We start from the raw sequence: 121896 nt of genomic DNA, 5'->3' as shown, positions 1-121896 counted from the left end.
ATTCTGAACTGGTTTCAACCTTCTAAGCTCATCCTGCAGTCATGCTTGTTAAATAAATGCTGCTGGAATTATCAGATATTGGCAGTCACTCCATGTAAACTATGGTACCCGGTGTAACACAATGTCAGCTGTAATACAGATATATTTATTTAAATACTGCAATAATACCAGCATCCATAAAAACACACAACAGTGATAACTGTCCATGAATGAAGGAAGCTGAAAATGTTTAAAACCATCTTGAGCTTGCCTTTAGGATTTAAAAACATACAATATTAAAAACAAATTGTATGTAAAGCAATTCCAAGGAACTTAGATTGAAATGCAGTCATTAAACTCATCACATGACAGGCAGTCACAATTAGTGGTTTACATGTTTATTTAACAATAACAAATTACACGTGTTAATTTTCAGTGTTAACTTAGGTTATAATTTGCGTGTGCAGAACTCATAAAAATGTTAACAAGACATATCAGTGTAGCTACATTACATGATGTATTGGGAGTTTACACACAATATACAAGCACAGTTCTACGAAACCTGTAATGTAATTGTTAAAGTCAGTACAACACATGGGACATCAAACATCGAATGGCAAGAACGTTTCCGTAAAACATTCCAATCATGACATTTGCATGAAGAATACAATGAGCGTGAGTGTTGAAGCAACGTGAAATGCAACTTGAGGAGTGAACCATGCATGTTGAACTTATTTCCACCGTACGTAGCCCACCGTGCTAATCGGAGGTGCCGTATATTATAAAACAGCTCACTTGTCAAATTAAAAGTGCTCGCGTGTTTTTTGAATTTCAAATTCTAAATGGCAATTTTGGGATGTTTTCAGATTTTTTTGATCGTTTACATTATCTACCAATGTTAAATGTTCTTGTGCCACATGACACCACTTTTGGCAGGCAGCAAAAGTAGTCATGTGATTATTGTCACTTCCAGTTTTTTAAGCAATCCGAATAATACATCATTTGGATCCAACTTCAAATCTAGATTATAATTGGGATCGTTCGAAATTTCATACTCAAGGCACCATTTTCATATTTTTGATCAATCTGAAAATCGGCAGCACGTACCAATATCATACGACACTCTTTTCAAAGGCTTTTTTCTGTCATTCCACAAAAGAACGCGAGAGCCAAAAGGAGATCAGGCAAGAGCAGTACAGAAAAAGCGATAAAAAAATCACTTTCACGAACACTAGTTTGTTTTTTTGAGGGCGTGAACTGAAAATATCAGCGATCATAGCCCCACTGTCACCTGCCACTCCGAGCGCAACAGAAAGAGTGGATATCAGAGAGTGCACACCAAATGTTTGGACAAGGCAAACAGAGTGGGAATTGCATACCATTTATCAGGTATCCATTGTGGGCAATGGGAAACAAATGTACACATGGCCATGCTAGAGAGTTGATAACGAAGGTGATGTTGAAACTAGCATTTGTGATTGCGATATACTTACGAACTAACGTGGCTAAAAAGACACAAGCATGAAAAGGTAGAACCAACTGGTGGATGTTCAGCCCAACTTTCAATGTTTACCAATCAATATGCTCAAATGATGTATAATACAGCTTCATACCAATACACATTTATACTGAATTGGTCAGCATAAAACGCAGCAAAAATATGATTGGGAGAGATGACAAGAACTGCAACTCTGAGAATAACCTCTCTATGTCAGCATCTGATTTCTATCACAAACATGTATTTTCTATGTTTTGTTTAGACCCATGGTTAGGTTCCCAAAACCTAGCAGTGTTGAACCAAAGCAGCTCACTGCTCCTGCTAGGATGACTACAAGTGCACATGTCAATTTCTTGGGCATGCGATAAATACATTTAGCATTTCGTAATTTCCAGTACTTCAGGAACTACAAAACTCCAGCCCAAAGTTATGCTCTTACAGGTCCCGAGTATACAAAGTAAAGTGTGACATTACACGACTGTTGCTTAGCAAATGCAGATAACTGGAACAGTGGGCAGGATGGACTGGAGTTAAGAATTACAGCAACCAAGCCGCTCCTTCAACTACCTAATGGGATCAGCCGGCGAGTTCCTCACACATCCGACGTTGTGCTACTTGGGTTGACGTTCTGGAAGGACGGGAGCTTCAACATTTCCTTGTGCAGCTCCAGCAGCTGCTTGGCTGGAAGCCCAACTGTCTCCTGTTGACAGGAACGAAGAGTAAACAAGTTAGACGTCCAAGCCCATCAACAAATTGGCCTTCTAGACCAATGTTTTACAGCAGCACTTGTTTAAAGGAAGACCACCTCGCCCCCCCCCCCCCTTCCACCAAACACAAAGAGAAGCGTTATCTTGAATGTGCACGCTTAAGTCACGTGTCCCAGGCTGCCATTTGAAGCGACGTTTTGAGAAAAAAAACAAGCAATTTTTAAGTCATGGTTTATGTGCCGCCGAAAAACTCTCATGGTATCGCTGCAGAGACCTCGAATAAAAATGCACGACGTTAGGTCATTGGGACATTACAGATGTTCCTTAGCGACATAACCGACTGCAGCTTTAACAACGAGTTTCTCATTAACGACGCTTCTAACTCATGCGAGACAGCCCGGGACGCACAGCCTCGTTACTTGTCTACAAGATCGGAGTTGTTGTTTTTTATTATGATTTTGGTTGATATTTTTTTGAAGACAAACCGCAGAATGGCTTCGACCTCATTGAGTCACATAGTGTTACATCATGAAGCAATTTCTCAGAGTCTCGTCCGCCACATCATGCTGACGAAACTCATAGAAGGCTAAACAGCTCCAGGATTTGGCCTCGTTTAAACAAGCGCTGTTGGTTAACAATAGTCTCAAAAGTACCATGGTTGATGAAATTAAATGTTCTTCTAGATTTAAAATGAAAGAGACCCTTCCCTCTAACTTTTTGTTACTCAGAATTATTGCTCACTTTAGTTATCCAATAAAGGGAGCGGTGGCCCGAGTTCTATTCCCTGTCACGGCTAACACTGGTGGTGCGTGATACCTGAACTGGTCCTACACCTCCGCTTCACAAACAAGCACTGACCAGCATGGTGAAGTTTGGCTAAACAGCCCTGGTGATGGGCACGGCGTGGAGATTGTTGTATTCATCCGGGAGTGGATTTATGTTGGGCTGTAAATTTACATGATTATATTTAGCAAAATTACTGCAGTGTTAAGTGCCTCGCACAAGTCCTCTGTTGACCCTGCAACATTCATGAGGATTCTGAAATAAAAACTATGGTCAGGTGTTGTCTTGCATTAGTGTTACGAGAATGGCGAGGTCTGGCTCCAGTTTCAAAGTTAACTGGCCCTACAGTACAAAAATAAAACTTTACGTGTATTTTATGCAATAAGTCTCATGAATATAAAAAATGTGGTACAGTTTCAGCACAGTCCCTGGAAAAAAACGTGTCAGAGTGAAAATTGTGAGTGTTAGTGACCTGGATGGAAAAAAATGAGTGGGTATTAGTAAAACAAAAACATGCACAGTAAACATGAGAGGACATAAATTAGTTGACAGAATTAATCAGGGTATTAGTATAATTAATTTAAGATGGAAGGCCAATTTGTTAAGGATTAAAACAGCATTATATTTACAGAAAAATAATAAATTTTCTGGAAAATGTATTTGCTGTTTTACGTCTTTACAATTTGACCAAAATAATCAAACCCCTGTAAGGTGTATGTCTGCTGCATACAACAGATTCATATTTAGATGACACATAGGCATGCAAAAAAAGACTAAGTCAGGAACACACTGCCGTTTGTGTACACATTTGGATGCATACACATTTGATTGTGTAAATATCATATGCACCAAGTGAACCGACTGATTAGCATACTGTCAACAAGACAACCCTACAATTGAACCTTATGGCTGTACCCCAGGGTACCATAGTACCCTGGCTCTCGCATAATGTCCGTGATGCAGTCATTTTTAGTCTGTTGATGGTCGGCGATGCGGCGATCGACTCATCTCGGCGAGCTGTACACGATGCACCACCACGGTGCGTGCGAGCGTTCGGGGTTTCAGCGCAATCGTCCTCGCTACGTTTCGACATCGCGGAGTAGCACTGATGTCGGATTGATTGGTACCCCAGTCGCAGAGTTAAGTACACCCCTGGAAAAAATAGTGTCCCAGAACTAAAATATTTTATTGCCTCGGCAATTTTGTATTATTTGGTACCCATACCGAGTACTTCCAGGCATTCAAGAACATTGGTTACATTTATGTTATTAGGCACAATTACTCATTCCTGGTAAATATATCAATGATGGTCAAAAGGGTTGACTACATTATCTTAGAAATATGTCCGAGTGTCCAATAAAATAACATTAATTCAATACAGTAGAGTTCTGTATCAATAAATACGTACAAAGTGTATTAATGTGCATAATGCACGTCAACAAATTATACATGTAACATAAAGTAATCCTACTTAGCAAAAATAATCCAAGTACATTCATACAAAAGGTGCACGAAAATCACTCAATCGCTATTTTTTCTTTCTTTCTCTCTCCAAAACTCAATCGCAATTTGATCAAAGCTCCTTTACAATAGAACACAAGCCGAAAAAAAAAATAGGTCCGCTACGTTTCAGGGGGAGCATATCAACGAGACGATCACCCACACCCCCCCTCCCTTAAGAGGCGAGCACCATCATGGGGGCTGCCTGCGCTGGAGCGCGTGTGTCAACATACTCGAATTGAAGAGGGGACAACCAACGAGGCCCTCGTTTGCGGTAAAAGCCCGGCTTTGCGCGAGCTGTCCGTGCGGGGAGTGCCACTCAGCGCATCCCCGCGCAAGCGGCCGCTTGTTTGTGGACAGGGCGGCTCAGCAAATCCCTCTTCATTGAGAGGCTCACCAGTCATCGCCAACGCGTGGACAACCGTCGCCGCGCCACTCGAATTAAATATTTAAACTCCTTTTTTTTTTCCTGCGCTTCGTGGATTCTTGCGCGCTTAGGTATAGGTTGTAATTCAAAAGTCGAAGTGATTTTCTGCTCAAATGAGAACAGAGGCACGAGTGCCCAACTCTTGTATATAGCCCTTAGCCAGTGATGTAAATTCCCCATTCCTATGGCGGGGGCAGGTCTACTCATAGGACAACCATTGATGAGTTTTCTATGAAGTGGTACTTATTTTATTAATCCCAGCAGGATGATGGGATTAGTCAAACCCCCAAAAAAGGTTTAAACTCACAGCCTTCAGCATTAATAATATAACAGAATTACAGCAGGAAATGTGTAACGGCAGATTAAGTTCATTGTTTAAACTTACACACTGGTAGTGTTAACAACATAGAGGGTAAGCACTACAAGTTTTGTTGATAATAACCATTGATTCATAACATAATAGCGAACCTTTAAATAATTCTGAAAACTTAATTCAAAGACGTACACATTTTACAATATGACACAATAATGCATTGTATTTGTTACTTTAACACTAATATATTTTATAACCATTAATCCTCCACTTAATTTCCTTTTATACTCAATGGCCGTATTTCCTGTTTGTAACGATGATCATTGCTAACAACGCCTTTGCTGAATAAAGGTACAGTAGAAAAAACAGGTGTACAAACCATCACTGATCTCAGTAACACAAAAATATGTACGTATGAGTATCCAGTAGAGGACTCTGGACACTTTTTTATTGGCTTTCGCGTCACACTCGTCAGTAAAGGTACCTGGAATATGTACCTGGAATTGTTGTATATCTGGATTTAGCATCGATATCCTCCAAATACAATGTTTGTGGGGCTTAGTAAATTTTATTGTTCAGGCATTGTCAGAAAAGGTTTGGGGGTGCAGAAATTCAAACGGTTTGTTTTTGAATTTTAAAACGTAGCTTTATACTTGGCATGACCCGAATGTTAAATGTAATACAAATAAATGACAACTAAAAAAGCCAGGCAATATGCCTCCTTCCCATAACTGTCCACAAGAAATGTATTCTAACACATCCCATGACCCACATGGAATTCTGGGACTGCAAGATTACAGCCGCAATGGCAGTTAGTTCACCACGTACACAATTATTTGCAGTCATTGGATGATAAAGAAAAAGCACCCGCCACCAAGAGCGCACACAGTAGACGAGATTTCCCTCCACCAGGAAAACGAGTACATCAGTAAAGTGAGGACAACGCACAACCCCCACTCCTCGGCACCTTACTGGTCACACGAGAGAGTTGAGGCTCTCTGGGTTAACACGGGGCTTTGAGCCGGCCTTGGTCATATCCTTCCTGAGCTCGGCCAGCTGACGAGCTGGCTTCCTGGCCCCTTCCTGGTGGGAGAGGTGCGTCGTGGGGAGCAACGTCAACGATTCGGTGGCTATCGCAGCCTGACCTGGGTGCAAGCTTCAAGCAGCAGTGGAGGAACATACAGATCCTCCGGTTTTTCTCTTCACATTTTAGAAACATGCATCTAGAGTATTTGGCTGCTATAAATTCCCACATAAGCCACTTCGTTGAGCTATCATTTGTGGCCAAGGTCACTTCTGAAAAAGAGCTACATAGCTCAGTGGGCCTTTCGTGGTAAAATAAAAAGTTTAGTTTATAGCTGGCTGTCGGCCAGATTTGGCTGGAGACTCCATTTCACAATTCAATTCAAATGCATTATATATCGTGCCTTATCATGACAATTACAATCTCAAAGCACTTTGCAAGATTACAACGATAAGGCCCACAGCCACATGGAAATGTCTATCTGGTGACGTGATGCTGACGGCAAAATCAAGAGTTTAATTGTGGTGGGGGAAAAAAGTGAAAACAACACAAACAGCCTGGCATGGCAGATTATTTGTTTTTCTCCAATAATTAAAATGAGGAAGGCTTTGGTTATAATTGTTCAAACATCATTGATACAATTTAAACATATTTTCTAAATGTTTACCATTATTTCATGCATGTTTAAAAAACAAACTTTAAATTGTGATGGCCAAATGTCACAATGCATTGCAATATAGAATACAAACGCCACCAGGTTGCAATAAATATAACCAAAACGTTATTTCTTGACTTAATGCTTTCGTGACTGCAGGAATTCATATTATTTGGGTCTTTCGGTAAAGTCATGTAGACAGTTATAATAGGGTTTTTTCCCCTTTTTATGGCAACAAAACTGAAACCTTTTTTACAAGGATTCATGTCTGCATTAACCACAATGCCTGCAGTCAAAATGCTAAACAAAAAACATACTATGATAATATATGCATTGTCCTTGAAACTTATTGGTCCACACCATATTAGGTTCAAAGAAAATAACAAAAATAACGAAAAAACTACGACGTTTCGATCGCAACGCAAGCGGTCGTCATCAGGAGGATCACCGCTTGCGTTGCGATCAAAAAGTCGTAGTTTTTGTTTTTTTCTTTGAACTTATCTACATGACTTTACCGAAAGATCCAAAGAAAACGTTATTTGTTGTTGACAATTGATGAACATCTTTCTTGGATACCTGCAGGTTTAAACGTTTAAATCGGCATTTCATTGATTTATTGCCTTGGAACATAAATCCAAAGCCAATACAATGCATACAAATCTTGATGAAACAGATGTTCTGCTTCACGATGCACTCAACACATCAACACTTGATGCGCGCACACACTTATCACACACACTCGGCCTGTGTGTCCCTTCAGGAGTAGCTGAGCAAGGATGACTGGCAAAAAACGAACGATATCCCAATTACTGGCACTCCATGGAACTAGAACTCCACGTATTAAAATGCTGATCAATACCGCTGGGCTATCCGGGTTCGGTTTCAGCTCAGACAGGGAGAATGTACTCATACTTGATCGATGAATTTGTGCAAGAACCGTCTGCAGACATCAAACTACAGTGAGTGTGATGTATCAGTGTAAATCCCTTTATGTTAATATTACATACATTTAAGTGCCTCGTCACGGCTGAAGGGGTGGCACAATAATTAGCGCACTTCTTTCGGAAAGCAGTGACCCGAGTTTGACACCTGGCGATGGCTAACATCAGTGCTGAGCGATATCTGAATCAGTCCCGAGCTGCCCTTTACCAACCCGGCATTGACCAAGAGTGACGTACGGTAAAATAACCCCCACGACCCGCAGGGCTCGTGATGCCCTCGTACAGCAGTGGATTGACAAAAGGGCTGAAAATGGATACGCGTAACTGCTGCATGGCAATTGAGGCATTTTCTGTAGTGAAATAAGTGTCCGCCAACACATGAATGGGGTACACAGGACTAAGCCACGCCACTGCATTCACACAACACAAGCAGATTCAACTTTTCCAGCGCGCGCCCTGCGAGCGGTCATGCGCAGCGCTCACCTCGAAACGGTGCTCGATGCGAGGCAGGATTGTCTCCAGGAGGAAGGAGGCGTTGTGCCGAATGAACTTCTTCTTCTCGGGCTCCTGCTCGCAGCGCAGGCTGTAGTCCACATGCTGCACAGCCACCAGGATGATCTCGATCAGACCATCCACCAGGACCATGTGCAGCTGCCACACAAAAAGGACGGCGGTTTGCAAAGTTAAACCCTGGGGTGGCCGGCTGGCTCAAGAGGGCTAACGCAATGTCATGGATACTACTGAGACGACTGGGTTTCAGATATGGGCAATCGCGTATGATCAAAGCGAGTGTTGTAAGGTTGATGTTCTAAGCCAGGTTTCTCAAGAATACCGAGTCTCAGCCCACCCAATAAATAATGACTGCATAAACAAAAAAACCCCATCATAAAATGTCGTGTTTCACACAATTTGGCTTATTCCAGCCGAAAATTGCAATTTCAGTTTAACTGACAAATATCATCAACCTTCCCTACAGGGCATAGGTGTGCCACTATTGTGATTAAATACGCCTATTGAAGTGGTTTTCGAGAGTTGGGTGATGTCATCATCTGAGGTTGTTTTCTGACAGGTTTGTGCACTGCTGTGGGAGTTTTATTCTCATGTCGTGTTTTATTTACATTACATGAGGATAGCACAATTGGAACTGGGCAAAACATTAGATGAGAGATATAAAGTCCTACACATAGATGGAAAAAAATAGTAATAATCTCAGGTATGCTGACAGTCATGATGACATTATTACAAATGCAATTTTATGTATTATGAGCATAAGAATAGGATCGATGCAGGTAGAAATGGATTGGATTAACTGATGCTTCAATACATACCAAAAATTTCAAAAATAAACTGACAGCTGCCTGTGTGGAATACATAAATTGCATCTAAATACGAGTGCAATGGGGCCGATAGCCATGTGGCTGCACTGTTTGCAGTGTCAGTACTTCGGCCATGTAGAGTTTGAGTCCGTCCTCCAAGAAGGACAGCAGCTGTTTCGTGAACGCCACGATAGTGTAGCTGAGATTGACCCAGCAATCTTGGCCTGTGTACTGGGAGAAGTTCGAGATTCCACTGGACATCATTTCATCCTTCAGTTTCTGCAGGGCTTGTGGAGTCATCAAGTTCATCTGCCTCCACATTTCCTCCTATGAAAAAGGAAAAAAACGTAACGCATTGTAAACATGTTGCACGTTAAGACCATTTTTGTCGTATGGGCTGTTTGGCGCTTCTCATTTTATCACAGAGATAGTCTGCTCAGGTAAGTTTTCAGGCAGATATGGTTTAGTAATTAGAGGTTAATTTGGAATGTTCGGATAAAATCTAAATCAGCCATCATCGATTGTTTTCAATTACTTCCTTACAGTGCTAGAGGCAATAGGGAAACATTGGTTTTCAAAATGGCTGCTTGTAATGGCAAGCACAATGAGACATATGTTATGAATTATTTGACAATGGGTCAAATAAATATTGGAAAAACAGACTACAAAAGACGATATCAATCGTGAAATAATACATGAGTACTTGCAGAGTAAAACCATTAAACTAAATGTACACAAATTTGAAAGAACCAAGAATATGAATTTGAAATAAAGTATATTGGATTTTTTTATTGAAAAAAAATGCACAATTTGTTGACGGTGGTGGAACAATCAGGGAGACAATGTGAGATATCCCAGTGTAGAAAATTAATAAACTAAATCACAACCAATAGCCAATTAAAAAAAATAAGTTTTTATACTTCGTTTGCAAAACAGGTGATTAGGTGAGCGATTTAAGATGCAGCAAAAAATATCTACCAAACACATGTTACAATTGAAACAATTGCATAAATGATGATGCTAAATTCCATAGGTGTGTTTTGATATTTGTGGTCACTGCATCGCACGCTTTTTATATGCGCTTCTTCGGCCGTCTGGAACGCTCTTCCTTCCAATATTAGGCCACTGGATTGAAAACTAATTTCTCTAGAACTGCTTTTTTTGTTTAGTTTGTTGTCCTTCCCCCACACGCCCAAATAGCACAGTTGGCTACATACGGTGCAAAAGAAGTTCAACATCCATACATTCTGCTGGGGGCACCAACAAAGCCAAATATTGTTCAGGAAGACAATTTTCTTTTGCTGTTATCCGAGATGCAGAATCAACGCAAGCTGAGAGAGTGGCACACAGCAATCCCCTTACCGAGTTTCGGTGCTTGGTCGCCTCAATGATGATGTCCTTGTAGCTTTGAAGGGCAGCCTTCATGTCCTTGAACAGCAGAGACTGCAGCGTGAAGGTGAGATCCAGCCCAATCTCACTGAGCTGCACGCCACAGGGAACGCACGCAACAACGCATGCGTTCAATTAAATGTGCTCCTTACAGGAAGAATATGCTGAATTTATAATTCAATTATCAGGTTATAATAACCATTATGACGCCATTTACTCCAGAAGACATTTTGCGATGCAAAATGTAATTGGTGATAGATATTTAATTATTGCACTTATACAAACAATTGGTCAGGAAACAGTGATATTTTTTTAACGAACAATATGATTATCGTGGACATTATATTGTATAATGCAGAGTATGACCATATTGCGGTAACTCTGGCTGAGACCAGCAACTCTCAATACTTGGGAACTTGGTTTAATCATAACAAAATAAATAAGCATACGTTTCCTTTACACATCAGCCGAACAGCCACACAGCCTTCTGGGAGTGCATAATTTCAGTAGCATAGATTTCAAAGCAATCAAACTCTGGAGGGGTTTCTTAGGTGGCTATCTGGTTTAAATCCAAGATTCTCAGCCCATTGTGCCACTGAGAGCATCTCTAGAAACATCGTTATTCTCTGTACCTTTTCGCAATGCCTCTTAGCCACGGCCACGCACTCAGCTACAGTGGAGAGGCTCTCCTTGCTGTCAAACACCTGTTTGCTGAACGCCCCAGCGAACATCTTCATCGCAGAGCGTGACCACACCACAAAAGCTGAAACGTGGAAATTACATTTGTTTTTCAGCTTAGACACTCATGACCTTTCAACAAGAATTAGGTTTAAGAAAAAAGCATACTTAAATGACAAATGGAGTATTGCTAGCTTTGCATATTTAATTGAGTGTTTTTGTAATGCAGACCTTTTGAAGATTACAGAGAGCGAAACCCTTTGTCACAAACAAATACAACACCACCCATTTTGTGGTCTAACACCGTTTGAGACGAGGCTTAAAAGAAAGCTGTCTCTGGTGTGGACCAATCAGTTTCAAGGACAATGCATATATTATCAGTGTGTTTTTTTGTTTGCATTCTGACCGCTAGTATTGTGGTTAATGCGCACATGATTCGTTGTAAAAAAAGGTTTCAGTTTTGTTGCCAGAAAAAAATGGAAAAAACCTATTCTTATATTTTGGTCCCATGATGCTGTATATGATGCTGTACATTTGTGGACTCAAACACGGGGAAGTGCGTTCGTAGAGCATTTCACTAACCACTGCGACACTGCCCCTCTTAGTTTCAAACAAACAAAAAGACAACACTCTTTCATGACGACAGAATGAAAAACCGGAGGAAACCGGGTGCGGCAGCCGACGTGGTGGCCGTACACGAGTAGCAGCCAGAGTCGGCAGCGAAATCCCGCTCGAACTCGCGGGCCGTGTCCAGCAGGCTGGTGAAGAACACGTTACAGAGCTTGTTGATGTAGAGCAGTGTGGAGCCCTCGATGCGCAGCTGCCGCGTCGCCGTGTGCACCGCTGCCTCGCGGTTCTTTAGGAAGAGCTCGCACGCCTGCGGCCCCGGGGGAAAAGAGAATACTTTTTTTTTACGACAAATACGACACAGGGGTGGTGTTTGTTACGAGGACTTGTAGAGGTGAGCGGGTGGCTCAAAGGGTTTGAACCGCCACCGCTGAGATCCTGGGTTAGAATGCAGCCAGCCACCCTTGATGAAACTAGTTTCTCAAGTGTAGAAAAGTAGACTGTCTCAGCCCAGTCATAAATAACTGGACGATAAACTATAAAAAAAAAATGTTGTTCATTTGTCCAATTCCACATCTGAACATTTATGTTTAAGTTTTATTTACACGTGAAAAAAAACTCTTTGCATTGCAAAGAGTATATAAAAGGCATACCCTGAGCGAGGATATAGGAAAATATTCGAGCGACTTTAGAAGTTGCTGAGAAATCTGCCGTGACCATTCCCCGACACAGGGTGGTGCACTGCTAGGTGTGGCATTCCAAATAGGAATGCCTTTGCCTCATGGCATGGAATAGCGCAAGTGAACTGTGGGACATAATGGCAGAGACCTTAGTTGACTGGCCGAGGCGGATGAGCTGGCAGACAGCGCGCCGTGTTGCTCTTGGGCCACCCCTCAGTGATCGGTCGGGCGACAGTTCAAACACCAGCACGTCTGTCAGCTGTTTCACCCGCTCCTCAACCTTCGCCCTAAATCGTGCACAACACACACACAATGAGTCTAGACCCATCGTTATCATGTACATAATCTAGGGGCAAGTGTTGTTAGAGAGGACCCTTTAACAAAAAAAAGAGCCGCAGGCTGAGGTGGTAGAGTTAGCATCGTGCCCGACTTCATGTCTTCCTGGTACCAATGACGGCACAGTGGTTAGTGGACTGCATTATGATCTCAGCGACCCGAGTTTGATTCTCGGCCACAGTTAACATTAGTGGCTAGAAATATCCCAAACAATTCCGGACGAATACCCCTGGATAAACAACCCTATGATCAACACCATGTTATGCAGCATTCATCCGGCAGTGGATTGGCAAAGGACTGAAAAGATCTCAGGAGAACCATCATACTTTCCGATACTAATAGCAAACAGTTATAGAGCACGTTACACGATAACTATTCACTGAAAATATTAGCTTATTTATATACCTATTTAGTGAGCAATTTATGTTGGATGGCGGCTATTTCAACATTGATGCGTGGTTTGCCTACTAACTTTCAAAACTAAGTGCTTCTGCCAGGCTTTTCCAACATGTGACTTGCACTCTTTATCTGTTGGACACAACCACCCTTTTATCTGTTGGGAACATCTATGGAATGCTTGCATCACAACAATTTGCATTAATATTTGGCCGCAAGTCAATGCAGCCAATTGCATTTCCTTGGCAACGTGAATGTCACACTCACCTTAGCTGTTTTACAGGCAGAGTGGTGGGCTTGTCTTTCAAATACACTTTAACTGCAGGGAATAAGAATAAAAATGACAAATAATAGTAGGGCTCTGTATTCTCTCATGTAGGTTTAGTACACGTGTAGGCTAACACCATCAGGTTCATATTCATTGCATTTACAACAAAATATTTGGCAAGAGCAACATGCCTGTGCCCACTTTGGATATAATTAAACAATTACAGGAGGGCTTCGCAAGACATTTCCTCAAATTGCATAGTATATACTAGTTGCATGGTATACACGTATCACAAACACAACACTAATAGCATCTGTTGTACTCAATTCCAAGTAACGTTACATTAAATCACAAACAGATAATGTTTGGGCTGCTGCTGTATGCACTTTGAAAAACACAGAACCGAGACTGAATGTATTAGCTCACATTCCTAATGTGTACGTTTATTTGTACACAAGTTTTGAACATTTCCATGCACACCAAAGTAAACGAAAACTATTTTTATTTAACCAGATTATGCCCGCTGAGCTATACAACTCTTTTTCAGAAGCAACCTGGCCACAAATGATAGCCCAACGAAGTGGCTTATCACGTGGAAATGTATAGCAGCCAAATACTTGAATCACATGTTTCTAAATGTGGAGAGAAAAACCGAAGGCCCTGGAGAAAATTCCACGCGACCATGGGGAGAACATGCAAACTCCAAATATACAGGGGTTAAAAGGTTTGGATCAACCTTAATCCACAACCTCCTGTATAACAGGTGAGGTAGGTAACATCTCACCACTGTGGCGATTTGACTGCGTTCCAGTCGAATCCCCTCATAAAATTGAGAGTCTCTTAATAAACTGGCCTACCAACTTTTTCGACATATGCTTGAGCACCATTAACAATGCAGTGCCTTTACTTTTCGCAGGAAAGGCTTGCGTTGAAGGTTCTGGCTAAGTGCGACTCACGTTTATCCAGGAGGTCGACCGCCCCCTCAAAGTCGCGCTGGGCAATGCACACGTCCAGGTCTTCAGGCAGCTCCTGAATCCACTCGAGGGATAGGTTCACTGCCTCCTCCTGCGTTGGACTCTCCGCCGGCTCGTCAACCTCGAAAGCTGGAGGAAATTGTGGGTGTTGAAATAATGGAGAGGGAACACAACACACACACACGCATGGTCATAGTCACACAAGGCAGTAGCCAGGAATATAAACTTAGCGACTCACTGTCAAAGGTTAACATAGAGGTCGTTATGGCCAATGATACTGATGGTACCACCCCTCATTGTTGACTAATGTTTTGGGTTAATGGGATAGAATCCAATGTACAGTAGCCATGTAAAATCTGCTCTTACAGTATCCCAGGATCTGGCTTTAGGCCTTCACTTTGTCAAAAAGTTGATTCAACCTTCAATGAACATTCTTACTCTCTCAACATTGCCATTATTTGTCTGTAAGTTGTCCGCTTGTTTACCAACTTCTGGGTGCCCACTCCAATGCATGCCTCGGTAACCTGCCCTTCTCCATCCTGCACGTTTATCACCCGCATCTACCCCCTTCCCCTGACAGCATCTTCTATGCTTCCTTGTTATCCTCTATTATTATTATTATTATTTTCTTCTGAAGTTATAATTAGCTGTGTGTATATTTATAACCTTTCTGTAAGACCAACATAGAGTCGTAATGGTGAACCCTGCTCATACAATTGTATTATTATATCTGTGGCATAAAAGGCATGGTATAAAACACGAATGCTTATGCATTCATAGTCAAGCGCAGGAGTGCAGTGGCACAAATTAACAGCCACACACCAATACAATAATACATGCCAAGCTACATATACACAAAACAAATACTCAAAACAATTGTTAATGAGACTGCCTTGAAAGTAAACATTTATAATAGGCAACGCTTCGAGCAACGGTCCTTCTTAGTAGCACATAACTGTGAAAAAGGGCCGTTGCCCATAAGGTCATCCATTGTTTCCTTTTATGGCAGTATTACTGACTAATGTGTTCATTTTGTCGTTAATTTTGCTGGTGCACCGCTGACAATGCAACATCACCAAATAATTTGTTCACTTGCACGCAATGATAAACAAGGGCATGACAAGGGCATAGTTACACACACAAACACGGACACGTTCAAATTACAACATATGTCTAGAAAACACGGTTAGGCTTTCGGCAACGTGCGTGGAACGGAATTTGTCGGGAGGCGAGACGTACGGTTCGCTGGCGAGTCAGGGGTTTTTGGAGACATGGGCCTCTCCTCCTTTTTCAGCTTGTCACTTGCAGCTTTGCTCTTCTTGGTCTCGTCTAGGATATCCAGCCACTCTTTCTGCGGAAGACATAAGAGACAAACACGTCACAATACGTACGCTGGGCCGTCTGGAATGCACAAAATGTATTTGTAGATAATTGTTTTCTCTGGCTATCACATGCAGGCTCAACATTAGTTATCATTAGACTGTCTGAAAGGTTTCAACTGAATTAAGCCTTACAAATGATGTCAAGCAATATTATTCCACTGCCACTGTTTTCAGAGACACATGGCGTCTTTGTTTCAGCTAAATTATGCGTCACCCTTTTTACAAGAAAGCACTTACACCTTAGACAACATGCCGAGCAGCTTGCTGTGATGATGTGTGATGCATCTTGGGTAAGATTATAAATGCACACTATGTTATACCATGCACTACTGATACTTGTACAGTGTTGAACAACAATCCACCTTTATTTTGATGTTTTCTGCTTGAAATATGCGGCAATCTGGGTATTTCATCACCTTGAACATGTCCTTCATGGCTACACAGGAGTGGAATAGTAACTGAATTAGGCTATCTTACAAGAACACAAAAGCTCAGTTATGCATTAATTATAAATATATGAATTCAAATCTGTTCTGTCAGTATCAACATTAACTTGTTCTGAAAACACCATCAACTTTGTATTGATGATTCCTCTAATGTGACGAAGAACAATGTAAGTTATAATAGGTATAGGTGTGTACATCCTATCTGCAAGGCCACTACAAGCCACAATGTTAAGTCGTTGTATTTCCCATCTTTGCTCTGAAAATTACACGCATTTTTAAACAGTGATGTTACTTTTTGATTTAAAGCTTTCGTGACTGCAGGGATTCATATTCTTGGTTCTATCGGTGAAGTCACGTAGAAGAGAAACAATAAAATAATATAGTGATATTATTGTTTCATCCTGTGTTACAATAAAAATAAATATTGCTCTTTTGAATGCCAAAATTATTTCCTTGTTAACGAAAATGTTAATTGACCATATTTTGTCAACAAAACTAGTTGCAGCAAAATACAATGTCAGAATTCACAATGAATCCCAAGAAATGGTGCATATTAAATGCATGACTCAAGTTTAGTCAACTCTCGCTTACACATGGATGTTGTTTGCAAATCAACTGTGCTTGTGAATAAAATTATCCGCATGCATGCTGGTTTAATTATCCGCTGTTCATCACTCTTCGATGGTCATTACCCTGGCTTATCAAGAATTGACTCTATGAGTGAATGAGCCTAGTGTGGCTTTGGGAAGTGCTTACGTCCATTATCCTTGACGTTGATGATGGCCAGGTCTCCAAGCTGGTAGAGGGAGTGGTAGCGGTAGCGGACAGCACCACGCCTGGGATTTAAAAAAAGAATGCACACAATGAGTTTGATTCACTACAATGAAACCCACTTCACAATCCACGTGTTGGTGAAATATTCTCTTTCATCATATCCTCGGGACAAAATCTACAGATGTCTCTTATTAACAAGATAAATCGCAAAGGCCATGTATTTCAGCTATTTTAACAAGACGTAAAATAGGCCCTGTATTCAGCCTTCGGTGAAGGTTTCCTGTAATTGACACGTGCATTACAGGCATTAAAGACTGCTGTGGGGATAACTCAGTTAGCAATAGTGGCCAGTGCTCCTTGCCTTCATTAACCCGCACTGATCGTCGTGGTCAAATAACTCCCATGATCTGCCACAGTGAAGGGAGGCCCTCATTTACACAAGACCCAAATTGTATTGCGATGCGTGCATTGTGTTGGCAGTGCAACCTGTTGGGCAGCCATGTGGCGATGAGGAGGCAGTCGTTCATGAGGAATGCGTGCACCCTCTGGATCTGGCTCATGGTCTCGGCGTCGTACTCCACCAGGTCCCCATTGTACACTAAGTATCGGCCAGGCGTCTCCATGATGTCCTGTGTTGCACACAAACAGGAATGGTTATTAGGTGTGGTATTTGCCTGCTATAAATTTCCACGTGATAAGCCACTTCGTTGAGCTATGATTTGTGGCCAGGTCGCATCTGAAAAAGAGCTATATAGCTGATCAGTGGGCCTTACCTGGTAAAATAAAATAGTAAGTTAAGAATGTTCATCATTACACTACTGTACCATTGTAACACAGTCTGGCTGCAGTGACACAGAAAGATAATTATTAATGTAAGGATTCACCATCCCAGAAATGCAGTGAATTTTCAAAATGATACGTTGTGATTCTATTCAAAGATCAATCTTATAGTTTGGTCTGGTTTTCACTGGAATGTAATTGATAAAATACATGAAAATAACAGCAAAGTAAGCTGAGAGGTACACCACTTCTTTCTCCCGTCCCTCTGGATTAAGAATGATGTTGACAATCGTCAGTTGCTCTGCTGGGTCTTCATGTGGCTCCACAGACCAATGTGGGAGGACAGTGCTGGCGACACTGGACGCAGAGCTACTTGCCCAGTAGCACTGATTTGAATGAAAGTTTTCAATCTTCGAACCCCATCTCCAACTACACAATACGATTTTTTTTTCTAAATCCTGCGAGCCCGCAATTATAGCGCAGTGCCATGTGCTGCTCGAATTTCAGTCGGGGATGTTAGCCCTTTGCAGATTCTGTTTCAGGGTGTCTGTGGAACGTTTCATCTGGCACCACCTAGCGGTCAAACAATTTAACCACGACGTGTCCAGTGATGTCACCTTTCAGAGGGTCATTCTCTAACATTGGAGTAATGCGGAGTGTTGCAGACAGACATTTCTCTCGTAAAATTATCATGAATGTACAACTGAAATAAAAATTCTAAATTCACTTTAAAAAGACCAAATCAGCTAGAAATAATCCCGTGTGATTCGTCAGGGCTTATGCAGACACCGAAAAAAATATATTAAAAAGATCATCTCTTATCACTTAGATCAATCTTACATTGTTATACTCGAAGTTCAAATCGATGATCTCAGAATTGCCGATTAACTAGCCAAACATTTCTCCATTAAACAACTCCAAATTCTCTGGTTTATTATATAAAATTACAATATTTTTTAATGTGGAAGAAAATCGTTGAAAAGTGGACATACCTTACAACCCTCAACCTTCTCCAGAAGGGTGGTAAGGGTCCTTTGCTTCACCTCTTCGGTCTCTTTGGGAAAAGCAGTCGGCTTCTCTTTGGCTGCTTCCTCTGTAAAATGAGCATCCAGGTCAGAAAACTACTGTCTGTACTGCATCCTACAGGCACCTCAAAGTTGGTATGTAGTTGGGTGTCTCACACAGGTTCCATTTCTAAAAGTATCGGTGTTGCAGCACATTGCCTATGACCAAATCACGCAAGAGTGCAACCCAACCTCAAATTTTGGAAGCTACGCCGATTCTGTAAAGTGCTTTGATGAGCGACAACCATGGATAAAACAGGTTCTATAGGTTGCTGCGGGGTTATATTGGCAGCAGTGCAGAAAATCTATTGTTGGACTCTACTATGCTCAAGTATACGGTCAAACAACCTCCACGAACTATACGGCGTGGGGAGGCCCTCGTCAGACAGTTGATTGGCAAAATGCACCTTGCATACACCGCATGACCCACCATTCGATGAGGTGCTGGACAAGAGGCAATCCATTGGTTGAGATGTACATTTGGAAATTCCAGTATAAAACCTACTTATCCTGCAACCCATGTTAACTGCCGTTTCCTCTCTGCAGAAAAAAACCATAGTATAGGAACCATTCTGAGAAATGCCAGTGTGGTATATCGTCATATATATCGTTCCAATTTCAAATGATGCACTTTACACCTCGACCGATCTGGATAATGACAATAATGACCAATGGTTATTGATGGTCCCAGATGCTGCTTCACGATAAAATCCATAAGAACCTTAATGCTAAATGCAGTGTGGTGTACGGGTCCTGGAATACAGCCCTGAATGTGCTCACCCTTATCGGTGGATAGCAGGAGCTGTGTGATGCTCTCCATAATGGTCTTCTGCTCTGTCAGGATGTGGCTGAGCTGGTACATCTCACTCTCCAGGTCTGCGCATATGTTGAGGTTAACACACCGTGCACATGCATCCATCATACAAAAACACTAATGCGTAAAAAAATCAGTCGGAAAATATTAAATGTCTCCATGATCAATGGGCAAATCGTAATTTGCATTTGCGGCCCAGAGCCACTTATTAAAATTCCAAATTGCTATGTCTGGTACCAGTCTCCCTATCAGAGCCTGAACATGAGTGCCAATGTAACACATTCCTGCGGAAGGAGCTGGTAGGAACATTCGGTTGCTCGGTCAATGGCCAGGGTCAACGGCGGCGTGGTGTATTCCGCAAATATGCCTGACTGCGAGGGCGGGCACAAGCCGGCGTGAGTAGGTTAAACATTGAGTTTTATAAGGGCACCACGGGGTGACCAGCCCCTCCACACCCAGACCCTCCCCACCCTCCCCTCTCCACTCAGCCCCACCCCTCCCATTTTTGGATGCACGATGGACAGACACAATAATCCCCTGTTGGCTGGTGTAACCAGGAGGTTCCTATCAGTATAAATGCCAGAATAGGAGACAGGCATCATTGTCTTCCAGTACATTAGCACTAATTTTATTTGCCTTAAATTCAGTCGACCCCGACTGGGATTTAAACGTACACCTTTCCAATTGTGAGTGTCAAATGCTAACCAGTGCCACATAGCTGGTATAAACCACAGTTCATTGACTGTAATTTACTCCATTGAGAAAAAACAATGGTCAGTCGAATTCAGTTTTGTGCCATGGTAACTGTGCAATATAGGCTTACTTCCATAAGAGTTTTGTTTAGGTTAGCTCATTACTAGTTCAGCACACCGTTGTGTTGGAGGGTTTATACTCCAACTCTCTGTTGGAGGCTTTACTTTCCAACACATCAGTGTGCTGTACTAGTAACGAATTAGCATGTTTTGTTTACTTGACAAACCTTACTAATTGGCTGTTGGGTGGAGGCGGGTTTAACGACACATTTAAATTTATGAGATCTAACCCAAAACAACTCTATTTTGGAAATTGGTCACGAAAGCCTACGTATTAAATAGGCTTACTTAACAACATATTTCGGTCTAATTGCGTGAACCTGGTTAAATAATAGAATACATAATACAAAAACACTATGCATAACGCAAATTGCATCCGAATGAATCTTCGGGTTTCAGGAACCCGAGCATTTTTGTAAATAAAATCTGGGCTCAAGCTTTCCACCAAATTAAATGTAATACACATCCAAAGCGATTGGATAAAAATGCTGCACAGAGGATACAAGAGATCTCCTTGGCGGTCTCAATGAACTGGTGGTAATTCTTGTAGACATTTTTCTTCAGGTTGAGGGCAGTTTCATCCGCAAGGTTTTGGATCCTCTGCCGATGTTCCTGAAGATCACGGTCAGCGTCCGAATGCTGAGACAGAGCCTTCACATCTGAAATGACAACGGAACTTGAGTACAACTTACCTTACTGATGATATCCAAGCAGCGACACACACACATGCGTGCTGTCTGCTCTAATTCAATAGGCAGACATGGTAGATTGCAAGGTCTCTCCCATACAGACCAATGTCACTGCACTTTTCACCTGGCGTGGGTAACAATTCTGCAATACGGTGCATGTAGTGTGATAGCCCCTTTGTCAATCCACAATTGGATGAGAGGGCCTCTCTTTCTGCCCACGCCACAACTGTGGATTTGGCTGCACTCCCCTCTGCTGCCCACAAAACAACCTTGTATCATATTCTTGGTTCTATCGGTAAAGTCACGTAGAAGGTAAACAATAAAAAAAAATAAAAATGTTTTATATTTTTATTATTTTAATAAAAATGTTTTATATTTGTATTATTTTATTGTTCCCCTTCTACGTGGTGACTTTACCGAAAGAACCAAGAATATGAATCCCTGCAGTCACGAAAGCTTTCAATCCAAATTCAACCTTATATCCGCCTACAAACACATGCTAAAACCTCCAAGCTCTATCCAGCCTCAAATCCGCTGAGCTTCAGAGACCGTACGAGACGGGCAATCAACCCGGGTGCAGTAACATCTGTCCCAGTCAAGCGGATGACCGCAGTCCTCTTAATAAAGCAATACCACAATATCCGTGGCCCCCACAGATATTAATAGGAATACAGCATTTGCATTCAAGCTGTACAAATGAATAGCATTATTATTATTAATGCAATAATGTCCTCTACATGGGCCAATGTTTCAGCACAATGCATAACGGAGCCAAAGTCGATCTTCTCACAATGCGCTACTAATTTGAATGTATCGAACCCGCAGATGATGGGCTGCGACAATTATAATCAGCATGACTGTAACCATAATTGGTAATACTTTGATGTGCGATGTTATTTGGTCGTAAGCGCCGCTCACTCACACTCCTGAGGGTCGAAGTTTGGCACTATGAGCTGCCGAGCCAACTTGGATGTCTCCGTCATGACTCGCGGTTTAAACCGATATCAATCACGACCCTGTAACAACACCGATGAGTACAATAATGATAATAATAACGATGAGGTAAACAAAACGTTAGCCGCAGCAAAAGGGCGCGCGAGAGAGACGAACACAGGAAGAGCACGAGCCGCGCCAGGGGCCTAAGTGCGCATGCGCGAATCGAATCCCGGCAGTTGACGTCGCGAATCGGAATCGATTCTTGTACGATGTGTTGTGTTGAGCGGTGGTGTAGCGGTTAGCGCGCTGCGCTGCGAACCTGGCGACCCGGGTTCGATTCCCGCCCACGGCACAACACCAGTGACTTTTTTTTATTTAAAGCTTTCTTGACTGCAGGGATTCATATTCTTGGTTCTTTCGGTAAAGTCACCACGTAGAAGGGAAACAATAAAATAATAAAAATATAAAACAATAAAATGCTCACGACGTTTGGACTGCAACACAAGCAATCATCATCAGGTGTGAAAACCACAGCACCTGATGATGATTGCTTGTGTTGCAGTGGACACGTCGTGAGAATGTTATTGTTTTATATTTTTATTATTTTATTGTTTCCCTTCTACGTGACTTTACCGAAAGAACCAAGAATATGAACACCAGTGACGATTATCTGAACCGGTCCTGGGCCTCCCCTAGGTCGACTCAGCCTCAAATGAGTACGAGGTGTGATGTGTAAAACATCGCCGCTAGGGAGACAAAGGCGGCCGGGCGTGGTGTTGGCCACCCACCCCCTCGTGTGCCGTACCGGCCTTCATAGGTGCTACTCGCTAACAACACTTGCCCCTACAGTCTGTTAAGGCTATATAAATAATAACATACGACGTTTCGATTGCAACACAAGCAATCATCATCAGGCACAAATGAAAGAGAAAACAAACCTAGTAAACTTAGACATATAATGCAGTACAACACAGAGAGTCGGCTAACACAACAGTCAACACCCTACCTGGTTAACGTTCTTCCAAAGTTGGCTCAATTTAAGAAAGAGATCAAACACAAAACCGGAGACACAGACAGACACAAGCAGAGAGACAACACAGACACACAGAGAGACACACAACATAGACACATAGACAGACACACAAGCAGAGAAAGATAACACAGAGACACAGACAGAGAGAGACACACACACAGGCACACAGAGAAACAACGCCTGTATCGAGGCCTGTACTGTTGGTCTCAGTCGACCTGTGACCTCCTGCTGGGTCTGCCCCGTGACCTCCTGCCAGCTGGCGTTCGACACTTCACGTGGCCTCAAGGTGCACCTAGCCTGGTACAAGCGTCGTGGTGATGTCACCGTCACTTAGTGGCGAATGGTGGTTGTTGTTGTTGGTCTGCTGGAACATCTTCGCCGGTTAGAAACATTTAGGCTGGCCTTCCTACGATCCATTATGGGTTTAACCAGGCTGGATTGTGTGAGGAGCTCAGAAATCCTTGAAAGATCTGGACAAAGTCCCATCGGTGAGCTCCTCGGTGCAGGCAAGGCTGCGTTGGTTGGATCTTGACTTAAAGCTTTCGCGACTGCAGGAATTCATATACTCTTTGGGTCTTTCAGTAAAGTCACGGAGAACACATTCCTGTGGAGAGAGCTGGTAGGAACGTCGGGTTGCTCGGTCAATGGTCAGGGTCAACAGCGGCACCACGTGGTGTATTCCGCAAATATGCCAGACTGTGAGGGCGGGCACAAGCCGGCATGAGTAGGTTAAACGTTGAGTTTTATAAGGGCACCACGGGGTGACCAGCCCCTCCCCACCCAGCCCCACCCCCCACCCAGCCCCTCCCCACCCAGCCCCTCTCCACCCAGCCCCACCCCTCCCATTTTTGAATGCACGACGGACGGACGGACACAATAATCCCCTGTGGGCTGGTGTAACCAGGAGGTTCTTACCAGTATGACTTCTATTCACTGTGGATTTGAAGCTTTCGTGACTGCAGGAATCCACTCATTGGTTCTTTCGCTAAAGTCACGTAAGTAGAAATAAAATAAAACAAATCACGACGTTTCGTTCGTAACGCAAGCGGCCGCTTGTGTTGCGATCGAAACGTCGTGATTTGTTTTATTTTATTTATATTCACTTGCAGTAAATTCCCGCTCCCATTTCTGACCGCTTAGTATCGTGCACACCTGGATTACCACCGACACTGTATAGGTCACACAGCATTCTCTTGTTTTATAAGGGCACCACGGGGTGACCAGCCCCTACCCACTCAGCCCCACCCCTCCCACACCCCAACCCAGCCCCACCCTCCCCACTCAGCCTCTCCCCTCCCTCCCTACCCAGCCCCTCCCCACCCAGCCCCCTCCCCACCCTCCCCTCTCCACCCAGCCCCAACCCTCCCATGTTTGGATGCACGACGGACGGACACAATAATCCCCTGTGGGCTGCTGGTGTAACCAGGAGGTTCCTACCAGTATAAACATAGTCATACAATGACTATGTTATTGTATTTCCCCCAAGACGGATACATGAATACTTGGCATACAGTCATATAAAGTTCACATTGTCTTTTTAATGTAAAAAAAATAACCATACAGTGTCAGTCGTGATATTTCAATATACTCGCATAGGTATAAACAGATGGTAAAACGACCAAGTGTCTAGTGCTAATACTAACAATAAGACAGTTTTATACAAACATGTTATATCCAGAACTACTGGCTGAGAACCTCAAACAAATCTGCAACAATTTCAAATGTCATCATATGTACACTTACAAAAGTGCACCTTAGTAGCAAACACTGTATTTTATATTACACTAAAACACCACTCACTCAAAAAAATCTGGGAACAATACGATTTTAAAGTTAGAAGGCTGAAATGCAATTCATGATTACTGCCCAAATAGCATGCCCATTACAATCCAAGAACAAATACATTTTTATATGGCCGGGCAGCACCTACAATTATCACCGAGGGGTATCTTCTGGATAAACCCTAGTTGGCTCACCTCCCAGCCTCCTCCTATGCATGTGAGAGTGGTGGGATTGACAAGGACAATGTATCTTTCTTTGTAGTTGCAAGCGGAGGATCTTCTTTCGGATTGAGAGGCAAAGGAGGTGGCACTCACTGGAGCTGGTTATAGTCGTGCAACCACGTAGTTACGAGTTTAGGAATTGGGTACATGTTTCTCTTCGGATATAATCGAGTGAAGCCGTATCCCAAGTTCGCACGTAAACTGTGTATGTATTGCTGTACATGGCTTTGAACGTCAAGGAGCGTATACATCATCGCAGCTTTGCTCTCTGGCTTGGGTCTCTTACACTGCTCAACTTAGGCTTGGGCCGCTCGGTTGTTTCCAAGCCTTGGCTCAGGCTATGATCATAAAAATGCTGAGCATAGCTGGGACCGTGCTCTGAGTTGGCTCAAGTTAAGCATGGCTTTGAGCCAGAGCCGTGACTAAGAACACAGGTACAAGTGAGCATTCTATTTGAGTCCCACCTACACGTTTAGCCATGGGAGAGGAATGTAAGATTGATCAGTTCCCTTAACATAAGCTGGGTGACACAGAGACATCACTATTCGTGATTAGAGTAGGTGATTTCCAAAGCCTACAACGGTTAACTTTTATTTGTATTTATAACGTAATACAGTAATAAGTTACGTGCATAACCATCCTAGGTAATTATCGAATGAGTTAACATCCTTCTACCGTTATATAAACGTTTAAAAAAATCTACAATAAAAGATAATACATTAAAACTCCATTTACACTCCGTTTACGTGTAAATGTCATGAACAGTGCAACAACAACCGCCGTTCGCCACTAAGTGGCGGTGACGTCACCACGACACTTGTGCCAGTGCACAAACTTTAGTACACACACAATCCTACAGATGAAAGGTAATGAACAGTCGGCCACTTTACATGAATGTTATTTAGTATTGCGAGTCATTTCTTAGCTTTGACCCCTGCATAAGTAATGTCTGGGTACATCACAGCATAAAAGGCAATACTTTACTTTAATGAAAGTGCCTACTGCATCATAATTCACATATTTACAAAGCAGGACTTGGCAGACACTGTGCAAGTTAGTACGGGGAAGTGAACACGTGCAGATGAATGTTTTTTATATAAAAATGTTTTTCAAATAGGGAATGTTTAGAAGATATGCGAATTCATTATTTCATTGTGGACCTATGATGTGAAACACCGTTCTCATAATGAGGCTGTCAATGTGAGGACTGACGTCCACAGAATTGGTATTTGTTATTGCGGAATGGTATGAATGGTGTGCATGATGTTATTGTAAGGTAGAGCATACGGTTATAATCTGACCTTGTGGGGAAGAGTAAGAAAACGTTTTCCTCTGACAATGATGGAATGCAAGCGTTGACGGTGACATTCTTGCAAATGCATGGCATAGTATTTTTTTAATATTGACGTGGTAGGTATCAATTCCTAAAAGTTAGTCTCAAGATTTAAAGTTTAAAATCCAGTCCTGTAAGCCTGGTTTTAAATCCAAAAACATGAATTGTATTCCAATAGCATCAGCAAACTCTCCACACATGAGGACAGTGGTTCTTAACCTTTAATGCAGCCTTGCTCCCATTTAATTCTCCATCGTAAAACAAATGTATGTTAATAAATACGTTGGTTTGATGAAACAAAGTAGCTGTACTTAACGTGCCCGTGATTAATTTGTTTTTCTATGCTTTACCTTCTTTAAAAATCTGGCCATGTCTCGCACCCCCAGAAAGGGCATCTCGGACCCCAGGTTAAGAACCACTGCATTAGGAGAAATGTGCGACTGTTGTAATACAATGGAACATACTATTTAGCAGTGATAAGTTTCGCTGGCACTGGACCATCGCTTTAATGGTCAGGGAAAACTATTCCGGCTTCTGGGCAAAAAATATAAACGGATGTTATGACCTGTTGATGAGTAAGTTGAATAGTAGATACACCTTAAAAACACCAATGCCCAGTCTCAACATGAGCTGATGTCATGGCAAACAAAAGGGGAGGAGATACCCAAGTTTGTTCAAGTATTGTTGGCATGTCACTTGTTTTGTATCCTGGACATTGTTTGGGGGTTAGGGTCATTAAATTATCTCATCTGCAGTCCTATGAGGTTGCTCTAGAGCAGGGATGGGGAACCTTTTTTTCTGCCAAGGGCCATTTGGATATTTATAACATCATTCGTGTGCCGTACAAAATTATCAACTTAAAAATTAGCCTGTTATATTTGGTCAAACATTTAATTAACTCGCCCCTGATGTGATGGCTGGAGCTGCTTCTCTTTGGTGAGGCGTGTGATGATGTTAGCCGGTATTGATGACGTTGCTACTCGCAACTGCTTTTCCAGATTTGCTCCTAGATTTATTGAATTTCGAGTCCCGCCTGCGGTTGCCTTGGCAGGGCCAGAGACCAAATGATTTCGCGGGCCTCATACGGCCCGCGGGCCGGACGTTCCCCACCCCTGAGGCTAGAGCTACCCAGTTTCATCAACGAACTGACCACTTTACAGATATTATTCTGATTGTGACAGTATAGTCAGGGTGGATTATTAACCAGCAGTGTTTAAACACTGCTAATATTGATACTATGGGGGTACTCATATGGTAAGACTACCTTGTACAAATTTCATACATTTCAACCACTGACCTAGTGTTATTTATCTGGGTATCCATATTTAATGTGTGCCTGGATCCTTTAAAAGACTGTACTTCTACATCAATGTGGTAATCATGACATAGGGTATACGTTTACAAATATTCATGTTGTATTCCCAATTTAAACAGCTAGGACTCCCAAGTATCACAAGTAGCAGGATGTACTTTCTTCTTCCCACCGCTTGAGATCCTTGGCGACACCTATGGGAATAATGCCGGCACTCCATTTAAGTTGGCAAATGCAACCGTTCCCACCAGCTACTGAGAATGAACCATTATTTCAGGAGAGGCTGACCACAATCAACATTTTACAGACAAATCGGCACTAAAACGCAGAACATGCACAACAATCGAAGCTGTACATATTCTGCACTCGAATACGACAAAATCAAATCCGCACACATAAATCCTATACACATTTCTTTTTAAAGCTATGTACACAAAACATGTCTGTACACTTAAATTTACACAACTAGCTTTTTTGCCCGTCCCAAGGACGGGTGGATATTGCAGTAAATCTTAAATATTCAATAGAAAAATTGTTCAGCTCATGATTATTAATGAGGGGGTGCTGCCCCATGTGGAGTGACGTCACCCGTTAATGGTTATTGTGGAGGGGTGCGGTATGTGGAGTGACGTCACCTGCTCATGAGGAGAGGGGTGCGGCATGTGGAGTGCGTGACCTTCTTGTGCGTTAGTATAAATTTACACGCGCGCATGAATATTAATGAAGGGGGGGGGGCTCTTTTGCAGTGACGTCACGCACGGATGTAGCACTGTGCTGCGTATATTTATTTTTTACCGTCACTTTCTGTAAAGAAACGTCGTCATATTTGAAGCGACTTTGCATACTAAATTATTTAATTCAGCTCGACCTTCCTCTGCGTTCGTGCAAAAATCCACCCACTCGTGAATATTAATGAGGGGGGGTGGGCCTCATGTGGAGTGACGTCACACGGGGGTGTGTGCCTCATGTGGAGTGACGTCACACGTGGGACACAAATTCTTGGCTCATTATTTTAGTACTAGGAGTTGTTTACAGCCTTCAGCCTGGAAAGTCACACAAAAAATTGCACACGAACGACGCATTCACGCAAGCACCCGATGCTCCGTTTTCAAGTTTTAAAATGAAACATCTTTGAATTGCATTATGTTTTGAATTAGATAATTGTATTTCTTCATTAAAATCTTTCATCATTTTACATCTGGAAGACTTAATTGAAAACGACATTTCGTGTGAATTTTCTCTCGTTAAGTAGATGGCCATGCTGGGGGTTCGGTTCGATGCCGACTTTCACCTGTTTGGGATTGCGGGATCGAGATAAGGCGACATAGAGCTGGCCGTGTGAGAAGACCGTCGTCTGACGATCGATTCCAATGTAATCGAACGTCTGTCCCTGCGCCTCCGTCGTTCATGCAGGGGGCGCGTAGGTCTGCAGCGCCCCCTGCATGAAAACGACAGAAACTGCAGCGTTCATCACAGATAAAGTTGTGCTCTTATATAAGAGTATAATGCCGAGGCATCTCAATTGAGAGACAACACTCTTCTATCAGTTGAAATCCGAGTCAGGTCGAGTACCACCTGGTGACCACTACTTGGCTTGAATTAGTTGTTCAAAATTAGTGCCACAACCATGCTACAAGAATGTGGATTGTTTCTATCGCCAGATTCTCAATAGAAATAAGCATCAATAATTGCTTTGAAGACTCAACTATAACAAATGGGTTTTATTTACTACATATTTCTTAATTAAAATACATCTTGAAATTCTCGGTCAGGCCCTCAGTCACTGTGCTATAGTGATGCCACTGCAATGATGTTACTGTGTTTTTAAATAAATGTTGTACAGGAAGACCATGACATGGGCACCACTACCCGTGATCTCAACCTGGCTTTTACTGTCATAAGCAATGGCGGAGCCAGGATTTTCAGGTAGGGGGAGCAACTCCTCTAGCAATGAAAAATTATAGGAGTTATTAGTAAGGACTTGTCTCTTGCTTTTTATTCGACGTGTGTGTGGCGATGGCACAGCCATCGATCGAGGGTTGAATTCGAACCGTATGTGGTCGGCATCGCGCTCGCTGAAGGTATGCCTTCAGGTAAGTCGTGTACTGTGTACGCAACTGCGCACAATTCTGAGTTACTTATTGCCAATTATGGACTCAGGACTATTGTCCATTCATCTCATAGAGTCCCTGGCACATAACAATATGCTACACAGTGGCAGTGGGAGTCGCAAAATGCCAATTTATTACTAATAAACCCCAATGATCCGATCTAAATTAGGGATTTCGATCGGAACATTGGGGGGGGGGGCACGTGCTACCCCCCCCCCCCCCCCCACTGGCTCCACCAGTGGTCATGAGTTGATGGTCTCAGATCGATTATCAATGACTGCACAAAAAAACATTGTATTACATTGTTTCTTTCTTTAATTGTTTAATTCAGCTCTTGAGAATTAAACAAAACCGGACTGGCATGTGATGAACACTGTAGTGTATATAAACAGTATCGTTTTAGTGTAGGTACAAAGCAGCCTATTGAAATGCCCATCTCTTGTTAAAGCCGATAGCACAATGATAATTAATTAGTAAATTATAAAACGGCAAAAGCAGTACACGGGGGGGGACGTAGTAACATCATTCGATTGACGATGCGCTTGATCGCAATATTCAAGAATCAGACACACCACCTATGTAACTAGGCATGTAAATACTTTATGCACCGAGTAATCGATTTAAACTGATATTTGAAATAAATGATTTCAATTGTGTTCGCGAGAGTTGCTTATTTATGGTTCATGAAAATTGCGTGAAATTGGAGGTGACAAAAACTGTACAAATAATGCATCAAAAAATGAGAAACAATATAAATAACAGTAAGAATGAAATGCACTGCAACTCCAACTTGTGACAATTCATGAAATAGCCGAGGTGTGTGGTGGGGTTCATTGTAACTTGACGGATCTGTTGTCTTCATTTAAAACGGGGTAACATGCCTTCACTTGAGTTGATATGTCAAAAATATGTACATTACAGACATGCAAACGCACATACAAATAAAGTAAAAGATCCTTCATTATAGCTTACTTCTGAGCCAAATGCTGGTGTGGCCTAACATTCGTGATTTGATTTTGATTTAAAGCTTTCGTGACTGCAGGGATTCATATTCTTGGTTCTTTCGGTAAAGTCACGTAGAAGGGAAACAATAAAATAATAAAAATATAAAACAATAAAATTCTCACGACGTTTCGACTGCAACACAAGCAATCATCAGGTGTGAAAACCACAGGTGACTTTACCGAAAGAACCAATAATATTCGTGATTTGCTTACCTTTTCTATACTTTGCACTTCTATCGTGTTTTTGTATTGTTTATTGTTGTAACATTCTGACCCGCCCCTACTGGACAAAAGTAAAAAAAAGAGCTTCATAGCTCATCAGATTCTTCCAGTATAGATATTCTGATTTTGAAAAAAAAAATTCTGATATTTACATACCTCAGAAAGTACTCGTTTGACGCTCAGATTGATTAAAGAGTGGCCCAAAACAAGTTCTGATATTGTTTGCTACTGATGTCAGCTGTGGCCGGGACTCCGTTTGCATGGTTCATAGCTCAGCGCACTAAACCACTGTAAATACCGCTGTCCCCATATACACGCGTGTACACACACAAAGACACATCAATTGGTTTTACAGCAACCTATTAGTAACAAGTCTATGTGGTGTACGCCGAGTCCACAACTTGCTCCTATACCATCCCACCGGATGTCATGGTTGGCGGATCCAGAGTTTGATGGGTGCAGAATTCGTCCTCGGCCAGCTTGCACATCTTACTTGTTCGAAATGCAAGACGGCGCAAAGTCCTGTCAGCAAGCGTGTGGCTGCACTGGCGCGGCCTCGGGGTACGGGTTGCCTGGCTCCCGGTCGGGGTGACTTTTGAGCTGGTGGCATCGGAGGTTGTCGCTCTTCTCGAAGCGCTTGCCGCAGAGGTCGCACGCGAACGAGAAGCTCAGCTCAATGTTGTGTTTGCGCATGTGCCAGTTGAGCGACGCCTTCTGCCGGCAGCGGTACCCGCACAGCTCGCACCTTTGAAAACGCGCGCGTGATCGGGAAGGCAAAAATAATAACAAAAATGTATTCACGCCGTCCAATGCCCATAGCCAAGATGAACGCAGAACAATGTCTCGCATCGTATGAAGCGTTAGGGGATGGTGGTGTTGGCAGTTCACGGATGCACAAGAATGGCCTGAAAAGAAATACTCACGACTCATGAGGCTTCAAATCGATATTAACACTCGGCTAACATTTTGATGAAATTTTCATCTACAGCAGAAAAGTTTACTGAATGTGGTGGAAAGGTATTATCAGTCTATCCATAATGTGGAAAAGTATTTGTCGTAACGTTTTAATGTCACATTCAAATGCTTAGTTTTGGAAGTTCATATCAATTGAACACATACTGCACTCACTTCTCTATCAGTGCATCTAAATGTGTGCATATATACATGTTAATCTGTTCATCACTAGGTTACTGGACAAAACTGTAAACTTGCATAAAATATTGAATTTGACATTCTAATTACGAGAATATTATGAAAAATATTCATCATTGAGCCGTACAACTTCAGATTAATACGATACCTTGGTAAAACGTGTTTTTCGAAAATACAAAACTAAACACAACAAATGCTTATTCATATTCTTAGTTTTTTCGGTAAAGTCATGTTGAAGAGAAGCAACAAAATAACAAAATATATATAAAACAATAAAAAGTTCTCACGACGTTTCGACCATAACTCAAACGGTCATCATCAGGTGTGTTGGTTTGCATAAATTTATTTTTAAACGGCACATTTATTTATTTATAAAAAACGTTGGCGTCACGCGCAGCGATTTGGCAGTTTGCCCAGGACTAGTCCATCTATTTTTTTAAAAGAGGAGGGGGGAGACGAAATTTTTTATAATGTATGCTGTCTGAAAGCCACTGTAAGCGTGAACAATCAATTAAGAACTGGAATGATTTATCAAATCTTTCCAATGATTGCTAAGATAGAATCCATCTTCTCGGTTGAAATTGTCTCTGTGCTTGTATATGTGGATAGCCTCATGAACGAATCTCTCATGGAAGCCAGATGGCTTACAAAGAACCTCCGTCTTGGAAAAGTCAATGGCATGTGAGCCTAGTGAATTAGAACAATGATCTGCTACGGCCGAGGTGTTGGTCCTACCGTGTTTAAGGTTTGCTTTATGTTCACGAATGCGGTCCGAGACATGGCGTTTGGTTTCTCCAATGTAACTACTACCACAGAGGCAACTTAGTTTGTAGACACCAGGGTATTGTATGTCCGGAATCACATCTTTTACAGACGGAACCAGATCACGGATTTTATGTAATGTGTTGAAATGGACCTGGATCTTGTGTTTATTCAAGATTTTGGAGATCTTTTTTGTGATCCCAGCAATGTAGGGTAAAGTGATGGTTTTGAAAGGCTCCTCAAGAGGGTTCTTCTAAATCAAAATTTACAACAAATGCTTTTAATAAAACTAAATAAAAGTGTACTGATTCATAAATAAAAATGAGATAAATTTAAACATTTGCATTTCTTAAACTGTTTCGTATTAAAACAAAGCATCTCAGAATGACCTTTCCAATCCACCGTGATCTCTCATGATCCTGAAATATTATAAACCACATGGCACCTGCACACATGATAATGAAGATGATCTCAGAGCAACATCTGTGATGAAGCACTCACTGCAGGGGCTTTTCTCCTGTGTGGATCCTCAGATGGATGAGTAGGTTCTTCTTGGATTTAAACGAAGCTCCGCACGTCTCACATACAAAATTCCTCTCGTCTGTAAACAATCGCAGTACAAGGAAACTTTGAATTTACAAAGCATCTAACTGGACATGCGTCTCAAGACACTGATTGAAAAGAAAATCTAATAAGGTTTTTTCCCCTTTTTTCTGGCAACAAAACTGAAACCTTTTTTTTACAAGGATTCATGTCTGCATTAACCACAATACCTGCAGTCAAAATGCAAACAAAAAACATACTATGATAATTTCTGCATTGTCCTTGAAACTGATTGGTCTTTTGGCATCATCTGGTCATCTGGTCGAGCACCAATTGGGTCGAGGCTCAAAAGAAAGCCGTCCCTTGGTGTGGACCAATCAGTTTCAAGGACAATGCATATATTATCATAGTATGTTTTTTGTTTGCATATTGACTGCAGGTATTGTGGTTAATGCAGAGATGAATCCTTGTAAAAAAGGTTTCAGTTTTGTTGCCAGAAAAAAGGGGAAAAAACCCTATTATTACATTTTGGTACTGGCAAAGGAGGTCTAATGATGAAAAGAAAATCGTTGTAGAATACAATAAATGTTGCTGCACCACCCTCTGCTGCTCACTATGCAGTGCTTGTACATGTGTTCATCGAACCTGATCATTTTGACTCTGCACCCTACTCTTAACCCCAGCCCTGACCAGTAGTTTGTACATATGGCCAAAACTTATGGGACTTTTCACAAGCACTTTAGGACAATGGAAACAACTCAAAAGGCATGAAGCAGTTCCATTGCCACATGAGCCAATTGCAACAAACTCAACAATTTTGTTTACAAGGTAAATCCTATTGAGCTATTATCCCTTTCACAGAGGAGACCTGGCCTCACATGATAGTTAATCGAAGTGGCTTATCACACGTGGGAATTTACCGTCGCGGCCAAATAATCTAAACACACGTTTACTAATGTGGAGGGCAAAACCAGAGGATCCCGGAGAAAAATCCACACGACCCACGGGGGGAAAACATACAAACTCAAAATATACAAGCGTCATCAGGGCTGGGATCAAACCCACAACCTCGTTCATACCAGGCAAGGGGGGGGGGGTTTAACATTTCCTCGCCACAACGGTGCCCACAAGAGACGAGAGAGAAGTGTAACACGTTCTAGCGTTGGGTCGCTCACCCGAGTGGAGAAGCTGGTGCTTCTTGAGGTGGCGAGGCAGAACAAAGCGCTTGCCGCAGCCCTGCATGCCACACACCAGCTTGCGGTCGCCGTGCACAGCCTTCACGTGGTTCTGCGCAAGTGACATGGACACGGCCGAGTAAATGTTACGCGCCATCCGAAGCGGCCGCGGTAAAAAGAGGTCGGTACTTCGAAAAACACGAGCACGTTACGTACTTTTACCTTTGTACATATTTAAACCAAAAGCATTTTTTTTAATTTGACTGGGTAAGGCTCACTTGAGCAATGTAGCTCTTTTTCAGAAGCGACTTGGCCACAAAATATATCTCAAATAAGTGGCTCATCATGTGCAACATTTATAGCAGCCAAATACTCTAATCGCACGTTTCTAAATATGGAGGGACAAACCGGAGGACACGGACAAAAATCCACGCGACCACAGGGAAAACATGCAAACTCCAAATATGCAGGCGTCAGGGTCGCGATTGAACCCACAACCTCCTCTTATACCAGGCGAGGGAGTTAACATCTCGCCACCGTGGCGCCACCGAGGGGTGATTTGGTCCTTATCCTATCCCCCATATGCAAAGTAACACTAAAGCCCTTTGCCAATCCACTGCTGGACGTGGCGTGGGATGTTGTGGGGATTATTTGACCAGTCTTCATCACGCTGGTCAGTATGGGTTGTAAACGGGGAGCTTAGATGTGGCAGTAAAATACAGTTCAAAGGATTTTGCTTCAATGCCCACTGCTGCCCCGCACCAACACAGCCCCGCAAAGCAAAGTACAGCACGTACTGTTAGGTACTCCTTGACACGGTAGACCTTCTCGCAGCCAAGCTGCGTGCAGTGGTAGAGGACGGGCAGCCCATCGGCATCCATCTGTTTGGTTTTCCTCCTGTGGATGGGACGCGTGTTGCTCCAGTAAGGCTCAACGCACCTCCGATAAGCACGGTTGGATACGTACAGTGGTTACGTACATAAACACCACTCGCAGTCCCAATGGCCACAGCTGACTCCGTTTGGACACTGCACATATTGCTTTACGCAGCATCTGTCTAAGCTGCTATTTCTTCACACTGAACAAGGGCCAGCATTATAAACATTTGTGACATGAATGAACCAGTATCGTATTCAATCAGTTTAGCAGTTCATTTGTGAGTGTGGTGTTCAATTATACGCTGACATTTCTGATGTTGCAATCAGATTTCACACTCTCATTATGCAATCGGACGCTTTTATGAATTCAAACTGTATCGTATTTCCGTAACGGCAAATTTACTGGTTTTATTACAGATTGTAAATACTGCAAATTAAATCAATCTAGTGCTTTATGTTTTCACGTTTTTTTAAATTACTTCCTGCACTTTCATTTTGTTCATTACATTGAGTGTTACATAACGTCCAAAAATGACACTTGCTAAAATGGTCTCAATAACAATCAGGCATGTTGGTCTATTCTGCAGAGTGACATAATTGAACTCTGATGTCTATTCTACAGCTGACAGTGTCCTTCATAAAGCTATTGAGTGTGAATACCACAAGGTTGGACCTAAACCGAATGAATGCTTGCCATTTGTTGATTCAATGGCAAGTAAATTCAACAAGAGGCTATCCAGTGGTGTAATTCACTATTTGGGGAAAATGTGGTAAGATGCTTTGAACAATCGTTAACTTTTTAAATTTGAATGCTGTGGGATCATATTAATTATTACTCCTACCATATAATGTTATACCACATTGACTGGTGACATATTTTGTGATAATATAAAATGTCACTATGTCTTCAAGTTAATTACCAGCGTGAATTCATGGATTTGATAGGCCTGCCACCTAGAGGATGAGAGAATTAAGTAATATCCAGTCCAAAAGACTGCAAATCCAGAAAGGCTCCATAAAACAAACTCCCAACACACCTTACTTTACGGGTGGTAGGTTCGTTAGGGTCTTTCTTCTGATACTTCCTGTTGAGAGGAAACAGGACAGCAACACTTTCGTTCCACTTTCAGTGCGCAATGACTGATTATATTGGATGTACAGCCCTATGGAGGTTGAACTTCTTTGGTACCGTACGAAGCCAGGTGCGGTGGAAGGACAACAAACTAAATACAAAAAGCAGTTCTGATACACGATAACTGTATTTGTATTTTTGACCCATTCTCTGTTTATATTTCTTTGTACAAAAGTGTAAACGGCCTCTTCACGACATGCCAGTAGTGGTAGTCATTTGAGCACACTTTGGCACGCCGGAGTGTGTGGGTCGACGAAGGCGGGGTGCATAGATGTGGGAGCAGAGAAACAGTAAAACACTGGATTTTGCTGCACCGCTCCTCTCTCCTGCCGACAACATAGCCCTGCAGCCTATAGAAACCTGTTATTGATTTAGGTTGCCCATCCTACCACGATCTAGGCTCAACCCTGCTTGGCTTCTGAGATTTGACGCAATAGGGTGGGATCCTAGATTACTTGGTCACAAGACATGATTTGTAGGATGGGATTTACCTTTTCTTTGGTTTGTCATCATCTCGAATGTCCTTGGCACCTTTCCTGAAAGAGAGAGCACGTTTTTCTTCGACGAGCTTAACATTACACTTATATTGGATTAAATCTTGGCGTAAAGCTTTCGTGACTGCAGGAATTCATATTATTTGGGTCTTTCGGTAAAGCCACGTAGATAGAAAAAATTATAAAAAAAATATCACGATGTTACGATCACAACACAAGCAATCGTCATCAGGTGTTGCGATCGAAACGTCGTGATATTTTTTTTTCTACCGACGTGGCTTTACCGAAAGACCCAAAGAGTATTATATTGGGTTGTTTAGTTATTAACGTTGTGGATCGATGATGAATTTCCTGCTTACCCACCGAGCGCCTCTGTCCATGGCGCATTTACAAATATCAGGGATCTGCCACTTGTGCTTCAGATCCCAGTTCGTGTGAACGAAAAATTACCAGCTGGTGCCATGCGTTGTGCAGGTGCATGCATTGAAACGTCACACACCGTGTTTGTGCAGGGGTGTTCTGCCCCGGCTTCTTGCCTTCCTTGTCACTGCAGCAGCATGCACAAAGGTGACAAAAGCACATGTGGACTGGCATCAGGGATTGATTCCTTGAATCATAGGTTCTAACCAGTACGAACAAAGGACGGTTACTGCATCGCGTGCTTTCGGATGCGCTTCTGCAGCCGTCTGGAATGCTGTTCCTTCCCCATATTAGGAAGCCACTGGAGATATGCACTTTTAAATCTAGATTGAAAACTAATTAGATTGAAAACTAATTAAATTTTGATTTAAAGCTTTCGTGCCTGCAGTTATTCATATTCTTAGCTCTTTCGGTAAAGTCACGCTGAAGGGAAACAATAAAATAATAAAATATATATAAAACAATAAAAATTTAAAATTCTCACGACGTTTCGACCATAACACAAACGGTCGTCATCAGGTGTGTCGGTTCACATTAATTTATTTATTTTTAAGCGGTGTATTTATTTACTTATAAAAAACGTCAGCAACACGCGCAGCGATTTGGCAGTTTATTTAGAAGGACGAGTCCATCTATGTTCTGAAAAGAGGAGGGGGGAGACGAAAAATTAATGTATGCCGTCTGAAAGCCACTGTAAGCGTGAACAATCAATTAAGACCTGAAATGGTTTATCAAATATTTCCAATGATTGCTAAGCCAGAACCCATCTTCTCGGTCGAAATTGTCTCTGTACTTGTATATGTGGATAGCCTCATGAACGAATCTCTCATGGTAGCCAGATGGCTTACAAAGAACCTCTGTCTTGGAAAAGTCAATGTCATGTGAGCCTACTGAATTATAACAATGATCTGCCACGGCCGAGGTGTTGGTCCTACCGTGTTTAAGGTCTGCTTTGTGTTCACGAATGCGGTCTGAGACATGGCGTTTGGTTTCTCCAATGTAACTACTACCACAGAGGTAACTTAGTTTGTAGACACCAGGGTACTGTATGTCCGGAATCACATCTCTAGGTGGCAGGTACGTGGATGACACTTTTGTCATCTGGCCACATGGCCGGCCTGCTCTAGACCAATTCTTCGACCACATCAATTCCATACACCCAGCCATCAGATTTACCATGGAAGTCGAAAAAGTGTTGGTCCTACCGTGTTTAAGGTCTGCTTTGTGTTCACGAATGCGGTCTGAGACATGGCGTTTGGTTTCTCCAATGTAACTACTACCACAGAGGTAACTTAGTTTGTAGACACCAGGGTACTGTATGTCCGGAATCACATCTCTAGGTGGCAGGTACGTGGATGACACTTTTGTCATCTGGCCACATGGCCGGCCTGCTCTAGACCAATTCTTCGACCACATCAATTCCATACACCCAGCCATCAGATTTACCATGGAAGTCGAAAAAGATGGCAAGATACCTTTTTTGGATGTCCTAATAAAAAAGAGACCTGGCGTTTGGTTTCTCCAATGTGAACTACTACCACAGAGGTAACTTAGTTTGTAGACACCAGGGTACTGTATGTCCGGAATCACATCTCTAGGTGGCAGGTACGTGGATGACACTTTTGTCATCTGGCCACATGGCCGGCCTGCTCTAGACCAGTTCTTCGACCACATCAATTCCATACACCCAGCCATCAGATTTACCATGGAAGTCGAAAAAGATGGCAAGATACCTTTTTTGGATGTCCTAATAAAAAAGAGACCTGATGGTTCAATGAGCCACTCTGTCTGCAGGAAAGCTACCCATACGGATGCTTATCTGAAACCGGATTCCCACCACCATCCATCACAGAAGAATTCTCTCATCAAGACTTTGTACCATAGAGCACAATGCATATCCGACCAGGAACACATAGGCAGTGAACTCAAGCACGTACACCAAGCTCTTAAGGCTAATGGTTACTCCGACTATACAATCCGCAAAGCTATCACTCAAACCATGAAGAAGGACCCTCTTGAGGAGCCTTCAAAACCATCACTTTACCCTACATTGCAGGGATCACAAAAAAGATATCCAAAATCTTGAATAAACACATGATCCAGCTCCGTTTCAACACATTACATAAAATCCGTGATCTGGTTCCGTCTGTAAAATATGTGATTCCGGACATACAGTACCCTGGTGTCCACAAACTAAGTTGCCTCTGTGGTAGTAGTTACATTGGAGAAACCAAACGCCATGTCTCGGACCGCATTCGTGAACACAAAGCAGACCTTAAACACGGTAGGACCAACACCTCGGCCGTGGCAGATCATTGTTATAATTCAGTAGGCTCACATGACATTGACTTTTCCAAGACAGAGGTTCTTTGTAAGCCATCTGGCTACCATGAGAGATTCGTTCATGAGACTATCCACATATACAAGCACAAGAGACAATTTCAACCGAGAAGATGGATTCTGGCTTAGCAATCATTGGAAAGAATTGAAAAACCATTTCAGGTCTTAATTGATTGTTCACGCTTACAGTGGCTTTCAGACAGCATACATAAATTTTTTGTCCCCCCCCTCCTCTTTTCAGAACATAGATGGACGAGTCCTTCTAAATAAACTGCCAAATCGTTGCGCGTGGCGCTGAGGTTTTTTAAATAAATAAATACACCGTTTAAAATTTAATTAATTAATGCGAACCGACACACCTGGTGACGACCGTTTGTGTTATGGTCGAAACGTCGTGAGAATTTTTATTGTTTTATATATATTTTATTATTTTATTGTTTCCCTTCAACGTGACTTTACCGAAAGAGCTAAGAATATGAATTACTGCAGTCACGAAAGCTTTAAATCAAAATATGAAAACGAATTAGTTTGTTGTCCTTCCCCCACACCTCTGATTAGCACAGTTGGCTACGTACCACGCAGATTGTGAGGATTGTTTTAACCGAACTTCACCACACTGGCCAGCGCAGGCATATGAGGAGCGGTCAGTGTGGGCGTATGATGAGCGGTCACCGAGTGTAAGCGACTCACTAATCGGAATCCGATTCAACGGAACTGCCGCTCCCACACTCGCCACACGCTCCGACTTCCTCCTCGGCGTTGTCGTCGCTGCCGCCAAAGTCGTACGCGTCCCGCGGCGTGTCCTTCACCACGACGGCCGCATTGGCCGTCCCATCTGTGTCCCTGCCATCATCGTCTTGTACATCATTATCCTCTGCCTCGTCATCGTCTTGGTTGCTGCTGCTGCTGCTGCTACTGCTGTTGCTGCTGCTGCCACTACCGCTGCTCTTGCCTTCATCTGCCGCCACGTCTTCCTCCGCCGAATGTTTCGATTGGTTCTCTTTTTCCGCTGCTCCCGCTACTGCCTCGTTTTCATCCTCGTGTTCTTCGGCGACTTCGTCCCCTTCGCTCTCATCACCACTGCAGGCGCGCACACAGAGGGGTTTAAATACGTTTAAAAATACACTGTTGGTTAGCTCAAGTGTTGGTTTCAAAGTGTTGCCAAAGTTATGCGAATGATATCATTCCCCCGAGGGTTGTGACAATTTATCCCCTCTGTGTTTGAATGAAGAATCACTATTCGGGATCACAATCTGATTCACTACTTGATTTGCTTTGTGCCCCCGTGGTGTGCACACAATTTATTGACATGATAATACAGTCGCAGTGTACACACCTGTCGTCATCATCTTCCTTGTAATTTTTACTTGTGGCGCACTCTGAGGAGATGAACAGCAAAACGCACTGCGTCCATCAACGTGATCAATCGCAACACTCAAACAATCGGGCACAAAATGTTCTTCACCAGGCTGACCTGGACCCAGTGTATTTATGTCACTCACCCCTTCTAGTGGAGCGAGATGAGCCTGGCTTCCCCCCTGCAACTTTCTGCCAATCATGTTCTTCTGATGCACAATGCACCCAGTGGACCCCGCACATAGCAAGGTGAAGAGAATAAAATAAATTATGCTAAAACTTGAAGGTACGACAATGCAAAACACAAACTGCTCTTATTTTGCAGATTGTGTGTGGTGGGCCGTCCAAACATGAGTTTGAAGCTTCGTTAATGATAAACTATATTTTATCATGACCATTTGCATATATTTTTTTTATTAAAACGGGTTTTAGCTTTTTTTCTTCAATTTATGCCAACCGTTGTACCAGTGTTATGTCACGAGACAAAGAATCCCTTCGGAAATCTCAGAAACGTGCCCTGTATCGGGGACGGGTTGGCGGAGAATTTTACAGGACTTCCCGCAGAAACTTCCAACTCGCTGCACTTGGAAATCAGTTTAATCATGGGCAGCGGCCTGGATTGGAACTCAGGTTCATGGTAGTGCCGGCTCTGAGCTTGCCAACCTTTGATCCACTGACCTCTGAACAGCTTTACGCTTAAATGTGCCGTCAACCACACAAGCTGAACCTTAGCTTTCAAATTCCAACAAACCCAAGTCAACAAAAAATATTGACATTGTGAAGCACTTTGTATCAGGAATCACTAAGATTAAGAACTTTCATTTTTAGCACCTGTTACCTAAGGTCTCCCTCACAAAAAGACAGCGAATGTAACTTAGAACATGATTATAACTTAACAAGATAATCATTTCATTAGACCTCCTTTGCCAGTACTGGCAAAGGAGGTCTAGTGATGTAGATGTAGATGCTCACCCCGAGCCCTCATTACTTTGATAGTGCATTGTCTTTGAGCTGTACGTTGGCGTCATCTGGTCGAGCACCAATTGGGTCGAGGCTCAAAAGAAAGCCGTCCCTTGGTGTGGACCAATCAGTTTCAAGGACAATGCATCATATATTATCATAGTATGTTTTTTGTTTGCATTTTGACTGCAGGTATTGTGGTTAATGCAGACATGAATCCTTGTAAAAAGGTTTCAGTTTTGTTGCCAGAAAAAAGGGGAAAAACCCTATTATTAAGATGATCATTCACAATGAACATGTGGATAATGCGTCAGTTCAATGTTTTACGTGTTGAATGTGATGGATTCCACATTGTCTCTGTGGCCGCTAGAGGTTGCTACATTCATCACAAATGGAAAAAAGGAACGGATTCTGGAATAAAATCGCAACCCTGATTCATCAAATCACCAGGGGGTGGGTCAGGTGACACAGCCCTACTTCACAACTATTAATGGCTCTTCGTGGCGCTTAGTTATGTGCTAACCTTTGCATGTGGGGATATTTTAACGCTGGCTGATGCTTCAATTAAATTTCCTTTCTAAAAAAAGATTCAATTTACACACATTAAACGGACCACCGGAGTGTTGCCTGTACACATTTACCTTTAAACACTGGCCTGATGTCCGATCCGTTCTGCTTTCTGGTCCTGCTGGGCAGTGGCAGACGAGTAACAATTAGTGTGAGTATTTAGGCCTGGTGCCGGTACACCATGATGATAAGTTGGGTCAAGCTAAAATTACTACTGTAGAGGCAACGGGTACAAGAGCTGCATTTCTGTTGGAATATCACTGTTATGTTTACGTAAAACGTATGTTCTATACCCAGAAAGATGGCATTTGTTAAAACTATTTATAATACAGGAATGTACCAAGAGTTATGGTCAGGAGGTGAGGCTGCAACACTTACCCACTTGCACCCAGTTTTTCAGCAGAAGATTCACACTTAATGCGAGTTTGACTTGCTTTGTTCTGCAACATAAATAATATACATTTATTTTGACATTATACAATTAAGTTAAATGTAGCATTCAACAATATACATTGTACAATTAACACTTCGACAGTATATAATCGAGTCTCTATCAAGCACATTTTGCCTTTCGTTTATATCAATAATTTGTCCACAATGACCAGTCATTGTATAATTCATGCAGGCTATTAAACTCTTAGCTATAGCATGTTATGTTGTTTACCACTTATTTAAGATTTTTTATTTCTATATGTTGAATGTATGCACCATCCTGCCAAAGTAAATTCCGTGTCTGTGTGAACTTTCATGGCGAATAAAACCCTTTCTGATTCTGATGTTATCGTTTGTCATACGCCATGACCATAATTAAATTACAATATTGGCTGGGATGTCTTACGTGCCTATTTAAAAAGGGAAAGCTGATGCTCCAGTATTCTCAAGGTGACATCGCAGAACGACAGAATTATCGCTTACAGGGCTGGTCTGACATTGCTTGTTGAATTGGGAATAAAGTTACCTCTTAAACATTAACCATGGCGAAACATTTTTATGACAGGTAAGGCAAACACAGGATCCAGTTGTTTCCATGAAGTGCCTACTAAGGAAGAAGAGTATGTAGAGGTGGATGTTTGGAATTACACCGACGCTAAGAGCATAAGACATAAATTAGTGAACAGACAAACATTAGATAAGTCATATCGACTGATAAGAAAATTAAGTAGGATTGGTCGGAACACTCCTCAAGAAGGGAACATGCCCTGGAGAACATCCACCTCGGAGATGGGAGCAATTAAATTAGGTCGAGCAGGTGCAGGTTTAGACTGTTGCATCACGGGACCGTGAGTGATAGCAACCGCTTGGGGGGAGGCCGTCACCCGGCAGTGGACTGATCATGGCCGATGTTGAAGGTATTTCAAACAGCCGTGTCGCAAGTGCAACGTGCACTTTAAGCAGGCCCGACTCACCTTCGATAATCTGTCTGGCTTCACGCTCAAAGTATTCGCAACAGACGCAGCAGCTGCAGTTATGCTGCAAGCAAATGTAGATCATAGGTTAGAATGCATGCATTTCTCTATACCCAGACACTTGCTTAGAAATAAATGTGACAATGCACAGAATTAAAATGCATTAAGCTAAACGTTACATGCGTTGAATCACATACACGTTTTCCCCACATGTTGACTTCAAGATGCACACATTGACTTCAAACTGAATTACAAAGTACAGAACCATATGGATACTTTCCATAAATTCTCTCATGGGCATCTAAAATTTGACATTCCCGCAGCCACTCGGCCATTTATGTAGGAAATAACTGTCGTCTAAAGCGTGTCACATTAACCAGCCTGCACTGAATACAACCTAAAGTCCTCGAAAGTCCTCTGTAAATCCACTGCTGGATGAAGGCTTCCCTGCACTGTCGGTCATTGCGAGGTTGTTTGATCGCAGATCACCACCCTGGTCAGTGCAAGGATGACGAAAGGTGGGGTGGGGGAAGCCCATCCGTGGTAGCATGATACAACAATCGATGGAATTTGCTTCAGTTCTTTGTCACTCACAATGTAACCGAGCACTATGCGCAACCACCGGTCACGCATGATGGGTTACTCATCAAAGCATTATCTACACTCAAACCTGCAGAGCTTCGGACATCTGACAAGATCGGGCACATTGTTGGAGATTTGGCCACCGGCTCCGATACTAGGATCCATATCCGTTGGCTCTCTGCAGTCTCCAACAACAACCGCCGTTCACCACCAAGTGGCTGTGACGTCTCCACGGCGCTTGTGCCAGGCTGGGTGCACTTTGAGGCCACGCTGAGTGTCGAAGGCTCGCTGGCAGGTCAGACTCAGGAGCCATGGGTTGACTGTGCACCCCACTCTGCCGACCTCGCTGCGTTTTAGCCGCCCGGCGCTCGGTTCGTTGTTGTGAGCGTCGCTCCTCTGCCCTCTGTTGTTGCCGGAGGGCGACTGTCTCCAACTGCCCAGTAGCAGCAGCAGCATCCCTCACGAGCTTCCTCCACAGGGGCCGATTTTGACACCGCTGGTCCACTCAGCTCCACATCATCCTGTAGCAAATCTGCCCATCTCTTCTCTAGCCCATGCCCCCTCCAAACACGGGGACCCTGACATCAGGCTGGGTTTTTTTGGTATATCAATGTCGCTAGGCACAGGCCCAAAACGCCAAAACGGCCAGCAACAAACAGCACAATTAAAGTTGTAATCGATAAGAGTCGACGCTTTTCTTGAATTGAGCAAATTGTACGAACTTGGACAAGAGAGACAATGGGAGGGAATTCCAAAGTTCGAGGGCAAAAGCAAAACAAGAGAATGCTGTGTGACCTATACAGTGTTGGTGGTGGTCCAGGTGTGCACGATACTAAACGGTCAGAAATGGGAGCGGGAATTTACTGCAAGTGAATAGAAATAAAATAAAACAAATCACGACGTTTCGATCGCAACACAAGCGGTCGCTGGGTGGGGAGGGTGGGGCTGGGTGGGGGGTGGGAGGGGTGGGGCTTGGTGGGGAGGGGCTGGTCACCCCGTGGTGCCCTTATAAAACTCAACGTTTAACCTGCTCACGCCGGCTCTTGCCCGCCCTCACAGTCGGGCATATTTGCGGAATACACCACGTGGTGCCGCCGTTGACCCTGGCCATTGACCGAGCAACCCAACGTTCCTACCAGCTCCCTCCGCAAGAATGAGTCAGGAGTCGTGAGGCAAACTTGACGACTGGCGACCAAACAATTGGGAGTTCAGCAGTGCGTGAAGCTTAGAGGATCAGTAACCATGGTAGCAGCGATAGAAGAGTGATAAGGAGCTGACCACCTGGTAAGGGGCCGTCCATAAATGACGTCACGTGATTTTTGACGACTTTTGACCCCCCCACATCGTCACACGGCGTCACAAAGTCAGACCCCCCCTCAAATATGACGTCACAAAGCTCTGCCCCCCTTCCCCCCCAAAAAAAATATAAAACATTTTTCGATTTAAAGCTTTCGTGACTGCAGGGATTCATCTTCTTGGTTCTTTCGGTAAAGTCACGTAGAATGGAGATATAATAATAAAAATAAAACATAATAAAATAAAATTTCTCACGACGTTTTGGCCACAACACAAGTGGCCTTCTTCAGGTGAAGGAACAGGACTGTCTAGAAGACAGCGCTAGAGTGAGCACAGCCAAGCAAAAGCCGTGTCTTTTAAGCTGTGTGGACAGAATTAACATATGAATTGGCATGTTGCCCAACCCCACCTTCGGAGGTGATGAGAGGGGGGCGCCCAAGGGTCAAAGGGAAAGGGCCGGACAGCCAAGGTGCGCTACTATGCCCTATGCTGTAAACTGGACTGCTATGCAATACAATATTATGCCTTCCAATCTAAACTACATGGTATAATATCATATCCATAGACAAAAATTCCACCTTTGAATTATACAATGCGTTACTGTACACTACCCTATACTTTAGACTATAAAATATTAGACTTGTAATATTACATTGTCTTATTCTGTCAACCCTAATGTATGACACACTGCTGTATATTCACTATACAATTACGATACTATATATTGCCTTATGAATCATGTTGAACATTATGATGCTGTACTATTTATTATTGTACCACATGCTATAAACCAAACCATTGACCGTGGTGTGAAAGATATCAAGAGGCAGTGTCAGCGAATGGACTGCGGTCTGAAGGTCACCGTAAAATACAAACAATGAAGAACCGAAATGGTTCATAACATCTTTCCAATGGTTACTAAGCCAGAATCCATCTTCTCGGTTGAAGTTGTCTCTGTGTTTGTATATGTGGATGGCTTCATGAACGAATCTCTCATGGTAGCCGGATGGCTTGCAAAGAACCTCCGTTTTGGAGAAGTCAATGTCATGTGAGCCCACTGAATTGTAACAGTGATCTGCCACGGCTGAGGAGTTAGTCCTACCGTGTTTCAAGTCTGCTTTATGTTCGCGGATGCGGTCCGAGATATGTCGTTTCGTTTCTCCAATGTAGCTGCTACCACAGAGGCAACTTAGTTTGTAAACGCCCGGGTACTGTATATCTGGAACCACATCTTTTACAGATGGAAACAGATCACGGATTTCATGTACTGTGTTGAATCGGACCTGGATCTTGTGTTTATTCAGGATTTTCGAGATCTTTTTTGTGACCCCAGCAATGTAGGGTAAGGTGATGGTTTTGAATGGATCCTCAAGGGGAACCTTCTTCGTGACTGGAGTGATGGCTTTGCAGATTGTGTAGTCAGAGTAACCATTAGCCTTGAGAGCTTGGTGTACGTGTTTGAGTTCACTGGCAATGTGATCCTGGTCGGAAATGCATTGGGCTCTATGGTATAGAGTCTTGATGAGGGAGTTCTTCTGGGATGGATGGTGGTGTGAATCCGGTTTTAAGTAAGCATCCGTATGGGTAGCTTTCCTGTAGACAGAGTGGCTCATTGAACCATCAGGTCTCCTTTTAATGAATACATCCAAAAAGGGTAGCTTGCCATCTTTTTCGACTTCCATGGTAAATCTGATGGCTGGGTGTATGGAATTGATGTGGTCGAGGAATTGGTCTAGAGAAGGCCGGCCATGTGGCCAGGTGACAAAAGTGTCATCCACGTACCTCTTCCATACGGCCGGGCATAGTGGCAGTCTGGATGGCGTCAGTTTCAAATTTTTCCATGAACACGTTGGCTACCACCGGAGATAGGGGGGAGCCCATTGGGGTGCCCTCAGTTTGTTTGTAGAAAGTTCCATTCCAGGTGAAGTATGTGTTGGTTAAGCAGTGTCTCACCAGGGGGGGTACATCAGTATGCAGAACCAAGTCTTCAATGATTGTGATGGTGTCAGGTACCGGAACTTTGGTGAATAAGGAAACCACATCAAAACTGACAAGCAGGTCGTCTGGGGACAGGGAAATGCCCTTGATTGTCGATACCAGGTGAGTAGAGTTTAGTACCGCAGAGGTGGTTTTTCCAGGAAAAGGTCGCAGGATATCAGATAGAAAACGAGCCAGTTTGTAGGTGGGGGAGTTGATAGTGGAGACGATGGGACGAAGGGGTGTATCTTCTTTATGTATCTTTGGAAGGCCATATAATCTTGGTGGTCTGGCCGCAGAAGGTTTCAACGAGAACTGTTTGGTTTGATCAATTAATGCTGTTGAATCAGAAATAATTTTGTTGGTTTTAGTAACGAGGCTGTTGGTGGAGTCTCTTCTTATTTTGGTGTAGCTACCATTGTTGAGTAGTTCCTGAATTTTGTTGTTATATTCTATTTTGTCCATGATAACAGTGGCATTGCCCTTGTCGGCTGACAGAATGACAATGTCATCCCTCTTTTTTAATTGAGATAATTCAAAGCACTCATCTTTGCTGATGTTGCTAGGTGGCATCTTAGCGTTTTTGAGGGTTGCAGCGATTTCAGATCTTGCTACGTCTGCAGCGATGTGACCCAGGCCCTTGAGTGCAACGTCTACTTGGGCAATTATATCATTAACTGGTATGTGTCTAGGTATGACTGCAAAGTTTAGCCCTTTAGCTAAAACGTGTTTCAGACCATCAGAGATAGAGCTGTTACTGCGATTAATTACGACTTTGTTAAAGTCTAGCTTTTCGGTGTGTGTGTCCGATTTCTTGTTGGAAAGGCGGTTGAATTTGGAAAATATAAAACATGCTTCAAATCTCTTTAAACTATTGCCATTGTAGTGCGTATTTAATGACGTCACATTTCTCAAACCCCCCCCCCCATCGTCACGCATGTCTGACCCCCCCCTAGATGCGTGACGTCATTTACGGACGGCCCCTAAGGCGTGACTGGAGTGATTCAGTGAGTGCACCTATGGCCATTCGCTTACAACACCTTGATTGGAAAATCACCCTTAACCGACACCGTATTTGTGCTATTTTGTTACTCTGAAGCTACTTTATACAAATTTACCCCTGGGACCTCGCATCTCGATCAGCCCCTCCCACCACCCGTACTCACGCATCTCCATCTTCTCCTGCTATTCCTCCTCCTCCTCCATCACCACCACCACCGACGCCTCCTCCTTCGACTGCTGCCTCGTCATCTCCCACCGCAGTCACTGCTGCTGCTGCATCATCACCATCATCTCCACCACCACCACCAGCAGCAGCAGCACCACCATCAGCTGCCTCTGCTACCACAGCTGCCCGGTCGAGCAGGGCGAGCAGCTGCCCCGCGAAGTCCTCGTCCCGAGCGGTGCCCGCGCGTCGTTTCGCCGCGTCCCAGCGCTCCTTGTGCCGCCCCACGTGCACGCTGCGCCGCTTGCGCTCCTTGTCACGCCGCGTGCGCGCCTCGCGCCGCTCCGCCTCGCTCGCGTACACGGGCGTGCGACCCGGGGGGCGGCCCGTACGCCTGCCCATTGCACCAACTCACCACCACCACCACGAACTCACCACTGCCTCGCCACCTCCACAACCACCACCTCACAACCACCACCCCAACTCCACCACCACCTCACTACCACCACCACACCATCAACACCTCACCACCACCACCCCACCACCACCTCACGACCACCACCTCACCAACTCCACCACCACACCATCAACACCTCACCACCACTACCACCACCTCACCACCACCATCAACACCTCCCCACCACCACCATCAACACCTCACCACCACACCATCAACACCTCCACACCATCAACACCTCACCACCACCATCAACACCTCCCCACCACCATCAACACCTCCCCACCACCTCTCCACACCGACACCTCGCTGACTGATTGACGGCGACTGGCGAACCACCGACGGCTGCGAGCTTGGAGCCCCGTGCCTGCTGCCCCGTGCTTGGAGCCCCGTGCCTGCTGCGCCGTGCCTGCTGCCCCGTGCTTGGAGCCCCGTGCCTGCTGCGCCGTGCCTGCTGCGTGCTTGGAGCCCCGTGTCTGCTGCGTGCTTGGAGCCCCGTGCCTGCTGCCCCGTGCTTGGAGCCCCGTGCCTGCTGCGAGAGCTGCACATGGAGGTGGGTGGGGGGTTTGCTCCACTGCACTGTACTCTCAGTCGAACCCTGCGACATTCGATTCCATTTGCGCGAAACGCATCGATCGAGTCGATTCCTGGGTCGTGGTGGGATTGTGTATCTTGAATAGATGACAGTAGAGAGCAAGTGCTTCGATGAGTTCCATTGGACTGATGGTGGACAGTGATAAAACGAAGAGCCGTGCACGCTTATTTAGGTTGATACCGATCGCGGGCTCGGACGGTGAGCTCGATTCGACTGCCGTTTTATGAATCTATTGGATCGATTCTTCAGAGGTGGTGGATCCGTCCGGGCAGGTGTTCGAATTGGGGTTAAGAATCGATTTCGAAATCCAGGGGTTGTGGTTAGTGTTCATGTTAATCGATAAGTTTGATTACCTATAACTAGCAATCGCAAGAGTGGTGGAGGGGTTCGAAGGAGCGTGTTCGATAAGCGACGTGCTGGTGGTGGTGGACGATTATATTATTTAATCGTTCACCATGCAATCATAATTCGTTGAAACGGCGACTGGCACACGGATCGATTCTTCAGCTAAATGTCCAATCGATTCCCGCCGTGCCGCGTGCACGATGAGATTCGCGACTTCGTAATCAGCCGTGGCCTATCCACTGCTGGATGAAGGCCTCCCCTACCACGTGACTATCTCTGTCTCTCTGTGTGTGCCTATTTCCGTGTCTCAATGTCTCTTGTCCCTGTCTTTTTTTGTGTATCTACCTCTATACCTGTGTCTGCCTATGGGGCCGTCCATAAATGACGTCACGCGAATTTGGACGATTTTCGACCCCCCTCGTCACACGGCGTCACAAAAAGTCAGACCCCCCCAAATATGACGTCACAAAGCTCTTCCCCCCCCCCAAATAAAACATGCTTCAAATCGCTTTAAACTATTATCATTGTAGTGTGTATTTAATGTGGCGCTGCACTCTGATGTTGTCGGAGAAAACATTATAAAAAAGTCTAATTAAGTAGAACGTGTTGTCTATAGTTATTTAAAGTTGCGAAATTTTGATGTGACGTCACATTTCTCACCCCCCCCCCCCTCGTCACACATCGTCACAAATGTCTGACCCCCCCCCCCCCCTAGGTGCGTGACGTCATTTATGGACGGCCCCTATCCCTTGCACGTGCATCTCTATCTGTTGTGTATCAATTTTGGCCTCTTGTCTCCCTGCGTTTCGTATTCACGTCTTTTAGCACCTATCTCTATCCCCGTCTCGTTGTCTCTGGCGCTATCCCCTGTCCTCCTGGGTGTCTCTTAGACACCGCTCCACTGGGCGTCTGTGAAGAAAAGAGCTTTACAGCTCATCGGATTTTTCCACCAGCGGAAATAAATATTCCCATTCTGATTCCACGCACCCAGAAAGCTCACCCACAGAGCTGTGGGTGGCTATGGCAAAGTGCCGTTCCAGATGCTCACAATGGCATGCGATCAAACCATAAAAAAACAACCCCTATGTTGAAGAGAAACAACAAAAATAACAAAATATATATAAAACAATAAAAAATTCTCACGACGTTTCGACCATAACTCAAACGGTCATCATCAGGTGTGTCGGTTTGCATAAATTTATTTTGAAAACGGCATATTTATTTATATATATAAAAATAACGTTTGCGTCACGCGCAACGATTGGCAGTTTGCCCAGGACTAGTCCATCTATTTTTTGAAAAGAGGAGGGGGGAGACGAAATTTGTTTTTATGTATGCTGTCTGAAAGCCACTGTAAGCGTGAACAATCAATCAAGAACTGAAATGATTTATCAAATCTTTCCAATGATTGCTAAGATAGAATCCATCTTCTCGGTTGAAATTGTCTCTGTGCTTGTATATGTGGATAGCCTCATGAACGAATCTCTCATGGAAGCCAGATGGCTTACAAAGAACCTCCGTCTTGGAAAAGTCAATGGCATGTGAGCCTACTGAATTAGAACAATGATCTGCTACGGCCGAGGTGTTGGTCCTACCGTGTTTAAGGTCTGCTTTATGTTCACGAATGCGGTCCGAGATATGGCGTTTGGTTTCTCCAATGTAACTACTACCACAGAGGCAACTTAGTTTGTAGACACCAGGGTATTGTATGTCCGGAATCACATCTTTTACAGACGGAACCAGATCACGGATTTTATGTAATGTGTTGAAACGGACCTGGATCTTGTGTTTATTCAAGATTTTGGAGATCTTTTTTGTGATCCCAGCAATGTAGGGTAAAGTGATGGTTTTGAAAGGCTCCTCAAGAGGGTTCTTCTTCATGGTTTGAGTGATAGCTTTGCGGATTGTATAGTCGGAGTAACCATTAGCCCTAAGAGCTTGGTGTACGTGCTTGAGTTCACTGCTTATGTGTTCCTGGTCGGATATGCATTGGGCTCTATGATACAGAGTCTTGATGAGAGAATTCTTCTGTGATGGATGGTGGTGGGAATCCGGTTTCAGATAAGCATCCGTATGGGTAGCTTTCCTGTAGACAGAGTGGCTCATTGAACCATCAGGTCTCTTTTTAATTAGGACATCCAAAAAAGGTATCTTGCCATCTATTTCGACTTCCATGGTAAATCTGATGGCTGGGTGTATGGAATTGATGTGGTCGAAGAATTGGTCTAGAGCAGGCCGGCCATGTGGCCAGATGACAAAAGTGTCATCCACGTACCTCTTCCATAAGGTTGGGCGCAGAGTGGCAGTCTGGATGGCGTCAGTCTCAAATTTCTCCATGAAAATGTTAGCTATAACTGGAGAAAGGGGGAGGAAAGCTACCCATACGGATGCTTATCTGAAACCGGATTCCCACCACCATCCATCACAGAAGAATTCTCTCATCAAGACTCTGTATCATAGAGCCCAATGCATATCCGACCAGGAACACATAAGCAGTGAACTCAAGCACGTACACCAAGCTCTTAGGGCTAATGGTTACTCCGACTATACAATCCGCAAAGCTATCACTCAAACCATGAAGAAGAACCCTCTTGAGGAGCCTTTCAAAACCATCACTTTACCCTACATTGCTGGGATCACAAAAAAGATCTCCAAAATCTTGAATAAACACAAGATCCAGGTCCGTTTCAACACATTACATAAAATCCGTGATCTGGTTCCGTCTGTAAAAGATGTGATTCCGGACATACAATACCCTGGTGTCTACAAACTAAGTTGCCTCTGTGGTAGTAGTTACATTGGAGAAACCAAACGCCATATCTCGGACCGCATTCGTGAACATAAAGCAGACCTTAAACACGGTAGGACCAACACCTCGGCCGTAGCAGATCATTGTTCTAATTCAGTAGGCTCACATGCCATTGACTTTTCCAAGACGGAGGTTCTTTGTAAGCCATCTGGCTTCCATGAGAGATTCGTTCATGAGGCTATCCACATATACAAGCACAGAGACAATTTCAACCAAGAAGATGGATTCTATCTTAGCAATCATTGGAAAGATTTGATAAATCATTTCAGTTCTTGATTGATTGTTCACGCTTACAGTGGCTTTCAGACAGCATACATAAAAACAAATTTCGTCTCCCCCCTCCTCTTTTCAAAAAATAGATGGACTAGTCCTGGGCAAACTGCCAATCGTTGCGCGTGACGCAAACGTTATTTTTTTATATATATATAAATAAATATGCCGTTTTCAAAATAAATTTATGCAAACCGACACACCTGATGATGACCGTTTGAGTTATGGTCGAAACGTCGTGAGAATTTTTTATTGTTTTATATATATTTTGTTATTTTTGTTGTTTCTCTTCAACGTGACTTTACCGAAAAAACTAAGAATATGAATTACTGCAGTCACGAAAGCTTTAAATCAAAATTTAACCCCTATGTTATGAATGAAGGTGCGTTCGTATTGCGTTAAGGAAACGTCTCAGAGCGCAGAGCCCCCTATTGGCAGTTTTCAACGTAGTTATTCGCGAACAATATAATAAAGTTCGTTGTTAGTAAGATCGCTTAAGTATAACCCGCCACCACCCGACAAAGCCAACCAGTAAGATTTGTAACGGAAACAAAACGTGCCAATTATTTACTACTTCAGCCCACTGGTGTGTTGGAGAGTAAATCCACAACATTTACAATTTGAGTAGCGTGACGTTTCGCTGCCAATTGCATCCAGCATCATTAGGCGATGTTGCCTGATGATTCTGGATGTAGCCTGCTCCTGTGTGGCACACGGTGATTTGGCACACGATTGACATTGCATTTTTATGTGTATATGTTTTTAGTTATTGGGGGAAATCCATACGGAACAATACAAAACTTCACGGCAGAAAGGCACCCGAGTCAAACTCTGCACGCTTGGATGATGGCTCACGAAGTGTTACCACTGCGCCTCCCTCTGCACACAAGCAGAACTCCGCAAATAAATACATTAATACAATGCTTTCGTTCATCGGCCAATGGGGCTTTCTAGACCAATATTATTCAGCAGAATTTGTTTCATCAAGCAAACGTTGAACTAGTTTTGACATTCTGGGTCTCACCAACAGATTCAGGCTAGTTAAACAAATGCCACTGGATTTCCAGATGATTTTGGCAAGAGCACTTGGTATACCAGTTAACAGTTACGCTTATCAGTTCGGTTTGGTTCTACTCCCTGGTCGTGGCTACGCGAAATGGATATAAGCATTGCCCCAAATGTTAACAATATTCTACGGGTACACTGCCTCTGCCATGGGAATGTGGAATTTCCACCACCATCTTGGGACTGCCAATGGAGATGAGCATTGCTCCATTCTCATCGGTGGCCATTGCCAGGATGACCTCTCGACCTCATTTCCAGATGAGTGTGGCTGTAATGCTGGAAACAAAGTTTATAATGACATTAAAGCCGGCCATATATGGCGTTATTATTACACGTTCTCTCGGCATGTGTTGTGAGTTGATAGGGCTATGGGTGGGCCACTGGGTGTGTGTGCCTCTGTGCCAATGAGCAATACAAGGATATGTCTCATTAAGAGAGAAATCTATCGGCTGCATGCACACGGTCACCGCTACCCGCAGCGTGCAAACACCATGCCCCTGCATGAACTCCAATTCGGTAAGTGTCATCTCAATACACCATCTAATAAGCATTGAACTTTATTTGTAAATTACTTGCAGCTGTTAGTACTACCGTGTTCTCTGAATTATAAGATGCACTCCCCCCCCCCCCCCCATTTATTTAAACCAAAAGTGTTGGTTCACCTTATAATTAATCTGGTGTGTCTTTTGTGTGTGTCACCAAATTCGTGTAACGTTATTGACACTGGGCACAAGTTTGGGTCGCGTCTTATTTTCCGTGGCGTCTTGTAATCTGCGTCAGCACAATTTGTGTGCGCTTGCTCACGACACTATTTTGTTTGTTTGTGTTACTTTTCCCAACAAACCCTCAGCGTCCCTTGTGCTCATCTGTCTCCTTCTGCCGAGCTGCTCCTCCGACGGCCGCGACGAGAGCTGTGACATTGGCCCCGACAACGCGGGCCGTCTCCGAGCTAACTGCAGCTCACGGGGCCTGCGGGATTTCCCCACCAACCTGAGAACGGACATCAAGGTCCTGTGGCTGACCTCCAACCACCTGGTCGCCCCCATGTGGGCCGCCCTGGAGGGCCTCCCTCTCCTGGAGGAGCTGGACCTGGCCCACAACCGCATCGTGAGCGTGACGCCGCGGGCGGCGATGCCCATCTTGCACATTGACGCTTCGCACAACGAGCTCACCGAGTTGCCACCTCTCGGCTTCCTCCGCCGTCTCACTCGGCTCAAGATCAACGACAACCAGATCGCACACTTGCCCGCGGACGCTTTCGCCGCCCTCGTCGATCTCCAGGAACTTTTTCTCGGCAACAATCGCCTCGGAACTCTCGACCAAAGCTCCTTCACCAACATGGATTCACTCCGAATGCTGTCCGTTCCTGGAAATGACCTGGCTTCCGTTTCTGCTGACCTCATGAGCTCAATGACTAATCTGGATGTGTTGGACATCTCCAACAACAGTCTTAAGTCACTGCCGAGTGGATTCTTTGAGCCAGTGTTCCTCTCCTACTTCTACGGCTACCAGAATCAGTGGATATGCGACTGTTCTGTTGCCTACTTTTGGGAGTGGATGCACGATATGAACGACGACAAGGTGTACAACAGCTTATTGCAAAAGGACATCGAAAGCATTCTCTGCTCAGATCATGGTCCACATTCTGCAACACCATTGTATAACTTGGATAAGGACTCTTTTTGTCCAGCAACTCATGATCCAAGCACAAATGTCGCTATACCCACCTTTCCGATCCCTGTTGTGAAAACTACACCGAGACCTGCGACTACAGCATCGCCCTCAGCACCAACAACAGTTCAAGGTAAACCGACCACCGCATTTCAAAAGATGACTACGGTTTCGTCAACAACAGCAGAAATGACCACTGCCCAAGTCACAAACGTTCCCTCCACCGTCAGGGCGACTCTTCGTACGACGGTCGAAGCCAGCACCGCTGTTCCCAGCGCCGCGGCGACTCGCGTGAAGACCACCCCATGGGTGGCGAGCACGGGGGAAGCAACGGCGAGCCGAGTCATCGCTGCACGAGCGCAAACAACCACGCGGTCGTCAGGCGACTTCACCAATGCCACCCGCGTTCAAACGACACTCGCGACGGCCGCGCCGGCGACGACAACAGCACGCGCGGTCGCAACAACCGCAGCGGACGCGCCGAGCAGCACCGCCGCTGCACCCGCAACTCTGCATAATCCGACGACGAGTCCACGTCAAACGACCGCAGCTCTTGGCGCCGCGCTGACACGGACGAGCGCGCGTTCCCGCGCGACTCCCGAAGGCGGCGGCGGCGGCGGCGGCGGCGAACCGACGACGGCTAGGCGGGACGCGACCGTCGAAGGCACCGCCACAGCTCGCACGTCTGCATCGGCTCGCACCCAACGCTGGTGTCTCTGCCGGCCGGAGGAGGCGGCCGCCCCCCCGGAAACTTCACGGGAAAATCCGTGCGACAACAGATTTCGGCCTCCGCCGACGGAAGGCGGTTTAACCGACGGTTTTCTTTCCGACGCTTCTCTTTCCGACGCCTTAGTAAGTCACTTGAAGAGACTCACCACGACGAGGTGCCTCAGGTACGGCATCTTTCCCTGGCTCCTGCACCTCATTCACGCGCTGCTGTTTCTGGCGCTCATTTTCTGCATACTCCAGCTTCGGGGTTACCTCGTGGCCGAGCGACACGCAGCCTCCTGCCTGACAAAGCAGGGCAGACGGCGCCCCGACTATTTGTCCCGGCGCTTCCAGCACGAGATCATCAACCACCCGCTGAACCTGCGCCACAGGAGGCAGCTGCCCATGGGGGAGGGCACGCTGCCCAGCGTAGAGACGAAGCCTTTCGTCTTCCGCTTGAGACACGTCCCCGAGAAGGACCCGGGGCCCGAGGTCTCCATAGTGTATTGTTGAGATTTCATCATCATGGTCATTATCACTATCAGCACCTAACATTTATAATGCACCTCCCATGCACATATATCTCAGGGCACCCCTACAGCAGGGGACCGCCGGTGGCAGCTGTCCCTGTGAGTTTCAATTGGAACCCGGTCAGAAGTGGGTATTAGTATGCCGGTAAGGGTGCGACGTTGCTATATTGCCGCCTAATTAAGTAATTGATCAAATTTGCTAAATCTTGGACCGTGACACGGGCTACTTTTATTCGAACAACATTGCGGTATGTTTAGCTTTTATTATGAAGATGATGATGCGTCTTTAATGTTTAGTATAGCTACAGTATTAACCAGGGCAGCCACTGAAATTGAACCGCAAACCTTTTCAAAAAGTCTCGAATGTGCTGTGGCTAGGCCATGTCTCCACCCTAACATGCGTGTTCGCGATATGGAAGAGTGAAATTCGTATTAAACATGCATACACTAGTGGTGGCTGGGAATAAGAATAACCTTGAGAACATGTTGGGAAACACCAGACATTTGCTTAACTAGTGAGACGGTGTGACTACGGCAAGAAGATTGTGGTCATTGTCAGCCTGAAATGCCTACATATTTGCCATCGGCTTAAGTGTGAACCATAGCTTGTAGCTTGAGCTGTATATAGCTGAATACAGCTCAAAACGTAATCTGACCCAAATATCGAGTGCATTGTGGACACATGCCCACAGATAAGCATGTGGATTAGCATTTTGCCAAAACTCAGGAAGTAGGAAGGGGTGAGGTCGAGTTATTTTTGAGGTGGAGGCGGTGGAACAATTGTAGGTTGATAGGGTTGCTACATGTGCAGACATGTTGTGAACGTTGTTCCGAACGTTGAACGTTTACTGGGACGCTGCATAGTTGATTTTGGGTGAAGGTCAGAATATTATTCTGGGCTAATCAGAATGACGTTCCGGCTTATTAGATTCTATTCTAACTTCCTTCCTAGATTTTTTCCTGAGGATGCTTGGCGAAGTGGAAAGTCACATATACAGTAACTGATAACTTTGATAATCAGGATTGTTCTTAAATCTTGACTTAAAGCTTTCGTGATTGCAGGAATTCACATTCTTTGGGTATTTCGGTAAAATCACGGAGATAGGTATATTGTTCTTAAACTTAATGGTGAGCTAAATCAATAAAGATAACAATTGGCGCGTCACATGCTTGTGCACGTAAAAAATATTACGTCGGGGAGTGTAGGGTCTTAAAATAAAATGTGGCCATATTATTACATGGCCTAATCCAAAAATAAATTGAGTCATAATATTGGCTGTGAAAACTTTTATGTTAAGAGATATTCTTCTTTATAACATTATGAAATGTAATCTACAGTATACTGTTTGAAAAAAGTACCTATATATACATACACACACAAAAAAACAAATTTAGACAGTATTTTTTATTACCGATTTATTAGAATATATAATAAATCCATTTACTGCGGTAAATTTTGGACAATTTATATGAAGCCAGCACTTAATCAAAAAGTTCTAAAAAGCATTGCAAAAACCACACATGTGAAATAAAATACACTGCTGTGGAATTGTGGTGTGCGGCAATGTTAGGGCGCCTGTACAGAAGTGAATGCATGTGCTCGGTGGTGAAGTGGCATTTCGTCAACGTCATTTGGCCCCTTAAAGGAAGAAAACAATCGGCAACCCAACAAAGCTCTTTCATTATAGTCCAACACAGTGGCATGGTGTTTGAATGTCCAGGCTACTGCCACTGCACCGGGGCCCATGGGCCAGAGGGGCCCAGGTTCCTGGCTATGAAGAGGGTGGACGGTGGACAACCCATCGAACATTTTCCTCCAGCACAGTCTCTTGGATGCTAAAGACTGTTGGATTATTATTGTTATTATTGGGTACAAGTAACTGGTAGCGGGCTTTACCCACTTTCAGCTTTAGCATCGTACTCTCTCCTGGAGGCAAATCACTTGTGGTTCACTGATGGGGATTGGATATTTTATAGAGTTTAGCATGATCAATGTGGAACTTTATTTTATCCATGCGCTGTGATTATAACCAAGTAAACCACCAGTAGTACATAATTTTTGACCGTCCAAAAAAATTTTCAATTCAGATTTTCAGCAAAATTGTTATACACAATGACTTGAATGTTTGTGCTAAATTACGGATTTTAGCCGTTCTAAAATGTTAGCATTTACCTCAATCAGTCATGATTGTCCATCAGTGTTGCTTATTGTGCAGTATTAATAAATGAAATATGGGTCATTTAGCCACTTGGTTAATATTGTTTTCTTCATGGTACCCACATTAATCAGTAATGCAATGAGGGTGACGTTTTGGTCACCAGTCACATGGTATACACTAGAAAATCTGGACAAGATTAAGTTATTAGCATTGAGAAAATGGCCACCGGTTTTTTTTTATCGTGCAGTGTGCTACTAGTATTCATTTATACTCAGCAATATTTATTGTGGAATCTTTTGGAATTCGTTCCACAGTGCTGCGCTTATACTTAAAAATACTACTGTATACGCATGTATAGTTGGGTGCCACGGTGGCGAGATGTTAACTACCTCGCCTGGTATACAGGAGGTCATGGGTTCGATCCCGACCTTGACGCCTGTATATTTGGAGTTTGCATGTTCTCTCCGTGATCGTGTGGATTCCTCTCCGGGTTTCCCTTCCACATTTAGAATCAACATGCGTGTGAGTATTTGGCTGCTATACATTTCCACGTGATAAGCCACTTCGTTGAGCTATCATTTGTGGCCAGGTCGCTTCTGGAAAAGAGCTTTATAGCTCGGTGTGCCTTACCTGGTAAAATAATAATATTCATCACACATATTTTTTCCCAATGGCAATCATCGTTGTGATTTTCAGTTCATTGCAATGACCAAATTCCAAGCACTTATCCTGCACAAGCTTTCGCATGGACACAAAGTGCACACACATATAAAATATTGAGACAAGGTGAAACGAAAACACGCTGCATTTTCCTTTTAAAATGTAGCAAAGCCTCTAGGTAATGTTTATCAGAATACCAGCGAAATAGAATGTTCCGTGTGGGAAAATGTTAAATATGGGAACACACTTTATGTAAATGTGTTTTTTTGGAGGGGACTTAAAAAAATGGGATGTTAGGTAATTCGAAAAGTCACGTGGGAAGGTTACAACAAGGTTTCACTTCATGTTATTTTGTATAATGTTGCAATGCATAGCAGAAAGGCAAATATTACATATTTTCGTGATTTATGCATTAAACAATTATTTGTATGTATTTTTTTGCCTTAATCATCTAAGTAAAATACAATGGAATATCTTCAATAAACCCCCCATCTTGTTTTATATACATTACATGAAATAGTAAAAGCACTCGAAAATTCATCAAAAATATAATAAAGGCATGCTCCCTTTAAAAGTCTACTCCAATGCAAATCCATCGATCATGAGTTTTGCTATTACAGCCACAAAAAACGAAAGTACAGTCGATGTAAATTGTCTTTTAGTTAAAATTCACGCAGTATTTTTATACTGTAATTAGCAGAATGATGGTTTAACAATGTATTTTCCTGCGGACATTTTCCATCAACGTGCTTTCCTGTTCTCGCCACAATCTGGTCGTCTTCAGTGTAGAAAATTACATTTGATAACGAGCCACCAAATACATCAAGCATTTGTATGCCATTGCTAAATTGTGTTTTTTTTTACGCATCAAATTGGTGAAAATTTGGCCACAATCTTTGGACAACAATAAATACAATGCTCATTTATTTAAGGGACTGGGGTTTTACACACAATATATATTGTAATAATAAAAAAACTAACCTGGGTAACCAACCATAAGAGTAGACCTTTAATTAACAGTGCTGCCATTAACATGACGGGCATTGATCATACGTCAGCTGATGGAATATGTGTGCGTATCACTTTACAACAATTGGCACAGCTTGCTTTGTATAGCAGCAACACAACCTCAATTACCTAAAAAAGATAAACAACACCTTCTTTACATATGTCCCTCCATGTAAAAAAAATAAAAGCTTTTCTTACACATCCTCATCGGTCACACGGCCTTCTGGGAGCGAATTTTCTCAACATCATCGTTTTAATACAAGCAAACACTGCACCGGTTTTGACATGCGGTGTCTCATCAGCAGAGTCAAGGTTGCTTGCTGGTATTTCAACCAATGCTGCTGAACAGATGAATTCCCAGAAGGACGTGGGTGAAATACTTAAATTATGTATCTGGAGAGGCAAACATGGAAAGAAGGCATTCAATAATTATCAACATTCTCCACAATGACGCCGAATTATTAATTCATAATTAAGTCAGCTATAGCGGAGGTACAAATATAGTTATCGATACGTAGCAATAAGCCGGCTAGATTAACAGTCGGCGGTTTTGTGCACAGTAATATGGCAATGTGCATGTTAACCAACGTCACCAACTGGGGTAATAAAAGTCGCAGCGCAGATTCTCAGGTTTTATCCAGCGATCTGTTTAACGAGTACATTTTAATTGCCCCAGGAATGCCCACACATCGCTCAAGGCGAGCAAGGGCAAGCGTTTGTTTTTTTAATGAAACGTACGGTTTTAACACGGCGCTTATCACGATTCACTTCGCCCGTACGCGAGAGGGGATTTGCGACTTTTCTGTAAGCACCTATATACAAACACGACATATCCATTTGCTATTGTTCAAATACAGCACACGAAGAAACAGTTTGAATGCCATAGTCATGGAAATACTGAGCAAGGAATTAAAGCCAGCGCTTCTCACGATGATCCTGGCACTGTGTATCTGTTGCAGATATGAACCTACTTGTTTCTCTTTTGCATTGGGGCCATTTTCCAGATGTCAAACCCACCCTGGGATGGGTCAACGAATGGTGCCCTGGCGATGGTGGTCACTGTCTGCTATTTCCCACGAATCATTTTTGTCAATCCACTGATGAAGGCTTCCCCGCACCATTTTGACCATGGATGTTGTTTGACCCTACTTCACCACGCTGGTCAGTGCGAGTTGGCAAACGTAGGAAAGCCAGGACCGGTGTCGCTATCACTCGCCAATTGTGATGACCGTGGTCAGGAATCGAACATGTGGCACCGAGTTCATAGCACAGTACGCTTGTTATTTACCCGCTTAAATTATGTTCACTTTCAACACTGTTACATCATCGCTCTTCCGTCATACCTTGCACCTTGTAGCTGAAGTTTAGTTTCAAGGTGCCTCGTGAATAGATTCTCGTTCTGCAGTTGTTCTCAGGACAGACTGGTCCATGCCTTTGGAATGTGGAATGTCTACCATTTATGGGACAAATGCATACTCTCCAAATCCCATGCCAGCATTGGTTGCCACTGACAATAATTAACACGCATTGAGGCTTGTGCAAATTACCAGTGACAGCGGGCTATGACCGCCAAACTAACCACGTGCATGATCCTCTTTCTCGCGAGCGTTAATCCAAAGACACAAGCCCTCGCTTTGAGCCACCCAGCCCAACATTACCGTTCATCGGAACACACCTGACATTTGCTCTGCTCCCTTCAACAATGAAATACATCCGAAGAACGCAACGATCGGGGGGGGGGGGGGGGGGTGGGTGGGGGGTCAAACTCGGGAGTCGAACTCATCGCACCCGCGAGCCCGAGCAGCGGCCCCCCGTCTCTGGCCGATGCACGGGGAGGGTGGGGGGGGTGGTGGTGGTGGTGGTACACGGTCGTTTTCGTCACCACACGGAGCACTTGTGCTGAGGACTCATGGGGGAGCCTCGCCGGCAGTGGAACACCCTGCCGAACTCGTCGAACTGAGACGCGCTGCCCAGCACCCTGCGCCGACAGCGAACAAAGACACAAGATCCCCCCCGTGTAGCCTCTGCCGACCGTTGGGGCAAGTGCCGGTAGCGAGTCGCACCTGTGAAGGCCGACCACGGCACAGTAGGGGGTGGGTGGCCAGCAACACGCCCCGGCCGCCTTTGTCCCCCTAAGTTACAATGTTTACACACCGCACAGTGTACTTATTTGAGGCTGGGTCGACCTAGGGGAGGCCCAGGACCGGTTGAGATAATCGTTACTGGTGTTGGCGTGAGCGGGAATCGAACTCGGGTCACCGGGTTTGTAGTGCAGTGCGCTAAGCACTACATTGGTGCTCCCCAGGACCCTACGCCGCCATCAAACACCAAAGACAGAGATCCCCCGTATAGCCTACAACAGAATGTTGGGGCAAGTGCTGCTAGAAAGCACCACCAAACAGAATCCATCGCAGATGCGGATATCTGATGCACAAAAAAACTCTCCAGTTTGCGACCGTGGCCATCGAGAACAGAATGTACAACATATAATCCACAGCGGTAGATTCCGCTGCTCCTGACGAGGTTATTTGGCTTCAACAACCTGAAAGGGAAACTGCAGTTTTTGCTCTGCATCTACATGCAGCCATACGAAAACGGAAGGGTCAAACACACAGCTCACACAACACAATTGTTATATTCTTTGGGGTCTTTCAGTAAAGCCAAAAAGAGAGAACAAAGAATGGAAATAAAAATCTATAAATAATAACAACATCACGACGTTTCAATCGCAACACAAGCAATCGTCATCAGGTGAAAAATATATCGGGAGAGCTGCTGTTGTATGGGTCACATTGCTGAGGCACAAGAGAGAGGGAGGACCAAGCTATGGCAGACACAGAGATGAGGACGTTGCGGTGGATTTTGAGTTAAACAAGGAAGGACATGGTGAGAAATTAAGAAGTGAGAGGAAGACTTAAGGTGGTTGAAATCACAGAGAAGATGAGAGAGAAGAGGCTGTTATGGCCCGGTCATATCGAGTGACGACAGGAAAAAAATACGTGGGTCAGAAGGTGCAAGTGATGCAAGTGGAAGGAAAGAGATCAAGAGGAAGGCAGAAGAAGTGGTTGGGCGGTGTGGTGCGATTGAACAAGGTGGGCCGAGGAGCAGAATGAGAGATGACGCAGGACAGGGCAGCGTGGAGAAGGTTGGCAAGGACGGCGGACCCCGCATGAGTGGGACAAACGCGTGGAAGAAGAATAACAGAGTGATTTAGATGGCAGGGGTGTGCAGGGGCAGAGGAATAAGTGACCACAACAAATGGCACACAAAAGGGCAGAAGAGGGATGTAAAGAAGTTGAGGGGGGGGGGGGAGAGGAAGGAAATGCATCGCTTAGTCTGTGGCACTTTTCTAGTCACATCCACTCTGAAGATCCGTAGACTCACTTGCATACGCATAGGCCCACAGAGAGACCAGTGGACTCAAATACACTTACATGATTCGTAGACTTGCATCGAGAACCATACACTTGCCTAGACTAACACAGACACCAATGGACTTTCATAGAGACCCATTCACCATACACATACATTGACATAATAGCGATCTTCTAAGCCAACAGTTATATTATTTTATTATGGGGTTGGCTGTTAGGATTGTCTTTCTCCTATGCCTCTTCTCTCATCACAGCTGCTGCCCTCATTTCTCATTCCGCCTTATCCTCCCATCTCACCCTCGGTTTACATCTCGATTGGCATGGTGCAAAAGAAGTTCAACATACATATATCTCCTCCTGCCCTGCATCGGTGGCATCTCAATAGGCTTCACATGTGCATATGTGCATATTTATGTTTGTGCGATCTAACCCCAAAACACCTCTGTTACCAATACTAATAATATTGATCATGAACGCCTATGTGTTAAAATGAGCAGATGGGTCTCTATGTGAGTCTACGAGTCTCCATGTGAGTCTGTGGTTCTTTAATCTCCAAAGCCCTTCTAATTGCATCTCTTCGCAACACGTGCCCAAACCATCTGTGCCCTGCGTCCCTTACATTTTTGGGAATATTAGATACCGCCGCTAAGGCGGAAATATCTTAATTCCGCCTCCTTCCCCTTACAGATATTTCCAAGATCCATTTCACGAGGATGATGAGTGGAGACGACCCCAAAACCACGTTTTGAACTCACAACCTTAGCTGCTAAGCGAAGTGTGTGAACCACCGCACCGAACTCTTCGGCTGGTGGTCAGTTTTAAGTGGGGCACCTGTAGTTCTCGGGAGAGTGCTTGTCTGTGAGCAGCTGAAGGTAGAGAGACTGCGGTCTTCTCTTCATGCACCAGTTCTGAGAAGAGAATGCACACTGCTTAATTAATCCCCGACAGCTTTGAATCAATCGCCAGAGTTCGCCCGTGGTTACGCTACGTGCAAACGCCAATTGGTGTTTTTTTTTTCAATTCAAAGTTTTGTACCGTTAATGCAAAGGAACACGCCTGAGAATACGTCAACCGCAGAGATGGAGCGATGAAATCAGCTCACGATCAAGTGTTGGGTGGATTGCGGGACCGACCATAAGTGATGAAGGCGGGTTGGGGAGGCCTTCACCCAGCAGTGCATTAACCATGGCTGATGATGATGATGATGGTTCCATTATTTGGAAAATGTATGGAATAACAATTTATCCATTGTTGCTGCTAACGACACGGTTAATCATGCAGCCGTCATTAATATTGTTTAAAAAAATACATTTAGGATGCAGTGAATGACAAACAGGAGAAAGCTACATATGACAAATCCCATCTAATCACCGACACTTTAATCAGCACATACATCGCAGTCCAGTGCAAAGGGCACCAGTGGTCTGTTAAGGATAAACAATTCTGTTTTGCGAAATTAGAAGTTACTCGACTTATAGAAATAAAATAAAACAATGTTGATTAAATTTCATTTTGGGCATTAGCCCTCCTCATGAATGAAAACAAGTGATTGACTCCTCGTCAATAAGTCAGGATTCAATCCGTCATAGTTTGTCACGAAATCACTTAACCCTAACCCCAACCTTAACCCAACGCTATTAAAATGCTCAACACTGGAACCACTCAAATGTCTGCATTGTTATGGACATATGCTGTATTTCCGTGCCATATATGGATTCAATACCGAACTCTAGGCTGAGTGGTGAATATCATTAACGTGTTTTTTTTTCTTTAATTTATGTATTCGAATTACATTAATATATACAGTACGTCCTTCCAAATAACGTATCCTGCTTACCAAAAGGACAAATATAAATAATAATGTGGCAGTCTAAATTTGATTTACTTCCACTTTTAAATGTTTGCTCAGTGAGCAGGATGAAATTAGGTGCACGGCAGAGTGGCTGTGATGGCATAGCCCTGGGAACCATGCATCCACAGAGCAGGGAAGCTGTGATCTTTGTCGTGCCCTAGACCCACCAGGTTCACTGCCAGTACAGCCCAGCGGTTCCTGGAGGCCCGGGGTCAGCATGTCGCGCGGGGCCCCTTCTTACTCCACCATCCACGGGCCCCTTGTGGGGCCCTCTGCAGCGTGAGGCCCCCCTGGTGAAAATTGTCCCACTTGCTCCCCCTCCCCACCACCCACCCACCCACCCCCTCTCTGGGCGGCCCCAATTTCACCGCTGGCTGAGCCGATGGCATTGGGGACTACGTACTCACCTGTGCGAAGGCAACGAAGAAGAGCTGCTCGTGGGTGTAGGCCATGCCCTGCAGGGGAGGCTCGGGTCCATTCTCACGCACCCACTTCTGATAAGCCTACACTCGCACGCACAGCAGCCGAGACCCGTGCAATTAGAGAGCACGGTTATGGGGGCAAGGGGGCCGTTAGAGAGCACCTATTACAGGTACAGCCCAGCGCTGGGCACGCAGGTGTGGGTTATGGCAGCACCATTCTCAGCCAGCCTTGTCCTTGCCAGGGCTACAGACCGGGTACTAATATCATCACGTACCAAAGTTACACCACGTCTTGCGAACGCGATGTCTAACTTTGATCATTACCTGTGTATCTACATTTTTCAATGTTAATGTGACATTTTATTGAGGGACTACTACTGTGTGTTATCTTGGCGTGGTCTGGGACTGTTTTGTTGTTTTTGCTGCCTTGCCCAATGTTGATTATTCGGACTTCTAGAAATCAAATATTTATTATTTATGTACATTTAGTGACTTGCTTGCCATATTCTCTATTTTGCACTGATATCGTTTTTCGTATTGTTTTCTGCTGACCTGCCCCTACTGGACATCTGTGAAAAAGAGCTTCATAGCTCATCGGATTCCTCCAGTATCAAGGAATATTCTGATTCTGATCTGCCGCTGGCCATTATCATGTGCCCAATACTGGATAAACACGTGACTGTGGTAGCAGGACACGAGAAGAAGATGATGCGGCCAAGAGTAAACATTTGATCTATGGGACCCTTTTTTACGGTAGTAATACTGGAGGTGTACATATGTTCAAACACCCTATTGCAATGCATCGAGTGTGCATTGACCACGCATACTTGTGGTAAAACATGTATACAAATGTGCTGTGATAGCGTATGCAATAACCAGCGTTGTGAAAACAAACAAAAAACCCCTGCACTAATATTAATTAAAAATTCAGCCGCTGGAATCTCACGGACAAAGAAGATAAATGTAACAGACACGGATATTTCGGAATGACATTGCTCGTATTCAACAGAGGGCAGCAATTTCCATCGGTGTATTATACACGTTCATGTAGCAAACCACACTGACCAGCGTGGTGAGCTCAGGTCAAATATCTCCCACGACCGACGCGATGAGGGAGGCCCTCATCCAGCAGTGGATTGACAGCCGTATATATGTACTGTGTGCACGTGTACAGTCAAACGCCTCTTTTTTATGTTTGTCGCTTTCGTGGCAGATCTTATTGTCCGCATTTGTCCGAGTAAATTATGCGTGACTTTACCGAAAGAACCAAAGAGTATGGATTCCTGCAGTCACAAAAGCTTCAAATCAAGATTTACGTTCCTATAATTTGTATTTTGTCTTTTCCCTGTAGTAGCCTCACGGTCCACCAGGGGTCCGCGTATCACAGGTTGGGAACCGCTGACCTCGGGCCCTCAAGATAATTGATATCGTGGCCATTCTTTTGATCTATTGGGAAAACAAAATCGGGTCGAAAAATTAAGATGATAATCTCTGGCCCCTAGCCCTGGCAATGGAATAGAGATTGTTTAAGTAAGCGCGCACGATACCTCTGTAATGACTGGCAACATTTATTTCACAAATTATTATGGCAGTTGAGATGGGGGGGGGGCGGGGGGGTGACTTCAGAAACATGCATTGAGATTATTTTTAATATATTGATGCTATAATTGTCCAAATAATGGGCCACTTTGTTGAGCTATCATTTGTGGCCAGGTCGCTTCTGAAAAATAAATTAATACCACAGTGGCCTTTGCCCGGTAGGATGGGGATGGCTCGGTTGTATTTATGTGTTTGGGTGATTTGTTTATATGTATTGTAATTTGTACGCCTATCATGTTTTTGTGCTGTTTGTTGTTGTAACGTTATGTGAAAAAGAACTGCAAAGCTCATCAGATTCCTCCGGTATAAATAGTCTCATTAATTATTGATTGTGACACTGTACAGCGTGGTCCAGATGTCTTGTGACCCCCCCCCCCCCATGAATTGACCCCTAATTTTTGTTTTCCTTTGCATATTCATTTGTTGTTTTAAATAAAGCTTATTTAAAACATTACGTTTTATATAATTAACTGGGGGTCACAAGACATCTGTACCGTCTGCACCACTCTGTACAGTCCTTCCCACCGCCAATAATTATAGCGTACTTTAAAGGAATACTCAGTAGATTTGCAAAACTAGATGAATGATTCATAATCACGTGTCACGTGATACATACACATTGTACATGTACACTGGGTACGCACACACAGTGTGTGCTCGACTCCCGAGATGCCAAATCATCCAAGAAAATATCTAAATTGCTCTCGACTCTTTTGGCATATCATACAAAACAATGTTTAAATCCAAGAACATACCAAACCTTTCTCGATAAGCCAGAGAGAGCTTAGCAGCTGTCATTGAAACAGATTTTTAACCTCACTTAGCAAATTACTTGGTGCACTTTCCCACAATGGCCTTGTAGCGTTTTTATTTTACAGAAGCATAGTGTTGGGATGAAGCGGTGTCTTGTTATGTCTGCATCTCACAACAACAACAAAAAACGGGAGAAAGGGAACACAGCACCATGTCTTACCGGGATACGGAGCAACGGGCAAATGTGCCCGGAATGATAATATTATCTTCATTAAAAAGCCCATGTTGTGTCCGTTTTCAAAACAAGAGAAATAATTCTCACAGAAAATTGCCTTGCTTATCGATTTGGTTCAGCGTTGCCAATTTAACCGACCATTTTGTAAAAAATAAAAGTTCACAAGAGAAATCCATGATTTAAAATAAAGTTAAAGGCTAAAACAGATACAAATAATTATTTTCGCCCATCAGCCTATGTGCTGCTTTTGAAAAAAAAAAAGATCTATCTTCGAGCAGTAATCAAACCCTGCACCCTGCTGGGCCGGTTTTAACTTTCAGAGTCTCATAAGCAGAGAATGACTGGATACATGCATGTTGCTGGGTTGCAGAATTTAATAAGCAGGATATCTTTTCTTCTTGGTTCTTTCGGTAAAGTAACGTAGAAGGGAAATAATAAAATGAGAAAAAGAAAACATAATAAAATAAAAATTCAAATAAAATATAAAAAAAAATATTTCATTATGTGTTATTTGACTTTATCGAAAGAACCAAGAAGATGAATCCCTGCAGTCACGAAAGCTTTAAATCAGGATTTCTCTCTTCACAGTACATTCGTACAAAAGCTGCGTGGAGTCCTGGAGGCTTACGGGTAATACCATTGCATGTCTCCCTAGCCCCGAATGAAATCAGAATTTGTTTTAACAGCGTGTTCGTTCGACCCAGTGACATTTGATTAACGGCCCGAGCCGTGCTGATGCGACTCCGAGAAGTCGAAATCGGTTCACAGTTTGCTGCTTAAACGAATGCTGCTGGAAAAAAATAACAATACTTGGAAGGGCACATAGGCTGATGGACCGAAATGGTATCGAATCTCGACGTGTTTTTTTTTTAATGTATTATCTTTAGTACCCATATTGTGATTGTGCCACGGACACGTACAGCCCTTTTTGTCAATCCACTGCTGGATGAGAGCCTCGCCACGCCGTGCGGGTCGTGGGGGGGGGGTAATTTTACCATACTTCACCACGCTGGTCAGTGTGAGTTGGTGAAGGCATTGAGCATAGACGTGGAACCGAAGTACAGTACAACAATGGATTTTGCTGCACTGACTTCTGCTGACCACCACCTAGCACTACCCCACAGCCGCCTACGACAACCGGGCTTGCATGGTGCTTGCCCATCCTAACACTATCCAGGCTCCAACCGGATTAGCTTCCGAGATCTGAAGAGACTGAGTGTCTGCTGGGTGATATTTTTAAGACTCGCCCACAATCCTTCACCACAGCGCGTGGGTTTTTGTTGAGGTATGTTTAAAAAAAAAGATTAATGGGCGAATATGCGTGACATGAAGCAACTGTGAAGGCGTGCTCTCTGAATCCTTATTAACAGAAGAATCTTAATGCAAACAATATTGCATGTGTACATGGCCTTTCGTGTGTGTGTGTGTTGGGGGGGGGGGCAGTGACCCCCACAACACACACTAACCTGGCGACCCGAGTTAGATTCCCACTCCCGATCAATAACAGTGGCAAATATTTTAACTGGTCCTGGGTCTCTGCTAGGTCGGCTCAACTTCAAAAGAGAGCGCCTCGTGCGGTGTGTAAACATCTTCCCTGGTGAGACACAACCCACGCCACCCCTTCGTGTGCCATGCCAGCCGTCATATTTGCTCGCTAACAGCACTTGCTCCAACAATCTAATAAGGCGATTGGTGGGGGGGGCTTTGTCTTTGCTGCTGCTGTGCTGCTCTCTGATGTGTATCAGGTTGTACAGCCACATTGTATTCGGAATGATGTCCGACGTTTCGGCAGCTACCGTTGCCGTGTAGACTCTGTGCGCGTGATTAGAGACTCTGTGTGAGTGAGTTTAGTAGGCACACCCACGCAAAGATGAGATTGTGTTGCGGGAAGCTGCGATCTGTGATTATATTTACATGATACGCGAGCTTCAGTCCTCCCATGTCAGCAATGTTTTCTCCCAGCGTTAGTTTTCCATTCACCTAAACGAAAGAAAAGCTACGCGCGTTAATGAAGGCAAACGTCGTTTTATAAACGAATCAACAGCGACGCATTTTAGGAAAGTCACATTACACCCGCGGGGTTGTAACCAAATGCCATGAAGTAGCGTTGTTGGCTCTAGCAAATTGTACAGAATGTATTTGCTTTGAATTTGCATTTCATGTATACGTATGCCGGTATGCGTAACCACATGAGAGCTGACTGAGACCAAGACATCCATATTCAAGGGAGACCTGACAATTCTCAAAATTAAATCGCATTCAACTTCAAGCAAGATTTTAAAAAAATATGTGTATGAATACAGGTCAATACTGTGTTATCCTCGCAGCGGCTTTTGGCTAGCCGTCAAACAAAGACGGCCACCACATCGAGCTCTTTCAGATGAGCTTCTGTGGACGTCTGGAACGCTCTTCCTTCCGATATTAGGAAGCCACTAGAGCTATGCACTTTTAAATCATATACATTGAAAACTCACTTCTTTAGAACATATTTTTTTGTGTTTAATTTGTTGTCCATCCCCTCGCACCTCCGACGAACACAGTTGGCTTTAAACAGTGCGAAAAAAGTTCAACATAATACATACATGGAGGCTCATAAATATACGGCCAATGTACCATACTAATGTGTGTTTACGTGCACCTACACACACCGTCTGAAACTGTTATAGTCTTGAGTTATTAAAATGTTTATTTGGGATTCAGGATTGAATGCGCTCTTTTATATGTTCATACAATGTAAACCAACATATGTTCCTTCGTGACCACCGTGTCCACACATCAGCTCCCTTTGGAAAGGTACATTTATCATCTGTAGCCTCATTAACAATGTGAGTGGACGTGTCATGCAGATAACGTGCATTGCCGTTTAGTACGGGGCTTCCTTAACGACCCGCCACGGCACGCCTTTACATATTAGCAATGTCGTCAATTACCATTAATCCGAGGAATGCCGTTTGGCATCCCTGGTTAAGTTGACCATCCGCATTGGTCTCTCCAAGGCTGGGTCCACAACAGAGTAGTGCCGGATTAAGCTAGTGCGGGGCCTGTAGCATATGTTATAAAGGGGCCCTAAATAAATAAATAAAATACATACATATTAAAACACACATTTTTAAATTGCATAGTAAAGTAATTGTATATTTTTTTATTTTCTATACAACCAGATAACGTGACAAATCGCTAACCTTAAACACCCAGTCGTTCATAAGAGTTGAAGGCAGTATATTACTATAGTAATAGAGCAAGTGCAGAATCACTGAACCGGAATTGATAGCTTGAAAGCATTTAGCGCGGGGCCTTTGAAAGTGAGGGCCCGTAACATATGCTACTTTTGCTACTCGGATAATCCGGCACTGCACCAGACCATGCAAACTTGGTTGCATGCCACTGATTTGCTTATGTCGGTGAGTTGATTTGTGGTAAGGCCCATCGAGCAAAGGAGCTGTTTTTTAATGGTGACCTGGTCAAAACAACATGCATGTTGCATGGGACTGGAAGGGTTTACAGGGTTCACATGAAAAAAGGGAATTTTATAAACGTGCCAACTAAATAATACACGACTGAAACTATGTACAATGAAAACAATGCTAGAAATCCAAGATAACATTATGCATGACACGAGTGAGAGGAACTCACGTATAGCATTTGAAATTTCATTTTGCAGACATCTTTGCAACCGGAGACGTCCACACGTATGCAGGGGATTAAACACAAACTAAACAATATTTAATTTTACCAGGTAAGTCCCACTGAGCTATATATCACTTTTTCAGACAGCTCAACGAAGTGGCTTATCACGTGGAAATTTATAGCAGCTAAATACTCCAAACACATGTTTTTTTTAATGTGCAGGGAAAAACCGGAGGACACGGAGAAAATATCCACGCAGCCACGGGGTGAACATGCAAACTTAAAATATATAGGCATCAGGGTCGGGTTTGAACCCACGCGCTCCTGCATACCAGGTGAGAGGAATTGGTTGAACCATTGATCGCTCGGCTCAGATGTTATCGTGTCACGTGCTTTGCATGGTGGGTACACTGCTCACGTTCTGCTTGTTGATGGTAAAGTTGTTGTACAGCTTCACGACGCATTCTGTTCGCTCCAGAAACTTGCCGTACGATTCCGCCGTCCACCACTGCTTCAGATTTCCGTGTCTGTCATACTGCCCGCCTGCAGTCAAAATGCTTATGTCATGACATCATCCGTTCATCAAGGATCCTCAAGCAGTCTATCATTCATCATTGTCATCACCATCATTCATACTCTGAATGCTCCTGGTCCCATCAGATTGCATGAGCTAAGCAGCGCGTTTTTAACTTGGATGGAATAACTGCCTGAGAATGTAACGTGCAGCGAGGCGGCCATTTAAAAAAGCATTACGATAGATAATTTAATCTATCTGTGTGGATGTTTGAGTATTAGCCTCTTGTTTGTATGAGTTTTCAATGGGTATTCCAATTTCCTCCCACATCCTAAAGCAATCAATTTGTGAAATTGGTAAACATTCACATGCAATACTCCAGAAAAAAGTTTTTGGAGACTCAGCGAGGCTTCTCTGGGTTAAATAAAGGACACGTTGATTATTATTCCTATTTTTTAAAATCTCATTTGTCAATAAATCCAGCCAATTGAGTCGATAGAAAAGTACCTGGCTCACAAGAAGGCCGTGAGTCTAAAATCCTGGTTGGGATTTAATTCAGTCCATAATCGTTAAAAGTATAGTTAAAATAAGTATCAATTTGTAGGAAATCTAGAATGGTTGTCCCATGAGAAAAATGACGAAAGGAAAGTGGAATGTTTCCCCTTTTTCTGGCAACAAAACTGAAACCTTTTCACAAGGATTCATGTCTGCATTAACCACAATACCTGCAGTCGAGCACCAATTGGGTCGAGGCTAAAAAAAAAAGCCGTCCCTTGGTGTGGACCAATCAGTTTCAAGGACAATGCATATATTATCATAGTATGTTTTTTGTTTGCATTTTGACTGCAGGTATTGTGGTTAATGCAGAGATGAATCCTTGTAAAAAGGTTTCAGTTTTGTTGCCAGAAAAAAGGGGAAAAACCCTATTATTATATTTTGGTACTGGAAAAGGAGATCTAATGATGAAAGTGGAATTGTTATTACAAGCCCACTGGATACAATTTAAAATGAATCACAAAACCCATTTCAAAAGGTTGACATGAATGACAGAACAAGTATATACATTCCACGAACATAAATACTGATAAACATTGTTGGCTGGAGGCAGATTACTCCCTCACACTAAATCAAGAGCATTTCCTAAAACACAGCACGAAGAGTAAACAATCTCAGGAGAGAGGTCAAACTGCTTTAAGGGAATGTTAAAAAAATTGAACCCTTCCAACAACCACTCTGCCTCCAATGATGAACGTGCCTGCTAACATCGCAAGCTTCAAAGCAGTTAATCCCTTTCACGGTGAGTACAGAGATACGATTGGGTATTCAAAGTTCACCTAATGTGCAGTACGTTATAAACACTGCATCTCATTATTCTTACCTTAAAGGCATTTATTTAGTGCCTTATCCAAGGCGCTTTACACATCATTAACAACGGTACGTATGGATGTCAATGGTGGAGATGAGGATGAATGAAATAGATGAGAGGAAGCAATTGGGGTGGGGGGGGGGGGGAAACTGTGATGTGTGAATTCGGGGAAAGCGAATTTGATGGCAGTAAATGATGGTGAATAGCTTGAATGGGGAATGAGTGAAACCCATATAATGAGAATATGAAGAGGGAAAAATAACGGTGGCAGTTACGAGGGGGGGGGGGGGGTTAAGGGGTCATGGGATGAGCTAGAGAACAATAAGTGAGTTTTGAGTGCGGAGTGCGGAGCGGGAGTTATTAAAACATTCTCAACATCTGCCACACATACAGATTATATAATTCCAAACCGTGTGCACACGATAACGCACGCCACTGCTGGCGGAAAGGCCTCCACGAGATGGGCGCTCTCTAGAGAATTTATAAACAAATAAAGTTTACGTGTATTTGATTTGTTTACACTGATGGTCCCATTTCGCCAGTTGCCCAGCTATTTTACAAGGGGCATCCGTGGTGCGTGAGCACAGCAGCAGCAACAAAACAAAGACAAAAAAAATATGAATATTGCAGACGTGCAAGGTCCCTAAGGAATATATATATTTATATTTACACTTTCAAACATGTTATTTATCATTTTATTGTTTTATAGATTCGGGAAATGTCCGTGTATGAAACATTATCGGAGCCACTTGGCCGAATTGGTCGTGTGTTCAATTGCTGCGATTGTGGCATTTATGTTTGTACGGAAGGCGTCGTTTTCTGCTGTTCTCACCCCAGTCATCGTATCCGTGCGTGAGCTCATGCCCGATGATGGTCCCAATTCCCCCATAGTTCATGGATCTGTTGGAGGAAAGAGACGCGAAAAAACCATTGTAAAACGTACTCAACCTCGTTCTTCTAGACCAGGGGCTGGCAACCGAAAAAAACAGAAAGAGACATTTTTTTTTCGAATTTGGTGAACAAAAAAACTCAATATCTTAAGCACCGCAATGCAATGTGAATACGAGACGGTGGGTCCTTAATAAATAACGGTCACGAAGCAGTCCTTAAAGAGCCTCTTGTGGCTCCAGAGCCGCAGGATGCCGACCCCTGTTCTCGACCCTTGACCTATTTAGCTGTCGGGGCATGAACGTTTCCATCACCGATATTTCCTTGCAGTGCTGTCTTCTCCACTGTCCTCTAGACCTTGCCTGTGACATTTCCATGATTTGGTCCCGAAGTACTCAGTGGGTCACCTTTGTAGAGGAACCATAATAATGAGTCCTCTAAAAAAATACTTTTGTTTTAGAAGTGGCCAGATGGCTCAAAGGTCGAAGGCGCTGAGTCAGCACTGCTGATATGCTGGGTTTAAATCTGGGCATCCACCCATGATTCAAGTGTAGATAGTTAATAATAATACTAATTTACATTTGCGAGGCGCATTTCATTCGTAGATCCGAATAAACTGGGTATGGAAAGCGTGAAATAAGCAGAACCAGGGTACATTGCCAGAACTAGATGGATAAAGGCCAATTTAAAGAGGTTCAAGACAGACTTAAATAACTCTGATGACTCTGATTGTCTTATTACCAAAAGCAAAGCGTTTCATAGTCAATAATTTCTGGTCTCTGCCTGGTCACCAATGACTGAACGAAATATCATCAAGTAAAACTGCATTTTTTTTCACAATTCGTATGGCTAAATTCCAGCTCTGAGAATTAAAAGATTGGTTTGGCCATCACGTGACGGCCACCAATCCCAGACGTTCTGTGAAAGTCTCTTGCAGACCTGGGGCTGCAGTGCTATTGGAGATTTCCGAATGAAATCTTCGTGTCATGATGTGCTGATAGCACGCTGAAAATAAAATTTGAAAAATAGACCAAAATATATCCAAATATGTAGATGCATTTGGTATGCATTTGATTACCTCAAAATTACTTTGCCACAGTAAAGCGGAATTATTTCAATACAAGACTAATGAAATCCAGCCATGATTAAAACACGACGCTAATTGTGGTAGTTTCATTTTTTTAATTAGATTAGAATCTCCCACTGTGATTCTGCATTGTTCTATCTGAACACACACTAACAAGATTTACACGCAATACATTGACACAAAATGCCCTAATTTCCATTAAAGAACATGCATCTATTTGCCATTTTCTTATCCAGCTGAACAGCAAATAATTTTCTAAGGCATTTTTTTAAGCGCTTTAATTAATCATTCGAAATCTTATCCAAAATCCTTACAGGCACATGGAAATAAAATTGTGAAAGCAGTTTGCATTCTACATTGAATGCAATTGTGATTGCAAACGTATGAAATTGTGGATGAAGGACGCAGATTAATATTACTTAGTTTTTAATACGAGTTGATCAATGCATTGTAGTGCTGTATAACTACATAAGACACATGTCAATCCCAGCTTTGGAAATGAGAATTCAGGAGAGGCCTGGGTCGGTCTTTGGAGACCAAAGCCGGGCTATGTTTACAAATGTCATTGACGGTTCATATGTTCATTGTGCCGCTTACTGTGGGAACTCAGGGTCATAGAGCGTGGGCTGGAGGATACCAGCTGGAAAGACTGGAAGGCAAAAATAAACAGGGCATAGAGACAAACGCACATACCAACAGAGACACGGCAACGATAGACGACCAATTACAGGCCTGATGGAACACAGGAAGATACAATATGTATACATACAAGCACACACACGCAGCAGACCAGACAGAGACACGCGTAACATAATTACGTTGTCATTAGATTACTGCCGGCAGTCGATATCTGAATTCATTTCATCTTTACATGACTCAAGCAATGCATGGAGAAGCGTGCCGTTATTTTTGGTAGAGGTAATGTTTATTTAGCATGACCGCCGGGCATGTAATAATTTTAAACTCACAGCGCTTCGATGAATTGTCACGATTTATTTCTAGATGAGGAAATTTCACTTTTTGATAATTATATTGCCATCTCAGGGCTGGCCAGAGTCTTGAGCAAAAGAGGCAATTTACTCTGGGCCTCATAAAAATGGGACTCATAGCGGGCCTGATTTTTGTTGTTGTCGCTGATGTATAATTTAGGGAGCCTCACGTGGCATTCCGCCATGAGTCTCCAGCAATCATTGGGTGACCCTGTAATAGGCATATAAATTGCATAATTCGTCGATAATAATTTCACATGCACAAGCTTTGAAGCTTGTATCCTGTGCATGAGAAGCAATTTTAATTTACGAATTAATGGGGATTATGGCACCATCACAATGTAACGAGTCTACTTAAGTGTATGTACGCTACAAGAAGCATCAAGGCAATTGAAAAGATCTCAATCACCTTTGACAGATCAAAGACAGAGCGGGTCTCCAAGTCATAGACATTTAAATACACGACTTCATGTTTAGACTACAAGGAGTGTTTCGCAGATGAGCTCACTGAATACATCACAATTTCCATTAATTGCAAATGACATTAAGAGTAAACATACTCCCTCGGTAGGCTTCAAATAATATAATATAATAACTATAACCTCTCCTGCACTTTAAAAACAACAACATTTGCTTCCAGGGAGCATCTCAAAATTATCTCACCCATCTGGTTGTGAGTGGGCAGATAATATGCGTTCAGAGTTTGAGGAGGCAGCAGCCACCTACAAAAGTAGAGACACGCGGTTGGCACGTTACGTGTGGCAAGCTCTCTCGTAGTCCATGGGCCCAGAATAATACATATCTTGCATGTTGCTACCGCTGGAGATGGTCAAACTGGAGTTGTACCAAAATTGCCAATAAAGGGAATGTGCAATAATCTTATTTAATAAGTAAAAAAAATCAACGCATTCCTCAATAACATTGCCTTGAAAGGAAACTTAGATGAGGCAGTATTTTTGACAAATGCGTGGATGATTATTTCGTTTGTTATTTGTGCTTGTGCACCACGGCGAATGCAGTATAACCAAAGAATGTATTTTACTTAGTAAGTATGTTTACACATAATTTACTCTTGTTAGTTGAACACATGTGTCACCTCTGACGAGTACCAAATTCTAATCTGGCCCATTAACGAATTCTTATGAAAGCTGCATTGCAACAACAGACGGTTGATCCGTTTTATTATCCCAACGTCATGAAAGTCTTAAAGTCAAGAATGCAATTATGACAATTTAAAATCTCAAAGACAAAGTTGTTGAACACGCTTAAAATTAGTATTTATATCCCCCCTTCTCGAGTGTTATCTCACCTGTAACCATCGTATATGCAATGGGTTCAATAATAATAATGATAAAAAGAGTATTAAAATACATGGATGGTGATGATGGATGGGTGATGGATGAAAGATTAAGATGATAATGGGTAGAGATGGATGGCAACGATGAACGACTATGATGCCCATTAATTACGATGACAGAAGCAAATTGAAACTGATAATGTAATTTGCATCGCGCATGAAAAGGCACAAAGAAAGCTAATCGTCAATCGAAATATATGGCGGTGCTGGTGAGATAAAGAAGCAACGGGGTCTGAACCCCATCTCGATGACCGTATATTGTCAACGTATATCTTTTGCGCCTAATGCCGGTTTTTTTTAATGGTGCGGACTATTCCGCAGCGCAAAATCGTCTATTTTTTTTCTCCCAGTTTCATTTTTACAATGGCGAAAACTATCATAATTATTAATCGGGGCGAATGTGCAAGCAACAGCCACGCAACTGTGAGGAGCGTGATGTACTCACACGTTGCGCTCCACCTTCTGATGAATCTTGTGTATCGACACGTTGATGTTGAACTCGATGCTGTTGAGGATGTTCTTGAAATACGACTTCTCGTTGACTTCAAACTGCAGCGGTAAACAGTTCACCACCGCCGTTTAATCGTCCACAAACGTAAGCTGCGGCACTCAGAAAGTTCGCAATCGGTTCAACTGGTGGTCAATCAATCCACGCAGTCGATGATTTACACATTCTCGCAAACACACGCGCACACCGCATACACCGGCATCGGGGTTGAAATTTGCCAAATTCGAACATAAACTGTTGAGTCCTTCTGAATGAGCAGTTCCCATTGTGTAACTCAATATGTTCTAGGCACAATAGACATATTGGCTGCCTTCCAGTAATTTCATTGCTCAGAACACACAACGATTGATTTACGGTCCACAGAACAGCACTGACATTCGCCTTTTGTAAGGAAATATGGCATAACTACAGGCCGCTTTGTGTAGTTTGGGCATTTTTGTTAAAACATAGTTGCTGAGCAAAGCACCGCACCCCTCCTCCAAGACCAGAAGCGTCAAGCGGCCAGCCACAAACAGCAGTTGTGATAGCTAAGACTGAACAGGCGTCTCGAATTGAGCAAGGTTATGAGGGCTCGGGGGGAAAAGATGCGATTGGTTGGGTAACTGGATTTCAGTGCCCGTTTTGAGCATCACGAATTACGTCGAGACTCGCAAACGTATATACGGATCGAATCACACGTGAAAGAATCATTGTGTTTTATTGTATTCATATATGTCGTATGCAATGGGTTTGCATGGTCCCTTCCAGCTACGAAGTGGCCGCTACATTCACCCCGTGACGTAAAACTACACTCATCGATCCGAATAAAAAAAAAATTGGACGCGGCAAGATCAAACGAGACTTACTCCGTATTCCTTATCGACTTCGTCCATCCTCCCAAGAAACTCGGGATAGCCAATCATGTCCATCATGTACTGCAGCTGCAAAGAGAAACATCCCCCATGTCGGCTTTAACAGACTGTTAGGGCAAGTGCTGCTTGCGAGAATCTGTGAAGGCCGGTACAAAGGGGTGGGTGGCCAGCACCACGCCCGACCGCGTTTGTCTCCCTAGTGGCGATGCTTACACATGGCAGCAGGTACTCATTCGAGGCTGAGTCGACGTAGGGAAGGCCCAAGATCAGTTCAGATAATTGTCACTGGCGATGGTCGTAAGCACGAATCGAACTCGAGTCGTCGGATTCGTAGCGCGGTGCGCGAACCACCGGCATCAGGGTCGAAATTTGCCAAATTCGAACATTGAAAACAGTCGCGATGATAAATTTGCAATCATCGCCCCCCTACTGGAAGACGAACGCCCCAGATCAAATAATTGAAACTGGATTACAATGCCAACGCAGAGCTTGCTATTCGTCGTCATCAGACTCGCGTCAGCCACAAAGGGTCACTACGCCACCCAGGGTGTCCATGTCACACCGCGCTATGGAAGGAAAGCTTCTTGCAAGGTTAGACAAGCGTCACGACCGCTCTGATGAACCCACGAGGCCCCATGGTCGGCCGACTGGACTCTGTCGTGATGGAGTAAGTCGACTGCCCTACGTGTGCCCGTTAGTTTCCCGCACCTCCGATCAACACGGCTGGCTATGTACGGTGCGGAAATAAATTCTACATACACACAAAGACAAATGTCCCCCATATAGCCTTAATAGATTGTTGGGGCAAGTGCTGTTAGTGAGCATCTGTTAAGGACGGAATGGCGCACGAGGGGGTGGGTGGCCAGCACCACGCCCGACCGCCTTTGTCTCTCCAGTGGCGATGTTTACACACCGCACCAGGTAATCATTTGAGGCTGAGTCGACCTTGGGGAGGCCCAGAACCTGTTCAAATAATCGTCACTGGTGTTGGCCGTGAGCAGGAATCGAACTCTGGTCGCCAGGTTCATAGCACAGCGCGCTAACCGCTACACCACCGCTCCCCAATACACTCATCCACTCACTGACCCACTCGCTCACCCACTCACGGTTGGCTGCATATGGTGCGAAAGAAGTTCAACATGCACACAAACACCCACTCACTGATCCACTGACTCACCCACTCACGGTTGGCCACGTACGGTGCAACATAAGTTCAACATACACACATACATGCAGTAGCTGCTGCTAATTGGTACCTTTCCTCGTGCTGCGTCCTTAGTCTTTTCATCCATCCAGCCCAGCTCCTCCAGCCGCTGGTCAAAGGCATGTTTGATGTCCTCCACCATCTGCTGAACCTGAGTGTTCGGCAAATTGGAATTTTAATTCAAACACGGCTTCGACGAGGGGTACGGATGATAAACAGCGAACAGAAAATGAGTGACACTTTATTTGAGGGGTGAATGGAGGGTGTTCAATCAGACTACTGGTCACTGATATGTATGTATTGAAGGGCTTTTGTCAATCCACTGCTGGATGGAAGTGGTGCTTATTTGACATTTTCTTTACTCATCTCTGCGTTTTGTCCAGCCCCTGTTCGACAATTGTAGAAGTTTCGAACGCATCTTGCAAATTGAAGGAAATGGGGATGGCTGAGACATTACCCTCCCTTCTACACCCCCCCCCCCCTTCCCATTTGTATGCGTGGGTTTTCATTGGGCACTCCGGTTTCCTCCCACATGTATAAACACTCATTAATGGAGATGGCGAAACACCCTAATATAGAACTACAGAACTTGGGCAACTGTTGGTTCTGGTTATGCCTGCCCTTCCCACTATGATGTGTGGTTTCCTGCACCTTTGAATCATTCTCTCTCTCTCTCTGTCTTTTAGAGTGGATGAAAACTGTGCACGTGACAAATTCAAATTATTATCAGCGGAGGGGGGCTCTCTGCCCCCTCTGGCACCATTCCGACACTACGGGCCTCATGCCAACCACACACTATGCTGCTGGATCTGCTTGGTGACCAGCATAAAAACAAAAAATGATGCTCTTTGAGTGCTGAGTTTTTGGCTTCTGTCCGCGGTATTTCTGTGCCCCTTCCATTTTTATTCCCCGTGCTTCATACCGGGCTTTGGAAGAAAGAAAAGACCAAAATCCACCTGCTTCGGCTCGGCTCAAAAAGATTGCTCCCTTCAGTGCCGGATTAAGCTAGTGTGCGGCCTGTAGCATATGTTATAAACGGGCCCTACATTTAAAAAAAACAAAACACGTAAATATTAAAACACGAAATTTTAACTTGCATAGCAAAGTAATTGTATGTTTTCACGTGCTATACAGCCAGAAAATATGACCGATCACTAATCTAAAACACCCAGTCATTAATAAAAGTTGAAGGCAGTATAGTACTATAGCAACAGAGCAAGTGCAGAATCACTGAACCGGAATTTATAGCTTGAAAGCGTTTAGTGCGGGGCCCTTGAAAGTGCGAGGCCCGTAGCATTTGTAGTAGGCTACGAGGATAATCCAGCACTGGCTCCCTTCCTATTGGGATAACAGCAGCAGCAGGAGGGGGGCTATATATATATCTCTCTCTCTCTCTCTGCACCGCGGTGGAACCGAGGCGGCCCCGCCGATCGCCGAGAGTGACGCCTTCGCGGCGAGAGCGAGCACCTCACCCTCTGCTTGCTGTGCAGGGAGAAGTGCTCGCGGACGAAGAGCGCGCCGAGCACCATGCCGAAGTACTTGTTGGCCTGCGCCAGGCAGAGGCGCTCCAGGTCCACCTCCTTCTCGGCGCCGTCCACCTCGCGCGAGAAGTCGTGCAGCGCGGCGCGGAACGGCGGCGAGAGGTGCGTGCTCAGCACGATGACGACGCGCCACAGCATGTAGTTGTGCAGCACCCTACTCGGTTACGGAAACGGGATCGGGATCGGGAATGTTTATTCATGCTGGAGAAATCCGACGAGCTATGAAGCTCTTTATTATTTTTTTTCACCACCGACCGCTGTGCTGATGTAGTCATCGGATTGCCGCGTTTTGTTTACGTGACAAACTTGACTAATTGGCTGTGTCGGGCGGTGGCGGGTTAACGACACATGTATATTTACTTCACCTCGCTGCTCAATAAGGGTTGTTGAAGGTGGGGAGCATGGAAGTACCGGACTAAAATGGACTTTGACTGCAACGCTGCCCACCACGTCGCCTCGTCACATCTCTTTGTCAACCTGTTGGTGCACGCTGGTCCGCCCGTCCAAGCAATATCCAGGCTCAAGCATATTTAGCTTCTGAGACCTGACATGACCAGGCGCATTCCGGGTGATTTGGTCAGAGGCATTATTTTATTTTACAGTTAAATATATCTGTATTTTGCATATCTGGCATTGTAATCATAGTATTATAAACAGCAAACACGTGGTGGAATGGGATTTTTCTACAAATTAAACAATGCATGCACGTAAAAAAAAAACAAGCTTTCAGTCAAAACTGCGAATGCCTATTTCAGGCAGCAGAAAAATGCTTTTGTAAAATTCTACGCAAGTAATTTGCCTTTGAGTTGGAGCCAGGGGGGGAGGGAAATGCGGTGCCCCATTCAATTTGCGGCAATGTCTGCTTGATGCCGCTTACGAAAAATGTAAGAAAGATCACCTGCGACATTCCAAAGGTATTTCACATTGTTCAATATGCCAAGCTTTAGATACATATAAGTGGATGAATGCATTAATGAAAACAATTTATTAAAAAAAACATCTTTAAAAAAAATCCATGTTAGACTCACGCGAATGCCTCAACCTATATTTTACCGCAATAAGTGACCCCTGATTAAATAAATTACTTTTGCATTATTTTCAACTGAGAAGCCTTTGAAGCACGAGAAAATGTATTTTATTGGCAAATGAGGTCTGAGATTAATACAATTGTACAAAATATTACGGCACAAAAACAGAATCGATATTCACAGAGCATGCAGTAGAAATATAAAGTTGCAGCCCTGCAATTGCCTGCTCACGCCATTGCTGAAGGAAGGGTGGGGGAGCTTTAGAGAGCCCCGCTCTAGACAGTATGTCGGCCTACTTCTCCACGCTGGTCAGACGTCTCGGAAGAAGTGGGAGTGCCCATGATTTATCCCCCCAGACGCTGATTTATTGTGGTGGTGAACCCAGTGCGGCCAGTTGTACTGCTGGGTGGTTGCACAGAGGCCCATTATTTTAACTGCCACACCGGGCGGTCAAACTCTCGACCTCTGGATTACAAGGCCGGCGATCCGACCGTGATGCCACAGTAGCAATAGAACCAAACTGTAATCCTCAAATTTGGAATTGGTGAAACATTGGAACAAGAGTCTGAAGACTCAGTGAGGCATTCCTGGGACATTTTTTTTAAATGGTATAATAAAAAAAGTGTCCCAAATCAGTAACTTAAACATTAAAACGTCTGCATAAAACATAGCTAAATTGCTATTAATATTACAAAAAAACGAAGCTTACAGATGTTCTAAACCGGAGGAAGATTCATAACAAGTTAAACATTCATAATAAAGGTTTTTGGGTTAGATCGCGTTATTTATAAATGTGTCGTAACCCTCCACTACCCGACACGGCCAATCAGCAAAAAAAGTGTGACGTTGACAAAAGACAAATAGTTTACTACTTCAGCCCACCGGTGTGTTGAATAGCGAATCCACAACATTTACAGTTTGAGTACGACGTTTCGCTGGTAATTACATCAAGCATCATGGGGAAATTCGCCAGAATGGTAAAGCCCTCGCTTGCTCCCGGTCTTAAATAGAGCAGCAGCAGAAGCAGGGTGACGTCATCATTTAACTCAAGTTAAACATTACTTAGAAAAGAGCTCAACGGTAGTGGTGACCAATCCAGCAAGCACTGTGATCCAAGCTCAACAGGTTCCATGATCCACGAGAGAGCTATAACAATAACCAGTACCTGTACCTGTTTGTATAGACATAAAGTTGCGGTTGCACCTGACTCAAGAGCCACATGGCTAACAGGGCTATGCCTAATAAATGAAAACTTGCAATGAAAACGAGCGCCGTGCATGTACATATCTTGCACTTCTTTCGCACTGTACGTAGCCAACCGTGCAAATTAGAGGTGCCATCCTATTGGTAGAAGTCATTGTTTTTTTTTATGCGTGGAGTCTTCGTCGGGGATTTTTATTTCGCCATCAGCGGTAACGAGAGTTGTTGTTGCTGTTGTTGTGTGCTTATGGCAGCATTTGTTCTGTTTTGTCCTTGGATCCACAGCAAATATTTTTTTTATCCACCCGTAGAATGCGATCCACATATTGGCGACTGCTGCTCGAGGCCACTGCTTAGTCTGTTGGCCCCTGCTTAGTTTGTCCATCTTTCCCCCGCGCCTTCCGTTTGCACGGTTGGCTACGTATGGTTTTGAAAGAAGTTCAGCAAACATACATACATGCATTAGCATTATCGCATTGTGACCACACCAGAGCAGGTCACAATTTTTTGAGCAAGTCGCACACAGTTAAAGAGTAATTAATCATTATCAATTTTGTGCAGAAGCTCTGACCCCTATGATCTGCGTTAAGGATACATGTCCAACTTTAACATCTGATCTGTGGCTATTGGTTGACCCTGTAGGTGTGGGCTGTGCTGTACCTGACAGGAGTGGTAGAGAGGAGATGGGAGAGTTTCTTGATGTAGGTCGTAGCTAAAACCACGACTTCTTCATCTTCTGAAATCCGCTTTCTAAAAATCTGCTCCAGAAATTGCCTCCAGTTGATCTGATCATGTTAAAGAAAACGCATTGATGTAAAATTGGGAATGTTGGACAAGGCAGTGAGGTAGCATCTCCACCAATACAAATTTTTATTTAAAACAAAGCTCATTTCGCATTGTTGAGGAGCATTATGTCAAAAATATAAATCGTCTTCCATTCATCTCTCGATATTTAAACACAAATATTTAGTATTTAGCCCATCAGCCGATTGGCATTCTGGCCCAGAATTTGCCAGCAGGCAGAACTCTGGGCTGGTTTCAAACTTCAGGGACTCATCAGCAGAGACAAGCTTGTTCAACAAATATTAATGGGCTGCCAGATGTTATTGGCAAGGGCACTTCATCTACTATATGACGGGGTTTATATTCTTGATCTGTGGCTATTGACGGGGTTTGTTTGGCATAATAGTAACATTTGTATAAAAACGCTTAATGCGGCATGCATGGGTAATAAAATAGAAAGACTTCTGTTGGTTGCTCCAAATAAAAAAAAAACATTTCTAGTTGATCACCTAATCGGCTTTCCAGATCAATATTACCCAGCAGCATTCATGTTAAGCAATACATATATCTGGACAAATGTCAACCATTTGGCTATCATCAGCAGAGTTTGGCTTGTTAAACAAATACTGCTGGATTTCCAGATATCTTTGGCAAAAGAGCGCTCCATGTGTTTGACAATAATTGTCCAGAAAGGCCATAAGCTGATGGATGAAATTATCACGGTATATAAATCACACTTGCTGAGCGAATGGGCCTAAAATGCCAAGTAGCCAGCAACAAACAGCACGATTAAAGTTGTATAATTTGGAGTGAGAATTCTGCTCATGCGATCTACTCATGGTTATTGATGGTAGTAGAATACATTACTTCACGATGGCGTATTACATTCACTCTTATGGGCCACATCTACTATTGAAAAGCAATCACTCTTCTGGTTGTTTAATTAGGTTCAAGGCCAAGTGTCCAATGGACGGACGGTCCACCCAGCTGCATTGTCTTCCGCACTGCAGGCTTGGTTGCCTGTGCATGGGTAGTAGATACTCACAGCTGGAGCCAAATGATGAAGGTCCCTCAATTTCATTTTGTTGTACATGTTATTGATGTCCCGTCTCAAGGGGTCTGACTCTGACAATGTGATCTGTGGAGCAGAAAACACGCGAGTTGCTCTTACCCACACCACAACAACAGCAATTTCAGCCGCACTTAATGGGCAGTCCACGCTAATGGCCACACTCACCGTATATTACAGCCAATCCAAAACAAATCAGGAATAAAAAGGGGCTTTTATACTTAATAAATATCAGTCTGAGAATCATGTCGTGTTTGCTGGGTGTGGGTGCTGCCACGTCTTCCAAATCGTCTGGTCAGCGTCGAAGAGTGGGCCATAACATCCCCTGGAGGGTCCCTCTAGAGCAGTGGTTCTCAATCTTTTTTGGCTCCTGCTGAATTGTGTTTAAACCGAGTGACACCCCCCCCCCCCCCTGCATTGACCCAACATGAAATAAATGTATGAATAATGATCATCATTAATATTTTAACAAATTGTCCATTTTGTGAGGTATCCTAACTAGCTCGTAACTGCAAGCGTATAAAAAATTTCAACGGACACACTGCATGCATGATGTAATTTGTTCACGCTCACTGATTGATTATTCTTAGAAACCATGTTGTTTACGATCAATGAGTTTAGAAAGGTGTTTTGTATCGTTCTAGGTTACCATATGGACTAACATTTTACCGTAGTTACTATATAAAGGCAGATTCATACATGGTCACTCACCAATGACTCTCGTGCACCATATAATTTCACACATTTATACATGATATCACGTATTGCCACGTGCCCCCAGGGGTCCGCGTGCCCCCCGGTTGAGAACCACTGCTCTGGGGTTCCCTTCATTGGAGGCATCTTTCCACCAGCAGCGGCCTGAGCGTGGAATTGCAGGGCTACCAACCTATAGATGTGAGGTCTCGTGTTTCAATGAAACTCCTGTTGTTACCATTATTATTATTACGAGCGAACTGGCTTCCCTGAAGCTCACAGCTGTGCCTTAAAGCAGCGATCATGGCCACGTGTTAGTCCAACGAAAGGTGCTGTGCAAGAGCACACAATCTTACGTTGGGTTCATACACCCAGTGGAATTCTGGGTCACGGTGGCGCACGCCAATTCTAAGTGGGCTGAAGAGATAAAGTATCTTGTACACAGTAGTTGCACCGACCACAAGCAGTGGCAGCTTTGTCAAGGTATTACACGTATTGTGTTACTTCTAAGATATCGAGTGCATTGACGGATGAAATATGTCCATGCAATGTGAATAGTCACAATTTGTGGTTGTGATTCATTTTACATTTGATGAATTGTTCGTCTCGTTTTTTTTTTACTATCTCATTTGTACTCTTTATATTTTTGTTGAGTCTCGCTTGTAGAGTTTTATTTTGTTCCATCAGCCAAAATGTACAACTGGCATATCATTTGCATAGACTGTGAAATAAATATATTCTCACACGCATAGTTCTATGCATGTATCACAAGCGCTAGGAAACATTTTATTCGACACATCGATGAATTATTCCATACCTACTGTCAAATAAAAGCAGCAGTCTTCACAGTGGCACAGATGAGCTTGATGGCTACATGCAATCTGTAGGTGTTTTATTTCGAGCAGTTTATTTATTATCATGTATGTATGTTGAACTTCTTTTGCATTGTACGTGGCCAACGATGCTAGTTTACTCAGCAAAGCGTTGCCGAGTCTCAGGACTCCTTTTCAGGAGGATCCTGACAAGTTTTCGTAGTAGGCAGTGACTTTGCTATATGTAGCGCTGATTGAGAGACAATCTCAGGACATTTTTCAGCATTGGGATGTTTGGTTAATACCACTTACATTAGTATATTTTTAGAGAAAACCTTGTTAAACACATACTGATGGGTTGCCAGATGTTATTGCCAAAGGCGACATGACGGGGTCCTGTTTGGTAAAGGAGTAACATTTGTATTAAAAATAATTACGGGAAGAAAACCAAATAACCCAGAGGAAACCAATGCAGAACAGGAGGATAACATACAAACTCCCCACAGAAAAGGTTCCTGAGTCGGGAATCAAACTTTGGCCCTTCTTGCTGTCAGGCAAAAGGGCTCCCACTGCGCCAACCTGCCGCCTGTGTAGGCAATTAAAAACAGCTCTGTGGAAACCACAAGCAGTACTGTGTATATATATTTTTTTGCAAGAAGAAACCATACACCATGAGGCCTCGACAATGTCCAAAACAAACGCACAATATTCACTGGCTAACCGGCATCTCTGGCCGATGACTCACGTTGGCCAGCTGTTGTTCAAACTCAAAGACGTCCTCCAGCTTGTGTCTGGCGTTCCTGGCTCCCAGCAGGGTGGTGATCTTGTTCATCAGCACTTTGTAGGCCTTGATCACCTGTGGACGCACGGACAGGGGGAGAAGGAAGGAGCGTGCTTGGGGAGCGGAAGTCCCATCGTCTGCATTCGAAGGTCGAATGCGTTATAAGGTCGCACTCGTTTCACGCACAATGTGCTTGCCACGAATGAACCACAATACCTTGCTGATCTCGTCCAGGAGATTAAACAATCACGTGGACATCCTCGCAGCAGCGGCAATTGGCTAACCATCTGAGCAAAGACAGCCACCGCATTGCGCGCTTTCAGATGCGCTTCTCCGGCTGTCTGGAACGCTCTTCCTTCCGATATTCGGAAGCCACTGAAGCTACGCACTTTTAAATCTAGATTGAAAACTAATTTCTTGAGAACTGCGTTTTGTGTTTAGTTTGTTGTCCTTTGCCCGCACCTCTGATTAGCACGGTTGGCTGTGTGCGGTGCGAAATTTCAACATACGCAGCATCACGTTCAGGACCGCACGGCGACCTAGTTTCTGATCTCGTTGAAAGGTCTTTCGTCACGCGGCATTCCGAGAACATGCCTCTGTAAAGAAACAAATCGCCTCTGGTCACTGGGTTCACAGGGTGGTGTGCAAACCGCTGCAACACTGCTCTTCCCCACCCGATTTACGTACACGTGATGAACAAACTACAGTCGTTATTTTTATCTTGGTGGATCATTGTAGTGCTAACAAAATGTATCATTGCTCTGTATCTCCAATAAAGTTGCAGATGATCTTGAAGTTGATACAAGAACCAATTCGGTTGGAGGTTACCGGAGTATCGAGATGATGTGTCGATGATGATGTCCGGGGTGTGAGCGAAAAGCCTGCTTGCGGCAAACTCTGGACCACTCGGAGTTTGGAGTTTAAAGGGATTGGTGGAGACCATTGAGGAGAGCATCGCGGTGGCGAGCGTGCTCCAAGGATCTCAGAGTCAGTGGGGGCAAGTAAGTGGCAGGCGTGCTTCAGGAGAGGTCGCGAGATCGCAGATATAAAGTACGTTGATGATTTTTTTGTATTATTCAATAAGCAGCACTGACCAGCGTGGTGAAGCATGGTCAAACATCCCCAAAGTCAACATGGGGCTGACACGGGGCTGAATACATGTTTTTAAAAAAATATATATTCTTTTTTAAAATTTATGAACCGTAACACAGGAGGGGGGTACAGAAATTTTGCGGACCGAAGTCCAAACTCAGTGCTCATGGGTTCTGGGAATTAATTTGTCTTCATTATAATGATGCTTTCTTAAGTTTCCACTGAAACATGCAACCTACCTTGAGGCTCTCTTCATCCTGTCCCAGGTAGAGGGACCGCTCAGGTAGGGTGAGTCCCTCTTGGTCTATCTACAGGCAGAGACACAGGTAGGTGGAACACGCAGAGAAACACAGATGCGATGAAGAGTCGAGCACAGTTATTTCTAGGATTCAAGAGATGTAAAACAATCAAACTTCACGAACCTGCTCATGTTTCTGCCTTAAGACACATCTCTAGCACATCCTGCTACCCCTCCCCACGCCCAGCTACGACCAGGCCTACCCCAACCCATACCCCTTTCACTACCCCAACCTCTATCACTACCCAAACTCCTATCACTACCCCAGCTCCTATCACTACCCCAACCCCTATAACTACCCCAACCCCTATAACTACCCCAACCCATATCACTACCCCTATCACAACCCTAACCCCTATCACGACCCCAACCCATACCCCTTTCACTACCCCAACCCCTATCACTACTCCAACCCCTATCACTACCACAACCCCTATCACTATCCTAACCCTTATCACTACCCCAACCCCTATCACTACTCCAACCCCTATCACTATCCTAACCCTTATCACTACCCCAACTGCTATCACTACCCCAACCCCTATCACTACCCCAACCCCTATCACTAACCCAACCCTCATCACTACCGAAACCCTTATCATTACCCATATCACCAGCCCAACAACTATCACTACCCCTACATCGATCACGACCACAACCACTCACCGCAGAGAACTGTAGCGACATGACCGCACTCTACGATAGCTGGCGCCAAACCGTGCCACACGCCCTCCCGCTATGGCCTCGTGGGAGCCTCGGTATCGATAAAAGTTATTTTATGTTTTCTTCTGATTTTGGTCGGACGACGTACGTGTACGTACGTGTACATAATTGGAACGAAATAGGAAGAAAAACTGCTGACGTACACGTACAATTTGATACATTGGCCGGAAAAATAAATAAATAAATTAATCGGGAAAACCCACTTGGCAACATTTACGATATTGGCAGACCAATGCCCATATGCTTGCACCTTGTGCCACACAGGGTCATCTGCTGGGTTGGGGGGGGGGGGGGAGTTCCCCTGGCTACACTGCACACGTACGTCATCGGAATGGGAAAGTGTTTACCAGGGTGGCCCGCTGAGCCCGACCCCACAAACGTCTGCAACAAGTGGCGAACGCGCTCCGGCTCGGTCACGCCCGCCGCCCCACCACTCTCAATTACCCGGATGATGTTGCGGCTGGAGTTCTTGTCGTCGACGTTCACGGAGATGGAGAAGTAGACGGAGGTGCTGAACATGCCCTGCGCTCGGAAGAGCAGCTCGTCGAAGTTCCAGCTGCTGGGCCTCCAGGAGCCCAGCACGTCCCAGCCACCGCACGCACGGATCACCTCCAGCATGGGCTCCCCGCCCAGCCGTTCCAGTTCCTCCATGTCCATGCACGAGCGGAAGAACGCCTTGGCTTTGTGCTCTGCAGATAATGGGGATGGCGGTGATGACGACGACGATGAGGACCACGCTGTCGATGACGCTGCTGCTGCTGCTGCTGCCGCCGCTGCAGATGACGACGACATGGATGAAGGCGCTTCCACCGCCGATGACTTTGACGACGACTTCTTCGAGGGCGACTTTGACGACGAGCGTGCCGCCGCCAGCGGCGACCTGGGCGAGGCGTCCCGCTGCTCGGCGGCTCCTCGGGCCACGATGGGGCCGTGCAGGAGCTTGGCCAGTTTGTCCTCGTTCTGCTCCGCGATGGCCGTCACCAGGCCGTAGCTCAGCTTGTCCTCGGGTATGGAGTGCCTCGCCAGCCAGCCGCCGCATGCGAACGCGTAGAAGTCCGCGCACGGGTCCACCGAGGGGTCCACGTTGTGCGCCACGAAACGCGCCGCCTTGGCGAAGCAACGGCCCCTGGGGTTGCACGCGGACGACGCGGGCCACCGCTGGTTGCCGCTGCCGGACGGCGGCGGCGGCGCCGGCGGCGGTGCCGGCGGTGCCGGCGGTGCCGGCGGTCGCGTCTCCGAGATGTGCCTGAGCAGCAGCACGCAGCCCAGCACCACGCAGAGCCCCAGGGCGAGGGCGCACGTGGACAGCAGGAAGAGCTCGCGGGCGCTCCAGCGACTCGAGCACGGGCCCGCTCCGCCGGTGCCGCCGGTGCCGCCGCCGGCGGCGGTGGAGCCGCGGTCTCCCGGCTGGGGGCTCAGCCGGGCCTCGAGGGAGAGGGTACGGCCCGACTCGCCGGAGCCCCGGGGCCCAAAGCCGTTGAGGACGGTGACCTCGGGGAAATCGTCGTAGCGGCCGATGAAGGAGTGGCGCTTGCTGTTCATGGCGCCTGCGTGCGTGCGCGTGGACGCGTCGACATTCGAGTGTCATTGTCATCGATGTAATCGATGTCATTGTCGATGCGATCAATATCGTCATCGTGATCTTTGTCATCATCATTATCGTCATCATCCGTGTAATTGTCATCGCCTGATCATCATCATCATCCATGTCATCATAATCGATGTTATCATAATCAGTGTCATCATCAGTGTGACCAGTATCATTATCAACATCCATGTCATTTATGTAATCACTGTAATCACACTCCTCAGTGTAATCAATGTAGTTACCACCACCGTCACTCAATCAATCGTATCATCAAAATGTTATTGATATTATGGTCAACATCCATTATCAATGATTATGATCATGATCGTCAAAATCATTGTCATCATTATCATTCCATGATCATCATCACCTATAAGAGTTGCTGGTAGACGTTTTGTTTACCTCGGACAAAAACTCAACCGAGTCCCAATGCTCTTTTCAAACTGCGTTCACCGTGGAATCTCTGGCCGCGTGCCTAATCGTGTACTCTGAAGAAGCGCAAGAGAGGTGGCTGTATTAACCATACACAACTGCACGCTCTCAAGTTCAGTGGGACGCTCAAGATCCCGTGACGCCTGTCGCAAGAGTAGGCCATCGTGTGCCGGCGTCGTGGTCCAAATAGAAAAAAAATAATCTGGGATTTCACGAAGCGTTCATCGCCCCCTACTGCTGGAACCTGGAAGGGCCCTCCTGAAAAAAAATGTTCAGGATAAATAAGCCGAATAAAACAAGTAACAAATATAGTACAAGCCTATGACTGGAAGATGTGTTTATATATAAAACATTCGTAGAGGGAAAGGGAGAATGAAACTATAATAACACTTTCACCTGGCAGTGGATAGAAACTGACGAGGCTAACGAGTTATAGGTGCAGTTGGTACATTCATCATTCGGAGGAATACGCTCTAATTTCACCTCGAAGCCAGATTCTAAAATCAGAAATACACTCCAATGAAATAGAATCAATGCTATGTCGAAGCCCTGCGTACACGAGTGGATAACACTGCACGAACATTCGTGGATCGATCGCCTCGCTTCGCCTGCAGGACCGTGTCTCGTTCACCACGTGCTACGATCCCCGTGTGATCCACCAACGCCCCTCTCAAGCCCGGATTACAATAGGCAACGCGTTGCCAGCAACACCCTCCGAGCTAACTTGTGCTTAGGGTTTGATTTCAGTCGGAGTTGTCCGGGGCTGAACCCCGGAAAATATATTCCACGAGAAATTAAGACTTGCTCGTATCACTTTACAACAGGTTACCAAACTCTTATCTTTGTGACCTACTGCGATACGACTTTCCCAGTTTATCAATTTACCCCCTTACCCCCTTCCTCCGCCACCCCCCCCCCCCCCCAGATCCAAGCTATTCAGACCCTGTGTTGCCATGTAGATTGCTGGAGCAAGTTGTGTTAGCGAGCACCTATTAAGGCTAAAATGATGGCCAGCAGCCACGTCTGGCTTGCTTTTGTTCCTCCAGTGCTAATTTATACACACTGCACCAGCTTGTAATTTAGGGCTGAGTCAACCTAAGGGAAGCGCAGGACAAGTGCTGATACTACTTGCCATAAGGGGGCCCGGAATCGAATTTAGGTGGCTGGGTTCGTACCTCGGAGCGCAGCACGCTAACCACTGCGCCACCGCTCCCCACGTGGGACACCCACGTGTACTTGTATGCATAGATACTTATACATTCGTGAGTTAATCTAAATCGGCGCTCTACATCTCGCGGAATACACATGTAAACACGTACATATGTTCACATACAACGGCATTTAATGCTGAGTCGACCTAAGAGAGGTCCTGGCCAACAACACGGGGCTAACCTTGGGCTCGTTGCTTGAGTCAACGCGCGCATTAGCAATAGCAACCACGTGCGCGTAATCTCTTACGCATCAATTGAGAATGAAGTGACTCAACACTTGCACACACTGCTCTGACATTCCTTAACTATACTGGCACCCTCATCATCATCAACAGCAGCAGCCATGGTCAATCCACTGCTGGATGAAGGCCACCCCAAGCCACCGTCTCCTCTCACGACGCAAATCATTAATCCACCTCGCCACCCGCACACGATCAAGTAATTTCTGATCATTATTAAACAAGACCCATTGTAAAAAAAACACACACAAAGACTTGTACGCCTGCAATAAATATTAAATCAAATACAATTTGTCGGCTATGCTTAACACATAGTACGTCGGAAACAATTACAATTCAGCAATACATCATTAAATATTCGCATTTGCAATATGCGATGAGTGTTGCATTCGATGGGGGTTTCTCTGTCTCTCCCCCTATACTTTCATCAGGATCACGAATACATAGTTAAGCGACCACAAATGTCATAAGTACTTGCAGCCACTTGTAACAATACAGACTGCACGATACAGTACATATCTACGCACTGTGTGCGCGCGTAATTTTGTATGCACCAGCACATTCGATATAAAACGTGTGCGTTCATGCACGGGGTCACCGCCGTGGAGTTACCACAACATTCAGATGAACACGTCACAGCACACACCACCGGTGCATCACATTGTCGAGATACGTAGGGCCAATTTGTAAATCACCTTACCAGTCCGTGTTGAAATAACGCTCTCCCTGTACGTGGGTTGCAGACTCCTACCACGACAGTTTTGAGTAGACAACCGACATCGTCATTGAGAATGACCGACAGCGAATGGGAGCGCTGAGCACCAGATTAACAGATGATGGCAATTATTGTAATGCTGACCCTTGGATGATGATGATGATGTGAATTAGAGTGGAGGGTATTGATGGTCAAGGTGGTGGTGATTGTGATGATGCGTTCGACGATTCTAATAATAGTGTGCTGAGTATTAAAGTGGCGGTGTTATGATGCTGATGGTGATGATGATGGTTATTATTAGAGAAAAGTGTATTTACGATGTTGGTGCTGATACTGACGTTAATTATGGTGGAACGATATTGGTGCCGAACATGACTTTGCCAATCGCACTGATGAAGATCAACACCATGATTATAGTGTCGTAATGACGCCGATGACAGTGGCGGTGACTGCGAAAGATGTGAACGATGCTGATGACTCCGGCGTGGATGTTAACCTGCAAACACTGCACGATGGAACGCACCGGAACCCTCTTGCAGTCACAGCCTCCCGTCAATGTCGAAGTACCGCGTGCGGCTCCTCCCCCTACCTCTCTTTTATAAGCAAGCCACTGGCGTTACAGGCGGCAGCGGGGGCAGGGGGGGGGACTCCCAGAGCCCAGCCTGCGGTCACCTCGCCGACGCTCATTGCTAAGTGCACGCGGCAGTGGGATCCAGCCGCTGTTCTACATTGCATGGACGCCACACGAAACAGCGTGGTCTCCATCGAAAGAAAGTGGGCACCATACGTGTCCGCCGCAATATGCAAGCCTCGCTGGAGTCCCATGAGGCTGTTTGCAGGAGGCTCTTGTGCCGCACGGCGTTCTTCGACGAGTAATATATTTTTTTCGTTCGGATTACAGGCTGGTCCAGATGTCTTGTGACCCAAGTAAAAAATTTTTTGTCTGAAACGTAATAAACATATTTTTAAGGTAAGCTTTATTTAAAACAGAAATGAATATACTAAGGAAACAAACAAAAACAGTCGTTAGGGGTCAATTCATTGGGCGTCACAAGACATCTGGACCTACCCTGTACAATGAACTTGCAGCGTTTTCCACCTTGATTCCTACGATAATATTACGTTGAGATTACCCTTTTAAATTAGTGTCTATAATATGCGAGTACCTCGAGTTCTGTCAAATCTGAAATCAACGGTGGGTGCTTAAGTCGCATAAAATAAATAAAGAGATGTCGTATTTTACAGCCACTTTGTCAATCCACTGCTGGATGAAGTGATCCCCCCCCCGCCCCATGCTGTGGCTGTCAAGGTGGTAGTTAGATCATACTTCACCACTAGGGTCAGTGTGGGATGGTGCAGAAGGGGGAGGAGGGTCGAGGTACGGTACGCCTAAGAAACGGCTTGGATATCACTCGCCACTGATGTTAGCCGTGGCCCGGAAATCCAATTCAGGTGACCAGGAATCAAGTCGATTAACTGGGTTCATGATATTATTTGAGCTCACCACTGTGCCATCGCTCTATCAATATGCATGATTAGTTTATTATGTGTAAGTGGTTTAATGATAATCTGCAAATATGAGGTGCCTTTTACGCAAAAACATGTCTAAGCGCCATGCATGAAAGGTAGGAAGATAAAAAAATCGGGTGGCAGAACAAGAGTCAAAGAGAAACAACAGTAATGAGGACAAACTTAGAGAGGGTGTGTTTTGCGTCGGGTCTGAGAGATGCCAACACTATTCGAGAGCCTCATCTCCAACGGTAGGGCGATTCACATCTAGGGGGCCACCAGTAGGGAGTTCCACATCTAGGGGGACACCAGTAGGGAGTTACACATCTAGGGGGCCACCAGTAGGGAGTTCCACATCTAGGGGGCCACCAGTAGGGAGTTCCACATCTAGGGGGCCACCAGTAGGGCGTTCCACATCTAGGGAGATACCAGTAGGGAGTTCCACATCTAGGGGGGCACCAGTAGGGAGTTGCACATCTAGGGGGGTACCAGTAGAGAGTTCCATATCTAGGAGGGCACCAGTAGGGAGTTCCACATCTAGGGGGCGACCAGTAGGGAGTTCCACATCTAGGGGGGTACCATTGGGGAGTTCCACATCTAGGGTGGTACCATTGGGGAGTTCCACATCTAGGGGGGCACCAGTAGGGAGTTCCACATCTAGGGGGCCACCAGTAGGGAGTTGCACATCTAGGGGGGTACCAGTAGGGAGTTCCATGTCTAGGGGGGTACCAGTAGGGAGTTCCACATCTAGGGGGCCACCAGTAGGGAGTTCCACATCTAGGGGGGTACCATTGGGGAGTTCCACATCTAGGGTGGTACCATTGGGGAGTTCCACATCTAGGGGGGCACCAGTAGGGCGTTCCACATCTAGGGAGATACCAGTATAGAGTTCCACATCTAGGGGGCCACCAGTAGGGAGTTGCACATCTAGGGGGGTACCAGTAGGGAGTTCCATATCTAGGGGGGTACCAGTAGGGCGTTCCACATCTAGGGGGCGACCAGTAGGGAGTTCCACATCTAGGGGGCCACCAGTAGGGAGTTCCACATCTAGGGGGCCACCAGTATAGAGTTCCACATCTAGGGGGCCACCAGTAGGGAGTTGCACATCTAGGGGGGTACCAGTAGGGAGTTCCATATCTAGGGGGGTACCAGTAGGGAGTTCCACATCTAGGGGGCTACCAGTAGGGAGTTCCACATCTAGGGGGGTACCATTGGGGAGTTCCACATCTAGGGGGGCACCAGTAGGGCGTTCCACATCTAGGGGGGCACCAGTAGGGCGTTCCACATCTAGGGGGCGACCAGTAGGGAGTTCCACATCTAGGGGGCCACCAGTAGGGAGTTCCACATCTAGGGGGCTACCAGTAGGGAATTCCACATCTAGGTGGCCACCTGTAGGGAGTTCCATATCTAGGGGGTACCAGTAGGGAGTTCCACATCTAGGGGTTACCAGTAGAGAGTTCCACATCTACGGGGCTACCAGTAGGAAGTTCCATATCTAGGGGGCCACCAGTAGGGAGTTCCACATCTAGGGGGCCACCAGTAGGGAGTTTCACATCTAGGGGGCTACCAGTAGGGAATTCCACATCTAGGGGTTACCAGTAGAGAGTTCCACATCTACGGGGCTACCAGTAGGAAGTTGCATATCTAGGGGGCCACCAGTAGGGAGTTCCACATCTAGGGGGCCACCAGTAGGGAGTTCCACATCTATGGGGCCACAAGTAGGGAGTTCCACATCTAGGGGGCCACCAGTAGGGAGTTCCACATCTAGGGGGCCACCAGTAGGGAGTTCCACATCTAGGGGGCTACCAGTTGGGAGTTCCACATCTAGGGGACTACTAGTAGGGAGTTACACATCTAGGGGGCCACCAGTAGGGAGTTCCACATCTAGGGGGCCACAAGTAGGGAGTTCCACATCTAGGGGGTCACTTGTAGGGAGTTCCACATCTAGGGGGCCACCAGTAGGGAGTTCCACATCTAGGGGGCCACCAGTAGGGAGTTCCACATCTAGGGGGCCACCAGTAGGGAGTTCCACATCTAGGCGGTTACCAGTAGGGAGTTCCACATCTAGGGGGCCACCAGTAGGGAGTTCCACATCTAGGGGGGCACCAGTAGGGAGTTCCACATCTAGGGGACTACCAGTAGGGAGTTCCACATCTAGGCGGTTACCAGTAGGGAGTTCCACATCTAGGGGGCCACCAGTAGGGAGTTCCACATCTAGGGGGGCACCAGTAGGGAGTTCCACATCTAGGGGACTACCAGTAGGGAGTTCCACATCTAGGGGGCCACCAGTAGGGAGTTCCACATCTAGGGGGCCACCAGTGGGGAGTTCCAAAGCTGGGAGGGTGCACCACAGTAAATACCCAACAGAGTTAATGACAGGTGTGTTCATTATATATTTTATATAATTGAAGCAGATTTAAAAATTTAATCACTTCAAATTACAAAGCTGTAGATGGTGTGAGTTTCATCTCAGCACCGCAAGTACTCGGGTGTAAAATGTGCAAATAATGAATTGTGCACTCTGATTACTTTGCTACTAATGCACTGAATCAAACACCCAATTAATTAGAAACAATTTCCATTAATCTCCCCAGATGATTTACTCGTTTTAGATACGGGTACATTAATGTATTTCACAACAAGAGAATTGTATAAGCACTTACAAAATCATTGCATCAACATACATTGCTGTGAAATTTTGCCTGTTCATATTTTCGGCGTTCAAATTCCCATATACGAATGAAAACGTGTTTATGATAATTAAAGCTTCATAAACCTAATAATGATCCGCTTTATTTACACGTGAAAATCTCACTGCCGACATCAATTTCTGTCTGCAAAGCTACCTTACTTTACTTTATAGTCAAAGCCAATATACACTTAATGATAATTTATATCTCCGCTAAGCCTGTCCCAGCAGATTACTTAATAAATTCATCATCATCAATAATAATAATTCATCTATAATTGTTTTGTTACCATGAAAGTATCCTTGTGTCTCCAGACTCTTTTTTCACGAGGGTCCTGCATTGATTGGGACGTTTGGCCCATCCCATTAATGAATGAGTGCTTAAACTAAACAAATATTTTGTTTTCTTTGGTTCTTTCGGTAAAGTCACGTAGAATGAGAATAAAATAATAAATTGTTAAATTTATTATTTAATAAATAATTAAGCCGAAACGTCGTGAGAATATTATTGTGTTATTTTATTTTATTTTATCAATTTATTATTTTATTCTCATTCTACGTGACTTTACCGAAAGAACCAAAGAAGAATCATTGCAGTCACGAAAGCTTTAAATCGAAAAATATTTAGTTTTTTATTTACCATGTTTGGCCCACTGAGCTATATAGCTTTTTTTCAGAAGCGACATGGCTATCGCAAATGATAGCTCAACGAAGTGGCTTATCACGTGGACATTTATAGCAGCCAAATACTCTAAACGCGTGTTGTTGGCAAGTGGGAAAAACCCAGGGTACCTGGAGAAAACCATGCAAACGAGAGAGCAACACTCAAAGGTCGGTACAGACGGATTCAACAATTATTTGTGGTGCTGCTATCTCCTGGCCAATTCCCAACTTCATTATTCACCAGCCACCATAATAAACTCAACCTTGTATCTCAGGTCCTTCTTACCTTGTTTAATAAAATGTAGAGGTCCTCTATTTCTGCGATACATTGTCCCTTTGATAATATTAGCCCCCACCATAGGAATGTGGAGGTCATCCACTGGCTCCGGGCCATCAATGAATCTGAGCACTGCACCACGCTTATTTAAGAATGGAATCCGCTCTATTATATATATACATTATATAATTAGAAATGAGTGAATATAGGAAAGAACGCGTCGAAGTGGGAAAACACCGCGGCGATGGAGCGTTGAGATCATTTCACGGGCACGAGTGAGATTGATGGAAGCAACACTGGACCATGATGGGGACGACACGGGGTGGAGGGGGGGGAAGTGTTCATCCAGCAGTGGATAGACAGACAATTATTGTGATGATGAATATACAGTGATGCTTAATAAATGTGATGCTTCGTCGTGTACAATTTATTTTAGGATCGCATTGACTTTAAATGCATTAAACTCTGAAAACTCCAACGTTTCGGATTTGAGTGAAACAGAGATATATATTATGTACACTCAGAGACCACAAGCATATATGATGTTCAGCATCGCTGATTACATATGGAGGAGCCCAAAGAAATCTGAGGAAGTTACAGATTATTGCAAGTGCGTCAGCCAATGAATTCATCTGTATTAATGTCTTAATTTCTCACTCGATATTGTCCGACACGCTGCTAGGCTTGGCTTGGGGTAGAAATTACTGGCATTAGACACTACCACTTGAGTCCAAGGTTTACCTATCCACAATGATCCCATATGCTTGCACATTTAGGCGAAAATAAGGCGACGTGAATGTAGCATTGGCCAATATAATTCCCAGAACAGCAATCCGGGACCGCTCCGGCTGAAATTCAACACCGCCTCCATCAAACGGAGAACACATTGCGTGCATTTGTCCAGCGATCTTCCACGCACTTCGACGCGGTGGTGTATGAAGCTTCCGCGGATTTTGATGTGTATGAATTATGGATCACGGGTGGCAGTGCATGGAGCGCATCGGCTGTGTGAAACATGCGCCGAGACCCTTAATGCATCACGGTGAAACTGCGGACCGGAGCAGTTTGTGTGGCTTAGCCACTTGGCACTGCACATTGCGCAATTTTAATAACAGAAAGCCTTTGAAAAATTTACGGGTGTCAAACTGGTCCATAAAAAGGTGTCCAAATATAAGTTGCATAGCATAAGCATTTAGACTGTACGTTTAAATAAAACACTATGATATTAATAGTGAATATGCAATACTGCCTCGCAAAAATAATATACACCCTGCGGTTAATGTACTGCTGGATGAAGGCCTCACCATTCCATGCTGGTTATGGGGGGGGGGGGTTGTTTGACCATACTTCGTCACCCTGGTCAGCCCTAGGTTAATGAAGGGGTTGTCCAGGAACAAATTCAAATGCCACGTTCAACTGATGTCAGCCAGGGCATAGAATTGAACTCAGGTGACCAGATTAATAGCCTCACTTATCCTTGTGTAATGTGATCTAGAATGTGATTTTGTAATTGATATTTTTTCAGTAGAAAACAATGATGATGATGATGATATTCAACAATCTTGTAGAAAACGCATATGAATTGTATGAATGTAACCACATCTCCAGACACCGTGCAAGAAGACATTGCTTTATTATGAAATACTAACAAAAAGGTAATAACTAATTAATGGCTCTTACCTCTTGTTTTCTCATCACAAATAATAATATGCGCGTAAGAGAAACATGGTAAGAATATAATGTAACATTCGTAAATTCGTTCAACAATCTCGGTTGTTTTGCATCATATTACAAACTTTAATAAGTCAGTCCGAACTAGTGACAACGTCTTAATATCGTTAATGCGACAAGTGCACGAGAAAGGTGACTGAAACAGTGCAGTCATTGGCTTCGCGACACGATTGCTACCCGTGATGTATATTCAATAACCTCGCGAATGTGTTTCTGTAGCAAGTGGCACTGAGAGCTTTGTAAAATGTCATCAAATATGTTTTGTACTCCTCTTCTCAAAGTCTCAATAAAACATTCATCTACAATACACCATGTGAAGGATTTGTTGTTGTTGTTGTCGAAATGGAAAGTGAACACTATTCATTCGGATGCATTCAAAACAAACCCCGGCTTGTTGGAGATTACGAATAAGTCAACACGTTCATCACTTGTGTTTGGTTGCTATTGTTTGCTTTTGGCACCACTGACAACGCAGCGCATCATAAACTAATTTAGCTGGTATAGCAGTGATCCTGAGTTCGAATCTAGAGTTTAGCCGCTCGTAATTAAACTGGGTTCCAAATGACGGTTTTGTGAGTTGATGGCCTCAGCACAGTCAGTGATGGCTGCACATATTAAGCATTAAAATATGTATATTTCAAAAAGTGTCTCGGTGGTCAAAGTCCTGAGCTAATACCGTAGAGGTCCTGTGTTTGAATCTTGGAAGCCGCCCATGATTAAACTGAGTTCTTAAGTCTATTGGGTTCAAGGTCTCATCCCAGTCACCACTGACTGTAAGAGAATGAATTAACTTTGGTTTTGCAATCATTTGGCTAAATGTCAGCTGTGAGAATTTTAAAAACGTCAGATTTCACTACCATGTCCTGAACATGTCTCCGTAGCAGGGTGCGTGCGTTCTCTACTATAGAGCCATACACACCGTTGGGTCGAGCGCCGTTAGCGAGCACCTATTAAGGCTGGCACGGCACACACACACACACATTATAGATGTTTACACACGGCACCAGGTACTCAATTAAGGCCGGTTCCACTTATGGATGACTCAGGACAGTTTTAAATACAATGTCTTACCGATGTCACCCTGGGCTGGCAATTTGACTTGGATCACACGGTTCACAGCCTAGCACACACACACACACAATGAGGCACACATACGCACACAGTACACACTCCACAGTAATGTATACACTGTAGTATATAATTAGTTTGTTTATTGTCTTTCAGCCTGGGATTAACTTTTGGTATTATGGCAATAATATAATGTTGAGCTGTACCCTTCATCCCACGTAATACATCTTAGAGTTGATCACTGGAGTGCACAATTTCTACGGTATTTTCCGAACAGCTGGGATCGTGCAATTCCATTGTACTTCTCAGCTCATCTCTAGCTTAAGATTGGTCCTTTAAGCCACTTGCCACATTGAAGTTTATTCTGTGAACTGCGTTGAAGTATCATGCCATTTTGCAGGCGAAAATTAATCCAACCAGATGTAGTTGGTTAGCTGGCTTAGGGTGGGAAACAGGGCCTGATTGAGATTTTGTTGGCCCCTCGGCTACAGGTACTTTGAGGCCCCCAGTAATATTTTCAAAAGGAAAACCAAGTTAAAGAAAAATAAAATGTGTTTTTTTTTTACAGGGCTAACAACAAATAAAATTCATCATTCACGAATGAAATAACTTTTCACTTCATCTCTGGAGGCCCTCCACTTGGTGGAGCCCCCTGGGCTGCAGGCCCTAAAGCCCCCACGCCTTAATCCAGCAATGGTGTGGAATATAATGTCAGCATGACGCTCGCATCGCCGAGACCCTGGGCTCGATTGCAGGCAGTCGTCCATGAATAAAGCAACCTCTTAAGTCCACTGAGTTGATAGTGCCATCTCCGCCACAAATGACTGCACCAAAAACACCCCTGTCACATAAAATGTGTTTATTTTCACTAAGTATACCTTATTCCAGTTGGCATACAATTGGCACCTGTTGAAGTCCCTTCATTCATAACTATGAAGTTCCTTCAATTATAATTGAAGGGGCTTCAGACGTGGTTTTGTAACGTCTTGTTTTGGGCCCATTCTCTGGCACAGGGCAATTTCACACTACTCGCTGTGAGGGTTCTCAATGTTACATTGCTTGTGTCACAACACAACGTTGAGACATCTGTAGATGTAGGTACATAGCGTCTCTGTCGATTCACTGCTCAATGAGGGGGCTCCCATGTCACGTGCGTGCGCCCTGGGGGTTATTCGACCATACTTCACCACGCCGGGTCGGTGCCTGTTGATGAAGTCAGGCAGCATACACCTGGGAACATAGAATTACAGCGCAGCAATATCCTGTTGTTTCCTAATTGCGGACAGTGCAGCAATATCCAGAATATTGCTGCACTGTCCACAATTAGGAGCCAGACACTTTCCAAAGATAAAAGTAAACATTTCACCGTCCACAATATCCAGGATATTCCTGCGTTGTCCACAATTAGGAGTCAAACACTTTCCGAAGATAAAAGTAAACATTTCACAAAGCCCTGCAATGCTGCTCAATCCATGGCCCCATGCATCCCGTTGTGGCGTGACTCCATTTGGAGGGGGCGCCTTCAAATACTCGGCGGGGCACGCGCGCACGCTGAACTTATTTCGCAGCCGCACGGAGCCAACCGCGCTCATCGGCGGTGCGGCGAGACGCAGCTCATGTGGGCCAAACGAATGTTTCACGCGAAACAGAACGAGAAGGGACTGCCCAGAGGCTCCTGGAGGTCCGGCGCTGGAGGCCCAGCGCAGACTGCACCGTGGGACGCCTCCGCCCATCACCCCTTATCCGAGTGACAAATAGACAAGGCCGTTGTGTGAGCCCCCGTCGTTTGTGCGAGGCCCTCGGCAGTTTGTCCCTGCGTGCGCCTTCCCTCTGGAGCGGCCTTGACAGCGAGCAACGATAAGATCCGCTTCTCGCCTGTCATGCTTTCTGCTCCTGTTTTTACCCCCTGTTGCGGGTTCGATCCCGACCCCTGACCCTGAAGACCCCTGCTGCTGTATATTTGGGGTTTGCATGTTCTCTCTTCCCGTGTTTCGCACGGACTTTTCTCCTGGTCTTCCTCCGGTTTTTTTCCCCCCTCCACGTTTATAATCAACGTGCGTTTAGAGTGTTTGGCTGCTATAAATTTCCACGTGATAAGCCACTTTTTTTTTAGCTATCATTTGTGATAGCCAGGTCGCTTCTGAAAAGAGCTCAGTTGGCCTTACATGGTCAAATAACAAAAAGTTAAATTTAACGTGTGCGAGGAAAGTATGCGGCTCCCCTTGTTTAAATGTGCCGATGTTTGTACCAACATCTTTTTCCACATGACTAAAATATTTTAGAAGGGGCAGGCTGGGAGAGGATGAGGGGGGGGGGGGCTGGAAGGAGGGGGATCAGCACCCATCCCCTCTCCCCGCACCCCACAATATGGGGCTGCAACCCCATTTACAGGAATTCAACCTCTGCTTCCCAATCGGTTTCACGACCGCGATCTGACAGCGCGGAGTGTTGCTTGCGCAGTTGCCCTGGCAATGCCGTGTTTATGATAATCCTGGGGGCTGATGAGCAGATTAGATTGGCCTCCGCGATTGACAGGGGGGGTCACTGCGTCCAGGCTGCACAAAGCGGCCGCATTTAATTTGGAAATGACAGAGCGCCTAGGGAATGCTAATGAGCTCTGCGCTGCAAGTCAAAATCCATTTTTTCCCCTTCCATTCCCCCTCGTCGTCTGGCCCATCTGCTGGGCCACTGTTTATTATCTCCTCGTTGTGCCATCTGCTGGGCCACTGTTTATTATCTCCTCGTTGTGCCAACAGCGGCGGGGACACCTCCGTTAGCAGGACGAGGTCAGTGTGAAAGGGAATTTGAAGACGTGCGATGCACGGTTTGCATGAAATCCAACAATCCCGTTGCACTGCCGTGAATTTGTGGACATGAGATTGTTCATCGGCGATTGTGGTATGAATGTTAGCTGCCTGATTATTATTATTATTGGTGCGCAACTTTTAGCAAAAAACATCTATATATCTGCCAACAAGCATTTAAGTCTGTGTTAGTATTTAATGTATATATTTAGAAGTCATTAATTTCATAATCGAGTCCATTCTTTACTTAATATATATATCTACCTCTAAATATGCCTAAAAATATTATGACTTAATATAATCATGATAATCCCTCTGTATATATATTTAACAGTGCCCCAGAAAAGCCTCATTGAGTTTCAACTCTTTTTTTCCGGAGGCTTCTGCATTGGGATATTTCGGCCAATTCGATGAATTAATGTTTGGCTTCAACCCTAGATGCCAGAGAAAACCAACCACCTATAAGAAGGAGGGCAGCTCTCTCACCTCAGCACAGGTGTATAAACAATCCATCGGCGGTACTGCCATCTGGCCACCTCATTACCCAAGCGTCCAACACCTGGTATTCCCAGGCAGTCTCCCATCAGAGTACTAAACAGGCTCGAAGATGCTTAGCTTCCGAGAGAAAATGAGATGAGGTGCATCCAAGGTGATTCAATTAATCCGCTTTTCCCCATTTTGCATGCTGCATATGCTTTCACGTCAATAAAGCTTAGAACATAATAAGCAGGTTAACAGGGGTTCCCCGTACGGATAAAACACAAAGCTGCGTTAATGCGGATAACTTATCTCTCGTGGCCACGTGCAGATATTTCTGCGCTGCAACCAAGGCAATTGCACCTACCTTTTATGCGGAGGCGTTGTGCAAAATATAGCGCTTCTCTATTTGTGCGCCCGTCTGTGCCGGTAGCTATAGCAACTTTTCAGAACTTCAATTACACCGCCGGCTTAGGCTAATGCGATACGTGGCCTAGCAGCGCATCCCCAGGGAGATTTTTGTTAAACCCACCCCCCGCCATACGAATGTGGAAATTCCACCAGCGGCTCAGGGCCTATAAAACGGGAGATGAACGCTTTCCCCGACACTTTTGCATAAAATTACATCATTGTCTGTTGCTGTCAATTTACGCCAATGGATGAGTGATGGACACAAATGGGGAGAAACCAATCCGACTTATCGGTTTCAACGTGAAGAATGACTCGCACGCCAATAGCACATTTAATGCACAGATATCACAGCTCACAAAGATTATACGGATACGGTCGAGCAAAATTCATACGCGGATTAAGCTCCAGGTCATTCATTGTTGGACTCTTCCTCAATAACCTGATCGATAAACTATTGTCGTACTATCCCAGTTGTCAAGAGTGCTTATTGCGGGTATTGGAAGGTTCCCATGTAATGAGGGTTAAGTTACCTGTACCGGTAGTGACAGGTTTTTACCCTTTAATCTGGCACCAAAACTGACACCTTTATACAAGGGATCATGTTTGCAATAACCACAACACAAGCAGTCAAAATGCAAACAAAAAGAGACAACTCTGATAATGATATGCACTGTCCTTGAAATTGATTGGTCCACACCCGAGACGGCTTTTCTTAGAGCCTAGTTTCCACTGGTGTTGGACCAGATGACGCCAAAAGGCATACAACTCAAAAACAGCGCGTTATCAGAGTATTGAGAGCTCGGGGTAAGCATTTACATTATGAGACCTCCTTTGCCAGTAGCAAGATATAGTAATAGGTTTTTACCCTTTTATCAATTTCAAGGACAGTGCATATCATTATCAGAGTTGTCTCTTTTTGTTTGCATTTTGACTGCTTGTGTTGTGGTTATTGCAAACATGATCCCTTCTATAAAGGTGTCAGTTTTGGTGCCAGATAAAAGGGTAAAAACCTATTACTATATCTTGCTACTGGCAAAGGAGGTTGAACCACCTCTATGGGGAGGTATGAAGTATGTGTCTGTTTGTGTCTCCGTGTATGTGTCGTGTCTCCCTACCTTATGTCTACGTGACTTTACCGAAAAAAAACAAAGAGTAATTCCTGCAGTCACGAAAGCACCAAATCAAGTTGGCAAAAGAAGTCTCATAATGTAAATGCTTACCTGTACCAGCTTTACAGAGCTCACCTGGTGTATCCTATGACAGGTAATTTCATATTGTGCACTACTGTGGGGAGAAAAAACAACAAAAAAACAGGGGCAGATTGCATCGTTCCGTTCCTCCAATCCTCCAGCAATTGTCCTAGTTGATCTCGTAACAAAGTTCAACATTTTTGCAGTTGAATTCAGTATTTTGGTCACAACGCGTTTGAAGTGGTGTACGAGCACATCCAAAAACAATAAAACTCAACGCCTTTGTTAATACCACCGCGGCCTTAATGGGCCGATGTTCTGGGCAATGTTCCTTCTTCTCAGCACATAGAGAGGATAGAGAGGTAGAGTCTCCACCTGTTATTGGGGAATGCGTCGAGTTACAAAAAAAATAGTTTTGCTGGAATCTATATTTATTTATTTTTTAACTGACGAATGTTGCCATGGTGTAATGTTTAGCACGCTGAATTTACAATGCCCGAGGCTGTGCTGGTTTGATTTACCCGGTGCCTGCATTTGAAAACATGGCAAGTTCCTTAAATTTCCCCCCCCCAGTCTCTGTCCACCCAGCAGTGTGACTAGATACACAGCATTACACACACCAGAAGCTCACGTGCCGTGGAGTAAAGTGTGGCTGCTCCGACCTATTGCAGGACGTCTGGCCAGATAACATTATTGCCATGATTTTTAATTGTAGCCATAATATCATCTCAAAAGGTTCTCTCGAGCTCACTGTAGTGGAGGCACTTCGGCCAGCAGTGACCTGAGCAAAGTAATTCCAGGGCTGTACCTTTAACGTTTAACTAAACAGCGCTCGATGCCAACATCATTCTAAAGCACACCCATAATGGAAATGGAACACGACAATTTATTCATATGTTATATCGTTAACTTAAACAGCATTATACATTTACATATTGATGTTGCATTCAGTCATGAAAAGTCTTAAGCCATCGCTGAATAGATGAGCACATATAAACATAATTATTAATAATACATACTAATATGTGAATTTCTCGTAGGCTGGTGGAGCGTTAGTTATACAAATGCTGGCTTAAAACTGCCACGTGGCCTAACCCAAAAAACAACAGCATTATTAAATACGGTAGTCTCCAATATATTCAACGATGCTTTTTGACCAACGACCTCTTCCCTTTTTGTACATTTATCTCGAAAGTAAATTGAGGACACGCTGCTCCCAAGCTTTTGTGTGTTTGAGCTCTTTAGGCCACCCTGACAAAAAGAGACATGACGTCTCATCGGGCTCTCAGGTTGCACATTAAAAGCTGCTGGATTAAAGGAACGTGTAAAGAACAGACATGAAGCCATTTAAGCAAACGCAAGTGGAACATCGTGGATCAGGACACACAGATATCAGACTTCAACACTCACTATTAACTACTCCCATTAAGTTGTCTCGGAGAAGATGCAACTGAGGGTGGGCTAGCAGCAACAGTGTTACTCACGCTTGTTGGACTTCTTTCGCACCGTATGTAGCCAACCGTGCGAATCGGAGGTGCGGGGGAAGAACAACAAACTAAACACAACAATCCGTTCTAAAGAGATGAGTTTTCAATCTAGATTACTTAGAAGTGTATAGCTTTCAGTGGCTTCCTAATAGCGGAAGGAAGAGCGTTCCAGACGGCCACAGAATCGCATCTGAAAGTGCGCGATGCCGTGACCATCTTTGTTCGATGGCTCGCACAAGGGGCATAGCGTTGTCAAAATAAGACTAAATCTGTATGCACACAGTGTACTTTTTAAAGCACTTTTTGTCAATCCACTGCTGGATGACGGCCTCCAAACGGTTTGCGGGGGGAAGTGAGCGTTATCTGACTACACTTCGCCACGCTGCTCAGTGTGGGTTGGCCATAGCAGGGACAATATATGTGGAAGCATAGAAGTACAGCACAGCAATTTATGTTGTTGCGCTGCTGCCCACCAATTATCCCTGAAAACCTATAACGCTTGGTCGTTGGCACTCTAAGTTCGATCCAAGCTTAAGTCTGCTTAGCTTCTGAGGTGTGACGAAATTTGGTGCATTTTAGGCGATTGGCCATAGGTGAGTAGATGGATAATGAATTGACGTTTTGTCTAATAATTGGGTCAGTTTGGCTATGGAACCAATATAATCTCTTCATTTTCGCAGTGGACAGAGAATGATGATGTTCATATTTAATTTTAAGACACTGGATGGCACTGATATATATATGATTTTTTTAAATGCCTAATTTTGCATCAAAGCCACACCTCAAATGAGCAATACAATATTTATGTATGAAGTAGCTATTACCTAATTAGTGTGTCCACTAATGTACAAAATTTTACGTTTTAGGTATACAATGTATCATGGACATTTTTGAAGGGTAACATCTTTATAGATTTTACTGCAATATGAAATATCATTACAAAAAATTGTTTCATCAATTATGTACTGCAGTTTACGTGCAGATCTGTCAGTGTTCGTTTCCTTTGACCGGGGCTGTGGCTGCTTTTAGGTTGGGCAGCATTCATCACGCAGCAAATTAATCACGCGTAACATGCTTCCCTCTGAGAGTGCACACCTTTTTCATAACTTCCCAGCTGCCGATGCGGCTTCCCAGTAAACATGCAACGTTGGCTCAACGTTAGTTGACATTGAAGCAACGTTGGCTCAACGTTGGCCCAACTTTGCACTGGGTTTAGCTTCTCCTTAATTCGAATCACCATCACCAGCATCATCATCACTGACATGGGTTATCTCTTTTTCTTGCAGCACAGTTATCGAGGACAGGCACAGTGACCCAACCCAACGTGAAGCAGCCTACCATCAAACAGCCTGCCGTTGAGCGAGTGACTGGAGCGAATCAGCGAGTGCTGGTTCATCAATCACGGTGACTGCTCCATGTTGAATCCCATTGAGTGCAGAGAGAGAGTTAAGAACTGTCCTTCAGCCAAAAATATGACAACGGGATTCAAACTTTGGCCGAATATGTGCTTTGTATATATATAGAAGTAATAATTATTCGGAGTTGAGGAAAGCTTTGGTATGGAAAAAAAAACGATTGTGCATTTGGAATATGATGAGAAATCTTTCAATTTTTAAACTTCACATTGCATTTAACCCTATTGGAGGCTACCATATGCATGCCAATGCAACCTGTGATAACAGGCCACTAAATGTAAGGGACGAATGACTGTATGAGGTGTTTCAAGAAGCGAAGAGATAAACAAATAGCAATTCTGTAAACTACGTTAGTATAACAAAGCAAAGTGTTCATGGGTACTCCTGTGTCCTCAATTTCCCGGTGTTGTCAATGTGGGCGATGTAACACGTGATCAAAGATGGAGGAGGAGGAAGCCTTGCACAAATGCCCATTAAAGTAGCAGTGAACTGTTGTGGACTTAAAGACGAGTAACATTTACGGTATAAAGAAGCTGCACAAGGATGACAACTTCATGGATTCTGGCAATACTTTGTCATATTGCATTTTAAAAAAGTATAATACTTGACATGGATCCATTACGAAAAATTCCATCAACCTCACCTCCGAGCTACTGGAATATGGGTCGGCACCGGCTACACACAGCCAATATAACACCACTGATATGCATCACGCGCAGTCCACAGACTCCGTTGGTAGTCAGAGCCAGAGGGCATTGCCTGCGGTCAGTGTGGAGCTATGAGACATCAGCCGCCAACTTGATTTGTCTCTCAAAATTGGGACTCACTCCCGCAGCCACTGCCTTGATGAAATGAGTCCGAGCATGCCACTTACTGAGACGTCATTACAGTTAGTTGCTTCTTCTTCTTCTTGCAAATGCCCCTTTTTCTCTCTCTCTATTTTTATTTTATTTCCAAAGCATCTTGCAGTACAAGCAACCTTGGCATGTTAATTGAATCATAACAAAGGCAGGTGGCTTTTCCGTGCCTCTGATCCACTGGAGCCATGCCAGCGGCTTCTCTGGAAATTAAGAAACGGTGTGTGGCGCACGAAGCAGGAAGTTTACCACTCTAAATGAAGAGGCATCACGGAGGTGGATGTCATGAATACTTGGTGTCCTGACCGATGAGATTTTTTTTGGAGGTTATCAGGCACTGTGAGAGAGAGAGAGAGAAGTGAAACTTTTTGAGACTTTTTTGTTTTACTCGATGCCTTTTGTCTGTTTGATTCTACGTCGTCACATCCCTGCCTCTCAAATTACATCGTTGGCATTGACAGCAGCGATGACAGCAGATGCTTCCCATCTTTTGCTGGTTCTGTTGCTCCACGTGTTGACGTCTCTGCCCGCATATCGTGCACATGTACGACCCTTTGTCAATCCACTGCTGGATAAGAGCCTCTCCGACGGCGTGCGGGTTGCGGGGGTCATTTTAGCATACTTCACCACGCTGGTCGTTGGTCAGTGTTGGTTTTGATGGGTGAGACACGTGTGCAGGATGGAGGACAACAGGTTACCGTGATCGACATTGGTGTGGAGTTATGTAACCAAGGGGAAGACTTGAAGCCAGATGCTGGCGGTGATAGGAGTGTAATAGCGATGCTTGAAGGTCGGGTGTAAACTCTAAACAACTAATAATAATAGGGGTTTTCCCCTTTTTTCTGGCAACAAAACTGAAACCTTTTTACGAGGATTCATGTCGGCATTAACCACAATACCTGCAGTCAAAATGCAAACAAAAAACATACTATGAAAATATATGCATTGTCCTTGAAACTGATTGGTCCACACCAAGGGAGGGCTTTCTTTTGAGCCTCGACCCAATCGGTGCTCGACCAGATGACGCCAAAAGGACAATGCATATATTATCATAGTATGTTTTTGGTTTGCATTTTGACTGCAGGTATTGTGGTTAATGCCGACATGAATCCTTGTAAGAAGGTTTCAGTTTTGTTGCCAGAAAAAAGGGGAAAAACACTATTATTACATTTTGGTACTGGCAAAGGAGGTCTAATGATCTACACAACTGCTTCTGTATTGAGCTGTGGTGCTGTGCTACGAACCTGATGATCTTAATCTGCTGGCCAGGGCTATCATCAATGGAAAGTGATCTCTAAAGTGGTCGTGTGCTCCCCTTGTATTAACGTTCACTGATCAGCTTTGTGAATTTTGTTAAAGCAACCCATGTCTGTGACAAGGCACGTGGAGTCCATCTCAGTCAGTCAACCCATGGCACCCGGGTCTGTTCCGGGACCTCCTGCCAGTAGACGTTCGACATTTCACGTGGCCTGAAATTGCACATAGCCTGGCACAAGCGCCGTGGGGACGTCACCGCCACTTCGTGGTGAAGGGCGGTTGTTGTTGCTGTTGTTGTTGGAGCCCATTTATCAGTAAATTAGACAAAGGGCTGTACATTATTCTATCGTCCCTTCCTTCAAGTGGAATTAAGTAATGGCGTTCTCTATGGGTGCTTGTTAACCTTGATCCATCGACTCCGGCACAGTGTCCTTTTCAAGAGTGGTACAATGTGTGGCGTCTCAGACCCTCGTTTGATCTCCTGTCCACGTGTTTCTCCTCTCCCCTTCTCGAGTCATCCCCTACCGTGTGTCTTTCCGTCCTATTATTAATTCCTAGAGCCCTCTGCTTAAGGAGTTACAAACTCTCATGGTGTCAACGTTGGTCAAACGATCCCGATGGGCAGCAGCATCAGCAGCAGCACACAATGGCGCCATTCTTTCGATTAGTGGACAAGCAGATGGGGGTTTGTCCCGCTGGAGGATGTCACGCTTAATTGATAATGTTCCTACAACACATTGCCGCCGAGTCCATGCAGAACGGGCACTGGAATAGAGAAGCCACCAGCGAACGGGGCGCACACCCATCATTTATAAGTCTCCCGCGTTTCCTTTCTCCAGGTGCGGCCAATTCAAACGAGAAAAAGACGAGTGGTAAATCACGAACTAATAATAAGCAAATGCTGGGTGTCGGGAAAGCCACTTTTTGTTTAAACCTGCTTGTAATTCCCAAGCACAGTGGAATTAAAACAACAAAAACATGTTTTAAATGGTATTTTACTGGGTAAGGCCCTCTTTTTTTTTAGAAGCGAGCTGGCCACAAATGATCGCTATACGAAGTGGCTTATCATCATGTGGGAATTTGTAGCAGCCAAATTCTCTAAACGCGTGATGTTGATGCTAAAGATTAAGATACGGGACACAGGATAACTCATTTTCTTTGTGGCGATGTTGGCGACCGATATTTCAGATCATATTATCCGTAGGGTTATCTGCACGTGTGCTTCCCCGCAGGAATAATTCCATGGATAATTTAGGATGATTGCAGAAATTTTGCCGCTGATTGTACGAGTAATTATTTTGCAGATCCAGCGACTCCCGTGGAAGATAGGAGTTGTGGCTAGCAGCGCCACGGATATGAAAATCTCCCCGCAGTCGTGTTGATGTAAAGTGTCTTCAAATTGTAATAGAAGTTACCGGATTGTCAGCTTTTTTCACACGAGGTTCCTGCACAATGCAGTCACGTGTTCATTCATGCGAGATGTAGATTGCTGTTCTGCCATGCAATCGCAATTTTATCAACCATGGACATCTTCAAGCGGCTTTAAGGAATGAGTGAATCAAGGAGGCAGTGCAATTTAAAACTGCCAAGTGATTTTACAGGCGCCCTGTGTGATTATTTTAGAAGTTGATTTGCATGCCTCCAATCCAGCATTCCATTTTAATATCTTATGTCATTTCCTGTATGCAGTACTGTATAGCAAAGGAGAATATTAATCTCAACAGGCTTCTCGCTTGGTTAGATCAAGGAAGATAGATGCATGTTGAACTTCTTTCACACCGTGCATAGCCAGCGGTGCTCATTGCAGGTCCGGGAAAATATGAATTAATGAATGAAATTTAGAGTTTGCTATTCTTTGGTTCTTTCGGTAAAGTCACGTCGATAGAGAAAATAATAGAAATAAAAATCAAAGAAAAAACACGACGTTTCGATCGCAACCTAAGCGATCGAAACCACGCGTTTTTTTCTTCTTTTATTTTTCTTATTTTCTCTACCTACGGGATTTTACGGAAAGAACCAAATTAATATGAATTCCTGCAGTCACGAAAGTTTTAAGTCGAAATTTTACAGTATTCTGTTTCTGCATCAGAGGATGAAAATTAGAGGTGAGGATGGTTTCACACTCACGCTGCTGTTATCCCAGTAAAGAGGTGAATTCTAACCAGTGCAATACAGCAGCCCTGCCTCACCATATTGACCCAACTCGTGTACAAAAAACAAAGACAAAGATCCCCCATATAGATTTAAGCGACTGTGGGGGCAAGTGCTGTTAGCGAGCACCTATGAAGGCCAGAACAGTACACGATGGTGGCCGTGAGTGGAAATCGAATTCGAGTTACTGGGTTCGTAGTGCAGTGCACTAACCGCTACACCACTGCCCCCTCCCCCCCCACACACACATTTATGGATAAAGTTTAGGATGATGAAGTCTCTCTCATTATGGAGAACCATGCATGATCTGCTGCCAAAATGTTGCTATAGCACACAAAATCAGATGACTTAGCATCCCTGAGGAAGTGCTTAAACAGTCCGGACTGTCAGGGCAATCGATCAAACAACCACTTCCCTTGCAAGGACAGAATTGTGGGTTGTTAGCCCTGCTAACACTGTTATTCCACATGCTGCCGCATCACGTTAGCCTCACTGCACGGTCACTCAGCCTCCTCCTTGGTTTTGGTAAAAGTTAATGTGGGCACCAAGCAAGATGTGTCGGTAAAACAACTTTTTTTTGTGTGTGTTTGTTTGAATGCTTACTCTTGCGCGCAATGTTGTGTAAGCACACACGCACACGTGAGTGAGTAGTGCATTCCATAAAAGTAATTTGTCGAAAAAAAAAACATTCCAGCAGTTATATTCTGATTGTGTGTTATCAGTGCCATGACACAATATGTAAAACAAATTCAAACCTCGTGCTAGAAAACAGTCCCCAGAACGAGATATAATTCTGTATGCATCATTCTGTGATATATTAAAGTAACTTTTTTTAAAATCCACACACTAGCGAGCTCAATTTTCCATATGCCCTGCTACAGAGAGAAATATGCTTCACATGCCAATCAGACCAATATATTTAACTCTCAGAGTTGGACTTTTGCTAAATCGAATGAAAAACCAGTGTATATAGATCTATAAAATGTTTTTTTTGTGTGTGTGTGCACTCATTAGTGACCGGACTTAGGCAATAAACTGACTTACACTTTAAACGCACATTTAATCACAGGTGGTTGAACCCTTGATTCGAACTCAGGTTATCTGCTGTGTCAAATCAGTGCTCTGACCTTTGACGCCTAAGCTGGTGCAATCAACTGAATTTAAAGTCCAATAAATTGCTCACAAATTAAATTGGTAACAGCTAACGGTGAACATTGGACATGCTAAGAACTGCATGCCTGTAGCCACGAGAAAATGTAGTTTCAAAATATGATAGTGGGCTGCCAATGGACATTAGCATTTCCCCGCTTCAACATGGAGGCACTTTTACTTTGTATAGAAATATATCAAATAAAAAATATATATTTAGATATTCTTTTGTACACTCCTTGAAATGAAGGATGAGTTGCATACTCAATGGATGAAGCAAATTATTTTTGTGACTCACGCTATGAGCCCGCAAAGATTATTTGTTTCATAACTTACCCACCATGAAACTTTTGTTTGAGGATTCGTCACACATGTCCATATGGTGAAGGGACAAGGTCGCATTTTCAAAGTCAAATGTGAAATAATCCGTAATTGAATCCCCTTTAGCGTGTTAATAGCACTCCATGTGGACACTCATTATGCTTATCGTGATAACTTGACCCGCACTGGAAAGGTGGCGTTAAACAGCTGTGATTGCATATATCCAGTTCTGCCAAACAGAGAAAAGAGCAATACTCATGTAAGAGCTGGAGACCAATGCCCCGAAAGAGTGGATTATCATTTATTCTCAACTCCACTTAGACATGCGTCTTCTTTTTGTCATTTAATATTGTGAAAATGTTTATCGTGAAAGAATTCAGATTTTTCAATTCGTATATTATTGGCAGTGCTATTGCTCGCATAGTGTGATGCAGATCAGGGACTGTTTTTTTTCTTCCAGGAAAGCTTTACAGAGTCTCAAGACTCTTTCAGGATGGTCTTGCAATTTGGATGATTGGCCATTTCCGTTAATGTTGGAGAAAACCGGGGTAACCGGAGAAAACCCATGGATAGGATGGAGCGTGACACTCAAAGCTCTGCACAGATGGATTCAAGCAACCATTACCAGTATTGCAGTCCCGTTGGCAACCTCACAGCTGTTTAACATGCAGTGTGTTTTTATAGGCTAAAGCAATAATATTAAGGAATTGTTTTATTTATGCGTTTGAAACCATAGCTATTCATGCTGCCAGCTCTAAATTAAATTAATATAAAGTCCGCATGACCGAGGTAGGATCGCAAATCAATCTCCGAGCACGCACACTCGCTTCCTTGCATGAAGTTTGTAGCGTTAACGGGAATTACTTGAATTTGCGAGGAAATAACTGCGATGACAAGCAATGCCTAAAGTGTTGGACACACCACTTGCTGCTGTCTGGGTCCGTGGCACAAGTTGATTGGAAATGTTACTCAATTGTATTTATGTGAAATGACAAATGGCACATTTCATTCGGGTTGGATGGTAAAAAGCAAAAACAAACTCATAGCTCGTAGAGAAATATGATTCCTTGTCACAATAATAACGGAGCAAATTCTTTTGGTCTTTCGGTAAAATCACGTAGATTTGTCTGGAAAAAAAAAACATCGACGTGACTTAACCGAAAGACCGAAAGAATATGAATTCACACGAAAACTTTAAGTCAAAAATTGTGGAACACTCACGTGCTCTACGAATCTTGTAAAAATAAAGAATTCTGCTTTCACAAATGAAATGCTCCCACCCATACTTCATCAAGCACTGGATCCTAAATATTTCACAAAAATAAACGAAGGAGGCACGCATGTTTGACCTGAGAATACATTTCACTCACGAGTGTGTCGTCTCCGTAAACCAAAGATGTCCACGCACATTTTCAAAGCCATCTTTTTTCCACGTGAATAAATATGATGGCGCTTGATTTGAGAAAAGAGCAAACGACAAACCGAGCGAGAGACACGCAAACAAAGGGGGTTTGAGGGGTCGATCACAACGATGCCTTCACCGATGCAACGGTAAACGTCAGAATGAAGGAGTCGTGATGGGCAGTGGTGGTGGCTCAGCAATAGGCAAAGCAACCCGAAGCAAAAGCTCAGGCAGGGTCCCCAATCAGTTCAAAGGGGCTCTGGGTTCATGAACAAAATATACGGAAGAATGGGGGAAAAAACGTCACCTCAAATTCAGATCCGAAAGTCCATTAACGCAAAAAAAAACAAATTAATCTCGCATCTCTAGGTTGTCTGTAGCTCTCTTATCTTGCGTCACCACGTCCCTGTCTCCTCTGTGCGGAGCTTCTTGTCTCATTACATCTCTCTATCTTTCGTCCACATTTATCTCACCTCGCCACATCTAACCATCTCTTCTCCATATCTCTTCTGTCACCTCACTTTGAGTAAAAAAAAATAATACGATTCTATATAAATAATGTCTGCCCCCACCCCCACCTCCACACACCAGTCAGTGGACCAGCACCACCACCACCACCACTGTGAGTAATGAGAGATCCGGGAGATGTGAAGGCATTTTTCAAGGGGTTGTGAGATGCGTCTCGTCTCCCAGCGCCGCCGAGTGGCTGTGTCGTGCCTCGATCCGTGCGCAACCTCTCTCCCAGGGAGCCGTGGTCCCCGGGTTAATGGTGCGTGATTCATGCGGCTCATAATCATAACCAATAATCCATGCGGCCCGGGCTTCCTCTGCGCAGCCCGGGTGCAGCGCATACAAAGACATCAATTTCCCCCTCCCTCGGCCCTGCGCAACCTACACACTCACACACACACAGCCCTATTAAAGGGCCTGCCGGGTGAATGAGGAAGGGTGGTTTGGCCAGCGCCCTCACGCCCGACCGCCATTGTCACCCCATTGCTGGATGTTTACTCGCCCCAGGTGAGGTCCGAGGCTGGTGCAAATGTTAGTCTGCAGATATTAGTCTGCAGATGTTCGTCTGCAGATGTTCGTCTGCAGATGTCAGTCTGCAAATGTTAGTCTGCAGATATTAGTCTGCAGATGTTCGTCTGCAGATGTCAGTCTGCAGATGTTCGTCTGCAGATGTCAGTCTGCAGATGTAAGTCTGCAGATGTTCGTCTGCAGATGTTAGTCTGCAGATGTCAGTCTGCAGATATTAGTCTGCAGATGTTCGTCTGCAGATGTCAGTCTGCAGATATTAGTCTGCAGATGTTCGTCTGCAGATGTCAGTCTGCAGATGTTCGTCTGCAGATGTTCGTCTGCAGATGTCAGTCTGCAGATGTTCGTCTGCAGATGTTAGTCTGCAGATCTTAGTCTGCAGATATCAGTCTGCAGATATTAGTCTGCCACTGATATTTAGCCGTGGTCGGAAATTGAACTCGGTTCAGTGAGTTTGTAGCACAGCGTGCTACTACACACTACGTCACCGCCACATCCAAACAAAGGCAACGATCTACCGTAAAGCCTTTTAACAAAGGCAACGATCTACCGTAAAGCCTTTAACAAAGGCAACGATCTACCGTAAAGCCTTTAACAAAGGCAACGATCTACCGTAAAGCCTTTAACAAACAGTTGAGGGAAGCACCTATGAAGCCAGAGCAATACACGGTGGGGGGGGGGGGGGGGGGGGCAGAACCACACCCGGACCTTTACCAGGTACTCATTTGAGGCTGAGTCGACCTAGGGGAGGCCCAGGACCGGTTCAGATATTTGTCGCTGGTGTTGGCCGTGAGTGGGAAGCGAGCGTAGCATGCTACCTGCTACACTACCGCTCTCCGCAGACACACGCCTGTATAAACGTAGACGTGCATATCATAAAACATACGCACATACCTACACAGACTCAAATACACAAAAACATACGCACATGCACACACACACACTCATATATGCAAGCACATGGACAAATCACGGGACCTCCCTTGCCAGTATCAAAATATAAGAAAGCTGTCTCTGGAGTGGACCAATCAGTTTCAAAGATAACGCATATATTATCAGAGCATGTTTTTGTATTTGTTTGCATGTTCACCACAAGTATATGTGGTTAATGAGGACATACTTCCTTGCAAAAGGTTTCAGTTTGGTATTTTAACATTATAACACAACTGATTTATTGCCAGAAAGGGCAAAACCTATTCTTATATTTTAGATATTGCAAGGGAGGTCCCATGATGTAGCTGCTCACCCCCAGCTCTCATTATTCTGATAGTGGCATTGTCTTCGTGCTGTTTGTCTTTTGGCGTCCTCTGGTCTAACACCGTTTGAGACGAGGCTCTAAAGAAAGCCGTCTCTGGTGTGGACCAATCAGTTTCAAAGACAATGCATGTATTATCAGAGCATGTTTTTGGTTTGTTTGCATGTTCACCACAAGAATTTTGATTAATGCAGACATGATTCCTTGCAAAAGGTTTCAGTTTGGTATTTTAACATCTGAACACAACTGTTTTTTTTTTGCCAGAAAGGGTAAAACATATTCTTACACA

At 44.3% G+C, this 121896-nt stretch overlaps 4 protein-coding genes across 14 annotated transcripts; 1 reads left to right on the top strand and 3 right to left on the bottom strand.

Moving 5' to 3' along the window:
• Positions 1–361: 361 nt before the first annotated feature.
• Positions 362–22357, bottom strand: EXOC8 (exocyst complex component 8). 3 transcript variants are annotated; one of them, XM_076070298.1, is made up of 18 exons: positions 22115–22357; positions 21007–21162; positions 19658–19753; positions 18806–18906; positions 17520–17662; positions 17016–17095; positions 16176–16249; positions 15671–15782; positions 14414–14560; positions 13457–13508; positions 12606–12744; positions 11907–12087; positions 11165–11295; positions 10506–10625; positions 9270–9470; positions 8311–8478; positions 6175–6290; positions 362–2177 (listed from the first exon to the last, which is right to left on the bottom strand). In XM_076070298.1, the coding sequence occupies exons 1-17, from the start codon at positions 22173–22175 to the stop codon at positions 6183–6185; spliced, it is 2070 nt and encodes a 689-aa protein (XP_075926413.1). In that variant the 5' UTR covers positions 22176–22357; the 3' UTR covers positions 362–2177; positions 6175–6182. The 3 variants fall into 3 exon arrangements, with proteins under 3 accessions (XP_075926413.1, XP_032818161.1, XP_032818160.1); XM_032962270.2 differs by having other exon boundaries at positions 6180–6290; XM_032962269.2 differs by lacking the exon at positions 6175–6290.
• Positions 22358–24679: 2322 nt separating this feature from the next.
• Positions 24680–49871, bottom strand: LOC116946966 (uncharacterized). Of its 7 annotated transcripts, XM_032962263.2 has the most exons (15): positions 49353–49871; positions 44332–44395; positions 43304–43365; positions 43000–43046; positions 41545–41607; positions 41379–41421; positions 40733–41122; positions 37782–37829; positions 37280–37324; positions 36694–36741; positions 35576–35675; positions 34779–34890; positions 33562–33661; positions 31640–31891; positions 24680–28003 (listed from the first exon to the last, which is right to left on the bottom strand). In XM_032962263.2, exons 1-14 carry the CDS (start codon positions 49751–49753, stop codon positions 31672–31674), a joined length of 1743 nt encoding a protein of 580 aa, XP_032818154.2. In that variant the 5' UTR covers positions 49754–49871; the 3' UTR covers positions 24680–28003; positions 31640–31671. The 7 variants fall into 7 exon arrangements, with proteins under 7 accessions (XP_032818154.2, XP_075926411.1, XP_032818155.2 ...); XM_076070296.1 differs by having other exon boundaries at positions 24680–31891; XM_032962264.2 differs by having other exon boundaries at positions 24680–31891; positions 41545–41604.
• Positions 49872–50129: 258 nt separating this feature from the next.
• On the top strand, positions 50130–60045 carry LOC116946965 (uncharacterized). Its single transcript, XM_032962262.2, has 2 exons — positions 50130–50361; positions 55743–60045. Exon 2 carries the CDS (start codon positions 55937–55939, stop codon positions 57782–57784), a length of 1848 nt encoding a protein of 615 aa, XP_032818153.2. The 5' UTR covers positions 50130–50361; positions 55743–55936; the 3' UTR covers positions 57785–60045.
• Positions 59192–97080, bottom strand: ECEL1 (endothelin converting enzyme like 1). 3 transcript variants are annotated; one of them, XM_032962260.2, is made up of 18 exons: positions 96983–97080; positions 92719–93821; positions 91493–91561; positions 90126–90236; positions 87852–87944; positions 86684–86808; positions 83727–83949; positions 82307–82405; positions 81045–81119; positions 80137–80240; positions 78998–79056; positions 77943–77994; positions 76203–76270; positions 73909–74033; positions 71778–71843; positions 67262–67357; positions 65834–65910; positions 59192–63606 (listed from the first exon to the last, which is right to left on the bottom strand). In XM_032962260.2, the coding sequence occupies exons 2-18, from the start codon at positions 93814–93816 to the stop codon at positions 63507–63509; spliced, it is 2640 nt and encodes an 879-aa protein (XP_032818151.2). In that variant the 5' UTR covers positions 93817–93821; positions 96983–97080; the 3' UTR covers positions 59192–63506. The 3 variants fall into 3 exon arrangements, with proteins under 3 accessions (XP_032818151.2, XP_032818150.2, XP_032818152.2); XM_032962259.2 differs by having other exon boundaries at positions 96445–97046; XM_032962261.2 differs by having other exon boundaries at positions 96956–97031.
• Between the last annotated feature and the right edge of the window lie 24816 nt (positions 97081–121896).

The sequence above is a fragment of the Petromyzon marinus genome, chromosome 28 (assembly GCF_048934315.1).
Source record: "Petromyzon marinus isolate PM22_M1 ecotype Great Lakes invasive population chromosome 28, UKy_Petmar_22M1.pri1.0, whole genome shotgun sequence".
In the NCBI taxonomy this organism is placed as follows: Eukaryota; Metazoa; Chordata; class Hyperoartia; order Petromyzontiformes; family Petromyzontidae; genus Petromyzon; species Petromyzon marinus.
Note: the sequence above shows the minus strand (reverse complement) of the source record. Positions and strands in the feature narration are given on the sequence as shown.

What these genes read in the sequence shown, in the direction of transcription:
- EXOC8 (XM_076070298.1), bottom strand. Translation starts at nt 22,175, where the DNA reads ATGACGGAGACATCCAAGTTGGCTCGGCAGCTCATAGTGCCAAACTTC. An exon ending in CAACGTCAAGGATAATGGAC is followed by an intron (nt 16,250 to 17,015) that starts GTAAGCACTTCC and finishes ACTCCTGTGTAG; the next exon opens with CCATGAAGGACATGTTCAAG. An exon ending in CGACTCTGGCTGCTACTCGT is followed by an intron (nt 11,296 to 11,906) that starts GTACGGCCACCA and finishes TCCACGTTTCAG; the next exon opens with CTTTTGTGGTGTGGTCACGC.
- LOC116946966 (XM_076070296.1), bottom strand. Translation starts at nt 49,753, where the DNA reads ATGGGCAGGCGTACGGGCCGCCCCCCGGGTCGCACGCCCGTGTACGCG. An exon ending in GAAAAACTGGGTGCAAGTGG is followed by an intron (nt 43,047 to 43,303) that starts GTAAGTGTTGCA and finishes GCCACTGCCCAG; the next exon opens with CAGGACCAGAAAGCAGAACG. An exon ending in AACACCCCTGCACAAACACG is followed by an intron (nt 37,325 to 37,781) that starts GTGTGTGACGTT and finishes TCTCTCTTTCAG; the next exon opens with GAAAGGTGCCAAGGACATTC.
- LOC116946965 (XM_032962262.2), top strand. Translation starts at nt 55,937, where the DNA reads ATGTGGGCCGCCCTGGAGGGCCTCCCTCTCCTGGAGGAGCTGGACCTG.
- ECEL1 (XM_032962260.2), bottom strand. Translation starts at nt 93,816, where the DNA reads ATGAACAGCAAGCGCCACTCCTTCATCGGCCGCTACGACGATTTCCCC. An exon ending in CCCTGCACAGCAAGCAGAGG is followed by an intron (nt 82,406 to 83,726) that starts GTGAGGTGCTCG and finishes CCGAACACTCAG; the next exon opens with GTTCAGCAGATGGTGGAGGA. An exon ending in GACTGAAGCTCGCGTATCAT is followed by an intron (nt 67,358 to 71,777) that starts GTAAATATAATC and finishes GTGCGAGTGTAG; the next exon opens with GCTTATCAGAAGTGGGTGCG.